The following is a 144179-nucleotide window of genomic DNA, read 5'->3' as shown; positions in this document are numbered from 1 at the left end:
CACGGAAGGCAGCGGGGCTGGTTCCCAAGGAGCCCTGCCGGCCGCGGAGCAGCGCACGCACGCTGTTTTCCAAGGGAGGCCGGCAGAGGGCAGCTGCACCCTGCCGAACGCCGGGAATGCCGCGCCGGGAGCGGCTGCCCGCGCTCTCCCCGCCGCTGGGGCACGGGGGTCGCGCCCCGGCGCCGGCAAAGGCACACGGAGCAAGCCGCTCCGCCTGCTGCCCCCGCTGCCCACCCTCAGCGCGTCTGGGCGGTGCGGAGCCCGCCCGCCCTCTCTGCCGGGAATCTCGGGATAGGAGTGGCAAAAATGCTGCAGCCCATCGTGTCTTTCGGGGCTGCTGGAGCTCCAGCGTGGTCCAGCTGTCCGGCGAGGGCTCGATTTGGTCCTTGAGACGCCCCCGCTGAAGCTGCTGCCTTTCTGGAGGGAAGGATGGGTTGGGCAGATGTCAATGCCTGTGCCCGTGGGGGTCCCAGACCTAAGGGTGAGTGACAGGGCGGCAGGGATGCCGTCCTCAACCTGGCCCCCTGGGGATGGTTTGAACGTTTCCTGGAAAAAGTCCATGCAGCCCATGCTAGAAATTGGGTGAAAGCTTTTCACCTTCCGCAGTGTGGTGGGCACACCCTCCGGGCAGGGGAGGCTGCCCCGCTGCTCCCCTTTCCAAGCGCTCACTGCCACACGTGGGAGAAGGGGTGAGTTGGGATGAGATGCATTGTCTGCAAATCATTCCTCAGTAAATAAACATAAACATCATCGAAGAGGGTGAGTGGAAGAAATTTTATCCCAGAAATAATTTATAGCCATTATTTCCCAATAGCTATGGCCCAGGCAATTAGGTGATCCACATCCATGTGTGGCAAACAAACTTGGACTGGAAATGCTTGCTGGCTTCAGCAGTAATTTTGTTATCTTCCCAAAGGCCTCCCAAAGCAGTAATTTTGTTATCTTCCCAAATTTTGTTATCTTCTGACGGAGCCCATCTTGTGTCACAAGCATTTTCTTTCTCCTCTTTCCTAAAGTCCACTATGGGATTTACATCCTGGCTTTTGCCACACTTTATCTGCATGTGGGATAAAAACAATCCTACAGCAAACAGCAACCACAACCATGATGTTTCCATGTGCAACATACGGTGCTGATGAAGGCTGGTGGAGACAGCCCATGTTTCCAAACTGAAAAGTCAGCAGGGAAGAGGTCCCTGGGAAAAATAATTAAGTATAATAATTAATTAGGAAATCACTGTGGCAGTTTTACACCTCCAGGATAGAAAACACACCTGCAGCTCATTTCATTGGTACTTCACCATGTTCCTATGAAAATATGTGGGAAGGACACACGTCTCATCCCAGAGGTGCTATGCACACCAGTAGGACCAGAGACGTGTCACACACGTTCCTGGACTGAGCTGCGCCAGAGCAGCATGGCATCGAGCAATTCCAGTGCATCACAACACAAGGAGCCTGATGCACTCCCCTCTTCATCCGCAGAGCCAGAGACTTCCTCATTTGTACAAGGACACCAACACTGAGTTAAGCAATCAAAAATGACACCAGCTGTTGGCACCAACCTACTGGTGTGGTGGCTCTGCCAGAGCGGGCAGTTGCCTGACGGTAGCCCACAACACCGTGGAATGAGTGTCTCCTGTGTGCCAGGGAGATGTGGGTCCCACAGCCAGGGCTGGCCAGGTGAGCCAAGGTGGCTGCTTCCTTTGGTTGCTGATATTATCTTGCATTTTGAAGCCACAAGCCCAGACAGGGATGGGCCCAGGCCATGGCACATTCCTGTGCCCGGCCGCACAGACAGATATTCTCTTCTACATGGACATGGACATGGACAGCAAGTTAAGGCTGACAAGAATCCGATAGAGCCCTGGGCAGGGTGGTTACCCCCATGTTTGTTCTCCTGCCTTTTACAGCCACAGGCACAGGCAGGGACACCCCCATCCCCTCCCTCCACAGCCACTCAGCCCGAGATTTCTGCAGCTTTCGACAAAGCCTAAGGGCAAAAATGTACACAGAGCCCCGGTCTGCACTGCACCATGCTCCCACAGGCAGCTGGAGGCTCCCCACAGCCATAGACAAGGGGGAACCAGCCTTTGCAGTGCTCAAAAAACATGTGTTTGTGGCACTTGGGGAAACTGCTTTGCGGTGAAGATGGCAGTGCTGGGTTAATGGTTGGACTCCATGATTTCAGAGGTCTTTCCCAACCTTAACAACTCTATGATACCATGATTCTACAACACAACATGCTCAGTCTTCATTTACCTGACACTACTCATTGACTGTGACACAAATTCATATTCAGCTCAGGTTCTCTGAATGATTTTCAACAAATAAACTATTTATGAATAAAATGTAACCTATCGTACATACAAGGAATTTTCCTGACACATACTCCTGGTTTGCAGTTCTCTCTTAAGTGTGCATTTCCTCAAATGAAAATCTGGGATTATGTATAAAAGAATCTAAAATTTTACAGTGCAAATCACTACTGTAGCTATAATTATTTTTCACCATCATAGTAATGTTGTTAAAACATGAAGCTTTCAGAACAAAGTGACGACCAACTTAGATTATATTACAGGATGGTCTGGGGCATTTTTAGCAAAGAAATATGACAAGTCACATTCTGATTTCTTTTTCCACTTCAGCTTGTTCTCATTTTCTGTACAGTATTTAAGACTGTTTAAATTTTTTGTGGTTTAAAATAAAATGCGGATATTGTAATGTATTATTTTGTGACCTTGCATATTCTGGACTAATGAGAAATCAAGGTTCTTCTCCTGTGTAGAGGATTGTAACTAAATCAACTATTTACAAACTAATTCTTATCAGAAATACAGATTCTACAACTCTCAGGACAACCAGTGCCAGTGCTTTGTCACTCCCATGGTGCAAAAGTGTTTCCTGATGTTTAGACAGAGCCTCCTGTTTCTGTTTGTGCCCATTGCCTCAAGTTCTGGGGCAGGGATTTCTGGGGATGGTAGCATGGGTTGGCTTCTGCTGCGCAGTGCTGCCAGGATGTCTCACACAGTATCACACACATGGTGGTTGCTCAGAAAGGAAACCAGGAAGGGAAGCAGGAGTTCTCACTGGCAGAACAAGCCCTGGAGGGTGAAATGTTATAAAACCATCCCTGAGGCAATGGGAGCTCTGCATCCCCTTGAGGACTTGTTACACACCCTCAAAGCAAAACCGAGGCAGCCAGTGATGCTCCCTTGGTCATAGCACACCGACTGAGCGCCTTGCCTGAGCACCTGCCCACTGTTGCCACCCAGGACTCATTTCTGTTTCACTGTCCTTGAGCTTTTCTGTTCATGCATTTGCCACAGGGCCCTGAATCAAAAACCTTTGCTGTCTTAGAGGGATTCTACTCCACAGGAACCAAGCTGCTTCTGCATGGACATCACAGCCCACAGACTGAGCAAAGAGTGAATGTCCATGAGTCATGGAGCTTTTCTCCCACAGAGAAGCAGCTTGCTCTTGGTTACATGCTGGAGGTGCCTGTGTCTCCAACAGGAGGTGGGAAAAAGGAAGTTTTTAGCCTTCAAGTGTAAAACAAATGTTCAATAAATAGAATCGTTTTTCAGCCATGAAAAAGCAATGTTCAAGTCACCGGTGCCCCGGAGCTATTTACTTGGCTACAAAACTGGTGGGTGCAGAACAAAGCAGCTCCTGAGTTTTGTCATGCACACTGCAGGATTTTGCTTGACAACTTTGGGAGTCTGTCAGAATTGCTTTTAAGTAAGCGTGAGGTGCAGGTGGTGCTGTGGGGACACGTGAATGGGGCAGCTCGAACTCAGCCCTTCCGAGGCACTCATAGAAAAAGATCTGCTTGTGAGGTAGGACAGACAAATGAGTAAAGTTTGTTGGCACTTTCACTTGTCTGGTGCTATCTCTCCCATTTCCCTAAATAATTTGTCATAAATTAATTAGCACACTTGAAGCCTCAGCCCCCTCCAGTGCCCATCCCCTGCCACCCTCTGTACCGGTGTGCTGCTGAGAAGGCAGCAGTCAGAAGTGCTTTCTGAAATAAAAACTGCATGTCAAATCATAAGGTCAATAGGGCTTATTGTGGTTTTCACAGGAACAAGTCAAAATGCACCTACACTGGACAGAAATTTGGAATATTCCTTCACATATCCTGTCAGCTACATCCCTGTTAGCACTGTGAGCATGGTAGGCAGCATTCCATGGAACTAGACCTCAGTGTCCAACCATGCCTCATCCATGCTGAGCATAATTAATCCAAATCCTTCTAGGGGATGCCCCAGGACTTCCCCTGGACAGGTTGATGCCAGATCCTTGTCCAGAGATGCAGAGATGTGTGTTTGGGTAGCATTTGCTCACATGTCACCTCCCATCATCTCCCGGGGAATTCCCCACTTGCCTTTGAGTCCTTGGAGGGTCTCTGCCCTAAAACAGAAGAGCACCCACAATCTATCCCACATCGTCATCCCAGAGCAGGGATTTTGGGGAAAATGACATGGCTGAGCCCTGGCAGGGACAACTTGGACTTATTCTGGATATAATTCTGGTGCATTTGAGGGGCTGTTTGGTATGCATCTCTCTCCAGAGTTGAGCACAGCCAACAGGATACACCTTCTTCCTCCCCTTCACTCCATGCCATGAGGGCCTGTCTAGCCTGAAACTTCATTAGATTAATTTAAGAGGTTTGTGAGAGTGACACATGCCAAAACTAACACAGGAAAAGAACCATCATCTGTTTCCTCTTTAGGAAGTGTTACTGCTACGCCAAAACCATGGCCCAAACCCCTAATGTTTGATCCAAGACACTGTCCAACAACTTATGGACATCAAAAACTTATGTCCAATAAAACCATTTATGGTTGCATTCCTAGCCTAGTCCAGCCAGGAAGCAGGGAGCACCTAGTGCTTGGGAGGCATTTGCTTGGAAGACACTACTTTGGGACGCCCCATTTCCATGAATAATTTGTTGTGAAAAACCTAAATATTCCAGAGGAGACCATTCTGTGATGCCAACATCATTATTCAGTAGATTGCACATGCATCCAGTATCTTCATGGAAAACTAGGCTGAAATAACCACCTCTGAAGAAACCAGTACAGAGCAGTTGGATGATTAAGTAAAGCAAAAATAGTTTTAGTCCTAAACTGATTTATTCAGAATTAAATCCTTTTGTTTCAGAATAGAGTCCATGTGGGAGTTGCTTGGGTGTACATATGCCCAGCCCCCAGTGGGAGGGTGCCTACAATTTCAACATGAAATTAAAACACAAAATAAGCATTTAAAAACTAGCACAAAAATTTAAAAATTGAAAAATAAAAAAAGAAAACCAGTGGAAAAAATCCCAAACAACAAATCCTGGAGCAAGTCCAGGAGCTGTGATATTGAACCAGGGTATCACAGCTGAGTGCCCAGGACCTAGTGCAAGGTGCTGCCCAGTTTGGGGTGAGAACCCAGCGAAGGGATGGGGCACAGATAAGGGCTACATGGCCTAGGTGCTCGTGGGGTTTGCTGCTTCTGACCATACACTTGCAAGCAGGCAGGGTGGTACCTGCAAGGGAGAAAGATGACACCTACAATAAATTGTGACTGTCAAAGGCAGCCCATGTCTGTGAATAATTCTGACCTGCCTGGGCTGTCCCACCCAAAACAGCCCCGCTCTGGTTTGCAGTCTCTGGCAAAGAGAAGGGACTCGCACAGTTTCCACTGCCTTGGCAGGAGGCACCCAGCTGAGCAGGTGGGGCAGCTTCTTCAGCCAAGCAAATGGTATTGCTTCATCAGGGAGCAGCCTCTGGATCCAGTCCATGCCTGCCTGGCATCACTCAGGGCATGGCAGGACAAACCCAGCAGGGGCAAACAGGAAAGCTACCCAGGCCAAAGGAGGATGCCCAGAGCCCTGCCCGTGCCCAGTCTGGCTGCAGGCTCCGGGCTGCTCCGCAGGCTGCCATCAGCACGCTGAGCTGCAGCAGGGCTCAGGGAGGCTGCCTGCCACACAGAGGGGTCATCCATCCCAGCCTCCAAAGGGCCACATCTGGCTGAGCCCTGAGCAGTGCCTGCTGCCAAGAGTCACAGTGGAGACCAAAGGGAAGGGGGCTCTGGTGTCAGCAGGGCACGGTGAGAAGGTTTATTCCTGAAGGCTTTGCTGCAGGCACCAGAGAGTCTTCCCTGGTTATGAGAAAGATGTGCTGGGAGCAAAGAGATCAACTCTGAGCAGCCTGTGCCATGGGGTTGCAAAAAATATCACTGGAAGTATGTCATGGCTCATGGCTAATATCTGGATTTTTGAAATTCACAAATAAATACAGAGTTCCTCTAATTTACTGCCACATTAAACATATAAACCAAAAACTTATTGTTCCATAATCTCTCCCAGGGGATGTTTGGCTGTTGCAGGGTCCTGCAAGAGCTGCAGTGAATGCTGGAGGTTCCTCCAGCAATCTCATTGTGAGACTTCTTTGTAAGATGGGACTCCAGCAACAATCGTTGCTCCCCAGGAAATGCATCTTCACACTGCCACGGCTATCTGAAGAAGAAATGGGGTGCTGGATGGAAAATGCTGCCCAGGAGCAACATACCCATGAAGCCTCCAGCTCTGCTGGTCCTGTGGTTTGCTGGGTCCCAGCAGAGCTTGAAGTCACCCTTCTGGGTTTCTTCCATGTCCACAGTGAGTTCTTCTTGGCCAACAATCTCTTCTTGGCCTCTCTGTTCCCTTGATTCTCATTCCAGAGAAATGCCTCCATTTCTCAAAAACTCTGCCTTTGCCCAGCAGCTTTCAAAGGACCTTTGGGAGATTTTTCTTCTCTTTTGTTTTTCCATTCAATCCCATTTCTTCAGCAATTGTGTGATACTTAATGCAAATATCTTCATAGGTCAAGTCACTTCAGGTGTTGAGTTGTTGAAGATGAGAGACATAACAAGTTGTTCAGTCTGTTCAGTTTCTATGGCAGCAAGAAGAGAGGTTTTTTATTAGGCTTTGCTTCCAAGACACTGCTTCCAGAGCAGTTCCCAGGCTCTGGCAATCAGCAGTCCCTGTGTGACCTGTGGCTTCAGGACCTGCCAGACCCACAGACATGCCATTAATGGAGCTGGCTGGCAGCTTTCATCTCAGGAGATCAGTATGGAGCAGAAACCCTGGGGCTGAAGTGCTGCTGAGCAGCAATTCAGGGGGAGAATAAGAAAATTTGGTGAAGACAGTCTAGTGGCTGAACTAAATGAATTAACGTCTGTCCTCCCTCAGTCAGTCTCATGGGCAGAGGACACTGCTCCATCCCCAGGATCTAAAGCCAAAAGACTGACTCCGTACACAGACGTGAGATACTGGACGAGAGGTGACACACTGTAATTCTTCCTGACGTTACACAGGACTGAAAGTGCATAATCATATGTTTAAAATCTGGGAAGAGCTTTGCAATGGTGGAACAATTTCTCTAAGTAACATTTCATTTAATGTACCCGTGAAAACCAGATCAAAACTGCTTTTCCATCAGTGCTGTTTACAATGAATGAAAGTGTGTTGGGTGTCAGGGTCACCAGCAATGCTGCTTTGCCAGGAATACTGAGGGACACAGAGCCTTCCCTGGGAAGTGCCTGCTCCTGCATAGTGGTTTGTCTGGACACTTGTAGGTATCCTCCAAAATGTTCTTTTGGGATTTCCACAGACACAAAACATATCTTTCACATTTGTGCTGACAGAGCACAACTTTTTAAGATTTAATTCAGCATTCTTGGCTTTATTCTCCATCTTATGGCACTGATAGGCCAGATCAGGTTTTTTTCCTGACTAAAACACAGGCTGCCTTTAAAAATCAAATAGCAATGTGCTCTTCTCTCTTTGAAGAGCAGGCAAAGCTTTTCTGAAGTCTTGCAAAGCAGTCTCTGCAGTACATAATGTGGTAGCTGGGCCCGGAGCAGGAGGAGGCACTGCTAGCACAGAAGGAAGAGTCAGCAAACAAAATGGTGCATACAATTTAGGAGAAATGTGAGGGGCTTTGGGGAGGTGTCTGGAATCAGAGAATGGAAAAAAGAATGGGGAGAAAATGATGCACATGGATGCCTTTGGTAGCCTAGCCAGAGCAAATCAAGCTGAGGTGTTGCTTTTCCACCAAAGATTAACACGTTTTTTTCCTACAGAAAGCATAACTCTTCAACTCCCCAGTATGAAAACATCGACTCTGAAAGAGCAGAAGTTCACGATAGTGGCACATGGCAATCAGGAATTGGACTTCCCTCTCTAGCTTTAACCATATAAAACTCTGATTCCTGATCCCATGAAGGCAGTATATTGTCTTGGTGCTGAGTTTGGTGCTCACAGGGACTTGGTCCCTTCCCAGATATGTTGAGTCATGTGGAATCTTAAGGTACACCTGTAACCAAACCCCAAAACAGGTTGTTTCCACTGGCCAAGTCTAAGATGGTTGTCCCTCTAATCACCAGATTAGACTCCCACTCTGTACCCAATAAAAAAGACAGTAAACTCCAAATACCATCATCAACACTATCAACTCACCAGTCTTAGACACATACCTCAGGATGAGCTGAATCCTCCAAGGGGAGCACACCAACTTCCAAAGATGAAGGGGAGTGCCCAGTAAGCCAGCTGGGCTCCAGCCCTGCCCCCAAGACCTGAAGTGAGATGACATGACTCCCACCTCACACAGCCTCTCACATAACCCCCATGTGGCCAAATGATGCTCATTAGTCTTCTATCACTGCCTACGACCTGAGCATTAATGAGGATCACAGGCTAAGAGGTCACAACTGTGGAATTCCGAGGTCTGTCCAGGTCTGTCTCCAGGGCCTTGGTGCAGCTGCTGCCTCTGTGAGAGCTCCCAGCAGTGCTTGGAGGGCACCTGGAGCATCTCTGGTCAAAAAGCACATCTCTCCTTCAGCCCCTTTGTGCATTTCCCCAGTCCAAGGTGAAATGCTGCTCCATGGATTAGGATTACACTGCTTTCTTTAATAAAAGTGGTGCTGCATGAAGATTAAATTTTATCCAATTGCTATGCCAATAAGCCATCTGCATAGCCTTCATTTCAAGGGATTGTGGCTGTTGTCTCCTTGCTGTCCTTGCCCTGCAGGTTACTTCAAGTGTGTCAGAGAATGACAGAATAACTCAGGTCAGAAGGGACCTCTGGAAGTCATCAGGTACCAGCCCAGCTCTAAGTAGGTCCAGTTATAGCAAGCTGATCAGGACCATGATGAATTACAGCTCCAAGGACAGACACTACCACCTCTCTGGGCAGCCTGTGCCAGTGTTTGACCACTCTTACAGTGCCATTCTGATGCTTTATATCTGCATAGAATTTCCTGTGCTGTCTCTCACCCTTGTACCATGTGTGCCCTGTCTGGATTCATATTTTGTATTACCTCCCATAGCATAGTTGCAGGCAAAAACTGGATCTTTCCTTTGCCTTCTCCTCATACAGCTGAATAAGCTCAGCTCTCTCACCATCTCCTGGTACCTCAATGTGCACCAGCCATCTTGCTGACCTCCACCAGGCTCTCTCCAGTCCATCAATGCCCCAGCAACTGTCTCTATACACCAGTGCTCCTCTCCCTGGCTTTGCTTTGCCCCCTGAGGTAAGGACACTCTCCCACATCTCCCCAACAAGAAGCACACGTAGCAAGCACAGGACTGACAGTGCCCTCAGTGTCCAGGTTCCTGGGACACCCAAGCACCAGGGGTCAAAACCCCAAACAAGCAGGTCAGCAAGGGAGAAGGATACACCTTGTCATTCTCATTCTGAGGACAGAAGAAGTGCAAAAGGGTTTGCAGCAGCACAAATGAAGGAACTTAGGGTGAGATCTGAGCATCTTATCAAACCCCAAGATTGCTACATTTATTTTACAGATATAGAAAAGAGGAAGAAGGAGACTAAGGAACTATCTCGCAGAAAGCCTTCAAAGACCAGGAGACCTGACCACTGGCACAGGGTACGTTACCCTTGAGATGCTTCAGGGAATCCCTCAAAGATTTTAGAGCAATTGAGGTCAGGTCACTGTCTCTAATACAGGAAGATGAGGCTTGTGCTGAAAATGTATACTGAAAATGTATTTGCAAATGACACAGTGACTCTGCATTCAGTAAGTGTCACCAGGCATGGGAACTAAGGAAAAACCCTCCTGCCTGTGAAAGATTTTCAATGCAGAAGACAGAGAGGACAAAGGGTTGCAAGTCCTTCCTGTGTGAGGAGCCCTGATAGTGTCTCACAGTTTGCAGGGCAGGTCTATCCACAGCCTGGATAGGCTGAACCCAGAAAAGATCAGAGCTTGCCTCACATCTCAAAGAGCCTGGGGGCACAATTTAGCAAGGCTCTCCAAGCACAGCCCTGTGATCCAGGAGTCAGTCACCCTCCCCGGGGCTGCCCTGGCACTTTGTGTTGCCTGGAGCACAGCCTGCCCACCACACAGGAGCCTTCACAGCAGCCCAGCCTTGCAATCAGCTCTGAAGTGGAAGAAACTGTTTTCTCAGCATTTTTTTTTCAACTAATGTGTCCAGGATAGTATCACATAGTGTGCTATTAATCCTTCCCTGGTTTGTAATTCTACTTTCATGTTGGCTCCATTTATCTCTTTTTAATACCACTATCTGGCCTTCTGGTTTTCAAATGTGGGGTCTATTTTTTTTTTTTTTTTGTCTACTGCAGCAGAATGAGCTAATTTGGTCCTTCAGTGCATAAGCAACAGGACTGTGAAGTGGAATAGAAGGCGATTTTATCTCTATGTATGTCCTTGGTCAGGTTGACACTAGAACACTACATCCTGCTGAGGTGCCATATTTAAAAGAGCACATCAAAAAATTGGAACGGGTAAAGAAAAGAGACATAAAAAATGGTTTGAGAGCTGAAGAAAATAATTTCCAGGGAGAGAATTCTAGAGGTCAGCCTCTGTAACTTGTCAGAAAGAAAACTGAGAAGTGATCTGATGATGTGTATAAGTACATGTGTGGAGAGAAAATATGGGATTCTAATAGGGCACTAAGAATTTAGTCAGAGAAAGGCCCAGAGATAGACAGTGATGGGGACTGGAGAACATGCCGAGCTGAATTAGGAATCAGACACACTTTTTAACCATAAGGACATTAACCTTCTGGAGAAAATTGCACAGTGAGTGATGGATAGTGCACTTCTTGAGGTGTTTGAGACAAGATTGGATGCTAATTCCACATGTCAGGATAAAGGCAGGGCTACTTAGCAGATGGAAATTGAGATGAGTTTGCCCAAATACAACCTGGGACGCAATAGAATCTACTTTCACAAAAACTAGAATTCCACATTTTGTTTTATATGCCTTTTCTTCCTGTTGTCCATCATGTTCTTGGACAAAATCCTTGTCAGGATCAGCTCAGTCCCTAAAGTATTCATAAACTATAAACAGGCCAAGTGGCCACTTTTAAGGCTGGGGGGGATATAGGGAGGGAGAGCTGGGGTGTGAGGATGTGTGCTGTGAGTCTGCTGCCATGTGACCACCTTTAGGACTGTGGAGCACAGGGGTAAATGCCAGTACCCCAGCTGGCCCCAGTATTTCCACACCTGCCAGCGTGGAAATGCCCATCCAGCTTGGTGTGAAAAAGTGTCATCAGATTCCTGAAACTGAACTTCTCCATCTGCCTCTGCTGGTGAGTGCCAGTGGCAACTCCATGACGCAGCACTTATAAACTCATGTCTGTGGTGTACAGGAGAAGGGGAAAAAGGCTGTAAGGCCCAAATTGTGCCAGAACTCATCAGAACTAGGTCCAGATGATTGCTTAGTCCACTTTCCTGCTCATAGGCAGGATGGCTCCTCCAGTGCTGTTTGTGGGGAACAATTTTTAGACCAGACACATCTTGCTGGAATCGTGTCTCCACAACTCTTCCAATTTTTGATGTAGGGATGTTTGCATTTTTTCCCTTGATGTTTAACACAAATATCCCCTATGTTAACTTGAGCCTGTTTCCCTCTGCCTTCCCCACAGTGGACACCAAAAATGGTATATCCTCTCCCTCTTCAAACATTTTTAGATTTTTAAAGATTTTTTTGAAACTAGATTTAAAAATAGACTTTTTAGAAAAATGTCAAGTTAACCTCCCTAAAGTTTTCTTTTCAGAAATGTAGTGACCCTTGTTCTGAGCACCTTCCTCCACAGATTATGTTTCTTTTCACCTCTTCTATTCCTTACTGCCTTTCTGTGGATGCACTCAGATCCCCCATGTTTTCATAACCACAGTGCCAGCACTGGGAACAGATGCCCAGGGGATAGGGACAGGAAACCCTTTCTTCCACCCAGAGAACACCCTCATACCCAGGTGATGCCCTGAGACACCCAGACCCTTCCTGAACTGCTGTGGCTGCTCAGATCACTTGCCTATCCTGAACATATACAGTTCATAAATATATCCTCAATTATGCAACTCCTCTTTATTAAACATAGGCCTTTTAAAAGACTCCTACACGTCTGCATCAGAAAAATAACACATCAGAAAGCCACAAAGAGAAACCTCCAATTAAGCACACTTTTTAAATCAACTGTGGTTTCTAAACAAGCCTAGTGCATCACATTCCTCTTGGTTTTCCTCGTGATGGATGTTTGCAGTCAGCACTTTGTACACAAACCTTTGCAGTGGCTTTAAAGCTGAAGCTGCTCTGAGCAAGAGGCGCATGCCTGAGCCCAGCCCCAAGGCCAGGAGCTGCATCCAGCCCCCAGCCACGGCTGCTAGATGCACAAACAGAAAGCTGCTGGGCATGTAAAGCAACTGCTGAGCTGTTCCAGCTCCTAAAAGTTCCTCAAGGGGCTTATGAATCTTGAAAGCAGTTTGAACCCTTTCTTTTTTTGAACATTTATTACTCTCTTAAAGGACACATTTCTGCAGATGGCTGCATTTGGGAGGTTTCTGTTGCATCAAGGAGTCAAGTGGTCTTCAAGAATCCAGAGCTCAGCAGGACTCTGAGTCCCTTCCAGCTCAGCTCTTATGCTGTGCAGCCTCTGTGCTTCTTAAGAAATTTCAGTACTTATCAATCCATTGTGGGCACCACATCCCAAGAACTCTAAATCAAAGGGGTTATAAACTCCATGCACACGGTGCATAAAATGCTGTTTGAGGGAGTTGTGCTGGCTGAGCAAGTGGGTTCTGCACACTCAATACCTGCACGTTCCTTTCCATACAGGAAAACTTCATGGAAAACTCCAAGGCTTAAATAAAAAACAAGGCTTAAGTGTAAATTTGCAATGAGTCCTGAGAGACTGGAGGAGATACTGGAACATTTGTTACATGGCACGCTAAATCAATTCTTAAGGAAAAAATGAGTTTGTCTCCGGGTTAAAACTGAAGCTGAAGAGCAGAGCTTACTGGAGACACAAATGGTCCAGCTCTGTGCAGTTTAGCAACAGCAGCTGGAAAATCCTGGTGGGACCAGAAAACCTTCAGGAAGCTGAGCCAGGAGACATTGCACCATCTCTCTTTGGGAGAGGATGGAAATGGTCCCAACCCCAACTTCACAAAGAGCAGGCTGCCTGTGCTCCCAGCTGTCCATGCCCCACAGTGCCCCAGCTGAGTCTAGGAGCTGCCCAGCCAAACTGCTCACCATCCCATGGCTGTGGTCTGGAGAGCTTCCTTCAGCAAAGGCTGTGTTTGACCTCAGCCTTTGGAAGACACCATCTCTAGGGTGGCTAACAAGCATCAGGGACAGCAACAAGCTCAGTACATCCTGGCTGCACCCATGATGGGATGGATCTCTGACCTCTGCTCTTGCCTCTTCCTTTGTCCATCTTGGCTTGTCTCACTGGTGTGCCCAGTTTCTTGTTGAGACTGGGGTTGTCATTCCTGCGTGCCTGTCCAGCACCTTGCACAACACAGGTCTCTGAAGAGATGCAGTGCCCACAGAAAGATCAATGGCCTTGGAAATACCCCTTTCACAAGTCCCTCTGTCCCCCGCCCTTGAGAAGAGTGTTAGCAAAACTCACAGCTGTGAGAAATCACTATTTAACCATCAAAGCCATATAAACTATGAGTCTGTTCCAAACTCAAACCCCTAAAGCATGCCTGGATCCTCACTTGGGCAGCTGCATCATTGTCCCAGGACTAGCTTCAGCAGCAGGAATTCCTACCACCTATCTCTTCCTCATCCTGTCCCATGGTCCTTCCCTGATCATGTTCAACACCATCTCAAGTCAGTGTGACTCCCATTTGGGAAGCTGTGTGGTGAGCTCTCTCAGGGTTCAGACACAACCTTGTTCCTGTGTTCCTGTCCTTTACCAAACCTAGCCAGGCATTTTTTCTGAAGTGTGACAGTTTTTTTTGTCTTCTTAAAACTGCCCTGCACCATTAGAGGAAGAGACTGGCCAGGCAGCCTGCAGGTAATTTCTGTCAAAAGGACTGAGAGTTGAAACATGGTACAAAATACCTCTGGTTGGAAGCAGTCTTTGAGACGTAGAGCTGCTGGGTCTGTAATGGGAGACAAAGCCTTTGCACTCCCAGGGTCACCAAGCAGCAAAGCTGTGGTTGTCTACACACAGCCACTGCAGGCTGCTGCCACACCCACGGAGTCCCAGCAGAGCAACACAACAGAAAAATCACAAAACAGCCCTGTCACTGAGGAGCAGAAGAGCAATAGTTTTATTCCCACCTTGGCTGTAAGAGCCACCAGCAGATATGAGGGGAATCTCTTGAACAGACTCAGTCTAAGTGAGTTCACTTCTTGCATAATAGATTTTATGGTGCCAAATGCTTAACAGCTCCCTTTGGGAGGCTGCAGTTTGGTTTTGCATCTGGACAGCTCAAGAACAAGGAACATGCACTGGAGAATCCTGTACCAGCAGGGTCCTGCACAGAGTAACTGGGGACTCATGGCAGTGGAGACCTGAGTGTGAGTGCCTGGGCTCCAAGAGCAAGGCAGAGGCAGGGAGACTGGCAGAAGGCAGTTGCTATCCATCCTCTCCCTCCACACTTACATTCATCCCTGGTTTCTGCTGGCCATGGACCCCTGGAGTGTGTTAGCTGGTCCCAAATATTTTCTTCCCCTTTGTCTGGGCAGCATCCAAACATCCACAAAAATGCTGTGGTCTTCAACCTTGTGGGTGCATGTAGCTGCATCCCTGCAAACAGAATATCCACATCTTTTCTGTCACTGCTCTCTGGAGAGCTCCTGCATCTTCCTCCACTTCCCTGTGTATCCCACTGCCTATGAACACCTCAGTTATCGTATGAGGTCTGTTTGCTGTGCAATGATAATATACCCAAACCTTCTGCCCTGCTGCAGGTCATAAAACCAAATACTTGGTTTATTTGATCGATTACAGGAATGTACCTTGACAGCAATTTCTTTTTTTCTTTGCCTTACTGGGCAACTTGCTGTGTGTGGCTTAAGGACCCACCATGTACACTCCTGATGATCTATGTTAAATAAAGAACAGGATCAGTCAGAAAGGAAGGGTGCTGACGAGGATCCAGTTTATACAAGAGCCTGAAGGAGTTTGTACAGTGCAGCAAAGCACAAGGTGTTGCTTTACATGGTGAGTCTATAAAAGCATTCAGGGATGTACAGTAAATATCAGAGAGTGAGAAATATTTGTTAGACAGCACTATCAGCACAAGATCAAATGGATACAAATCAAGTGAGAAATTAGATTGGAAACAAGTTCCAAATCATCTGTGAGAAAACAAAACATCTGGATACGCCAAAGAGATGTAAAAGGCGCCCTGAGTTATGGGCTCCACTCCATCTTAAAACTGATTAGCTTGTCGTTTGTTCCTTTGCTTTAAAATAAGTTTCCTACTCTTCTCCCATCCACATCTATAGTGCATGCCTGAGGGAATGCTGCTCCCTCTCCTCACCACTGATTTCCCTTGCCCAGACTGGGTGGGCACACAGGGCTGCAGACCAGCATCCCATCCTCCCCCAACACTGCCTGAGCTCCTCTCCAGCCTTCTGCACACAGTTTGCTCCCACAGGCTTCACTCGGGGCTGTGTTTTGCAAAAGCACAGCTGCCTTGGCAGGTGAAGGAGGGGAGCCTGGACAGAGTGCCAAGCATTTGCTTAAGCTGGGCAGTTCCCAGTTTAAATAAATCCAAATTCCCAGGGTCTAGGGAGGGAGGCTGACCTGGCAGTGCCACCAGTGTGTGGCTGGCAGACCCCCAGGAAAGGGGACGATTGCCTGCCTCGTTCCCCCTGAGCTGAGGCACACAGATCCCTCAGGCAGGGGAGGAGCAGGCTCTTGGCTCCTCGGTGAGGGGGAAGAAGTCTGGTGCCCCAGCACCATGGTAGAAATGTCTAATTAGATACAACAGAGGGACAGATATGCATACCCAGGGACCTTTCTACACAAGCATAATTTAAGGAAAGCCAAATATTTATTTTAAATGGCTGTGCCATATGCTGATGAAATGCTAATCTGCACAGAAGAAAACACACCGTAAATAAACTCCCCACAAGCACCTCACATTCACTGAGCTTCATCTTTCCAAGCAAACTAACAAGTAGAAAATAAAATCAACACCATCCATTGTAGACTCTCTCCCATAAGAAATTCAGGCAAACTTAGGATGTCATGGGCCAGTGCTTTTCAGACCATCATCTGTGGCTCACAGGAGCACCTATTAAGGGTCTGCAAAAGGTATTTAAGAAAAGCAAACCTGCTCTATTAAAAAAAAAAAAAAAAAAAACAAACTTGCTTTATTTAATTCACAATACAGAGATCTTCAGCCTCAGTACAATAAATGCTAGGGGGCTGCAAATCAAAAGCAACTGAGAAATACTACTGTCTGCTTTAGGGTTGGAAACTAGGAGTCAGAGGGACAATTTTGTCTCCTCTGCTGATCACAGGATTTTCCACCTCCCTCCCATCCTTCCACCATCTCAACTCCCCATAAGCATTTGGAAGCATCTCTTCTTGCACACCCAAATTGTACCCATCACAAAAAAGCCCCAGGACCTACAGAAATACATCACTATTAACACTGCCTTATTCTTCTAGCCCTCCAAGCACAGCTCCAGTCCCACCATATGCCAAAGTCTGAAGACATTTCAAGATGGGCAGCAAGCTTTTGGAAAGTCCAATTTGATTACCTAAAAGGCAGCTTTTGTAGTAGCAGTAACAAATTGGCCCTGGACATTGTCATGTTTTAAAGCAGCAAGGCTGGGTGATGAAAGCTGTTGGCAGTGCCTGGAATTGGTTCCCTTTGAGCCACTTCCACCCTCTTACGTAGGTTCTGCTCACTGGTGAAGACGCAAAGACCCACACTTTTATCAATATGCATATTGTGGTGTTGTCAGCATCTCCTTGAGGGTATTCCTCTTTTTTTCTTGGTTGTATTTATAAACCCTGTGCAGAGTTGCTATGGTTTCTGTTCCTGCCAGCCCAATTGGTATTCTGTGCAGTTCTTCTCACCTTCACCATTTGGGTGACCTTTCCTTCACAAGGAAGATCTCATGCCATCAGCCTGTTCAGTCAGATGTCACACAGCACGCTGTGCCAGAACACCAACAACCAAGCAAAAAGAGGGCTCTGTGGAACCAAATCATCTGCAAAGGCTGTCTGAGTGACGGATAAACAATGGTAATTATTTCAAAACAAATTGGAAACAGAAAGCACAGCCCAGCAGTGCAACAAAAAGGAAAGCCACAAAAAGAAGAAATTGCAGATCTCTCTGTCATGAGTACTCTTGTATCTTCCTCAAGGCAAATATTTTTCTACCTTTCTTGCTCTCCAAAGTCAAGTTCAAAAAAAAATCTTAATTCCAAGACATTTTCTTTTACCTCAGTTAAACAACATATGCAAGGGGTTGCATACAAATGAGAGCAATACAGTTGCAAACTGGCAGTAAAATTTTTTCTCTTTGTCCAAGAAATATTCTAAATATTATATTTAAGTGAGTTTGCAAAAAGCTACACTGCTTACTGTACAGCCAGTCAGGCAGGATGCATGATGAGTTTCTCCAAAAGTAAGCATCCTGGGAACAAGTTCAGTTGCTTCATGTACCAACCAGATAATGGGATCTCCAAAATCCTAACCCAGACACTGAACAAAAACCCAATGGCTTCCCCCTAACTCTAAGAAAAATGCTCCTACTGCAGCAGAGAAATCACAAATACACAAAAGCCAGGAAACAGAGCTTGGACATGATACAACCCTGACTCTGCCTGTGCAGTAGGAGTGGGAACATCCCCACATTTTGCCACTTCATAACAAAGCCAGAACTTTCCTTGTGGCACCTCCTTGGCTGCTGAGGTAAGTTTTCTTGCATTGGACAACCAGGCTAGCCAAGATATTTCATCCCATCTGCTTTTAATACTAGCTGGGGCCTTCTAAAGAAGAGGAAAATTGCCTGAATATTTCCAAGACACCTACAAGCAGCTATGTGTAGAAGCATGGCACCTTATCTGATCAAAAGACAGCTCTGCACTGCACACAAAGAAACTCCTCTGTTAGAGGTACTGAACCACCATGTATGCACTAAGTGGGTCACAAGAATGGGTCACAACCAGCACACAAAGCCAGGGAGGCCCGGAAGGCAGAGAGGGTCAAACGTTCCTGTGCTGTGGGATGCAGGAGCACCACTAGCTGCTGCAGCTCTGTTAGCTGTGCTGTGTGTGGCAGCTGGGCTCTGAACGTGGGTGACTGAGGCATCCACAGCGAGGGCCAAGCTTTCGCACAGCGCCCCAGTGAAACCCTTACCGTGCGCAAGGAAATGGCCGTGTGAGACATTCTCTGAACTGCACCAGCGCCTTGCCTTTGCTATCACCAGCAGTCTGCTTTATTCTAGAGCACTACTGAGCCTACTCTTGTCCATCTTGGCTCCACTCTGCACCACAGTGCTGCCTGGTGGACAGCTCACACAGAGGGGCTCAGCTGCTGCCGTGGTGCTGACACCCACTTTACACCAGTGTGCAGCTCTAGGACTCCCAGGCTCCCTGACTGCTCCCCAGCAGCACGGTGTCACCTGCATGTTCTTCACGTACTTATCTGTCACTACAGCTCTGAAAAAACATCTCAAATCACAATTTAATTGAGGGTGGCTTATTCCAATAACAGATTAAAAAAAATCACTAAAAAAAAAAATCAGTATTTCTTCATCTGCTTCTACCTCCTCATGCCTGGATTGTACCATGAAGTCTTTGGTCATTTGATGGAGGACTTCTTTACAGCACAGAAGGTCTTTCATCTTTCCCATGATCAGAACAAGTCAGTGCACCTTTGCTATTTCAGTCACTTTTAAACTGGGGTGAGTTGAACTTCCTATGCAAAGATTTGACCTCTCCTGAAATCCCCTGATCAGCATTTCCCTTGCTTGCTCTTTCATGTTTGAAGCATTATGAAACACTGGAAACTCCATTCTTTCACAAGGAAGTTAAGGAGAAAATTCAAATAATCAACTCAGTCCCAGGAGACACAGGGTCTCTTTCCAAGTTTGAAAGCTCCTTCCTAATAGAAGTTTTTCTCTTGAAAGTCTCCTGGTTAGCAGGCAGCTTCTTTGGAGCCTGATTATACTTCCAGCCCAGGGGCAAGTAATAAAAAAGGTTCCCTGCTCTGTGAGGTCTGAATCAGGTGCTAACACTGAACATCTGCTGGGGCCTCCGCTCTCCCCTACCCTCCCTTCAATGTGCTGGGCATTGCAGTATTCTCCATTTTATAGCTTGTGGCAACAAAAGGCCAATTTAGAGAGAAAGCATTGCTGACAGCTTTATCCAAAACCCCCAGATTTTAACTGCTCTCCATCCAGGACTTTGGTGAAAGGGCACCACGACATACGGAAGAGATCCACATTGTATGGCAGCCTTTGGAAGCAGTTAGCAGCAAAGCACTCCCAGCCCCACTCGAGCAAGAAGGACAGACTCTAGCGCACATTTATTACTTCATACAGCCAGATCGCGTACTGTACAAAAATAACAGTGCCACCCAGCAGGACCTTCACAGATGTTTATAAAACACACAAACACAGCTCTAAAACATTTTTTATGTAATCTAGGTACAACTACTGAAGCACCACCTATTGTGCGTACCCCCATGTGTGTGGATGATCTCCATACACGAACAGGCATAGACTGAACAGTGTTGCTGTGACACATGGCTGTGTCATGTTTGTACATTGCTTTCCAAGGAATCCAGGATCCTTACACAAGGGTTTCCAGCACTGGGATGTGAACTGGTCTCACTTTGAGCAGTAAGCTCATCCTTTGGGCCTTGAGCTGCTGCCACTGTTGCCTGCCCTTCCTTCCTGGGCTGCTCCTTGCTGCATCCACTGCTGGCTCCCCTGGAGTAAATAACCCAGTCTCTAAGCCCACCTAGGTGGGTGTGGCAGCATGACTTGGTAAAGATGAAAGGGTCAGCACGCAAGGACAGCTCCCTTTCCTGAGGGATGGTCTCGGTCTTCTGGGGTGCCTGATCTAGCAGGGCCCAAGTCACATCAGTAATTTTGGGGCACAACCATCATATACATCTGCTGCCTGAAAACTTTCACTTTCCTGTTCTGCAGCTGTGAATGATGAATGGACCTGTACAGTAAAAACATTTCTGGGGTAGAAACCATGACCTTTAGAGAAAAAAACTGCAGCACCTGAATAATTCCTACTAAAGGGAATGCCCACTACTGTGTATTTTGCTTAACAGCCGAAAGGGAAGTTTAATGCCTTAAGGTAGAAGGTCCATCAAAGAGCTAAGGAATGACATTTTCACCAAGTGCTGTGCTTTCATCAGTAGGAAGGTCACTGCTGCTTGCAATGTGAAACTGAGCAAACTGGAACTTAGACCGTACTAAGCAGCAACTGCTGAATCCCAGCACTGCACTTGGGCAGCTGAGTAGGGTTGTTACTGGCATTTATGTCAACTCCCTTCTACATCATGGTTGTGTAGATTAAGCTCCTTGGGCAGCAATGGCCTCTTTAGTGAGAGACCTCATAGTGCTAATCTGGTATTGGCCACAAAAGATTTGTGTAGATTTACTAATTTCTACTGCAGTCAAACAAACAAACAAAGAATAACTGTGGCCATCTACAACTTAATAAGGAAAAAATGACAGTCCATAGCAATATTTTCAGAGCTTTCTCTCTATAAAGGTCCAGTTATTCCCTGGGAGGAATTATAGAATCATTAAGGTTGGAAAAGACCTCTCAGACCATCAAATCTGACCATTAACCCAGCACTGACATGTCAAAATGTTCACATGTCCTCAACTGCCACATCTACACATTTTTTGAACACTTCCAGGGATGGTGATTTTACCACTTCCCTGCGAAATGAAGTAAGTGATTTAAGGTTTTTTGCCTTAGTGGTTAATATGTCATGGCCCAAGAGACCTGTGTGCTGAATTACTGACATTATTGGGAACATCTGAGGACTAACAAAAGTAACAAATAAGGATATATTCCAACTCAATAAGAGGTGCTGTGTGTTTCTAACTCCATCACATCTGTCTGTGCCACTAGGAGTCTCTGCAGAGAGCTGAAGGGTTGAATACCTACCAAGCTGCAGGGCAATTCACATCCACCAAGATACTTAAGGCCTAGCTCACAACATCACCAAAAACCTGAGAGCTTGTATATTTCTCTGTGAATCTGGTTGTTTGACCACTCCTTCACATTCCTACCACATGAAAACTTCATGTGCCAAACTCATAGACTGAGTCTGTGAAAAGCTCATACAGTCTATGTGACAGGTATACTCTAGAGAGGATTTCGCATGTTAGACTTTAGAACCCTTCTCATCACTGCACTTGTATGAGAGAAGGGAGAAGGGAAGAAACAGTTAAGAACATAAATGAGATCATACAGATTATTTTCTAAATATTACTAAACCAGTAACATTTATACATTTTTAAGAAACCTTCACAAAAAAAACCAAACATGAACAGTTCTACAACATAAAAAGGTAAAAAGTCCCATTGCCTAGTAATGCTAGGAAGGCATTCATATCTAATCAGAAGTGAAAGTTCACAGCCATTTGTTCCAAGGACAGCATTGTGTTTTAAATACAGCCTTGAAATTAGTGTCTTTATTAAACTCTTAATACTAAAATAATAATAATAGTAATAGTAATAACAATTACATTTAGATAGCACAGACAAAGCACAAGATGATACACAAGCATAAAAGTGCAAGTTATAACCTAAGTCAAAATGGCTACTGGTCAAACAGGTTCAAACTATGTTCAGAGAACAAGCATAAACCGGACTGAGAACAATCCATGCCTTTTTCTTTCCCTCTCATTCCCATCAGAAGTAATTGCAGGTAACACTGATAACAGCCTGAAGTGACATCAATTCCAAATGGGAGTACATGAGAGGAGAGTCAGGCCCATGTCTTGATGGAAAACTGGTCCTCATTTCCTCTGTGTAATGCCAATTAATCCACAGGCTTTGCTCTGAATATCCGAGCACAGAGAGAAAGAATAATAACTTGGATGCCACATTCAAGGGAGGCAGAAGCAGCACTTAAGAGCAGGGAGGGTACAGCAAGCCCTTGTCTGTTCCTCTGGAGTCACATCCCCCAGTTGATTTATTGACTCCAGCCACAAAAAATGACTAGGAGGAAGTTAAGTAACACTGCTCTTCATTTGAAAAATAAAAAGACTACCCTCAGAAGTATGATTTTTCCCTTCCTGTTTGTCTTATTTTTCTACTTCAGAGATACAATATCTTTTACAGTATCGGCTCATTATTGTGTTCATTCCCTTTAAAAGCAAATAGCTTAAAAAATCCTGTCACCAGAAAGGGGTGGGATGAGGGCAGAGGCAGAGCTTTTATTAAACCTTTAAAAAGATTTCTAACTCATTTTGAAAGTGAGAACAACAAAAACCATAAAACTCCAGCAAAGGAAAGCTGTCACTGAGATTAAGCAGATCCAAACTCCGCCATCCATTTTTCATACTTCTCCAGGTCTGCAGCAGAAACAGATTTGGAGATTTTCTTCAGAGCCAGCTCAAAGTCCCCCTTGGTAACCGGCATCTGAAGCTCTTCTTTAGAAAGTGCACGAATCTCTTCTGGAGTTAAGCCATTAATACGTCTTCTCATTGCCATTAAAGATGCATCCCTGGAAATACAGGACAATGCATGGGAGCTAATTGCTAGCAGAATGTGCTGTAAGCCTATGAATTTTGATTGTGTACTCTTGCTAGAAACCACTGGCAGGAACATTTAAGACAGCATTTATTTACCATAGAAGATGCAGTTCACATCTTTCGTAGCTTCCATGTTCCCAGATCACTACATTAATTCAACATAAAGAATGCATTGGCACCAAAACCCATTTAAGCATATGGTAAATGTGCAGAGATAATTAAAACTATAAAACTGAAAACCTTTTACAATGATTAATGGAGATGAAATTTTACAACTTTAGAGCAGAAAAGGGCAGAGTGGGAGACGAACTCCAAGACTTTTTTTTTTTTTTAAGTAATCTGGATTTTTACACCACATTCCTTTTAGACTTCAACTTTCTCCCTGCAGCATAGCTCCAAAGGACAGTCAGCAAGGGTTAAGAGTGCAGCCCAGCTTGGCTGCCTGCTTGTCCATGGCACCTGGATGTGTGAAGGGCAGAGCAGGAGGCATCAGACACAGCATCACGTGGCCCTGCAGTGCTGAGGCCATCAGTGCCTGTGGCTGCTCATGCTCTGCCTACTCTCTGACTCCTCCCCAGCTCAGATCCTGCCAGCCTGGCCCATTGGCTTGAAGAACACTGCTCATTTTCTCACACCATGGCCCACAGGCAGTCTGAAATTACATTTTCTTTTCCCCAAGGTTTTTCCCAGCAAGGAATAACACACGCCTTAGGGAGAAAGGTAATTTCACTACTACGTGACACACACAGTTTTCAAATGCATGCAGTGATTTCACATTTTCAGAAAGGGACCAGGGGGAGAAGAAAAAAGATTCCCAAGACATACTCTTACAGGATCAGTTTCTCTTGACAGGATTCTTAAGGGACATAGATTCCTTCAGATATGTTTCTTCAAATACCTATCCTTCACCAGAAAAGACTGATTTGTCAAAAATGAAACAAATTGTGGAAACAGGATGGAAATAAATTAAATACTAATATTATCATCTATATCCCCCTTGCAACTAGAAGATTCAGGTAGACACCAAGACTCAGCTGCACTGGGGGCTGTCCAAACATGCAGCATACAGAAGTCCCAAAGAAGTATTTTGTGAAAGGCATTTTTTGGATTACGGAATTCTAGCTCTTAAACTAATGAGATTAAAAAAAAAAAAACCAACAATCTGCTTTACACTACATTATCAAATGCAGACAACTACAGTAAATGCAGCCAACTGTAACGTGAGATTTGCTCAGATAATTTTTTTAACTTCAGATCCAAGAAAACCACATCTCACAGAAAGATTCCATGGTATTTGGACCACTCCACATGACAGTAATACACGAATACAGTAAATAGATTTGGGCCTCAAACACAGACACTGTGAGCATGGCTTCAGCTCTAGTGGGTATTGCCTTTTATCGTACAATGCAAATGATGCTTCCCATGTAGTTCTATTTGCAAATTAAGGGCAATGAGATACCTGCAAACATTAGTGATGTCAGCACCAGAATAGCCTTCAATCTTCTCAGCAATTTCTTCAAGGCTGATATCAGGATCTAGTTCTACTTCCCGAAGATTAATCTTCAGTAGTTCTGCTCTGCCTTTTGCTAGAACGTAAAAATATTGGTTTGAAGACTGGCCAGAGTTACATTAAAAATATATATAAACACAACTTAGATTTTTCAGTGGAAAGTATGAACAAAAGAGTTCAATATAAGAAAAGAGAGAGAACAAGTCATAGTGAAGTGTGCAATCAAATACAGTAAAGTGTTTGGTTAAATGCAGTATATTAAAACAGCATGGTCAAGAGATATTTGTCAAAGTGATCTGTCACAAAAATGTCTGTTATGTCTCAGGTGATAAAGCATTTGGTCACATATCACCCAAGAGCACAAAAGCACAATCCTACAAATTTCTGTTTCTTCTCACATCCCTTTGGATCCACTCCCTATTCGAGGGTTTGACTGCATATTATTCATAGAGTTTCATTAGAACTACAATAAGGATTCTATTAAAAGAGCTTCAGACAGCACAAACCCCTTAACAACAGGCTGAACTCTAAGCATATGTTTAAGAAGTTTATTCAGTTGGGACCCAAGAAATCAGCTGAAGCCTGATAGAAAACAGACACATTAATACAATAAACATATATTAATATATTTTTGATAGCAATGTCCTGGCATCCTACTTTCCTACCCAGATGCAGTGTGCACACAGCGATAACCAGCTGTGTCAATGAACACTCATGCAATCAATTAACCATTTCTCTTGCAGAGGGCAAGTGCATATGTGCATTTGGGTATACATGTTAAGCAGCCTAAGCTTGTAAGAGGGAATTCACATTTGACAGCTTAGGCCTCCGTGTTGCTCTGCACAAGGGTGGGAAAGAAGAGGATGACTGGTTTCCTGGCTTTCACTGTACAGGAAAAATATGCCAGCTCAGCATCTTTATTCCCCAAGTGATCAATTTTTATGACCTATAAAAAAGGACAACCATAACAGAAGAAGTAGCAGTAGGAAAGGCTAAAAGTCTTAAAGAAATGTCCAATAAAATACATTATGTTTCATTCATTGATGTCCCTAATTCTTATTTTTTAACTTTTGGGGAAGGAGAAATACAAAAGAAAATAGCTTCTCTAGAGCTGCTGGTTTTGTGTGCTTTGCAGAACTGTCAAGAGCACAGAGTTACCCATCACACACAATTGGCACTAGCTATAAAATGGGGATTTATTATTTAGAGGGTACAATGTCCACACAAGCATACCTGCAGAGAGTATCCGACATCAGAGAACATTCTTCTAATTGTTGCTGTGGGGCTAAGCAAGTCTGTGCGACATTTGAAAATTAAACACTACAGAATATATGCTTGCATCAAATTGCACAATATACAGGTGCATATATTCTACCATACCACCTTTTTAGTTAAAATGCCTGACTATATCAAATCACACAGCACAGTTATAAATGCATCACTCAGACTTGCCCAGAGTAGCACAACATTCTTACTTGCAGAATAGAAACAACAGAAACTAAGACTGGAAATAAAACCAGGTCACATCTCCTATGTTGTCCAGGGTGTAACACACTGTGTTAAAAAACAATCTGGTTTAATTAGAAACAAAAGGAAGAGCTGATAGGATTTTAAACTAATTGGTCATAAAGACAGGCATCCTGTTAGGAGCTGTTACTGCCTGTAAGCTGCAAAGACAAGCTGTAGAGCTATTAAGTGTCCTTAGACCTGCTAAACTCAATCACAACCACTGTCACCATGGACATGCATCTTGTTATCTTGAGTGCTCATGCAAGGAGATGAGGCATCCACTGTACCAAGAAGAAAGGGAGCTATGCAAACTTCAAGTGATAGGAATCTCAAAATTAATAGGACAGGTGAATGACAGCTAGGAAAGACAATACAAGCTGAGATGTCTTAGGGCAGGAAAGTAATCAGCCTGCTGCAATCTGAGTGATTGGAAGCACAGTAATAAAGGCAAGCAAGCAGTGACTTGCAATGAACTAAGCCTGTAAGTGAAAATTCATGGATCTACTTCTTTCTATTTGTCTGCAAGGGCATGGAGTGCATTTGCAATATTTGTGAACATGTCCAAAGGCTGCCTTTGATGATCACTCAAGGACTGACTGTTAAACATTTAAAATAATTCCAGGCTCATTAAAACCAACTCTCTTTCAAAATATAAGAACCCATCAATGGCTTGCAATGAAATGCCACAGCTCTTTGTTTTTCAGCCCCCAAGCAAGCAGAATTCTCTTTTTGTCACTCTCTTTAAAAATAAAGCAATCCAGACAAATGATTAACCCCTGAATTACACTGCTCATCACAAAACGATCAGGATTCCTTATAAGCCTAACAGTCCTGCAGTTATCCTAAATTCATCTTGTAAAGAGAGGAAAGGAAAATGGTCTTATCAAACACACCTGTGGGCAAAGGTATATAGATCCTCTTCTCCAGTCTCCGTCGGAGAGCTTCGTCAATATCCCAGGGAAAATTTGTAGCAGATAATACCATAACCATCTTGGAAGGGTCATCGTTTTCCAGAGCACCACCTACCCCTGCAAGCACAACAGTTCAGAGCAATTTTACTCCAGAGCTCTTATTGATGGAGATGTTTGCTGAGAAACAGTGCACAGACAAACACAGCCTGGACAAAGCTAAGCAACAGCTCTCTATAGTCCTGTGTCCCTTTCCAAACTTCCCATAGCTAGGTGTCACAAGACCATCATTATCAAAGAGAGAGGGACAGTTCATTATTTTGCTGAGTAAGGGGAGGGCTTTCTTGGACAATGCTAATAACACAGCAATATGTGAGTGTAACTCTACTAGTCCCACTGACAGTGCTATCTCTGTTGAGTCTGGTCATAGAAGAAATAGGAGTCACTCAGCTTACCAAGTGAGGACTGCAAAGAGATCAAAAGCTTTCCTATCCTGAGCTTACCACAATGAACCTGCAAATTTGAGAACATTTAAAATAGTAGATTATATACAGTAGTTTATACAGCACTTTATGATAGCTGCAATATAAAGGTGGCTATCAAACCTCTACACCATACAGTATTCCTCAGATGGTCAAGCTTGTTGTATGCAGCTGTACAAAACAGGTACTACATCTGACTTGAAAGGGTGATATTAGCTGCTATCATAGAAAACAGCAAAAGCAGATCTCACAATGGGGTTCCACAGTTGGAGAGTCTAGCAAAGGGCAGAATTTTGTTTAAACTGAATACAAATTAAATACCTGCATAATACCGTACAAATCTCCATTATCTGCTTCTCGTGGTGTCTGTATCTCTTTAATATGAGCTTTCAAGTCACCCTAAAAATAACCATTTTATAAAAAATAAAGCAGAACAGCCTTTTCAGTTATCTGTTGTTGAACACTCCAAAAATACACTCATCTCAAGTTATGTTTCATTTTTCTCTCATGCATAAAGTCAGGTTTTCCGGATGGGTCAAGTTCTTACGTTCCCACCTGTAAAGAAACAGCATCCCAGCCCCAAAGCCAGATCTAAGCCCTTGTTACCATCCATTTGCACAAGCAGCTCTGACTTGACTCTGCGACTGGCCTCGTGTTCGTCAGACGTGCCTCTGCGGCTGCAGATGGAATCTATCTCGTCAATGAAGATTGTTGTTGGCGCATAAAACCGTGCCTTTATTCAAATGAAAACATCACTATTAAGGCTGCTCAGCAAGCACAGGCCCTCATCAGACCACAACCCAGCCCTGCTGGACATACCGCACACATATCTTCCCTGACTGTCACAAGGGAGGAATTCAAGACCTTGATTTACAAACTGCCACACGCTGAGGTTTATACACTTTAAATTGTACTCCTTGGGTCAGTGTTGGTTGGCTTTCCCCAGCAAATGACATTGAAAAGGGGAAAAGAAACACTACCACAATAGAATAGTCTTCTTGACACAATACAGGCAGCTTTCCTGTCCAGGTTTTGGGCTGGTGAGGGTTAAGCATAAAGGATAGAAGGGAGCTCAGCAATCTCGAGACTCAGGTTTTAGTTGTGAATATTACAGGAGTGCAGTGAGGGTCTCAGAGGTATAGCCTACATGGATATGCCCTTCCCACACCCTGCATAATGGACTGCACCCACAGCTTCACTGAGAGGCTTGTGACCATCATTCAGAACAAAAACAGAGCTAAAGCATGTATGGCTTCTAGAATAACTGTTCCAAACCCCTTCCAATTTCAAATCTACTTCATATGGGATTGTTACCCCATAATCAAACAAGTACTGAATTTCTTTTGATGTCACAACTCTATTTAGTCTGGAAAATGCTACCCTAAACATGGGTGATGAAGCATTTCCTTCTTAATCCTTAATAACATACCATATGTGGAAACCTGGAAATTATGTTTTTCTAATTGGTTTGAGGAGGTGTCAGTTCAGTGAACTCCATGCTTCCAACATTCCACTGGAAGGGCAGGAAACCAAGAGCGCTGTCCTTTCTCACCTTAATGAGCCCCAGATCACATCATCGAGGACATACCATTTCAAACAAGAGGCGGACCAGCTTCTCAGACTCGCCTCTGTATTTAGACGTCAGTGTGGAGGAAGACACATTGAAGAATGTTGTCCCACATTCTGTAGCAACAGCTTTTGCTAGCATTGTTTTGCCAGTGCCAGGAGGACCAACCATCAGCACACCCTGGAAGGTGAGAACAAAGGTAACGAACAACAAATTAAGAAAACTTTTCCATTTGTACTCCACATAACATCTCAATATGAGCCAAGGTCTGGATTTAAATTAATAACATAATCCTCATTAGTGGAAAACAGAAGACAAGTATCCTGCTTTCAAGGACAGTGTGGAAGTGTTCTGCCATTTCTTCTTGCAACTCCACTGGAGTCAGAACCACAAAAGCCTGTACCTGTTGCTTGTACTAACACCTAGGAAATGGACAAGAGATTTACAGCCTTGCTCAGAATCAAACAGAGTCTAGACTTGAACTTAGGCCTTTCCCAGCTCACAAGGGGTTGCAGAGGCAGATGAAGACAGTACATTCTTTTTTGGGAACAAAAGCCCCTTCACGAGAAAGTTTCACAGAAACCAAAATACTTTCGCAGTAAGTTTTGTTTCCTCAGTAGTGACATTTTCTACAGAAAAACACTTTCCCAAAATGTCCTGACAGTATGTATGACTCTGGTTGATGTTTACATTTGCATGAGAGCATTCACTGAATACATCAGTATGTTTTTTGCTTAATTTCCGATCTCAATGTTCCTATGACCACACTACTGCATCATTGCAATTCCTGGATGAAACATCATCCTCATCATGCTGGATGACTGGACTGTACTGCTATTACTATTTTACAGATAAGTTACTGTGGCTCATGTGGACTACTGCTTAGTCCCACAAAAGCCTAATCTGAACTTCAGTGATTATTCAGAAAGCTTTAAACTAGAAACAATTCTTATATCCACATCATCAGACTATCTTTCCATCCGTGGTCTCTGAAAGAAAGAAGCACACATATATGCAGCTCAGCACATTTACCCATGATTACATAGTTTTTTTGGCTTTACACACAGTGCTCTCAGAACCCATGTTAAGATCGCATCACTCTTGATAATACTACTAAATACAGCCATCTTTATTGCTTTCCAACCCTTTCAGCAGCAGCACTGGAGAGGGACACAGCCCTGTTCCATGTTCTGCACAGTGCTAGTATAGGGCCCTGTGATTTTAAGTAAATTAATGAAAATGTAGTGCTCAAGCAGCTTGGGGTTTTTTTCCCCTCCCAATTGCAAGATCTTATTACATGCTAACAAGAGTTTCCTAAAATCGTACTGTATTGCAAGGGTAATCAAATTAGCTAGTGTTAGAATTGCACATCATAATGTGCTTTGCAATTAATAACTTACATAAAATGCCACAGCAATAAAATATCTGTTAAATGCAAGCTATATAGCAAATTAGATTTCATCTGTTCCTCACAAAAATTTACTTCAAAAAGCACAAAGAATGACATGGAAGAGATCTATAAAAACAAATCAACCGGGAATGCAATTATTCAAAAATGTCCCATTCAAAAGCAATAGCCGCTCTGTATTCCATTTTCCATTAACTCTTAATACCTTTATTGCCATTTAATACTTAGCTAATGCAAGCTCAACATACATTCATCGGTAAATTAAATCAGAAATGTTCAACTGCCATCTCTACAGCTAACAGTCCAAAGTCACTCCTCAGGCTGCTCAAGGTTTCCTAAGCTCCAGAGCAGCAAGCATAAAAACTAAATGGACTCTCTTTTCTCCCCGTGAACACTAAGATATTCTGATTTGAGATGCTGCACAGTTATACTGATATTACAACAATATTGCACATACAGCCCTGGAGTGACTGGGTAAAAATTACTCAGCCTGTAATATGCAGCTCAGAGATGACTTTCGGTTCTCTCTGAGCTTCAAATGTGCTCATTTAATATTTTTTCAAAAAGCTTCACCTCAATTCAAATCACATTCAAAGCATGTGTTTGATAAACTGTGTTTATCGCAGGACCTAGCGATACAGGGAAGTAATGACATTTTTGGGATATTGGTTCAATTCTCTATTATTCTGGAAGATCAAATCCTGGCTTCAGGTACACATGCTGTACACTGGCAAAACTGTAGCCCATCCATCACTTTGCACTTCCTGCTAAGTATTACAGGAAGCGCTACATTGCATGTGATACTGGTGGCATGATATATGTGCATAACACAGGTGCAAAGCAGCCACACCAGGTGTAAAGCCAGGGTAAAAGTAAGCTCTCTGGGGATAGAGGCAATAGAAATATCAGTTAAAAAAAAAAAAAGAACTTGAGTTCGCAGCAAAACAAGACGTGCATGGCTGCAAACAGAAACACGTAGGATCAAGTTGCTCTTTCTGCAAACTAGGAGGCTGCCACTTACTATTTAAAATCCTTGACAAACACAAAGACTTCTTTATTCTTCCTCTAAGGCTCTGTTAATCCAAAGTATTCCAATAAGAAGCTGAAATGCACCGCAGGGAGTAAGTGTTTTGATGAAATCACTGCAGGGTTACTTCTTGTTGTTGTAATAATCACTAGCAGAGCAGTGGGAAGCACAGTGAGCAACCAGGCTTTCTTGGCACAAAACATTTCAGAGAAACAGAAAGAGCAAACCCATGGACACTCAGAAACCCGTGGCTGCAACTACACAGCACCTGTGTTGAATCAGGGAAGACAGCTGGCTCCTTCAGACAAGGCACAGTTCTCTGAATACAAGCACAAACTGTGAGGGCTGTCTTGGGAATTGTTCTCAGGGGAGTCTGAGCATCCAAAACCAGCTTTGGCTGCCTTTTTCCCTGAATTATTGTCCTGAATTCCTAGGCTCAACAAATGCCTGCTGCTACACTGATTACTGCAAGACACAGCCTTCCCTTCAATACTTTTCATCCTTATAGCACAGTCAGAGGTCAACAGTAGGGAAAATACATGCTGTTCTGTGTGAAAAATAAATTCATGAGAGTTACAGCTTCACAAGTCACCAGGGAAAAGGCTAACAATGAAGACTCTTCATAGCCTTGTCAGAAATCAATTTGCATTTCAGACTGAAGAGAGGAAATAGTCTTAGAATCTTTTCCATGTTGACAACCACCTGGTTTTCAGAGGTGACACTGCTCAGTAGGAAAAGGTAGTCTCATGCAAAGAGATGGAGATTGTAACTCTTTCAAGGACCAAGCTGTTGTTCCTTTATCCACTGCCACAACACTTGGAGACAAGGTCAGTGGCATTTTTCACATTTCCTGCAGTCTGCTGAGATACCTGTCTTAAAGACAGATGGCCACTACATCCTCTGTGCATGCTAACAGGCGAAAAAATAGCAGAGCAGATCTTTACTCCATTAGAAGATTTTGAACATTAGACAGATGGGGCCCCCATAGTCTATAACAAGAGTATGGATCAGCCTCCTCTAAGCCAAGAAGAGAAGAAATTCAGCTGTTCAAAATGCACTAAAATACACATGCACATGTAACTCACGACATCTAGGCTCTGTCCAAGATGACAGCTCAGTTAACCCTAAGGTTAACCACAAGGCCACCGGTACTGACCACAAGTACTCTAACTCCAAGGGCCCAATAGCCTGGGGCTAGGTTTGCACTGACTCTATGTTTGGGCTCCCTCCCTGCAACTCACTAAAACCTCTGTGAGCAGCTCTCAAGCGGCAATCTCCCAGCTCCTGCTGGGTCTGACCTAAGTATAAGCCAGGGAAGCACAAGGACCAATCAGGAAAAGACAGAACACGTGTTAGTAGAGCAAGATCCGACCCATGCTGCTGAACCAGCACATTAGACAGGAAACTATGCTTGTAGACAGCATTCCCTACACACGCCACTTCCTTCCACACTCAGAACAACAGACAATTTGCAACAGTCTCTTTTCCCCAGTAATGCTTCTCAGTAACCAAAAAGGCCTTGTGTTGTGACTAGGTATTCCCCAAACTAGCATCAATCCATTCCACATCAGAAGTAAAATAATGCTGTTTGCTGTTTACAGAAATGCTCGCCAAACTCCTCCCTCCTCTTCCTTCTTAGCTCTAAGCAAGGCCCAGACTGGGCTCACTTCTGGTCAATCAGCCTAGTTCAGTCCCAGATCATTCCTGCTGCCCTGCTTGCAACTCCTTCTACTCTGAATTTCTCACTCCAGCTGCAACTAGGCCCAGCTGCAAATGTAACTGCAAAGCTAAGTCACCAGACTGGCCCCCTCTTTCCTTGCTTCCTTGTACCATGCAGGCTGCAGTTTGCAGTCTGAGTCAGAGGTAGTTGAAACATTTGGAGAAAACCAGTCCAAGGATTGCTTTCTTATGGGAAGTGATGACAACTGGACACCATAAGCCTATGTAGAGCTGTCTGTTAAGCATTTCTGCTTTGGTTGATATAATCTGTTTACTTACATCTACAGATTGGCATATAGAAAGTATTATAATATCAACAAGCTATAAGTGAGTAAATAAACAGAAAATACTGTTTACTCTAAGGGCCAGATCCACTTCCAGCTGTTTCTTTCAGTGCCTTTTACAAGAATCATTATGAGAGGATTTAATAAACAAATTCATGATCTTTACCTTTTTAGCCTTTGCTACCGGCATTCACACATTACAGCAGGAGACTCACATAGGTACAGCTTGCCATTTACTAAAACACCACATAAATTCTCACCTTCCAAGGTCTTCTGATCCCTTTGAAAAAGTCAGGCATCCACATTGGAAGAACAACAGCTTCTCTTAATAATTTCTTGGCTTCTTCCAAATCCGCTATGTCATCCCTGTGCAAGATGAAGAAACTTGTATAAGATTCTCATACAACTGTATTTCTTCTTTTTTTATACAACAGAAATAGAAAAGCTTTTCACTTAGTACCATTTCTTTTAGTATGCAAGCATATGCCTCATGAGAGCACTCCTATCATACTGTGACCTAAAATTTAATCCACTTTTGGAAGACAGGGAAAAATTATTTTCAACTCAAGTTACCTAGAGCTGCTTAATTAAAAATTGTTTTGGACAATGAGAACACCAAAGCAGTATCTCTGAAGATCTCTGGAGCGTATATTCATTTCTGCAGTACCTGTAATGAATGTACTGCACATAATATCAATTAGCAACAAAAGCTTAACTTTAATCAAATTAATAAACTGTTAAAGCAAAAGTTCTAATTTTTGCCTGTCTGTAAAAGATTATCTTGTCTCCCTATTTTAGGAGTTTGAAGATGGGTAATTTCTCTCCTTTCTCACACCAGCAAAAACACTTGAATTGAGAAAATCCTCATACCAGTGAATGCTTGGATTCCTTGACACAATGTCTCTTTCAAGAGCTTCGATCAGGTCTTTGTCGTAACCTGCTCCATCAAATTTTGGAATTTCCCCATCACCAAATTCCTGGGGTATTTTCTTTCCCTAGAAGTGAAAATCATGCAGGGTCATAAGAATATTACACAACTGACACACTTCCTGGCCAACCAAAGGCATGAATGCAGGAACAGCCTCACAAAAGTGGCTGTGTCATGACTAGCTGAAGACCAGAGCACCCAAAGCATACACTGAAGATGCTACAGTTGCCACCCTACCTGTCAGAAGTAAACATCTGACACTGTCATCACCGAAAAGGAACAGGGAAGCTGTCACATGTGCTGTCGTTGATGGAGCCAAACCAAGATTCTCTCCCCGTTTCATTAAGGCCTTCCTGCCCAGCAATACCTGCTTTCCTCAACTACAAACTATCTATGTCTTGCTTCTCATTCGCAGGCCAGCTTCACAAACAACTAAAATGCTTTTCAAATGTCGTATTTATTTAAGGGCTGCACCAAAAGCCCTAAAGAAGCCCCAAAGACACCCAGGCTTCTTAGACTACAAAAGTTTTTGCAGCACACCAATGCTACCTCAGTGACCAAGCCACACTCTGCCTCTGCCCCACATGGCCCAGAGTTTCTGGTTAATACTTCCACAGCTCGTTCAGCTTATGGGGCAGAAGTAACATTTTCCCTTCGAAGCACCAGGGCTCACGCTCCTCCTCTCTCAGTTCCGAAGGAAATCGCTTCCCCTCCCACCATTCAGGGCGCCTGAAAAGCAGCTGCGCTGGTTTAACGGAGGGGCTGAGTGGGGAGCTACTTTAGGACTCTTAACTCAGCTTCTAAACACTATCAGCAGCAAGTTAAAGAATCCCAGCTGCCTGGACAAAAGCATCCTAGACGAAGGCGGGTTGAGAGGCAGCTGGAGACACACAAATAACTTCGCAGTGGAAAAACAAAAAGGTAGCGATTACACGCCTCCCAGTTGCCTTTTGCCCACGACGACTTGTGAGGGAGTGGTTTATCTTCCCACTGCTTTTATTTCTTGCTTCCAAGCGAACTCTTGTGTTGTTTAGTACTCCTAACTCAGCTTTTTGCAATGGAAACGAAGCTCGGAGTTGTGTTTAAGCAAAGAGCTGGTGTAAAAAATGTAGTGGTCTGGTGTAAAAAGGAAACGGCGAAAGACACCCTCTGGAGTTTTCAAGATTTCAGGTGAGATAAAATGGAATCCAAATGTAACCATAAAAAAAAAAAAAAAAAAAAAAAAAAAAAAAAAAAAAAAGAAGACGAAAACAGGACAATGAAATGAAGGGTATTTGCTGTCTGTTACATATTCCTCTTGTTCTGCAATGGACTGGCATTCCTAGTAGAAAATTTTGTTCTGCACATCACAGAACAATTGGTTTATCTTGTTGCGCTTGGGTTTTGTTTTTTCCTGAGTGAAACCGAGTAAAGGCAGGACGTGAAGAGCAGGAGCAGGGAGGGCGGCTGGCTGCAGCACGCTGGGCCACGGGCAGCCCCGAGAGCCCCCGAGCCCGGCGGGCAGACGGCGCAGCTCAGCCCAGCGGAGCGGAACACAAATCCAAAAATCAAAGGGGGAAGGAAGGCCCGGGGCCGGGAGGGCGCCGGCAGCCCCGGCGCGGCCGCGGGGCGGCAGCACGGCCCCGATCCCGGCCCCGCTCCTGCGGGACGTGCTGTGCCTGACCGCTGCTTCTCCTGCCCCTGCGGAACGTCTCGCCCGCGGAACGATGGAGAAGGGTGGCCAGCGGGCAGACGTGCTCTCAGCATCCCCTCGGCTGTCATTGTAGTGACACTGGATTTTTTTTTCCCCTTCCCCCCAGTTCCTTAATTAAACCAAGATTTAAAGTAGTTGTAGTTTTCACAAGTAATAAGACTATTAATGCTGGTACGAAACTGGTCCAACCTGCAATTCTCAGTCAGCAGATAAGTGAGCATAGACTAGAAATAATGATTTTTAAAAAATGTCACCTGAAACTAGGCAGCAGGAGTAAGCATATTTTTTCCAGTCATCTCTTTGGGTATTACTTTCACAAAATAGCTTTAAATAAAGCTGTCGTGATGGCTTCTCTCTAAGGAGGTATGCCACCAGATAGGTATACAGGGCTGCAAAAGACTACTCTCACCCTTGGCAATCCTGTCGCATAATTTCAGGCACCCAAAATCTGTCTATACACTTAGAAATCAGCTGTCCTTTCCATCAGGAAGAGCTATTAGACCTGCACTAACACATTGGAACAAAAACCTTGTTTCCAAAATTGATGTTATTTCTACTCTTGTACTAAGTTTCTGCAATAGTTTCAGCAGTTCTTGGTGTGTCCACCACACTGATACACTTGCTTGTACACTTGCTTGTGCTCTCCCTTCGTTTACCAAACTAATTCTCCTTTTGGAACATAAACTGAACATAATTACCCACTTTGGAAACGCTTTTTTTTTTCTCTCCCTCCTAATGTTAACATATCTTTCTTGAATGTGGTTGTACACAAAATACTCCAGCTGTTTTCTCACCAGATCCCCTATAATGGCACAGGTATCTCTTCTCTCTGCTGGTAACACTTCAACAATCTGGGATTTTGTTTACATTCACATACATAGCATTATCATACTGTCCACCCCTTTAAAGCAATCTCAGCTGATTAATCACATAGAATAACCCTGAGGGCTGTAATGGCCAGAACTGGACTCTGAAGACACCTTGCCTTCCTGTAGGTTCTTCCCATTGCATACAAATGCCAAATAACAACTATCACATGCAGCCTCCACCCCTCACTGCCAAAGCCAAAGGTGGCACCTGACTGTGCCTCACCCCACAGCCAGCCCGTCCCACCACCACCAGGAAAAGGTAATATACCAAATGGAAGTTCAGCCTGATCCAGTTTCTGCTGATACATCCAAATCCATCTTCTCCTCTACTGCTGAGCTCCCAGCTCCTAGCAGAAATTCTTGTTATAATTTCCAAGAACACAGCCTCCTGCTCTGCACTGCTGAACATTTCCATGATTCCAACACAGAGTCATCTAATTCTTCCTGTGCAACAGCCTCATTTGCCTTTTCTGGTGATGGTGCTTCCCAACTTTGTGTCATGAGCAAATTCAGTTAGTGCATGCCTCCTTTTTGAGCCAAGTTAAATTGGCACAAAAATATTAATTTAAATACAAAGCAAGAGTCAAAAATGATGTGCCAGTTGACTGCCACCTCCTTTCAGTACTGCTTGTTTACTTTTCCCTTGCTGCCTAATCCCACTTCAAAATTCCTCTACACCACACACTAAATTAACAAATTGCTTCCCATGTGGTACCCGGGTAGATTGATTTCTTTCTATAAGACATTAACTAGAACTCTAAAGAAATCCTGGCAGAGGCAACATCTTTGCTTAAGAAACCGTATTTCACTCTATTCCACTTTTCAATTAGTTCCAAGTCTTTAGCTTTTCATCCACTCTAAATTTGTTGTAAAACATATAAAAATTAACAACTCCGATTAGCCTGGATCGCTTTTCCTTTCCCCTTCTCAATAGAGGCATTGTCAACACAACTCACCATTCACATAAGACAGCATCAGACTAAGTAAATTTTACTGTAAAAATGTGCTCCCAGCCCTGAAATTTCATCCAACAGTTCTTTCAGAGTTTTCAGATGGAGATTATGCAGCCTTCCAGACCCAATGCATGGAGGTCTGTGCTTTCACCTAAATGCAACTATCTCATCTCATGTCATAGTGATGCACAGGAGGATAATCAATCAAAAATAATTTAATTTATTAAGTCATACCTTCCTTGATGTTAATATTCACTTCACTGATATGGCTGCACAGACCTTGGCTGTTTCATATCCTTCATAATATTTACTGTACTTATCCACTGACAGTCTAAATAATCTAAAGAGTATTCCTAAAAAAGTGGTATTATGCAATTTCTAAAAGACATACTGGTAGCATTCATGCTGCCTCTTTAAACTGAGCTGTTAAACAGAAGGTAAAATTCTTGGTAATGCTTCAGCAGAAGGTACCCTGAGAACAAGCCTAATAATTTCCAGTGGAACTAAGAAGGAAAAAAAAATTGAAAGCAGTATTTTAGGAAAAAAAAAAGACAGATAAGGATTTAGTGGACAGACACAAACTGGTGGTTTTAGTTCAAAATTGTTTTATATAGCACTAAAAACTGTAATTTTATTGGCATACTTAGGTTAAAATTACCTATCCCAAGATGGTTACTGTCAGAATGAAAATATGTTATGGTCTGGAGAGGAGAAACAGTGAAATAAGGCATTTGTTTCAAGTGAGGCAGAGCATTTCTGAAATATATGTACTATACTTACATTTAGCTTGAAAAAATATATGTGTTACGTTGTGGTATTATTGCCAGGACAGCATGCAACCTATTACACTGCAGTCAACGTCTTAGGAAATGGACAGTTCATTACATGTTCTAAGTAGTCCTAGCCTAGCACCCAAACCCAAAAACTACAGAGCTGAAATATTTAGTAGGAGAAAAGGTACCTGGTTACTTAATTTAAAGCTTCAGGTTTGCCCTAGTATTTTTATTATTCTTTTTATTATTCTCATGTTCAACTGAACATGATGAGCTACCAAATCTCTTTGATTCAACATAGCAGTCTACAGAGCAAAGCTGCTTGATGGTTCAAACTCAGAAACTGTAGAACAAACACTTGTAAACTAAGAAAGGATAAAACTGACAGGTAAACCTATTTTTATGCCTGTGTGCAAAATATAGGAAGTTGCATTAACTTCTTCCACTTCCCACACCTGGCTATTTCTTCTTTCATTGAAAGTCTTTCTCAAAGGCAAATCACGGATCTCTTACAAGAACCATTACATACCACATAAGGATTTGCAACCTGGGGTGATTTTCAGTCACATACCCCAGACAAAGGAACTAGAATAACCACCCAGGAGCTAGACAAAGGGGAATACAAGAGCACATGTATTGGAATTTTTTGAGGAGTAGACATATTTTCCTTCTGCCACCTAGTGACCAATTTATTCAGATAAGAGCAGTGTTTAAAATGTACCATATTAAATGGAACACCTTCATGACTTTCCTGTACCTCACAGCAGTAGTACTGTTAATCACATTATTCCCAGAGACAAGTATTATACAAGTCATGTTGTTGTAGGCTCCTTATAGTAAAGCCCTATAATGCTCATCACCGGAAAGCTTGGAGAGCAGAGTTCACCCTCATTAGAGCTAAGACTTTGAAGGCTGCCTTACACAAGCACATCTGGTGAACCTGTCACACACTATGACTCCAATTCCCCATATAGCTGGCAAATCTTTCAATAATTTCACAGATCTTCACGAGGTTTTTATAGCTTGCAGGAGGCACACTTGTTATTTTAAATCTTACTGATCCAGGGTAGAGAGATTTCTAAATTGCTTGATCTGTACAGTCGCTCAGTAGCACTGCTGAAAATGTGCCTGGCCCTACCTTCTGATGGTCATAAGGGCTAGGATAATTTAAGACTTTTCCTGTGTATCAGAAAACAATTTATGATGGAAAAAGCATATCTTTGAGTTATTCCTAAACTGTCAAGAAGTGCAATAGAAAGGTCACAAAGGAACTTACCAAATTTTGGAAGAAAACTGGCCTAAATATTTCCTTATTCATCTCTCAAGATCTGTACAATACTGTGTGCCCCCATAGGAGGGCATGTCTTGTATCCTTGTCAGGAAAGTAATGCCACTTCAGTACAGTCTCAACGTGGATAACTAATACCACAGAGTCCTTGGGCTCCAGGCACTAACTCCACAGTTAAATTTAAAAACACAAGTGTCTAAGAAAAGGCGATTAGCACACTGACATTTTTTACAGCCATGAAATAGTCCTGTTTTTGACATCACCACTTTATAGTGAATCACTGTTTCTCCTTTTCTTTCACTTCAGCACTGCTTCTTTTTCATGGATCTTCAGAAGAAAGTATCTCCAAATTAGTCTAGTTTAATTAATTGCTTTTACTTTTAAAATAAAAGAGTTCCAATAAGCTTATTTTTAAACACTATAATAAATACAAAACCCCTTTCATAAACCAGAGAAAATGAAAGTTGCTTGGAGTTTGGTTTTAATACTTGTCCCTCATATAATTTTCAAATATGTAACTTCAAATAATTTGGCACAGATTTACCTATCATCAATGCATTTATGGAACTGTTCTGAACTCTTGGGCATGCCTAAATTATACTATGGTATGGCAAAGGCAATGGTACTGTAGAACTCCATTCATAATGCTTCAAGTCTAGGGAAGGGCACCGGTCTCACTTTTGCACTTTTTATATTAATATCTTTACAAAATCCCTGTATTGGATTCCTTTAAGGAAAAAACAAAACAAAACAAAACAAAAAAAAAAAAAAAAAAAAAAAACACACCAAACATGGGAGAAAAGGAGGAGAAGGGACTTTATGCCTGAATGACACTTAGAGATTAGAGACAAGCCCATGGTCTTCACTCAAAGGATAAGATACCCTCAGCAACAGGACACTATGCTTCCCTTCCTCAAAAAAGTCTTGAACCAAGATAGAGCAAACATGACAGAGCTTTTCTTAATTTGATGTAATTATTAATAAATATCAACATGATACATGCTTTGAACATGGGGAAAAAGAAAGCACTAAATTTTCCTACATTGGATGATTGTGACTTTTTATTATCTGTATTACATGACTAAGAGTGCTTCCCTTTGCCACCTGCTGCATCACAACACCTCCCTGCCAAGTCCTTTCCCACTTCTTACCTTGTCATCTCTTCCTCTGGCTCTGGACTCCCTTTCACGGCTGCCTGAAGACTTCTCCCCCTTGGACACCACATGTGCTCTGCCCGCGGGCCCACGGGGCTGAAGTCCTGGGGAGTCTTTCTTCAAAGATTTTCCATCTCGGTTGGGACGTTTTACCTGAGGTGGAGCCCTAGCAACAGCAACCACAACAAAAACATGCTAAAAACAGCAAAAAAAGAGCAACATTAAGAAGGAAGGATTCTAATTTGCCTTAATACATTATTACTAAAGCTGCCAAGATCCTAAGCCTTATTTCCCTATATCTGCAAATCCAAAACCATATTCCTGGTTCTGTCTGATACCCAAAGTAAGAAGAAAAAATGCAAAAGAAAAAGCTAACAACATTATCAGATCAGTACTCCTAATCAGTCTTACAATAAAACAACACCCATGTAACAAAAGAGGAAACAATTTAGTAAAAGTCTTCAAATTGAATATTCCTCTGACTCCAAACCAGGAGATTATATTAGGCTACATTCACATGCACAAATTCTACACAAACAGGTGACATTCCTGGTAAAATAAAGATTTTAAAAATAGAGACATAAAAAAAAAAAAGATGGCTAAAAGCTTTGCCAGGCCCCAAAACAAAACAGAGAGGATTTTAAACAATCCGCCTACCTCTGACTTCATTCCCCTGTGTGAAAATGTCAAAATATAAAAATTGCCTGGAAAGCAAAAGCAAACAGAGCCAAACTGCAATCACCTACATTTGTGTACATCACCCACAATGTCAAAGAGTACTCAGCAGTAGAATGAGGAGAAAGAATTTGGTTTTAAGACAAGGCATCATTGTAATTTTTCTCTAGGGATTGAATTTGAAATACAGAACGAAAATAAACAGCCAGGAATGTCACCCAAATTTAGTAAGTGTCCATTATTGAATCTTGCACTGAATCTTGTTTTGTAACTCAAAATTTGTTCACCCCAAAAACATTTTCCTGGAATATGCTTTAAATTAAACACATTCTTAAACACACTGCTGGATACAATGGAAACATTTTGCTTTTCATGCATTTTTTTTAAACTTAACAGCATAAAACAGTGCCTAAGTTTCCTTACTTATTTGCACAAGATTTAAATTTCAGCTTAAAAGAAGCAGATGAACTATTTGGGCTTTACCACTAAGGAAAATACAAGAATAAATACATCTTGAACTTTACATAACATTACCACAGAAAATCTGAGTTATTTCTACCACTCACAAAAGTACTCAGCATTAATATAATTTTACACTTATATTCTTAGGTTTGTTTTTTTTTTTGAAAAGCAAAGATCTTTTTGATAATCATAAAGCACAGAAAGTTATAAATAAGCTTGGTATTTCTTTCTGTTAACCAAGATATCTCATTTTATTTTGCTCTTTTACTTACGTGAGTATACATGTTAAAATTCTGTGTTCTTATTTTAAAAATTATTAGCATGATAAATGCTATTTTTGTCTGTAAGCTGAATCTGTTTCTAACTAGCAGGTTGAAAATAGGGATTTCAGAAAATGCACAAGCATCTATTTTAAAAAATCTATTAGCTAACTGAAGTTACTTTAAATATGGTTACTATGTGTAACAGAACAAGTTTAGCAATTAAACTAACCAATGGATTAAACACAGGTTGAACTATCTGTAGCTAGGGAGTGATTTCTAACCACCATGTCCTTTGAGATCCTTCAGTTCCAGCTCCTTGCACATTTTTCAGGCATCAATTAATTATTTTGCTCAAATAAACTGAAATGGAAAAGTTTTCTCCTTGTACATGAGAACATCAGCTGTTACCAAAAGCCCACTTACCTCTGCAGCAGACTCTAGTTCCAGGTACTTAGTTACTCCTACCAGAATAAAGGAGTGACTCTCTTTAGAATGTCAGAAATAAATCTGACTGTAGTTTAAATACTTTTTTCTCAATGAATTAAATTTATTCTTTATTACAAGTGACTAAATTAAGTGTAATAAATGTGTAAATTAAATGTGATTTTCATGTTACAGAAGCATTCAAAAACAAATACAAAATTATCGCAACCCACCTTTATTCCACCCACTCTGCTTGAGCCTCTCCTTACCTGTGTTCAGCTGGAACAGGAGGAGGCCAAACAGCTGGATCTCTGAAAGGCTCATCTTGACAGGATACAGAGATATCTGGAGGTCTGTCCATTTTAAAACTCTCTAAAGTGTTGACAATGCTCTTAACCTGTTCATATTCTTCAACTAATTCTTGTCGGACCTTGAGAAATACGTATGTTATTTTAAAATTGTTACAGTTCAAACTTTAAAAAGAACCAAACAAACATAGAAAGTACCTCGAGAACATATGCTAACCTCAAAGGCAGGGACTCCCAAGTCTTCCTATTCACAAACCCCAGACCTATCAGGGTGATAACAGACCTTTAACAACAGCATAAACAATTGAATCTCTGTTGAGTTCATTTTCCTGCTTGTTAATGTCCTGACCAGACATGATTGCAAACACAGTGATCGCTCTTCCGTAACATGTGCTGATGCTTGGATTTATGTGTGTATGTTGACATGTATGCACACATACTCTCATACTAGTAAGGGTGCTGTTGGCAGATCTGCAGTAATTTGCTACTATTTTAGCATAAAAGATCTCTGATTACAGTCTCTGATGTCCTAGTTATAAAAACAGCCAAATCATTAAAATATAATATTACAAAATGAAGCCTGTGAGGAGCACAACATTAGAGTGTGTCCAAAGGAGAGCAACTAAGATGGTGAAAGGACAAGGGCAAGACTTATAAGGAGCAGCTGAGGTCACTTGGCTTGTTCAGCTTGGAGAGGAGAAGGCTGAGGAGTGACCTCACAGTGGTCTACAACTTCCTCAAGGCAGGCAGTGGAGAGGGAGCTGCTGATCTCCTCTCCCTGGGGACCAGAGATAGGACACAAGAGATGGAATAAAGCTGCATCAGGGCAAGTTGAGATTGGACATTAGGTTCTTCACTGAGAGGGTAGTCAGCCACTGGAACATGCTCCCCAGTAAAGCAATCATGGAACCAAGTCTGCCAGAGTTCAAGGAGTGTCTAGACAATGCTCTTAAGTCATGTGATTTAGTTTTAGGTAGGAGTAGGGAGCTGGACTCAATGATCCTTATGACTTCCTTCCAGCTTGAGAGTTTCCACCATGATTTTATTAATATATGTGACTGTCATCAGCAAGATACTGGCGTGGACAGAGGGAAAGAGAAGGGTAAATCCCCAAGGCCCTGAACAGATCTTAAAACACTGCATTTACTTTACCAGAAGGTTTATGAACACCTGTACAAAAAGAGCCTTAAGTACAGGAAGATCTTGATCATTTCCCAGGGCAAAGCAGCCTTCTTGCTCATTCCAGATGGGGTGACTGTATCTTTCCAAAGACACAAGACATCCAGCTCAGGCAGGATTATTCCTGCCCTGCTTTGCTCTCTTTGCTTTCTCATCACACAATCAGTGAACACATTCCCCAATGTGAGAGCTTCCAGCTGAGTTACAAATGTGATTGATTACTAACTTGGTTCCTTCAAACTGTCTTCACACACATCGTGCTGTCTGAAAATAAATCCAGCCAAACAGCTGCTGTGAGGTACAAAAGAATGATACAGCATAAATCCTCCAGGGCACAACTCCACAAGAGACAGCTACTCCAGTGCTCCAAGAGTACTGACAGGATTCCTTCTATCAGCCTTCCAACACATGCAGAGAAATTGGTGGAAAACAGCTTTCTAGCACTAAAAGCCAGTGTGCTGTCCTTCACCTCACTGGACAAGCAAGAGGATGGTATCTGAAAACTGAGGGGAAGTGACCATTTGATGCTTTGGAAGATGAAAATAGACTTAACGTCTGCCAGCCATCTCTTAGCCAGACCTGAGCAGACCAAACTCTGAAATACACACTCTACTTCTTAGTCAATACCTGGCAAATCAATCAACAAGGAATCCTCAATGTGTGGACCACAAAGGAAAACCAGCCATAAACTCCTAGAGGCCTTAGAGAAACTGACTCAGATGAAACACGTGCAGAAAGACTTCCTTGCAGTTGAGAAACAACCCAGACATTGGCCAAAAAAGGCTGTGCCACAATTATGAAGTTGACTGAGCAGTGTCTTTCAGTGATCACTGCCACTCTGAAGCAACCTAGGAAGGATGCAAATGGAAAAATCACTGCTTTAGACTCACCCAGTCTCCTTGCCCCCCATCATACACACCATTATGTGCCAGAACCCTTAGGAGGCTCCAGCTCAGGTTTTAGAGAGCCTGAAAAAAGCTTTTAAGTTATTTATATTTAAGCAGTTTCAAGAGATAGTGTGCCAAGTTAGGAGCTCACCACTGCCAAACAGAAAAAACTCCCTTCACTTCTTCTCCCCAACCACACTCTGCCCCTGCTTTTCTGGGTTCAATTCTGGCATCTCAATACAGTAAGACAGGTTGGTAAAATTGCAAAAAAAATGGCCTAGGAGGGTAAAAAAAAAAAAACAAAAAAACTGACACTTCTGCTGGGTTAGCAAGCTGCACATGCACACCATCCTGTGATCAGGTAAATCCCAGGGGAAAAAAAAAAAGGACAGGGGGCAGAGGAGGGAGAGAAGCTGGCGCAGATGGAAAGAAGAAAAGGTAGGGAAGAGCTTGGTCTCTCTAGGCATGGCAGGATGTTAGCTGGATTCAGCTACTGTGTGAAGCTGCCTGGTCCCCAGAGCCAGGCTCTGGTACAGCAGTTGCCCCTACCAGCCACATCACCTCCTCTGGGCACTGGGTGACATTGGAAGGCCCAATTAAAAAGACTTTCAGCCCACAGGATGGCCTCACAGCTTTGTTTTGACATGCCAACCTCAAGAATTTCCAGTAACCAAGCAGAAAACACATCCTATCATATGGATATAAAACACAGTGAACAAGAATTGAGTTCACTCGTTCTTAGTGGTAGTTACAAAACCCATTTCAGGGAGTATCTCTGTATTTCATAATCTGGCAACTGTTATACCTTTTCCATCACCAGCTTTTATTTGCTATGCTAGAGCTTGTACTTCTATACCCATTGCAATAAGCATGGGTATTTGTACCTTGGTAAATACAAATAATGTGTGGGATTTTTCTTTTGCTGAAGAAAAACTGATCAAGTTTATCTCTAAGTGTTTTCCAAACCTGAAATTACTACCTGCAATTAGTGTTAGCTATTCAAAAAGCTTGATCTTTTAAAAAGTGAAAATAAAAGGTCCCTAAACCATATCCAAAATAGATACCCTGCAACCCTGTCTAATCCCACGGAGTGAAGGTATAGCTCCTATAATGACACCTATTCATGAGTTACCCACAGAATGTTTCTTAATTAATCACGAGGTAACCTACTCAATGTTAATGAAGCAGGCATGAAGCAAAAAACAACAAAAGCACAGATTGATCAAAATGTGTTTGAAGTAATAAAAGGAAGAATTTAATTTACCCTTTATTCTTTAAGCAGGAATACAGTGCACCTAGTCAGTGCACCTGCACCAGTGACCACAGTCAGTGAGGGTGCCTTGCTGGATGCTCCAAGCACTCAGGGAATCATTGAACTCCTGCCTGAGCTCCAGTGGAGGCCCCTGTGTTCTCAGCTCTTGTGCAACACAGAGCACATGGTTCTAACACGCAGCAGGTTTTGCTTGACAGCCGCTGGCCTTGTCGTAAGCCAGTTCTATCTCCCAGGGGCACACTCTGCTGTCATTCTGCAGCTGCTGAACTGTCACTTAAGCTGCTCGTTCCTACAAGCCAGCTGTCTAGTAAAAACACTGCAACAGCCAAGAAACTCTCTCAGAATAAACAGGGAGAATGTCAACACAAGTAAAGTTCACAGTAGTGGACATGAGACTAAACCTACCTTTAAGTTTTGGTAAGGACGAGTTGCTTCTGATTTTGAATCTTTTCAGTCCCAGCCTGCATTTACATGAATTAATATGCCTACCTGTCAGCCAAACTCAAAGCACAACAAAGTAACTTTTTCTTTTTTAAATGAGCTCAGGAGGCCTAGGAATGAAGATGCAAATGATGCTACACTCAGCCAACCCAAGAGCAAGCTGGAAACTCCCTGTATGCAAGACAAGGACGGGTCTCGAGAGCAGCTCACCCTGATATCCCCAAGACAAACCAGTCAAGAGATGATCAATGGCTGTGAATTTTCCATTAAGTCAGAGGAATTCTTATGCTGTCATGTCTCTGCTTTGGTGGATCCTCAGCATGCATCTTTTGCCCTGTTTAAGATCTCCAGGGTGTGCCAGACAGTAACAAAATCCCTCTTCCCTGGTTAGCACTGATTTGGAATTCCCAGAAGTAGTTCTGCTTTAACTATAAGTGAACCAGTCCGTTGTTCCAAGGGGAAAAGATGTTAACATGTTCATATTCTTCCTTATCCTAACCATCAGCTCCAACTAGGAGGAATCCTCGTAATCAAGATGCCCAGTTGCAAAGCTGAAGCTGTCTCTCTGTGTGACATGAAATACAGCCCAACAAATACTTGCACAGAACATCATTCTGTCAAGACCAATCTGTAGCAAGTTTAAAACAATGACACCTATGCAAAGAGAAGTAGATCAAGAGCATTTGGGAATCTGACCCAAAATCCCAACTACTTCTGGTTCACCTGGGCTTTGACATTGCTCAATAAACTACCGGGAAAATCCTCTGTCATACACAAGACAACAAAGCAGATCCATCAGGCATGAGGTACCTATTCAGGATGGAGCACCCACTGTTAAGAAGACATCAAACAGGAAGAACAATGGTGCATGTAAGAGATGTAAGTTGGTCAGCGACACAGCCACAGTTGGAACCATTCTTTGAGATGTTCCTCAAATGAACATTTTTGTTTTACAATGGAACGTGTCCACAAACACATGAAACTTAATTCACTGTCTCAGAAGTATCAGTAGGACAAAAACCCTGTTAGTGAGCTGCACACAAACCATACATAAAGGAAGGGGATGCTTCATACCGACACTCAGCATCCCAGGAATCCTTCAAAAGGTTCAAGATTGTGAATGCGTATGCAGACAGTACATCCCAGAGAAGAACTAGTTTAAGTAACAACCTTCTCTTTTGAGCACTTACCTGCATGGACATTTAAGAGTAAAAGCTCTACCTACACAGTGTTAGTGATTGCTAAACTCCACCCCCAAAAGGTATCAGTGGTATTATCCTCTCCAGATACCTCAGATGATGGAGAAGGTGGAGAAGCTGAAGAACCTGAAGAACAGGCTAGTTCCATATGCTTGAGGAGACAGAATTTCAGGTAAAAATCAACTGCATTAATCCCCTTAACATGACTTAAGGGTTGCTTTTCTTCTCAAGCCACTTGCAACAACCACACTGGTATGGGAATCTTTTGCTTCTGCACATTACTGGTACCAAGTGGGTTGGACCTGAAATTCGCTAAACTTACATAATGTGTATGGCATAACACTTTAATGAGGAAGATCTAATATTAATATCTAGCTGTTGCTTTAATACTGTGAATGAATGTTATTTGTGATCCAACTTCTCAGTTAAATTTTTTTCAGAACAGGTTGTCTGTCAAGACAGCTCCTTGACTGCGACTGACAGTTTGGATGTTGGAGCTGGAAAGTAGTGCTAACATCCACATTATCAGACTCCCTCTTAGTCTGTCTCAAGGAGTGAGAAAACACAACAATTATTTATAAAGAGTGGGTAAAGAAAGCAGGTCTATCTCTATAGGTCTCACCAAAACATGCAAGCTCTGGTATGGATAAGCTAGTAGTTCCAGGGCTGCATCGTTTGCTCTCGGGCTGTATCATTTTGTTCCCATTAATGAATGAGAAGGCAAATAACCTAGGGATGAAGCCCTTCATTTTTTTTTCAGTCACACTTCTTACTTTTTGCTGTTTGTCTCTGAGCCTGGCACCAGTAACAGCAAAGCAATATTCTGACAAAGCTCATCTGCTACTACTGTGTTGGGAAGTTTCAGAATTAACATGAGTGCACAGCATGACCGACGCTACCCCACCTGCTGCAGATCTTATTTGGGACAGATCTCTAAAGCATTTATGTGACATGGTCAGGGGCTATTCTTCTTTTGCCTAAAGGGGATAATTTCTGAGAAGGTGCCAACTTCAGATCCTTTGCTGGAGAGACAGCTGCCTTCCCCAGGGAATAAATCCTGGAAACTGTGTTAATGGTCCTTTTGTACTTGAGGTTTGTCTCCAATGTGTAGCACACATTCAATGGTTCACAGGCTTCTCTGAAGCAGTTCAAACAACACACAATAACACGAGACTTGAGTGAACCTTCAAAACACATGAGCTGCTGAAAGTTTATTGGAAGAATCAGTGTCATCAGAGGAAACACTAAATACTAGATGTGAAGAAAATGCAGTGGTTCAGCTGCAGAATGAGGAAATCCTCATACTCTACCTTCACATCAGTTACAAGTTTGGCAAGAACTAAGGACATGTACTGGGCATGAACACCTTGTACCAGCACGTCCTGGGGTGGGAAAAAGCTTGAATACAAGTACTTGAATGTGAATATCTCCTATACAACATCCAGCTTACTACATTACCAGGAAAACTATCTCTGCTGGATGCACATGCACATGCTTTGCAGACAAGCTCTTCACAAACAGACTTCTACAGTTCCATGATAAACACCTATGAATAGTACTGTAACTACAAAGTGATTTTCAACAGTGTTGTACTTATCAATACATAAAATACTCTATGTTAGTGTCAGAAGTTTCAAACACAAACCTATAAACAAATCAGCTGCTGCAACAAAAAAGGAAAATTTGCTTCTGTTTTTAGGTGATACCATTTAAACATATGATATTTAGAAAAACTTACTGAAATCATCTTTTTAGCTACCTACTGCAAAATTGTATCTTTCATAGGAGATACATTATTCTTTCAAAACATGGTCTTTATGTAACATGAATTCTTTATTCTAGGAAACATCTTTATATGGTTTTCCTCCTTTTTATGTTTATAGAACACAGTTTGTACCATGAAAAATGGGCCAAAAATGTGAGGAATACTTAAATACTGAAAGTAATAAATAGATGGGGTTCTTATATTTCACCTGCAGATTACTTCCATGAGTTCAACAGTACTATGTCTAGCAGGGAGATGGATGTGTGCAAGATTCAGGCTAAGAGTATGACTTGCAGTTTTAGAAACCTGATCCAAATTTGTACACTATAGTCATTTTGTTAGCTGCTACTCAGACAACAATTCTAGTGATGCTAACCCACCCACTCACATTTTAGTTTACTGGACATCAGATGGCCAAAAGATACAAGAGGAAAAGAAAATCCTTAATTTTTTCAAAAGTATACAGTCACAGAGAGAATGCAGACAGAAACAGACCAGGAATTAGACAGACATCCTAAGTGAAAACAACAAAATAATCGATTCAGTTAGAACAATAGAATTCCTTTTGAACACATCATGAAAATTATTTTCCCATTAATATCAACAATATTGTACAACAACTGTTGCCAACATCACTGAAATATAAGTCCTCTGCGTCTTATAAGGTTTGGGAGGTGTAGTGTGGTTTTCAAATAACAAGTAATAGAATATAAGCAATGTTATTTCCACCCTACCTGTTGCCATTTGCCCTTAACTGCTGGATCTCTGATCGACTGGCAATGTCTCTGGATTTGCTGGATGACACCCTGGTAATATACCATAGAAGAGTCATAATTCCCAAGGAGTGCATATTCTCTTCCTTTTTTGGCATTATCACAAATCTCTGCTAAATTCATCTTCACTCAGAAATCTAAAAGAGAACATAATTACCAGAAAAAATGAATTTTACATGCTGTAGAATAATTCAGACAGTAATGCTTTAGTTTTATTATTTTTCTCATAGCTGAATTGTGTCTTTCCAGCACTGCTCCCGTCCAGTCCTGCTCTTCTACAACCATTTATGTCTGGAGTATCTCTTTACTAGCCTAAGGTTTCAGATCAAGAATTGTAACTCTTTTATAGTGATTAAAAATACAACTTCTTTGTTGCCTTTGGCCCCAGTCCTGTTAAGTTAATGCAACGAAATTAAATGCCCTTCCCACACTGAAACTAACAAACTCAACTTTAATTTGCAGATCACCACAATGTATTAGCAGCCATCAGCTGTGAATCACAAATCACACGAGGCATTAAATTGCTTTTTATTCAGTTGTATTACATACATGCCTAAATGTGCCAACCAGCATCAGGGATGTCTGCACTTCACACTTTCAAGAGCCCTCACCCTAATGAGATTATGATATGGTTGAATGACTGCTCTACTATAGACAAAGTTGAGAGCCTCATTCTGTTTAAATATTCTTTCAAAGTACTCCACCATCCACATGCTGACTTGAATTTTTTCATTAAATTTAACATGTCACTTTGGGATTTAGGGCCGAGTTTGCAATCCAAATTTAACATTGCTTAGAACAGTGATTCCCAAAGTACAACCCTCCCCTAGTCCTCAAATTGCAGCATGACTTTAAGGCAAATCTATAGCCCAGCTTTTCCCAGTGACCAGTCAAGAAAGCAATAACCCAGACATTCAGAATTAAGCTGTATTGTACAGCTAGGTTTGTATTTAAGGTTCAGGATTGAAGCAGTGCCTGCCCTTTTATCGGAATCTCATGTGACCCAAAGTTTAGGTTCTCACCACAGATAAAGAGCATCAGTTCCTTTCCCTTGTACTCTGACTCAGTATGTGTGGGGTCCCTGACATTCACCCAGATATAAATCTCTGGAAATGAAAAATAAAAAATTGCAATTCATAGCTATGCAATGTAGAGTTGCATTAAGCAAGAGGGAGGAGGTCAGCTCTGGAGAGTGGTCCACTAGTTGTATCAAGGGTTTGGCAAGACCAAGGAGGTGAAGAAGAAACTGGGAAGGAGGGATACAAACACAGTTCAGGCTACACAGCTGAAAACAGCCCGTGCTACAGGAGTGCACACAGAAGGTGGTAGCAGACAGAAGCCAGAACAGGGAGAAGTAACCTTTTACATCCTAGTGGGTTATAAAAATATTAGTAGGTTTTATAAACAGACAAGACAAGAGCAAGATGGCAATAAGGAGGATGTGTCTTATGCTTTTGTATTCCCTTGTGCTTAGCAAAATTCAAACCCCTGACAAATTAAACAGACATCCACATGAAATTCATTCTGCCCTGAGCAAACACACACTGCACCTCCCAAAGGTGCCACACAGATGGTCCTAACTGCTACCTACAGCTGCACACCAGGTCTGCTCCACCACCTCATCACTCCTGCTCCCTGCAACAAAGCCATGGAAACCTGCCACCCTCACTTAAACCCACAGGTCACACAGCTTGCATGTGGCTGATGACTCTGATAGCAAGAACATGCTGCCACCCTGCAGCTGACACTCCACCAAGCACAGCAGGACTTACTGGGGCTTTACTTGTCCTCATGCTGTGCTGCACATTTCAGCTTGCACAGCATTCCCGCTGGCTGTTGTAAACTACTGGGCAGGAGAAAATCTAAGGTGGAAAGGGTGACAACCCTAATTTTGTTTCCTGACATGGGCAGGATACACCATTACCAAGATCTGGATTAGCAGCAACTAAGATAATTTAATTTTTAAATACAGAAAATTGTAACTAATAGGGGAAAAAAAAGTCACCCACATTGCACAGGAAATGCATAAAATTATAGGAACTGAAGATAGTTTATAACCCATTCAGATCTCATGAGTCAGCTTATAAATGAACAGAACACTATGTGGGGCAGAAGCCATTGACCTCTCTTCAAACACATCCAGGTTAGGATGTGCTTCACAACCAGCCTGTCACCGTTAAGAAAAACATTCCTCAAATCACTGGAGGTTTTCCGCATATGTAGTGAAAGACAGCGAGTAAATGAAACATTTTTAAGGAACTCCTGAATTCAAGTCCTAGAAATCCATTAAACAGAACACATACTTCCTTTACAACCTCTCATTGCTCCTTATTACAGCTAGTTCCCACCCTCTGGGCATGTTTAACTCTCTTTTGCCTTAAGAGGACTGATACTCACAACCAACTCCCCTTAATTCCAGAAGAGTTCCCTGCTCACCAGAGGAGACAACCTCCTCATCTTTGTCTGTGGTGGAAGTTGGGTCAATCCACAGGCAGGAGGCAAGCCATAGGAGCCATGCAGACATGTGCCCACTTCAGGACAGTGGTTAGACAAGGAAGCTGAGAGGCAGGACGCAGAAAAATTTACATGGTTTCAAAATTGCAGGAGCAATCCAAACAAGACTCTCCCATTTCCTCCAGCTACCAAGAGTTTGGGGGCCTTTTGCCTCATGCTTGTGATGCCAAAGCTTACACATGAGCTTGATGCCTCGTGTGTCACACTGAAGAGCTTAGAAAACACTGACAGGCACTGAAACTTGGAGCATGGAGGGAGGCTAGTGGATGCATATCTCTGTACCTACTGAGCGGTCAATACCTCCAGAGCTAGGCTGACAAAGGCCCTTGGATCTTTCTTGTGGATTCGGGCACTTCAGTTTTTACTTATCACCTACCCTAGACACCAAAGGTGTCATATAGCTTGAAAAGGTGAATATAATGTCACCCATTTACCAGAGCTTTATTTGAAACAGCATCTGTGGGTCTCAGTCCTAAATCAATGCTTTCCGTGAATCCCAGACAGTTCTCTGAGATTCTACTGCTATTTAAAACTAATGCTAAAAATGGTTTAAACAAACTACAAGCCTCCTATGCACACCAGTGAAGGTAATATTACTTCAGAATATCCAAATCAAATCAAAACAAATAAATCCAAAATAAAGGAAAAAATATTTTTTGGAAGGAATTATTTCCTGTGTTGTTTTCTGATCATCCCATTCTTCAATGTCAGGGATGGGGAGGGAGGGAGAAGTAACTACAACTAGATGAGGACCTTTTCATGTTATGTACTCACTCTTTATTATCTGTTCTACATTGTATTATAGAATTCATACAACATCAGAGACATCCAAGGAACCAGAAATACAGAAATCATAAATAAAGCATTTTGTTGTTCGTTTTCTGAAGTTTATTTAGATATTTAATTTTCCTACCATACCACAGCCACATCTTTTAAGTAAATATACAGCCAAGGACAACTGTTTTCAAGTACATTTAGAACAACTTACACACTACTTCTGACACCAGCTTTTCATTCTATCATTGTGTGGTTCTCTCCTGCACTAGACCATAACAACTCCACTGCACGTCAGGATATCCTTGGAGATTCCTTAGTTCACGGATCATTGACAAGAAGAGACATTACAGACATTCGTGTCGGCATAGCTGCCACACATGGGGTCTTAAACCCACTTGTTAAAAACCCTGCAGCAGCTAGGCTAAAAGGTCACAGGGGATATTAATCTCTATTCTTTGGAGCATAAGCTGAGCTGATCCCTATCTGGGGTCAGAAAAGAATTTTTCTCCCAGAATTAAAGCAATGCACAATTGAGAAGATCCAAAAGACAGTCTCTACTTTAACATCAAAGCATTATACACACAAAACATATCTATGGGCAGATACAGTGATTGTGTGAACGACAGGCAAAGGGGGACAGCTTAGCACACTATCCCAAACTTGCGTGCAACACCAGTGGGAATGGATTCAGGACTAGCCCTCTTCAAACCATCTCTCTCAGTGCTGTATCACCACAGTGTTACCAGAGGCAGCAAATGCTCCCCCCTGCAGAGAGGGTCTGCATCAGGGCTTTTCCTCTTGCTTGATCCCAAACATTCACTCTGCAAATGCCAAAATGGAAGGCATCTGCTATCTTTATGTCTCTTTTATACATGTGTTTTGACACAACCAGTGACACCACTGCATTCCATTTTCTCCACAAGCCCTTGACTCTTGCATAGGATGGAGGACTCTTATTAAATGAGCTGTTAGATACTTTTGCTTAATTTTCATTATTTCAATAGTCACATCAAGCCTTATTTAATACCTACTAATCAGACTTTTCTCAAATCAGATGTTAATTCCTCACTGAGAGGGCTATCCAATACATTGATTTTCCTTGACATGTGTCTTTCTCTGATCAAAATTTTATCCAGGCAAAATAAAAACATTCCACAGCTTCCTGAGATTGCTGGACATATGCTCTCACTTCATGGCAGCCCTGCAGTACTGCTGACTGGACAGCTGAACATCTGGAAAGTCCTGGACATACACTCATGAAGATTGGCTACTAATCCTGTTTCTCATTTTCTGTAAATCAGCCATGCATGATGTTGGGCATCCTGAAATGCAATATAGGAGTTACAACTAATGTCACAAGACAGAGAGTCACACTGTTAGGCACCATCTTCTGAATTTAGTGCTTATGACTGAGGTATGACTGTACATTTTTCACTTCATTTTCCACTTGCTTCTTCAAGGCAGAGCCAGGATGACTCTCTGCCACCACACAATCCCAGAACAGGTCAATTGCCACACAGAGCAAAGCAGGAAGAGAAGTCCAGTGTTAAGAGGTTTTGATTTTTGGATTCATATACTTTTCATGTGCAACCATTTCTATTATCAGAGTCTAAGTCATAAACTGTAATTGTTTTTTCTTCAAATTCCTCTTACTGCTTGGAAGCTTTTCATTACATTTTATTGAAAGCTCCCATTCTTAGGTTAAGGCCATATTGGTTTTGTAAGCCAACTTTGACCAGTTTCAAACGGCTCTCTCTCCCTCAATTATGTCTTCACTTAAAATAGCACAATGACCTGATTTTCAGTCTTCTCTTCAAACTTAAAAATTGTTAAAATAGAGACATGTAACAATATGACAATTCTTTACCTGAGAAAGTATAAACAGCAACACTAACTGGAACATTGTCAGAGGAACAAAAAAAGTGTTTTTCCCTGCATGACATAAAACTCCTACTAGAAGCCCACAGAATTCTATTTCTGACAGAAATACAGACTGTATTTTTTATGTGCTTGATACATTTTATTTGATTTTTAAGAATAAGATATTAAAAATGCAATAAAAGAAATTAAATAAGTCTTTTTTGCTTCATTAAAAAGATTATCTCTTTTGTTTTGGTGTTGGGTGCAGAACAACTGATCCTCACTTCCAATAATTATCTGTCCCTGTTCAGAAGCAATTGCTGATGCTGTAGACATTACGTTTGCATGACAAAAACAACATTTTAACTGATCATTGTCAGATAAAAAACAAACAAACAACAGGCTTGCCAAGTTCCATAGCTAAATCCATCTTTCCCTGTTAACATGGCTTTGTTTGAACATGCAGCTGTGGGCCCATGGACTGGTGTGAAAACTAAGAGCATGACTTCACAGGATCACAGCTCCTGTTAAAAACATATCTGTAAGTAAGGAGATGGCTCAGTTCCAGCAGATTTGAATTTAAACTACATGTAAATGAATCAAAGATGAGAAATGTGTTATGCCAGTGCTGTTTTTTCCTTTTGCTGTGTGCATTAGCAGTGACAAGGCTGGCTACAATGGCAGCAGCAGTGTTCGGGTTGCAGCAGGTTATGTCATTTTTTAAAGCAGTACAGACACCAGATAAAACACACACATATACTGTGGTTCAGGAAACCCAGCGCCAAGGGATCTTTTAATTCAGTCAACTGCTTTCTGCTAACTGGTTTTTGGACTCTTTGCACTGAAACTCTGTTTTGCAATAGCAGACACAGAGTTAATGGGGAAATATGTATGGGAAGTGGGAAGGAGAAGAAGCATGCATGCAGGCCTCAAACTATTTTTGTGTGCATTAACTCGAAACAGAGAGTTACTCTGAGTGCAAGTGAAAAAAAAATCTTCAAATGAAGTAAAGACATTCACCACAAGTGAAAAGTAAACACATAAGAAAACACTAATTATTAATTAACGATTTAATTAATTAACGATTAACTTAAGAGATTTAAATTAGAGATTTCATTAGTTTGGTGAACCAAACAGAAAGCATCCTGGAGAATGAAACAGCCATTTGCAGAGCCTTTGAAGTACAGTTTTCTGAAGAAGTAGAAAGAAGAATCAGAGACAGCTGTGCTATTCCTAAAACTGAGTGTGAACCGCATCCTTCTCCAAGCACCTCATTCACCAGTTTCAGACACATCCATATGGCCACATGACCATTACTTGGGGTAAGGAGGTGTTCATTAGCAAGGCTGGGTAAGGAAAAGAGCTAAAACAAATGCTGTGGGGCACTCTGGGGAGCATAACTCCATACACACACAGGTCAGGCAGTGACAGGCTTGCCAGCTTCTGCTCCACCTTAGCCCTGCTGGACCCAGGCTGGCTCCACACCTCTCTCTCCTCTCCAGCACAGCCTCCAGGGCTTCTGACATTAGTATCAAATCAAACCCAGGCCCATGTTCAGGTGGGGCCAGCCCTGAAGGTGGATGAGTCAACCCCTCCTCTGATAGGATGCAGGGCCCAGAAACCTGAAGGATTCTGTAGGGCCTGTCTGGAGCTCAACAAAGTGGAACCCAGCCCGAGTCAATAATCCTTCTGGTCCTTTGTGGAGCCACTTGCTTCTCTGCATATCATGTGTGTAAGCACTTCTGGTAGAGCAAACATGCCACCAAAGGCTCCCAAGATAGGCCTGGCAGGGCCAGCTCGGGTTCAGAGCGTTTCTTAGGTCGGGCTCTGTGCCAAGAAAGGCAGTGAAACTGCTCCTGCACCTGGCCTGGATACAGCACTCCTGTGTTCCCCCTGTGCCGCAGCCCATGAGCCCTACCGGACCACAGCCTGCTCTACAAAGACTGGGCGCTGCTGCTGCTCCATTCCCAGCTCAGCCAAGCTGCATCCCAGATAAGCTGTCCATGAATAATTGCAGGCTTAATACACTCACACAGGTGCTTATAGCCCTGACTTATAAGGTCAGAATTTTGGGCTGAATTGTCCACCTCTTGAACCCCACTCTGAATTTCAAAGAACTGGCTCTTTAGGACTAAGGATATGTATTACTCAAATAGAATAGCATACTTTTTTTTTTAAATATACATTTATATGCATATTGCTGTTAGTGCTACAGACATCAAGTCTTCAGATTTCTCAGTTAATCCCCAGAAGAATCAGGGGTTTTTAGGGTTTTTTTTTTTAATCAATTACACAGAAAACCAGATAAAGGCCTATCATTTTTTTTTCTTGTATTCCATTTACTTCTGAGCCTTTTGATTGGGATTAGGTCAGGGCGGGCTCTATTTCTCCCCATTACCTGCTCAAAAGCCCAAATCTCCAAGAGCCAAGCACACTGGAAGCACGCTGCAGCTGAAATGTTCACTTCTGCAGTGTGGCAAGTACCAGGAGCTGCAAGAAGCTGAAGCCTGTCTAGGATATAGCTGACATAGGGATGGGGGAAAAGGGAAGAAAAAAGAAACTGCTCAACAATCTGCAACTGCAGTCAAGCATTCATTGGAAAGAAACCCATCTCTGTGAAATGTGAAACTGTAGTAGGAATAGACATTCAATATTCATATGCAAGGGAGTACTAATACACTGATGCTTTTAAGATAGAGATTTTCAGGAAGAAAAAATGACACCCCCTTATATACCAATCATAAACACATGTATTTTAAGTATGATATATAGAGAAACTGTAATTTTATTCCCCTTCATGACTGTTAGAGAACACAAGATAAAGAATAACAAGAGAACTGTCAGGAGAGGAAACGGAAAGAGAAAAGGGACGAATGCTGACATCATGACAGAAATTTTTGGGGAAAAAAATAGAAATGTAGCAGAATAATTTTTAAAAATTTACACTGTGTCCAGACCATGTAGTGAAACAAGCTGAACAGAGCCTAAGCGTTGTAGGAGAGGTGAAACTGGAAACCGTAAACGCAAACTGGTTGGGGAAACTTTCCAGAGCTCCCTCTGACCATTGCCTCCTTCGAACCCATCCCCACACTCCAGTCTGCCCTGCCTTCTGCACAGCTCTCTCCGTCCATCTCCTCCATCCATCCATCCATGTTCCCATGTGCCCCTTTCCCTGTATTCTTTCTCTCCTCCACTGGCACCCAGACGCCCCCCAGCCCATCCTCCCCTCACCGCAGGCACCCACCCATGTTTCTGCCGCACCCACCCCCCATTCACTGCCCTGCCCCGCGCCTCCCCTCTGCAGCCGCACAGCCCCTGCGCCCACCCTCCCAGCCGGCCCTGCCGCACCGCCCCTCCCTCCAGCCCCTCCCGCCCCGGCAGCGGCACAGGGGCTTCTCTCCCTCGCTGTTCCGCGGGAAGAGCCGCCTCAGTGCCCTCGTTCAGAGGGAGCCTCCCGTCCCCACAGGGGTCCCCTCCGCAGCACCCATCTTCCCCCCACCCCCCCCCCCCACCTCCGCCGAGAGCGCTGGGGGCTGTAGTTCCCACCCGCCGCTTCTCCCGGCAGCCCCCAGCGCCCGGAGGGGGGGGCGCGGACTACACTTCCCGGCACGCTCCGCGGGAGATGTGGGGCGCCCCCGCCCTCCTCCAGCCTCTACCGCTGGTTCCCCCCCATCCCCGCCGCCTCTCTCGGCGTAGCGGGGTCCGAGCCGCCGCCCGCCGCGGGCAGCAGCGCCGTGAGGTGCTGCCCCTTTCCCGGGCCCCGCCGTTACCTGGGAGAGCCGGGGGTGCGTGTCTGCGGGCGGGAGCGGCGCGGGGAGGGGGCGCAGCGCTGCGGCTCTGTCAGAGCGGGGCCGGGGGGGGAGAGGCGCGGGGGGGCGGGCGGGGAAGGGGGTGCGCGCGCGCGGCGACGGGCGGTTGCCATGGCGGCGGCGGCGGCGGGCGCGGGGAGGGGACGGCACCGCCACTCCGGCCTCGGGAGCGCCTCCGCCTTGTCCTGGCGGCGGGGGAAAGGGATTTTCCTAAAGGAAAACCCCGCGGCACCGCTGGCGATGGCTGCGGATGCCGCCGCCCAGCCCGCGTTTAGCAGCCCTCGGCAGCGCTCCGCGCTGGGCATCCCAGGCGGAGGCGGGCGGAGAGCGTCCCGCTTGCTGCGGGAGCTGGAGCGGCGCGGGGCCCGGCCGGCCAGGAGGGAGGGAGGGAGGGCGTGCCGGAGCCAAGCGCCTAGGCTGGCTGCTGAGCGCCGGCCGTGCTCTGCGCTGTGCTGCGCCGGAGCTCGGGACGCGGCGGCTGAAAACACAGTCACAGGATGCGTCAGGCTGGAAGGCACCGCCGTGGGTCATCTGGTCCAAACTCCCTGCTCAAGCAGGGCCATCCCAGAGCACATGGCGCAGGACTGCGTCCAGACCCTCCTTGAATAGCTCCAGTGAGGGAGGCTCCACAACCTCTCTGGGCAATCTGTTCCATTGCACGGTCATTGCGCACTAAAGAAGTCCTTCCTCATGTTCAGCTGGAACTTCCCGTGCATCAGCTTCTGCCCTTGCGTCGTGTCCTTGCAGCTGGAACCAGCGGGAAGAGCTCTGAATACAGATCAGAGCTCATTCAGACTCTGAATGCAAACCTCATGTGCCTCCACCTCGTCTGTGGGAGTGTCTAGGAAGTGCAGAGCATACGTTTGTCCTACGTGGGCATGCAGAAGGGCACTGGACCATCTTTTCTATTGCAGTGTAATACATTTTTATAGTACCGTAAAGGAACAGATTTAAGGATTTGCCCTGTTCCTGGACCAAAGTGGTATTTGGCGATCAGAGGCAGTCTCACAGGGTGACACTACCCAGTTTGTGTCACCTCCTGAGGATGAATGTTACCTAGTGTTTCTGAAGCATGCAGCTAACAGTCAATACGAGCAGCCTGGCATCCTGCAAGGGGAGACATGCAGTTATAAACCTTTCTAGGGATGTAATTCACAGTTAATGCAAGACAGCCTGTGTCTGTATTGCCACCGAAAGGGGCAGTCCTGCATTCCTCGCTGATCATAGATATGCCTTCCTGTTTGTTATTTACACAGCAGTAACACTGATGGTGCCATCTGGCAAGGGAAGCCTGGGATCTGATCTGGTGGAGAGCCAGTTTTGCTCCTCCAAAAAATTAACCGAGTTCTGCTGGAACTGAAAGTTCCCAAATTAGCTGAGTCTGTAGAGCTGTTGCAGGCACAAGGAAGGCAGAGGAGATGTGAAGGCAGGAGTAGCCCATTGAAATCTCAGTGAATCCGTGTTTCTGTGTGCAGCTGCACTGCTGCAGTGAACCCTTACTGCTGAAACAGCCTTGTGACAGCTCTGAGAGTGTCCCAGTGACGATTATCTTGTGATCATACTGATAGTAGTATATGATTTCTCTGGAAAATTTCTGTTGTTGTTACTGTAAGGCAGCAACATGAGGTTGTATCTCACAGTAAGGTTCTCAGAAATGCTAACTGACACAAGTGAAAGAGCAGGGATTGAAACTAAAAGCTCAGTATGCCTCTTAAACAATACAGCATGTATCAATGTGTCACTCATATATCTACAGATCTTCCCTCAAAATTATGTGGAGATTCTTATGTCTTTGTGAGAATTTTGGAACCGGGGCCAAAATCGTGATGAATTCATAACAGCTGCAACTCTGGCTTCCCCCTTTTCCAGATTTCTTCGAACTTGCCTGTCCATGACATCAATTCCTGCTGGTTTTTCACATAAGCAGAAGCATAGATGCTGTGCAGACCTTACAGAGTTCAGCCTTTCTAGGGGAGAGCAGATGATAAGCAGCCTCGTCCCACCACTTCCATAATATCCCTTCCCACGAGACTATGTACCTCTTACCACATTAGGCAACACATCAAGTGCTTTGTCTGAAGATTGTATCTCCCAGCCAGGAAATTGTGACCCAGAGAAGGCTGGTTATTTGGGTGTAATCTCTATTCTTCTGGTTGGGTTTTTTTTTCCCCATCCCTTTTTCTAGTAACAACTGAGTCGAGCAGGGCTGCTTCCTAGTGGCAGAGGGTCCCCATGCTACAGCTGACCTCCCTTTTGAAAAGCAGTTGTTCAGCACCAGAACAATATCAGTGTCAACCTGTTTTGACCACTCAAAGTTTGGTAAGCATGGGTCTCCACAATTTGCCAGGATGTGCTGTGCCTGTGTCAGCAGGAAGTATTGTGTTTTCAGGTTCCTGGCTATGCACACTGGGTATATAGGGTAATTCATGCTGGAGGGGACCTCAGAAGGTCATCTAGTCCAGCCAGACAATCAGAAGTTCATAAGCCTGTTAGTAAGCCATAAGAATGATAACTTTAAGTGTGAAATTTCTTAGTCTCTCCTATTGCTGGGTCAAATTTGAGCAAATCTGGCTGGACTGCTGCAAAAAATACTGTTTCCCTGACCTCCTTACTGAAGGTTCTTGCCTCCACAGCAGTCCCTGGATTGAAAAACTAATGTTTCTAAGCCATTTTAATGCAAAATATGATGTTAAAGTCATCTTATGAGCAGTTTAGGCTAATTTGCTGGACCTTGTGTTGAAGCAGCTGGGACTAGTGTGTGTCTCATTCCACTGACTCTGCTGTGAGGCAGTAATTTCAGGCAAAGAGGGTGTAGGAAATTGCTGGGAGGGAAAGTGACACCTTAAGCCACTGAAGCTTGTTCTACTCTGAGCATATTCTCATGGCTTACAACTTCTTTATTTTTTGGTAGAGGCTATAAACCTAGCAGTTCTGGATAAGACATGATGATGGTGGGTGTCAGTGAGTGTGGTTAGGCAGGATCCAGCTGTGTTGGTGGAGGAGAACATTACTCACAGCCAGACCCCAGAGACTTATCATGGCCCTTTCCAGCAATCTGCAAATCTGCCAGCAGAGCTGATTGTGTGCCCGCTCGCTCTGATTTATTCTAGACAGTTCAATCAGAAGCTGATAGAAATTAATGTAACTCTTTTGCCATGAACATTAGATTTGGTTCAGAAGTGTCTCTTCAGCTAGAGTAATTGCAGACACTGTCAGAGAAGTTTAAAGCTGTGCACTCTTAGGGTCTCTGACAGATTAACAGAACTGGTTTCTGAATTGATTTGGTTATCATTGCACAAATTCCACTGACTAGAGGGCTGGCAAAGGCTTTTAGCACAAAGTAGCAGAGAGCTTCATTTGTAACCTCCTCCCACCCACAAAGTTCTGCAAGGAGAAGGTTGAAATCATGTGAGAAGTCTGTGAATTATGAACTGCCCTCTGCTTCTGTCTTCCCTTCCCCTTGCAATTATATTTAACTAGACTACAGGAATTATTGTGCCTTAGTAATAAGCTTTAATGCTCAGATGCAAACACAACTCTTTACCGAAGGTCTTACAGGCTGTATGGAGAAATGCTGTAATAATGAAAAGGGAAAAACAATAGGGAAGCAGTAGGGAGAAGGAGGTGCATGTTACATATTCATGGACATTAACCTTGCAAGGGAAGTTATGCACAAGTCAGTAAAGGCATCAGTAGACTGTTAATTTTCATACACACATAGTAATTGTTCTTCTGCATAGATATTTTTATGGAATTATATTTACCAGTATGACACGTCTACCAATTTTTCTCCTAGGAAAGAACTTCAGAGTCTGAGCCCAGAGAAAGATTTGATCAACATCCTTTCCACAAGGCACATCTCGAAGTGCTGTCAATTGTTGATAGAGAACAGTGTAAGAGAAAGCAGTTGATTTTTAAACAGGATTGATTGCAATTAAGCCAGAAGGTGAGAGGTGGGATAGGCAAGGATGTTTTTATTTATCTGGTCAATGTAGATATCTATCTATCAAGAGTCATGTAGACTCTTGCGTCTGAGTTAAGACTTTGGGGATGCAATTCCTGCTTCAACCAAAGTGGGTTGTACCCTGAATGTGCTTATTTTTTTTCCAGTGTTTATAGCAGACTCATCTGATCAACCTAAGTGTGTTTGCATGGTAGATATTTAAAGGTAGATGACAGGAGTCCCACCCAATGTGTTGAGTTGTTAGAGCCCTAGAGAGGGAAAGCTGTCATGGCAGTTTTAAGTTGGTTGATTAAAATGATGAAGACTAGGCCAGTGTCACTTTAATGGAAATCACAGGTGGAAGAGATTTTTGAGAGGAGTTGAAATAAGCCCACAGTATGCTGGGAAAAAAACCCACCTGTTCTGCTTTGAGTCTGTGGACAGAAATTAGAAAAATAAACAGGAACTGGGATATTGTGTTTCTTTTATGTGTATACCTAATATGTTGGAGTATTACTTTTTGGAGAGGAATAAGAAGGGAGTTTACATCACTCAAAACAGAGAGGAAACTTGGACAGAAACCTCAGAGAATGTTGAGTCAGGCTCAAGGAGCTGGATGTCAGCAACTGTTAAGTGAAAACCTGGACCAGGAAAGAAAGTTTATTCACACCATCTCAACTTTGTGGCAGACCACTGGACAGTATCAAGTGGCAAAGTTCCCTTAATCAGTCTGCTGGGGTTGACAGCTGAGAGAAAATCTCTCGTGATGCGTTTTTGTTTGGTGGTACAATTCTTTCATGGTAAAGTGTGAACTTTAAGCTGTTTTTTAAAGATGTGACATTCTGGAGTTGCACTGTCTGTCCCACTGCAATAAGTTTGAGCCTCACTTCTCAGTTTCAGAAGGATGGAAGTGTAACCAAGTTCCTTTTAGTTTTGTAGTATCACAGTAGAAAAGATACACTCAGCTGGTGCTTCTGCTAAGCACAAGGCAGACAGACTCAGCTGTTCTAGATTTCATCTGGCAGCAAGCTGCCCAGTGTGCCCATGTAAAATGACTGGCAGCTCCCCACTTAACAATACCTGCAGCACCTGCTTCAGTGCACAAGTTGCAATACCATTGGCAAGTTTATTGAAGGGATGGGGTCTTAGTGGGAATGGATTCAACACCACAGGATAGTAGGCTTTGATAGTTTGAACCAGTTACATCAGTTGAACCCATTAACTTAGGCACAGCCATTTGAAGTCATGCTGGTATATATTATTCTCATTTGCCTGTAGATGTTTTTCTGAACTTAGCAGTGGCAGTTTCAAATCAGGGAGCTGTTGGGCAGCTTTTTGCACACACTGTGTAGATGCCCAAACCACTAGAATAAACAAATCACATTATAATACATATTAATGGCTTGCCCAGCATGTTTGATTTCTTAGGTGTGTTAGTTGCAATTCTGCAGTGTGAGACACTAGAAAATGAATTGGTTTTACCAATCCACTCCTGTAAACATATTCATCCAGGAGAGAAGATTGCTACATTTAAAGAGCATTCCTTTCACAACTGTCTCAAGTAGTCCTTTGAATAGTGCTGTGATCAATGCCAATGAGGGTGTTTACACTGGTGAAAGACACTGAAAATTGGTGTTCTGGTGTATGCCTTAGTATCAAGATTTTGCAGGGCAGGAGGTAAGCCATGCATCTGCACTGAAAGAACAACTTCACAACTTCACAACTTCTGTTGTTTATTGATAAATTCTGAAACCCACATCACTGAATATGTAAAAAGTTCTGAGTAGATAAGAGCAATGTAGACAAGATGTAATTACAGATCAAAGCTCCGAATTGAAAAATTTTTAAAACATGTTTGAGGAGAGCAATAAAGTTAAATATACACTGGTGATCATTGTGAAGAATCGCTTTTCCCTTTCTGGTCCCCTAAAATGATTACTGCTGGGAATTTGCAGTGGTTTCCATGTGAACAACTTAATCTGGTTCGTATTTTGAGAGTAAAATTGGGAATCTTTTTTTAACTTCAGAATTTGGACCATCACTGAATAATGTGCATTCTGTTAATGTTGTTCATTTATCTAATAAATGAGAAACATGGTTGTGTCAGTAGAGGATCAGTGGCACAAAGAACAGTGTCTCATAAAAGAACAGACATTGGCATCACAGCTTTGGTGAAACATGTTTTAAACTATTATAACACCCCATTCACATTCTCGGGGGGAATATTCACTGCCTACATTTAAACATCTAACTTAGATGACTAAATTAGGAGGCTTGTCTCCCTAGATGCCTTGCATAGTTGAAGGAGTGAGAGAGGCTTCTCCAGAGAGCAGTTCAGACTGTTAGTTAGGCTTCTGCTCTGAATTATCTAGAGGAGCCTCTTCAACTTTGAATGCCTTTCTATGCTATTCTTTGCATCTTTTCCTTGGCAACTAAAGGGACTTACCTGGTCTCCACCCCTCAGCACTTGTTCTTGCCTCCTACTTTACATACCACTCTGTCTCTTGGGCTAGTATAGGGGTTGATGTGGCGGTACTGCCAGCTAGGTTGGTGAAATCATCTGAGTTGAACCCTGCAAAAGAAGGTGTAACTTTTAACCTAGGTCATGTCTCTGATGTTCTTAATTGCATGACCTTGTAAACAGGTCCCAGGAAGGGATGATCTTTAGCAAGGGACAGAAGTGCACTGTTGACCTTTTTGCCAAGTGTGTCACTAAGAAAAAGATATGTTTAACTTTAAGATGTAAGTTAAGGAGACTGAGTCGTGTACTAACAATTGTTCTGTTCAAGCACATTATTTTTATACCATTACAGTTTCAAAAATGTCATGGAAATTTATTATGGTTTGCATCACTCTAAGAAAGATATAATCTAGCCATGTATCTCTGTTATCTGTGTAAAAAGTAGCCATAATTTAAACAGAATTATTTAGAGTATTTACAAATGTACCATGAAAAGGTGTGCCAAACTTTATAAGTAAGTCTAGAAGCATGGTGTTGCCACTAGCATAGAGCAGCTGCAGTCAAGTTGAAGTAGCTTAAGAAGTTCCCCACCCACCAGCCAAGGGCTGCTAATGTTTCATCAGACATGCTGGATGCAGTGTACCTATCTTTAATGGTTTACAGTGCAGGCATCTGCTTGTAAAATAGTTGTCTTAAATTCTTTTCAAAATCAGTGGAAAATCCGGCCTTTTAGATGATGCTTTACATGACCTGTAAGAGATGCTGAGATATGAAATACCTACATTTGGGCAGCTGAATCCCACCTCCAGGCTGAGCAGCTGCTCCTTGTAGATGGAGCACTGCTGACTACAACAAGCGAGCTTCAACTGCCCTGTGTGCTGACCTCTAAAACCACCCAGGCTCAGCTGCTAGTATGTCACTAAAGCTTCATTTTCTGATTATTAAAACTCATTCCAGTTCAGACAGACTTGATGCTACTGGTGTCCACCACCAGGACATTTCTGCAGTCTCTGGCAGCTAAAGTCTCTGGCTTTTCAAGTTGTTACAGAATTAACCATCCTGTTATAAAACAGTATTCTTTTAAAACAAGCATGTATTAGGAATGTGAGCCACAAACCCAATGAGGTGAGAGAATTATTAGTAGTTTTAAATAGTTTTGCATTGCATCTTTTGCTGCTTTTTAAATCTCAGTAGTCATCAGGTACTTCTATAACCTATAAAGAGGTTGTTTAATTATATTTATCTGTGATTTTCTATAGCTTCACCTACATAATTGCTTCTTTTAGCTAAAGTACTCACCTCTTTCTGGTCCTTTTCCATGCAAGTAAGAATAAAGACATTCCTAAAGATTTAAATAAGGAATAAGCTAAAATCCACAAGGAAGCACAGCTGGAGCTAAACCTCTATATGCTAAGCTGGAGTTAAACCTATATATGCTCTTGTCTTCCTGTATGCGTTTCCTCATGCAAATAATTTTTCATGACACCTTAAAAGAAAAAAAAAAAAAAAAGGAGGGGAAGTGTTGCATTTAATATTCATACTTGATGCATTTTTAAATGTAATGAAGTTACAAAATGAGCTTGTTGTGGCTTAACCCCAGTAGGCAGCTCAGCCCCACACAGCTGCTTGCTCACTCCCCAGCCAGTGGGATGGGAGAAGCAGAAGGGTAAAAGTGAGAAAACCCATGGGCTGAGATAAAGACAGTTTAATAGATAATGCACAAGCCCCACAAGCAAGCAAAGAAAATTAAGGAATTAATTCACAACTTCCCAGAGCCAGGCAGGTGTTCAGCCATCTCCCAGGAAAGGCAGGCTCCATCACGCTTAATGATTACTTGGGAAGATCAACATCATCATTCCGAACATCTCAACTTCTTCCTTCTTCCTCCAGCTTTATATGCTGAGCATGACACCACATAGTTTGGGATATCCCGTTGGTCAGCTGGGGTCAGCTGTCCCTGCTGTGTCCCCTCCCAACTCCATGTGCACCCCCAGCCCACTCGCTGGTGAGATGGGGTGAGGGGCAGAAAAGGCCTTGACCCTGTGTAAGCCCTGCTCAGCAGTACCAAAACATCCCCATGTTATTACTGTTTCCAGCACAAATCCAAAGGACAGCCCTGCACCAGCTACTGTGAAGAAAATTAACTTTATCCCAGCCAAAATCAATACAAGAGCCTTAAGTCTTCACATCCTTTTACAGTGTAGAAATACATGTATGATGAGGGTGCTTGTGCATAAAAAGATAAAAAATTGAGGTTTACATAATTACAGCTTACAAAAGAACAAAGGTTATCAAAAGAAGTTGTTCCAAGTGCACAGGAGAATAATACTCTATGGATTTCTCAGGATGGGGAACGTAATCATGGGCTCTCTCTCCTTGTCACCTTGTATCATTTTTATTCTTGATTTCTGTTTTGCTCAGACACCAAAAAAAAAACCCTCCTATTGAGACAGTCCTTGGGACCTTTCTACCTGATGAAGGTAGTCTCCAAGTGCCATTGTTCAGTGCAGTGGTGGCTGATATGGGCAGACAACCTATGCCATTATTTGCAAGTGTCTGCAAAGTCTGTATCCACACGAGAGAGAGCAGTTTTCCATCCCAAGGCTCAGTGGTGCGTGCTGATGCACACCTCAGATGCTTGGGGCTACTCCAGACTGCTCTGTCCACGCCACACAGCCTGTACCCTGGATCTCATATGGATGTACCCCGTGGTGTCCATCTCTGCCCAGTGCAGAACCTGCAGGAATAGTGTTGGAAGACAACATGGGTCTGGGAGAACCAAATGCAGTGTTCTTGGCCTTATTGCCATTTGGGGGGAATCTCGAGAGTGAATGCAGGGGATGTACCTGAAGAGGTCCTCAGGGAGAAAGCTGCAATTCAGCAGAGGGGACGGTTGGATGCTCAGCCTTCCTCCCTGTCAGTGTGGGACATGGTGACATTTCCTAAGTACCCAGTTTTAGTCCAATGGTGGGATGAGTTCTATATAAACATACACATTCCTATAGATTAGCTGAGCATCTTTGTTATTGTTTGCAGATTTTGGAAACACAAGTGGTTAATACCGTATATCAGAGGCACCTTATTCTTTCATACATACTGCTGAAATAAAACCACTTACATTCCTAGTTACTAGCTTTACCTGTAACTCGGCAGAGCTTTGGCTGGGTCTTAGATGTAAACATAACATTTTCTTTCCTGAGATAGCCTACACTTCAGTGATATTTTTAGTAGAAATGCAGTGCAAATATGAAATAGATTATATTAATTGTTGTCTAGAAGCTTTCTATTCACTGCATAGGAAGTCCTTATTACATTTTTCATCAGACCATATGGTATCTAAATATAATGTGCTACATTACTAATGCAGGACAATAAATAACATGATTATGTGTTATGGGTGTCACCTCATATGTGCACAACAAGTAATTATAGTTGGAATGAGTAATGGAGATTTGAGTTTTATATTTAGGAATGTATGAGAAAGGACAGAATTTGTCATTAAGGATGGTAATTGTCTCATCTCACTTCGCAGATTCAATAAGTAGGTGTCCATACTAAGCCAGTCATCTGTGACTGCATCTGTGATCAGTGGAGAGGAACAGGGACTTCAAAAGATAAATGGTCCCTCCTCTCTTAGACAAATATTTTCAGATGACTGCATCTCAAAATCTCACACAAACAAAATCTTCAACAACACCTTTCTGGGGGAAAAAGAGCATCCAGGAAGACCTGGTCACACATTGTAACTTTTCTGAGATCAAGCTCTGAGTCTTTTCTGCTTCAGTGAATGATCATCCACAGTGAAACTTTTGATGGTGTTTATTTAAGCCTTTTTTTTATGTTCCAGTGATGAAAGTTTCACCATTTCTCTAGGCAGTCTATACCAATGCTTAATTGTCCTTAATCCTGGACTGTTGTCTAGTGGTTTAATGTAAATATCCTTTACTGCAATTTATCCCAATTGCTTCTTGTTCTAATAAACATAAACAAGTTTATTTCATCCTTTTTTACAAGTACTTTTCACATATTTAAAGATTCCCCTGCCCCCAGTTTTCTCTCTTCTTGACATCGTTTGTGTCTTGACAGTGAACTAAAGTAATATTAAAGTGATATTAGTAGGATTTATGTAGAGTTAAACCTTCCCTCCCCTACCCCTTCATGCCCTCAGTAATCTCAGTGTTGCACAGACTCCACGATAGCACTGATCTATCTTGCTGCACCCACGGTTGTGACACCCTAATGCTCTCAGCCCTGGCTGATTTCAAGTGAGCACTTCCAGCTCCTTCCTGGTAAATCGAGGACAGGAGGGGGTTAAGTGTTTGGCTGTTTAACACTTTTTATGGACACTAGCTGCTTCACAGCTTTCCAAGGCATGATGTCCACACTCAAAAGTGAGTTGGGGGGCTTGTTAGCCAGTGTTTACAAGCATAATGTAGTTTTTGACTCATATCTGCCTTTTTAATTTTCATGTACCATTTTCACTGACCTTCCATGCTTTCTAATTTCTTTAGAGTGATACCTTCATAATTTCCACAAATCCAGCCATTTTATTTGAGTGTACTGAAATATGCTTAAGGATCTTGTGAGTTACACTTCACAGAGAACATTTCACAGAACTACACATTATACCACAACATTGTTCTTACCATGCTAATTTAAAACATATTTTTCTTTAGATTAGTTCATAAAGAGAGAGGAAGGAAGATATTTAGCTCCAGACAGCACTTGCAATAGAAATCGGTTATTTCTGTACAGCATCTTTCCTTTGAAATATCAATAAATGATTTCCAGAGAGAGGAAGAATGTAATTTAATGATCCCTTGCACAGCTCAAACACCTTTCATCAGAGCATCTCAAAGCATTTCAGACAAGCCTCAAAGCTTGTCTGTTTTTCCCCAACTATTTCAGTTGGCCTAATAAAAGATACTGTCTTCCTACACACATTGTATTGTTTAGCACTCAAAGCATTATCATACTTGTTTTACCGATAAGTAAAAGGGGCACAAAGAATCCACATCGTTTTATTTGAGACAGTGAATCTAAGGTGAACTCTGTGGGGTCTGGTTTTCACTGAGTGTCTAGGATGTGCAGAATACATGTTCTCAGATTACAGGCAGACATGTAGTGCGGAGTCTTCATTCCACTTACATCAGTGGCAAAGTTCCCACTGATCTGAATAAGGCTGAAATCGCATCCTAGCTTTTCTAGCTGCTGCCTGCCAAAGTCAACTTCAGACCTGTGCATCCTTCCCATCTTCTGTGTCACTGTTACTAATGGAGGTTCTGTCACACCATGCCTGCCACACCATGCCTGGCATTTGTCCCCCAAAAAAGGGATCAAGACAAGTCTAAATAAGGAATGAGAGACCCCAGCAACTGGAGGGGGTAAATGTGTGGTGTGTGGTTAACAGTCTCCCCACAGTCACTGCAGATCCCTGCATCTGCCTGCACGCTCTCTGTGCTGACAAAAGGAGTCCTATGAAGAGCCCTTTGGACAGGCTTGCCCTGAACTGGATGTGTGCTGTCCATGCTCAAGGGTGTCCCAGGTTGCAAATATGCTGCTGACACCACCACAAAAACTATGTCAGGTCTCTGTTACCATGCACAAAAACTATGTCAGGTCTCTGTTACCATGTCTGACCTTTTCAATTAAAGGACAGTAACCATTTTGAGAAAATCTAGCAATCTATTTCAGCTTCATATTCGCTTGATTAAGACTGTGGATTTGGGCATACAGCACCAAATGCATCCAAAAACCTGTTGTCTTAAGGAATTAGGAGTCTCAAAACAATGATCATTAAGTCTTTTTATATACTGTCTGTGGAGTATGCACTTTCATCAGAAGCCATATTGTACAACAGAAATACAAACACTTTAAAATACAGATTACAAAAAGGAGCACAAAGAGAGAAAATGCAGATGTCTTCTGCTATTGAGGATAGATGAATATGGTCCTAATTAGAATGAGAATATGTGTTCATTGTCACTCCCTGTACTGTCCATTTGTCCCTTGTTACAGGGGTCTTCTCAAGCTTGATGGGGGTGCAGCCTGGGTGGCTGGTCTTAGTATATTCTTGTTTATTTTTACGCAAAATGATCACTAAATCCGCATGCTGTGGTGCTAGACTGAGAACAGAAAGCTCTTGCCCATCTGGCATTTGTTATCTTCAGCTGCCTTTCCTCTTTCATAGGTATTTCAGGTCATGGATAAACTAGAGGAAAAAAGAAAGTTTTTCATACCACCAGTTTCAATTTGAAGGTAAAGAACACCAAACAGACAAGGTCTGAGAGTAACTTCTAGGCTCACAGAAACATTTTCATGTCTTTTTGGCAAAATTAAATGCTGGTGCTTCTATACACATCTTGTATTACAAGCCACTTGCAAATCTTTATATCTGATCATTCTCTCATTGTGTTGGAAAACAATATGTGGGAGTTTCTTTCCATACTAGGTCTTTGTGGGTAACTTGCTAGTAAACTAATTTTACATGACTCAGATTTAAATAATAAAAAGGCTTAACTCCAGTCTGAGAAGAGTTTATTGTCCACAACTGTAGCCTAGAGACAAACTCCAGCACCTTTGGGACTCGGCTGAGGCAGCAATTAGGCAGCATTTTATTGTGATGCAGTGAGTGCGGCAAAAGATGAAGCTGGACTACTCTCAAGAGCTTAGAAACAAAATTGGCTTCCTGGAGAGAGAACATAAGAAATCTGGCAACCTAAAAATATTTAAAGAGCTTAGGGCTCCCGGGGGAGAATTTCAAGCTATTGAAGTGGAAAAGACTGAGCATTTGCTAAGATTGAAAAAAAAAAAAAAAAGGGGGGGGTTACATGAAAAATGACAAAGTGGGGATTTTTTTTTACTGTAGCATTTTTCAAAGGGGAAGATATAATAAACCTGAAATCAATCAGTAACACAGACTTCAATGCAGCGTTCCAAATCAAACAGCCCTGGCTTGAAAACAGGAGTCAAAAGAGATTTTTTTTTTTTCATTTCAGAATTATAAGGGATTGAGGCCAAGAAACCATTAAATGAGGTGAAAGGTCTAGGGTAGAGGGCATCTTGAGCAAGTCTAATGAAGTCATGGTTGCTTCAGCAGCCACGTTCCTGAAGGGTTTTGCTGTGTCTGTCACTGTGTCTCTGTTCCTCTGAATCTGGCTCCCTGGCCTCTGGGGTTACGTGCCAGAGCGTGCTGCACCAGGCACCCTACAAAGCCCCTTTCTACAGCCCCAGAACGTGTAGCATCCCTGTGTCAGAATGCAGCTGTGCAAAATGGGATTTATCTCGCCCGTCGCTTGGTGTGTGTCATGCAGGCATTCACCTGGGAGCTGGCTATGCCTGACTCCATGTATTATCAGCGGGGAGCAGCCGGAGCTCACGAGGCACAATTGAGCTCAGCTGAGTGTAAATTTCTATCTTATGCCAAAAGTGTCTATTTTTCTCACTTAAAACAGCATCCTATGGTGACTGAGTCCCAAATGGACACCTACTGCTTAAACATCTACATTTGTTCAATGAACTCTACCCACGTAACTGGCATCACCCCCATGCAGCCTATGTTTTAGAGTTTTCTCTGCTGTTTTCAGGCCCTGCCTTCATGCAACATGTATCTAGGACTAAGATGAATTAGCTGGAACAGTTTCATTTGTGTCCCAGCAGGAACTAGAGGATGCAGAGTGTTTACCGTGTTGTAGGCTCCTCTCTTACTTGCCACCATTCCTCTGCATAATGGTGACAGCCCTGTCTTATATCACCCCTCCAGCCATATTTGGGGGCTGAGGAATGGCTATCAGTAAGGAGGGAGGGATGAGAGTCACCACAGAATGGAAATGAAGAAGGCTGGCGGAGGGAAGAAAGCAATGCAGTGTGAGAAAGGGCCAGGATACTGTACTTGCAGAGTAATAGCAGCCCAATCTGTCTCCTGGGCATCCACAGGACAGTGCAGTTCACAGTCCTGAGCTCTGTTTGTATAAGGGAGCTGAGGAACAGATCACTCAAGTTCTCCACCTGGGTCCTGGGCTGCACCGCAGGTAGAGGGAGCATGCTGTGTGTTATGTCTCTGACGTGAAATGAACCCTGCCACACACATCCTACCTGCATCTGGTATTACCACCCTGCCTCAGCCATACACCTCAGCTCATGATTTCATATATCAGAGGCAAACCCATCAAATGACAAAAGAAACCCCAAGAGATGTGTGAAGGATTTCTGCCCCAAGGGCTGAGCCAGGCGACTGATCAAAAAGGAAGGTCTTGCTCTGCTCTTCTGTACCTAAGTAAACTTCACCTGCACAAACTTTTGACATCTCTGTTGACTGACAAAGCTGTGGGTAGGCATAACGAGTCAATGAGTTTTAAATAGTCTCCTGAGTATTACCCATTCAGTGCTGAAGGCAATTTCTTTTCATAGTCCCAAGGCAACCCTTTTATGTATTTAATGTCATAGGCTTCCCATGCTGTCATTGTGTTGCTAGTTTGGAAGTTTTATTATCTTGGGCTGCAATTTGCAGGGCAGACAGTGTTTGCTGCTGTTATCACTAATCATCAGTCTAAGGGCCTGGTACAAGTGTGATACCCAGTATCAGGGGGCTTTGTTGAGCCCTGCTCACAGGCTATATATATTGTAAAGCTATCTTGCTCACGCTGCACATGATTATTGGTAAATTGCCCAGAATTCATCTCTTTTGTTTGTCAGAAATCAGTGTTATGATAAGCAGCAGGGAAAAGGACAGCATTATCTTCTCTGAAATGCACCAGCATAGCAGCCAATTTCTGGACACACCATTCATAAACCAGGAAGCAAAGTGCTGGCTGGTGTGCAAATGTAACAGCAAACACAATGTTCCCTGGAGAGGCTGAGCTGTAATGTGCAGAGACAATGTGGAGCAGCTCTGGATGAGCAGAGGACATGCAGATCTCAGTGTGCTGTAGACAGCTGTGGCTCTGCTATGGCATGGTGTAAGGCCAGATACATACTTAAGGCATTTTCTGCCTCACCGTTGTCTGCTCAGAGCATGATACACACTTTCTATATATCCAGAAAACCTAGGATAAATGCAGTCACATCTGCAGGAGAGGGGGAATTGGACCCTATACGCAGGACCCCATGGTCAGGACCTGTATGTAAGTGCTCCATGGTCACTGCCATATCAGTGATAAGGATCAGTACACACTGCATGGCACTCCATGATGCTGAAGAGGAGACAGTGTTGAGGATCCGTGCAAATACACCCACCCCAGGCCTGAGCTGCTTTGTGCTGGATATCCTGTCACTTCGCTGAAGGGGTGCAGAAGAGAAGGAGTAAGATGGAGGTCGGGTTCAGCTAAACATGGCAAGGCACAGGGGTTATGAAGGGAGGTGGGTAAACCTCAAATGAGTTTGTTGCTGACAGGACAATCTGCAGCCCCAGGGCCTTATGGTAGGAATCCAGAGCCATGTGCCTTTCTGCAGTACACCCTTTGTTGCTGCATGAGCATCCACAGACAAAGCACATATTGCAGCAAGGCTTGCAAGAAGCAGGTATAATCCACTGTCATATTGCTAGGTGACAAGAAAATAAATGCTTTTATGCCTACCAAGATGTGACTAGCTTTGTCAGTTATGTAACCCACTTGTTCATGCTGTTGTCAGGATCAGAAGACCTTACACAGCTTTTTGGCCTCCATAAGCCCTAAAGATCTGGGTTACATTGCATTAACATGATGCATATCTATAGAAGGGTTGGAGCATCCTCAATGAACTCTTCTTGTGGCCATATATTTGCTTTTCTCAGGTTAGCTCAAATCTTCAATACGCAGTGATTAAAAAAAACAAGCAAACTCTTACAAGTCTTTTAATTTTAAAGTTACATATTTAATAAACAATTCACCCAAATCATAGCTTGTTTTATAGTAGAGATGTGAAAGGGGACCAGATGTATGAAGTGTCAGATCAAGGATAGTTTGACACATTTCAGGCAGCTAAGAAACACCTGTAGCACTTTGTACCCTTGTTGAGCTCTTACCAAGCTGCACCATCTCAAAGTGTTCTACAAACAAGCAGTTGTTCCTCTGCTGTAAGAGATACCAGTATTACTCCCATTACAGATAGGAAAAGTTAAAACAAAAGGGACATGGATTTGTCTCTTGTCAGTGGCAGAGCTGGGAATGGATTCACTTGTCCTGATTTTTTGCTTTAAGTACCAGCATTGTTTCTCAGGTGTTATCTCAGCCAAACTTTCACTGATGAACAGTGGGGCAGGACGCAGAGTAAAGCCTGATGAGGCCAGTGTTCATCTTGAATTAGATCAATACTAATGGAACCTGAGTAGCTGCTTGGAAATTACTACGGGTTGACAACTTGATAATATGAGGAAGAGAAAGACCTGTGCATTTTGGTGAGGTAAGAGGTCTTTGGGGAAGAACTCCTACAAACTAAAACCAGACTAACAGGTGGATTTTGGTATCTGTTTATCTGCTCTTTGTGGTGTAGCTGAGTTTGACAAATGCCATTACTTTCCTTGGTTTACAGTTATTTTATTTTGTACTTGGAAATCCCCACTAATCACAGTGAACTGTTGCTCACTAGACACTCTGAACAGACAGTTCACGTCCCTGTGACCTTCCTGAGCAGCAGATGCATTGAACCTAGGCAAGAACATGGCAGAGGCAAGGGGACATGCCTCAAACTGCAGAATTGAGATGGCACTGCATGAAACACAGTCATCAGTGTCTCTGTAGACATTGACTCACTTTCAGAATTATAGGTTCCAGGGTATGGAGTAGAGGGGGAAGAAACCAAGTGAGAGCCCTTCTAAGGCAGATGAAGTGTTTTGAGTGCTGTTCTGATGAGGAATGCTTTTTTAGCTTCTGTCATGTGCATGAGCCACTTCCCTTGGAGCATCCCTCTCTGCCATTGTTCTCATCCTCTACTATCCCCACTCCTAAGCAGATGCTGATGCCGTTTGGACATGTCTTGTGGAAATGAGCTTCTCTGTGGGTTGGAGGACTGCACTCTGCCTTTGGAGAAAAGAAGGGCCAGGATTACTACTCCCAGAAGAACTGAAATATCTATTTACCCACAGCAAGAAAATGTTATTTTTGGGGCAAAAGGGAGCTGTAATGTTTTCCTGTTACAGTAGTTGGCAGCATTTCTCTATAGCCCAAACAGTTTTTTCTTACAGGAATCTTTACTCTTTGCTGTAAGTTTACTAGAGGGAGAGACATATATGAACAATTCTGTTATTCAAACACAATATACTGACAGTAAGACAGGCTTAAACCCTGGGAGACTATCGGGATGGAGTGAAGGAATAGCAGAGTGGGACCCTGAACCAGGAGCCTGAGCTGAGAGGATACTGGTGGCTATGTGCAGAGAAATGTTACATGTACAGTGATTTTTAAAGCACAGACTATTTGGAATAAAGTAAGGACATATCTTGCAGGTTTTTCCCCTGGGTTCATCCAGATGTTTCAACTTACTAGATTGGAGTGGTGGCATGGGGAAATGTGAGCCAAATGAGTTAGCTAAGACAATTGCACTTTGAGGCTGAGGTAGCTGAATGAGCTGATCTAAAACAGGAGGAGCATTTCATGGAAATACCGAAGAAAGCTGGGTAGCAACTTGCCTCTCCTACAGAACAGATTATAAGCCATCCAATGACCCTGGTTTTCCTCTCCCATTAACATCTTTAACCTCTTTTGCTTCAGGGTAAGGTTAATGGAGAGGCTGCAGTGGCTTAACCCTGGCAGAACTTGTCTTACTCTGTAGCTTCATCTTACAGAGGTCACACAAACCTGACAGACAAGGGAAGAATGAGTTCTCTCTTCAGGGAATGCTGAAGGGCCTCTAGTTCAGCTGGTTGCCAGTGTTTGCCCCTGTTTTGCCTAGTCAGTGTGAGCACTAGGTCCTTTTCTGCACAGTTCCCCACACAGCTGCAGCACTGGCACTTCTCCAGAAACTCTCCCCCAGTCCAGGTACCTACCAAATACACTCTCCTATCAGCAACAAGCCATGAACAGCAAAGAAAGACACTTGATTTTGGACATAATTTTTTTGTTTGGGGAGAGTGTTGACCATGATGTGGCTGATTCAGCCAGGGTATAAGCGGCTGTTGTAGCTATAGCCATGGTGCAGCAGGTGTTAAATCTAGTGCATGGGTTGCACTGAACACATTTGCAGCTTGGATGCATAGCTGGATGGTAAAACCGTAAACACCTCAGGCCTAAATACCACAGGAAAACCCCACACTTGTATGTATATCAGATGTGTTTTCCTCATGGCACCATTCTTTAACAGATGGTTTTTAAACACCTTTTCTCTGTGTTCAAAGGAGCAGAGGAATGTTTGCATCCATCCTATCCTAAGGCAGTGGCCTCCCACGGGCATTTGGGGCAGTTTGTGGGCACTGCAGAAGCTGTGGTGCACAGCCCTCTGCCTCCTGGGGGCTCAGCCCACACCGATGGCAGAAAGGGCAGACTTGCACTTTCCAGCTCAGCATCCCTGGCCATCCCCTTGTGCCAGCTCCAGTGTCCACCCAAGCATTGGCCAATTCAGCAAACTGAGCCAATTGAAAATTAACCCTACAAAAAGAGAAAAATAACAGGAGGGGAGGATTGCACTGAGACCAATCAGCCCCTGGCACCACAGACCCTACAGCCAAAGGAGCACAAGAGTCAGCAGAGGGGGAGAGCTGCCTTTTGGCTGGAGCGCAGCTGTAGGTCAGCTTAGGCCAGTTGTGAAACCGCACAGCCCCTGTGCTGCCGAGAGAGTGGGCGTGCTCACCAAGAAACCTCTCAGTGGAGAGCTTCACTGTCAGTGTTTGTGTTAGGGAGCCTGGAACATCCCTAATGGATTCAGCCACTTCCGTGATTCATGTCTGAGGCCTTGAAGATTTAATGGCTATTTTCCCAAGCAAGAAAACTGCAGATTCTCACTGCAGTGCACTGTGAGTGCCCTTCGAGGGTGATTTTGTGTCATCCCACTAGAGGAACTGCCTCAGGGCAGAGCTGGGTCTTGTTCTTTTGCCAAGTGGGAGGCATAAATAGTTAATAGAAGAACAAAAGAGGACAGCTATGCCAGGGTATACACCAGGGAAAGTGAGAGCCCAAATTAACCTTATGGCTTGCCTTTTGAAGAACCACACCAAGTTTTGGATGTTTTTAGAGTAGTGTAACAGCAGTGATGGTGTGAGGCTATAAGCATGATAGAATTTATAGAAAGAGATTAGGTCTACCAGCTGACCATGTTGTAGTAAGCAGACACATAAGCTCTTCTTCAGGCCTGTTTTAGATTTGAAAAACTTATGTCTCTGAAAGCATGTTTTGCCTAGGAAATAGGTTGGTCTAATAAACATCTTTTCCACCGGTCTTGCTCCACTGCTGATTTAAGGGCACACTTCTGGCAAAAGTTTCAGCTGGAAATTCAATTCTCACTCTTGAAACATTAACTCATAGATGCACATTGTTAAAGGCACATCAGAGGCAGGAGTGCGGTGCACCCAGTTACACACTGAATTAATTCTTCTCCCTTCGCTCCCCCCTGCCAGGCACCACCACACGCCATCTAGTGAAGTAACAAAGAACGCTGCCGTGCACATGTAGGCACGGTATTTATCGTATTAAACCATGAAACGATGCCTACTGGAGAGAGCAGGTTCTTTTTTTCAAACTCCAGTTATTTGTTTTAAGGTAGCTACCCTAAGGAAAGGGCCTTTCCCAGCCTTTGCTGTTACATAAACTGGGGCACGTATCATCACTGCTGTGATGGGATTGATATGAGCAGAAGACAAAATTTACACAAAAATTGCTTAATACATACTCAGTAAGCTTGAAGAGGCCTGTAAGGTATCTGTTGCCTCAAATACTTCCTGGCTTAAAGGTAGATGCTGTTTCAAAACTAAATTTATCACCGTGTAACTGCAGCCCAGAGTGAACTGAGCTCCTTGGCCCTTGAAAGCCACATTCCTGCCGATGGCGTGGCTGCAGCCTGCGCTGCGGAGCTGAGGAATCCCTGTGTCCTTCCTGCTTCGGGCTGTCGTGCTGCAGCAGCAGCCAGCGCTACAGGAAGTAATGCCGAGCACACACCCTCCCTTTGTGCTTTAGGAACCTTACAAAGGCAGCAAACACTTGTCCTTTGTCAGCGAATAAAGCACAGAGCGTAAGACACAGAAGATTTATAGGTATGCTGTCCCAGCACTGCATGCTTGGATTTACCCTCACTCAGATCCCATTTGCTTTAATAGGGATGTTGCTGCTAAAACCCGGCACGATGTTTAAAATATTTACCCCATAGAGAGCAGATAATCTGGGAAGTAACAAGGTGTCATTTCCTACCAAATGTGCTCTCTGACTATAACCACATGTTAATGGTACTATTTAGGGGCATGCTAGAGCAAAGAGCCAATTCACCACTTAGCAGCACAGTTAAGCTGTGCCGCCATGTGAACTAGGAGGGTTCTGTTTGCTGTCATGCTGATATTTGTCAGATAGGAAAAAGAAAAAAAATTGTAATACCAAAGCTGGAACATCAGGCTTCCTTGTGTGTGGCTTGCTTTTCTTATTTTTCTTTTAATACTCAGGACAAAATATTTTTTTTCTTGCAGTCCAACTCGGAAGTTTATTAGATTTCTATGAGTGCTTCAGTAGTGCTCCTCACACATGACCACCACAGATAACATGGCAGTTCTAGAGATCACGTTAAGCATGGCAGAAGGATGCTTCATGTCAGGAATTCTGCCTTCCTTTTCAATGTCAAAATGTCAAAATGCTACCTAGCCTTTCATTTTGGCAGGATTTTCCCCATTCAGGTGTTGACATCAGCAGATTTTACTGTCATTTGCAACATGACGCAAAGACAGCAGCTGAGTTCTCCCATCACTTCACCTACCCCTTGCTCAGTTCTGAATGAAGGCACATCAGCACTGCACAGCTTAAAACCTCTGAAGAAGCCATAAAACCCAGCAGCCCCTATGAAACTGTAGCCTTTCTCCTGCCCAGACTAAAGTGGTGCTTGATTGACTCTCCTTGTCGGTGGACAAGGAGACTTATTATGAGATGTATTAATGAATGTGTTGGGAGGGATTGACCACAGTCCTCACCTTGAAATTGCTTCAGCTTGATTTCTTATGGAAATGAGGGCAGCTGTACACATATATCTCAGTCTCTGCTTTTCTGCATATCTGTCCTTCTCCCAGCAACTTCTGAATTCTCTGACCATTGTCAGCAATCTGTAACAGAGGAGTAGCAGTCTTAAAGATAATTAAGTTGCTAAATGTTCATTAAAGCTGGCCATGAACTACAGGAGAAAGAACCTATTGTCATTTAAAATAACAATGTGGCTCAAAACTAACTTGTCCCAAAGAATCCCTACCGGGGAGGATATTATGTGAACCCTTTTCTTCCTCCCTACACATGTGTTTAGTAGAGCAGGATCCAGCCCTAAAAACTAGTTTCTTTCTAAATTAATTGTAAGGTAGAATCCCAGATATCGTATTGCATAGATAATTAACCACCAAACACTAATGAATTACTTCAAATATGGTGCAAGGCGCCACAGAGAGTGTGCTGTAATATCCTGTCAAATGAAGCAGTCTATTCAAAACTGTAATGGGATCACTAGTAGGGTTGCCCAAAACACGAGAAATAATCTAGTGGGATTAGAAAAGTTCACTTTGATGTGGAGTACGTGGTAGCATCCAAACAGTTTTTATCAGGTCCTCGCATGAAGCTTGTTGGGCTTGTAGAGCTTGTGCACATGTTGCTGTTCGCCCATTTTATACTCTAACCCCATCCATTTTGTGCATGCTCGCATGGCAGCAGCAGCAGCAGCATCCCTGTCTCAGGCAGTTTGCAGGGAGGAATCACATCACTCTGCGGCCTTGCCCCACAAATATAAGAGAGCAGAGTCTCGAAGCACAGATTGAGCAAGGAGCTGACATTGCTTCGTCAGGAGCCCAAACCCCCTTGTGCTGTGACACAGAGAAGGGGTGGGAGTGACAGACATTGCCTGCTCATCCCTGAGCCCAGAGCTACCACTTGAAACAGATGTCTGTATGAAAAAGGCCTCACACCTGCCAAACCACCAGCCTCAAGCTTCCTTCCTTGTTTCTTCAGGCCTCAGAATAATAACAGCATTTGTGCAATATGTACCGCGGCCTGTGGTTTTCTCTTGTCCCTGTACACATGCTATTGAACCTCCCCGGAGCAAAAATCAGACAGCAAAGCCTTACAAGATGGCAGAAAAGAGGTGAGCAGTGAAGCAATGTGTACTCTGCTCAGCTGGGTTCACTTTTCAACACCAATAATAAAGGAGGAAAAGCGTGGGTCAGTGTTGCAAACCCTGCTGGAGAGGCATTTGAATCTGATAAATACTACAAGCACCTCATTTGCACATAGACTGCAGAGCACTAAACTAGGAAAATAATCCGTTGACAGAAAAGTCATCTTGAATCGGAAACTTTTAAGATTTCATTTTTAACTGCGGTGAGAATTTAGCGTTTTATTGCTGCTTTGCTTTTGGTTCCTGTTTTTACTAGCATTGAGAAATGAGGTGCCTTAGGAAGCTGCATGGTATGTAACAGGCAGGAGCAGCCTGTATACAAAGGAAGGAAGATGATGTGGCAGAACATTGTTGAGGAAAGATCCTGTTTGTACAGGGAGCTGCAGAATAGCAAACCAGAACAGAGCAGGGATGCCGAATTGACAGGAAATCAACCCAAAATTAATCTGAATCCTGTTTGTGTGCAAGAGCCCACTAGAGCCACCACAAAAATTTCAAAATCAGGCCTGTCTTTTCTCCGATTCTTTATTCTGTAGTGGAGTGGAGAAGAGAGAAGAGAGGGCAGACATGCTAGCTTGAATTCTCCTGCCAGTCTTTCTTCCCAGTGCAGTCCTGCAGCAGCAGTCAGGTTTGTATCAAAACTGCTAGAGCTGATCAAAAGTTTCTCAACAGTCATTCCTAGCTGTGTTTTATCCCAGGGACACTTATTTCAGGAACAACTTTTAAAAGGTCCTGGCTACCTTTCTGATTTTTTGAGATATATTAAAAAAACATCTCTTAGGGGTTTTGGTTTTTTGGGTTTTTGTTTGTTTGTTTGTTTTTTAAAACAATTAACTGATTCAATGAGCTTCAGTTCCTGATAAATATTTGCCTGTTCTGTAGATGCTGTATGTGTAGCAGAAGGAAGTGACTTTCCTGCAATATATGCCCATTTCAGGTCACATACTCTTTTGTTACCCCTTTTAAAGCACAGCCACTTAAGGTCATTACATTCTCTAAATAAGTCTTTAATACGGTTGTCAATAAACTCATCTCCTCAAAGTCATATCAAACATCTTGATAATATCTTGTTATCCCTGCAACAGGAGGATTAGCCTGTGAGTAATCTGGGTGGTGCTGCAGCAAATGTTTGGGTTTTTTTTAATCGCTTCAAGTGGTTTATGGTCAAATTTAGAGACCAATACATGCAAATCCTGCATCCAAACCTGAGCATTTGTAGTTACTTTTTTGCTTGTATGTAACCTTCTTGCTTTGGTGTGAGCAACTTTGATCTTTGATACACTGACCAGCTTCCTGCAGTAGGCGGAAGAGACATTCTTAACTGTGTCTGCAAGCTGCGTCAAGAGTTTATCAACGTTGCTGACTCCTAAAATTCAGGCAAGCAGTGCCACAACACATACTATAAATGACCTTTTTATCCTGGCCTGCTGGCTGTAAACAAGCTTTATACAAACATAGGCAAGGAGAGCATGAGACTAAGGTGTTTTTTGATTTTTTTGTGTTGTTGATCTGGTGGTTTGGGTGGACCCTGCTGAAGTCCCCCTATAAAAAAGGCAGTGCATTGAAATGCCTCTCCCATGAAATTTGGAATAATCTTAATTGTAACACACCAGAGATATTCTAGCACATATCAGATGTGTCCTGGACCTGAGCAAACATGATTCTTATCCCAAGGCACACAAAATGCTGTCAGCCAGTACTGACTGGGGAGTGAATCACTGATTCAATGAGCTTCAGTTCCTGATAAAATGTCTGGGAGAGAAGTAACTGGTCAAGGAGTTTTTCTAGGCATTGAGAGCCTAGAAAGCCTGTTTCCCCAGGAAATTTCCATGGGGAATTTGCGTGGTTTGCGCTTTTCTATGGGTGATGAATGATATCACTGGGTAATTTTGGTCATTCTATTGGCAGGTGCAATATAGTGGGGCAAACGAAAAGCAAAGGGAGATAAAATTCCTCCCTTGTTTTAGATATGTCATCTCCTGCTCCTCACAATGTGGCTGGCACCACTCACTCTCTGTGCTAATGGGGTGAGGCAAAGCGACACTGGAGACAGCCAAAGCTCTCGTGCATAGCTATAGCAAGGGGGGGCAGTGCCATGGACTCCATCAGCTCTCCCTGCCAGGCATGGAGAGGTGATGTATGGCTAGGAGATCCCCAGTCATAGTGGAGTGCCATGTAGCCAGGGGATCTTGGGACTGGAGGGTTTGTGGACAGATATGGGCTCCAGGCAGCAAGTCCTGCCTTCCCATTTGGCCTACATATGAAATCAGGGATGTGTCTAGTATATATTTATATCCAAGTGATCCCTCCTGGAAGTCCCATCCCATGCTGGGGACATGTGGGATACATGCCTCCCCAGCATGCACACTGTCCCTTTCATAACTAGCAGTAAATGACCCAACTCTCTATGAGACAGCAGCAGTGCTGCAAGTTCTAAATTAAAAAAAAAAAAAAAAAAAAAAAAAAGCCCCAGCATACTTCCCAGTCCCTAAGTTCTGATGTCTGAGTATGCCGGGTGGCATCCCAAGTGGGATGGGAGCTGCAGGCGTGTACTTCAGGTAGCCATCAGCACCAAGGTATGTATCTGCAGGATGTGGGTATGGGAAGTGCCTGCCCAGGTCTGCTTCTGCTGCTTCAGTGTTGACTAGGCAAACTAAAAAATTCATTGTGGTAAGGAAGGTCCTCTCTTCTCACCATTTTGGTACATTTGTGCAGCCTCTCAGGGTTTGTATGATGCATGTCTGAAAAGGAAACAGGAAGGAGCCACAAATGGAAATTTCAAGCTGTCAGAGCAAACCCCAACCAACTTCCCATAGCCGGGGCATAAAACCCAGGCTGTGCACTTCAGCTTCAAGTGACAGAAGATGCTGAATTTTACACAGAGTCTTCTGAAATCAGCAAGTGCTGGAGATGAAAGAACTGTCTTCATCTTGGTTCTGTCTGCCCCAGGAGAGAGCCCAGGTTCCAGCATCCCTTGGCACAGTTCTGCCTGTTGCCTGTGAGCCCTTCCTGAGATGCTGTTCCTTAGGCTGGCCACCTTATTTTGTTTGGAGGTGGCTGTTGGAGAGGAGCTTGGCAGGTATAAAAGCTCTGCTGTGCCGTTTGCTGATGGGGGAGAGAACACTCCCTGGTCTGTTTTGTTCACAACATAAATCAGTGTCACATTTGTCTGTGGCTTCACTAGAAATGTACCAGAGAGTTTTAGCCCATAGCTGTATAATGCATGTCCAGCTGCTATGAAAATGCATGTGAACAGAACAGGAGAAAAGATCTATAATATGAGAGCCAAGTACCTGTATCGTCAAATATTTCTGTGTGTACACCATTACCCCAGTCCAGAACTGGTCACCACAAACAGTGCATGGAAGATTACAGAATTTATTCTGATCTTCAGTTAATCAATTTCTCACCCAAGAACTGATGAGTGTGCGACCTTTTTCTAGGAAAGAGCCACTCCCAACAGCTATATAATTTCACAAATCCACAAAACAAGCATGTTGCCATTCTGCAAAACCCTCATACCTATGGAATTCTCATATCCTGCGAGGTGTGGATTTCAGATGAGCAGTGCTGGATTCTTGGATTACTTTGCTAGGCTGAAGGAGCATACACAATACATGTGCATCTGTAAGTTGATATAAATCCAACTGAGACTAAAAAAATTAGAGGTGAAATTGTGCAAGTTTTGCAAACTTACAGTGTCCCACACAGGTGGTTGTTGTGCTGGTCTGCATTCATACAGGTGAGGGCTTCCTTGTATGCAAATGTGAGGATGAGTGAAAACGTGATTGTCCCATAGTACTGACAGATTAAAAACATGATTTTCTAGAGCCGTGAACTCTAGACTTGGCAGAATGGACAGAGAGAGGATAATTTTCCTTGAAAAGACTGGGTAGCTGAATAGGGATTCTTTTAAATAGGATGAAAGTAAGAGAGCAAGGGGTGTAGATCATCAGTGCTTCGCAGTTGGAAAAAAGAGTGTGAGCATTTTCAGTCCATGGGGAGATGAAAGGAGAGAGAAAGCAAGTCCAGAATATGTGAAGGTAGAATCTTCATAAAGTCTTACTGCAGGGCTTGTTTTCTGTGCTAGTGGTTTGGGGAACTGGTAAAGCTGGACTGGGACATTAAAGGCTGTAATCCCAATTCATCATTTATAGCCTGCTCGTGTCCAGGCAGACATGTCCATCCCAGCCTTCTCAGATACAGTGAACTGCTGCATTTCACAATCATGGGAAGGGCTTCCCAGCTGCATGATCCGAACGTTTTGAAGTGACACATGGTGCATTATATTAACTTGGTTCAGACAACCAGCTTTAAACATCTGAATCTGATTTCTTGATGCTAATTCCTCTTGCTCAATCTTTATTTCAGCTGTGTGGAATTCTCAGACCTTTCTGACCCTGACTTATCATTTCCTGATGTTTTATTGCTAAGTCATTGAGGTTTCAGGGATGCTGATGTTTCTAAAATGTGCACACCTTTGATTGTACGCATGGCTGGCGTGTCAGAGCAAACATTTCATATGCTCTGTATATATCACTGTCTGCAGCGCTGTGTGCTCTGCAGTTACACCATTTGGTGTGCTTATCTGCATGCCCCATTAGTGCAGTCCTCCTTAAAATGTGGTTGTTATTTAAGGCTTTTCAAAAGCTCAGCCTCTGCACAGTACAAAATTTGATCTGAGCCTACGTCCGCTCTTGTCACTCAAGTACAGGTTCCATCTGTTCCCCTTTTCCTCTCCCGTTGCTGCTTGCCACATCCAGACCACATTCTGCTTATACATTGTACAATAGACATTTCTGCACACACACTTCTGAAAATGTTGCTCTTAGTGCTTTATTGTTCACATGTGTCTTGTTGCTTAAGGCAAGTTTTATCAGTAACAATTTTGTTGTTTACTGACACATAGAATAAAATGGGTACTGTTAAAATGTGACGGGGGGAGAGTAAAATGACCTTTGATACACCAGTTACACAATTTCTGCCAGCTTTCTGATCATTCTCCCCTGCCACTATTTCCCCAAATTCTGTAATTACCCAAGAATAAAGCAAGATCCTAACATCACTCACAGCCTCTGCATGAGGCTGCTCCATGTTGGTAAAGATTCACCAGCACCTCCCCTGCTCCTGAGTCTGATGAGGATAGAAGATGGGACCTTCTAGTTCTCTATTCCAGCAAGGCGGCCCTGGCTTCTGCTTTAGGTGTGCTTTACAGGTCCCCCATGGTACCTTGCAAAATGGTTATATTCTTCTATTTGGGGAAAGACAATTCCCTACAGGAACTAGTTCTGGAAGAGGAATCAGTGCTGGGAAGGCCTATGAAGATGCTTCTCTTGCAGGAGCTGAGCTGAGCTCTAGCAGTTCCCCCAGTGTGCAGACTGAGCACACCCAGAGGTATGCAATGACAAGGGAATTAATGCAGGCAGATTCCCTGGGAGCCTTCTCAGGCCTTTCCCATCACACCTCGCTCCAGACCTGTGGTGAGACTGGAGTATCTGCAAACAGATCACACTGGGTGGAACTCCCAGTAATGTTCCTGGGTGTCTGCAGCAGGGATGGCACACAGCCCAACACACTGGATTACTGCCACCCAGGGATTTCCCACACCAGGAAAATCCCGAACTGCCCAAAACCTCCAGTTTCCCACCTGGAGAAACCCAAGACCTGCCCATGCCAATGATAATTTCTCTTACTAGGGAAGACCACAAATGGTAGGAATAGACCCAGTTTCTATCAGATGAAAGCTCCCCTGCCAAAGACAGTTTGTGCTTCCAACACACAGTCCCCTACAAGCAGCCACACAGCTCCACTTGCATCCTGCACGTGCAACCAGACGCAGAAAAAAACACCTCAGAACAGGGACATAAAGAGCCTTTTCTGTCTATGGACTACAGCCATGGCTCATAGGGTGTCTCATGGCTGCTGTTCCACCCTGTGGCTCCCATCCCACCCAGTCTCCTCTGCAGATCAGCAAAAGCAGTGAGGAGACCCAAGGTCTCTTTTTCCTCAGAAGGGGTGGGCAGGAAGAGCCAGCTTTTGTTTGCACCAAAATACTCATCATTTTCAGATACAATTCACTGCATATTTTGTGTACTGCCCTGTACCAAATTTGAAGCCATCCATTGGTCAGAGGGGAGGCATGAAGGATACGAAAGAAGAGAATGGAGCAGAGCTCTTGGCAAGCTGTAGTAGATTGGAAAGGAGGCAAGTAGGAACAGAAATGAAGCAAGTGCTCAAAAGAGTTATTCAGGAGAAACAAGGGCTTTAAGTGACATTTGAGTACACGAAAGAAATCACTACCTGTGGTTTCCACTGATGTTTGGAGTGCTAAAAGCAGAAGTGGTTACTGAAGTCTAAACAGGAATGTGAGGCTGAGCTCTCAGCTTCCTCCTAAATTGTGTGATTTACAGGCTCACTTGATTTACAGGCTCATGTGCAGAAGAGGTCTTATTTTATAGAATTTCAGGCTTTTTTGAAACAAATTGCTTTGTGAGCAGTGAAACTAATGACTCTTGGTTTCCTGAGGGTCTCTGACCACTGCACGGAATACAGCGGAATATTAAATATTCACCTCCCTTCTCTCCCCTCCTCCTAAAATAAAATGGCTGCAATACGCCCCACTCTTCCCTCTTTATATGCTCTAAGAGCCTTTCCTGGGCTGCAGTCAGGTCCATATATGCTGGCTGATCATCTAATTCATACATGGCCAGCCAGCATGCACATAGTTGCTAGCCAGATGACTGCTGGCTGCATTACTTTAGTTGAGGTCCCTGCCCCTCACACAGCAATCAGTTTGAACAAAATTTAGAGAGGAAAATAGTAGCTGTTGAAATTTCTATCTTTCAGTCCTATGTGAAATCAGGTTCAAATTATTTAAGGAGCTGGACAGATAGATGGTATCTGAGTTAAAAAGTTTCTGTTGTATCGGCTTTGGATGTGCATATAGGATATTAGTCCAGGTTCTGGAATTCATTTCTCTCTCTCTTTCTTTCTCTCTCTTTTCCAGCTATTTTTATCCTGGATGTGTTCTGTGATGTTTCCCACACAGCACAGAAACTGGCACAGCTGAGGGGTGAGTGAGTGGTGGGAGAGGAGAAATCAGGGGATGCTTATGTTGGTGCTGCTGCTGAAAGAAGTGCTCATCAAATGATAGCCTCTCAGATCTGTGTAATGTGGAGTCCCACACCTCCCCACAGAAAAATTGTTACTCTAAATATATTCACAGTCTTAAAGTGCTCAGATACAGGGCAAAAAGAGCTACAGAAATTAAGGAAACTCTAAAAATAACCAGCAGAAACAGCAGCAAGTTTTGAAATGTAATGTTTTCTGTCACGGCTTAACATCTTAGTACTGCCCACATTCTTGTGTGTACATCTCAAGACATCCCTCTGCACTGGATCTCATAAGGAAAATCCTGTTTGTGGCAGCTCACTCTCTGCACAAAGTTCGCATCAACTCAGAAACCCTTTATCTGACTTACTATACATACAAACCTCGAGCTTGAAAGAACAGAGGTTTCATATGGAAAGCATAGGAAAAAGCTTCTTGAGCATTAATCTATAAAATGAGACCTCTAATTGTGAACCATTTCTTCAGTTAACTATAGATAATTATAACGTGTGAGATCTGCTTTTTCCCCCATGTTCTGTTTAACACTGTTTGTTAGACATGAAAGGAAAAGAGGATTAAAAGGGAGAGATGGTATTGTAAACAACCCTTCAGGGAAGGTGGGAAAACAACAGTAACTCTCTCAAACAGAACACAAAGATGCCCTTAGGAAAAGGTTTTCAGTGTCCTGCATTTGAAAGTTGCTGCATTTGAAAGCTGCATTTGAAAGAATGAGTAAATTGATGTCAAATATTGCTTTAAGGACTGACAGTGCCATCTTTAAGATCTCTAGCATGCACCACAACTGAGAAGAGACAAAGGAAATTTTTAATGGGCAATAAATGGATTAATATTTTTGATGCAAAGCTACAAGCAGGTTAGTTCTCGTGGGATGTGGTTTTGGTCTGTACTTCCTGGCACCGTGACTTTATGTTTTTCATTTGCTTTACACTGTCTTTTGATGAAACACTGATTTTTCTTTTAAAAAGGAAAGAAAAAAGTCGTCTTAGTAAATAATCTTCCTTTGAGTTACAGTAAGTCCCTTGAGGAATACAGAGTTGGCTGATTTGGGGGTTGTGTAGGCACATGCCAGACCATCTGCCCATTATTCTGTTATGCCTCGCCTCACACCAAGCTCAGGTTGCTTGGTCATCTCTGCCCTTGCAGAGACGTTGCAAGACCACCTTGTACAGATGCCTCCTTCACTCAGAGCTACCTGCCAAGAATCTTTCAAGACCCTACTGATGTCTTCCCAATCTTTCACCCACTCAGGGATCCCAAAACTGTAACACCTGTTCCCAGCTGCCTCTTACTTATATCCTCACATTTCAGATATGCACAGACCACTTCACAAACATTTCCTATTCCCCATTTCTCAAAAAAATCCTTTGCCATCACCACAACATTGAGACAGATCTGCTTACACTACCATAAGTTGCCAGCCTTAAAAAAAGAGAGAATCAGCTCAAGTTTAGACACACAGACACAAGGGAGCACATGCCCAGCCTTGAGGGAGTGCATCAATAACACCTCCACCCTCTTCACTGCTGCTCTCTGGCTCACTTAACCTATTCCCAAGGGTCAACCACTACCTTCCAGTACTTTCTCTGTGGATAAAAAACAGTTTAACTTTTCTGCTCAGCTGCTATGTTCTAGCCCTTCCAGAGCAACTAAAACCCCAGTCTGCTCACACTTTCATGCCAGACCCTGCCTCTCAGAGCTACGAGCTGTACTGCTCCTTGAAAATCTCCCATCCTTCTCCCAGCACTCAGCTTCTCTCCATGAGACATCCTGACCAAGTGCAGCATCTGCCCTCTCTGCAGGAGAGGTGCCTGTGCTCCAGCACAGATCACATGACTCCCTTGTCCTTGCAAGCTTGAGTACTTCAGTACTTGGACAGAGAGACAGGTTTGGCTCCTCTGTGTCATCTGCCTCTCTTCTCAGGGCATTTTTAAATATATTCCCAGTCTCCTCCCTCTCATTAGCTTCTGGGTTAGTCTCGAGCTTATCCCTATCTAAATGACAGGCTGCCAAACAGACAGATAAGCTTTCACTTGGTTTCCACCAGAGAATGTAGCTTCCACCAGGGAATGCAGCTTTGATCTGCTAAGAGTATAACTTAGCAGTTCTCCTGCCCCATCAGAGATGACACCATGTGGGATCAGCTCTGCTTGTGCCTTCTCTCTCCCCTTTGGAAGTTACCACCAGAAAGGGTGCTAGCTTTACACTATCCAAAAGCAAGAACTGCACTTATCACACCTTTCATACACAGGTACATACTCAGACATACATACACTGGCTCTACTGCATCCCGTCCCTTTTCTGAGCAACTGGAGCATGAAAGTAGAGAAGCAAGAGGATACTGAGGTGCTCTATGTGTTTATGAGAGAGAGACTGCTTGAACCAAGTGGCTGTGTTCTGTGTAGTCCCAGCTAACTGGCACAAGGCTCTAGCCAAGCTTGTTGTGACCCTCTTTGGAAAAACTGAAGTTCAGCTTTCCGTCTGGCTGATAAAGTTGGTATTGTGAAGAAACCAGAAATACAAGTCCTGCTCAAGAGCTATGCTGTGCCCCAGGCAAGAATACAAATACAGGCTTCTCTCTCCAAATTACAGTGAAAAAATCAGGTATTCTCAGAGCAGCCCTGGGTGGTAAAGCTTTGTTTGCTGAGGTACACGAAGTGTGTAACTCTAAGGGCAACGATGTGAGACTGGGGACAGCTGGGGCAGGGAAACAGAAGCCCATTTGGATAAAGGGTTTCCCCGTGGTGCAGAACCAAAGAACAGTTTCAGCACCATGCTTTTCCTAGGCACAAGTCAAATCGTCTCGATGCCTCATTGGATTTGACTCACCAAAAACAGCATCACATTCAGCACAAGGTGAAGCACAGAGGAATTGCATGGGTAGGTGTTTGTAGAGAAGCAGATGGAAAAGGTGGGTGCTCCAAGACTATCATGGCAAGCATGGAAGAAAAAGGAAGAGTTTGAAGAGGGCTAGGAAAATAACCTCAAAATTCTCTTTACCACGCATGAGATCAATCGTACAGCAAGGTTAAGTCTCGGTCTTTTCAGTGGGAGGAGGAAACCTCCCAAGACGAAAGATGTGCTCCTATTCCCTGTCCTCATCCAATGCCCAAAAAATCATGGCAAGCATCAATATTGTGTGGAACACCAACCCTAGTACATATCAATGTAAAAATGCTTTAATTCTAGCAAATGACAAATTCCATCACACTTCTGGGAATGTCCAGTTTCCCAGCTTGTTTTCTGCTCCTTCTGTGCCTTGATTAATGCTAGACACGGATTTATTCTTAAAAAAAAAAGACACTTGGACTGAACAAAACAGTCCTTTTACTGAAAAACCTGTCCTGAAAAACCACAGTCCTGAAAAACCACACTCCAACATCCCTTCCCTCCCATTCCCTTGCTGCCAGTGCAGTGCTGGGCATAAGTCATCTCTCCAAATGCAAGTGTCAAACTCAGAAAAGGAAAACCAAACAAATTCCTGGGACTCCAGTTAGTGAACTGAGTGAATCCACACTGACTGTAAAGCGCAAGCTACACTCCAGAACTCACTGACACCTCCCTGAAATCCTGAGGATGCACAGTTGGAGACCCAAAGCCAGACCTATAACGTGCTGTAGAAAAATAACAGCTGTGAAGTCCCAAGTCTTGCCATAGCAGGGACTCTTTGGCAGGTATTTCAGAGTCCACACATCTAGACCCCAACACTATTCCCATCGAGTACTGGTGTGTATTTTAACTTGGACAGTGCCCAATCTGCACAGTTAGTGTTTTCCACACAAAAATGCCTGGTTGGTAAACTTCCAAGAAGTTCTGTTTTAGACTCAATGAAGAATAGCAGCTTTTCATGGAACTTGCCTTTCTTCTTTCCTCCTCTCTCTCCCCTCAGCCCAGAATAAGATTCCTAAAACACCCATAAATTTTCATTTGGAAGTGCTACCTGGAGTGCCTCATGGATGTCAGAGTTCATTTGTTCTGTCCTTCAGGCAGTGGGATAGTTTCATTATAAGTCCTTTTGTACCTTGAAAAAATACTTGGGGGGGCAAGGAAGGTTATGGAGTGTCCGATCTTTACCTTTTCAAACTGCTTTTCCCGTGTCTCGAAGAGAGTGCAGTAGAGGCTCTGCTGTTGACTTCTGAAAATTCACAATTTTTAACACTGTGCTGCTGCTCCTATGGTGTGTATGAGTGTATGGTCACTTATCACCATGAAGGATGAGGAGCAGAATCACAGCTGTGGAGAAGCCACCCCTCCATGGTCAGAGTATAGATTTACTGATGTGCAATTGCCGCAGAGTAGGAGATATACACGGATCCTACAGGAAACCTCTTATTCTCCTGTATTCATGTTCCCCTACTTCTGCATAAGAGTTGTCCCACAGCCTGCAAACCATGTCCTAAATAGCTGAAATTTGCAGGAGCATGCCATCTTCTTATCAGCTCCAACTTTGTGGTACATTTCTATACTTGTTTTGTCCCATTCTATGTCTCCATAGCGCTCATCCAGCAAGAACTGAGCTCCTTCCAAGTTGTAATGATCCTCACTTGTTCACTCCCTCACAAACAGAAATCACTTTGGCCAAAAGCCAGGACTGCAAAAAGGGCCAGGCACATACATGGGCAGCTTAAAAGCATCTCAGCTTTGGGAAATCCTGCTGGGCTGTAAAAGCTGCCACAAACTCAAATCATATCAAGCAAGGCCTGTCTGATAATTCTTTGGCTCAATCCCCAAACTGGCTAAACTGCTTTTCCATACAAAGTATTTCCAGGTGGGTTATTAGGTCCTGTATCCCTTCCATGTTGTATTCTCTCATGGTTGAAAAAGACATTCCTTAGAACAAGCTATTTTTAAAAGAAAAACAAATATTCTCCTTTATATTTCTGGCTCCTCTAAACCAGGATACTTTGCAAGACACAAACTGTTCCCACTGAGTAGCACACGGGTCTTATCTGCCCACATTGTCTGTGCCTGTGCAGGACTTTCTGCTGGGGATAGAATTTACATTTTCACAAGGAGATTGATGCTGGTAGAAGTACCCGCGTGAACAGTTGTGCAAGTATGAAGGGTCATGCTCTGTTAAATCTAGTTTCCCTTCCTGTATTTTTATAGCAGCATCACTGCAGCCACATTTGAGTCTATGCTGCTTTAATTGTACCGGAGGAGTTAAAAGGAAAGAACTGAGCCAAGCGTGCCCCACAGCTGGTTGCTGGCTGAGCTGTGTGAATTGCAGTGTGAGGAGGCAGAAGCCTGGCTCCACGCAGCTCTCCCAGCTTCAGGTAGGCACACTTGGGCTGTTTTACCCTTGTGCACACGAAGATTCATCAGTAAAGCTTTGCTGAAATAGCTGCACCTATATAAAGCCCTCATGGTGTAAGACAGCAAAGCTTTGGGAGGGCTGGTTTGCTGCACTCCCTGTGACGGATGGAGCAGGCAAACCATTGACCGACCTGCTGTGACTTTGGCCCATTGCAAAAATCTGTGCTCAGTGAGAAAAGGATTGTTGGAAATGGGCCACAAGTGTGAGACCTGTAGATGTGTAACTGGATACTGCATGACAGAAGTACATACAGAAAAGACAGGGTTTTCATTTGAAAACCGTAAAGTAAGAAAAAAAAAAAAAAAGGCATTTTGTTGGTTGATTTGAGTCTCTGGGGTCTCTGAAGAGAGGTGGAGACAGAACGATATGTAACCCAGAGGTTTCTGTAAGTTAAGACAAACTGTTTCACTTTGAGACACTTGCAGACGAGATGATCTAGACGTGTGTCTCTGGAAAAAAAAAAATACCCCCAGTAACCAGCAAAATCTGGCCAGGCGGCGAGGGCCGGGGTCTGACAGAGCGGCAGGTGAGCGGCCTGTCCCCAGGGAGGGCTGCCTGCGGCACACGGTGCCAGCCAGCATTTCTTTCACAGCAATGCTGGGAAGAGGCAGGTCTCGATGGGAGCCCTGGCAGCTGCGTGCCGCCTCGCCAGGCCTGTGCTCCGGCTGCAGCCGGGTCCGGAGGGCTGCAGCCGGGTCCGGAGGGCTGCAGCGCTGCACAGGCCCGCTGCATCCCCGTGACTCAGGTACCCGGGAGCGCAGCTGCCCTGCAGAGCCTCCCCGCCCGCGGCCCTCCCCGGGCCGCGATCCTGACATCGCCCACTCTGGATACCGTCATCTTTTTCCAAAGACAGCGCTGCCAAGCGCTGCTGCCAGCGGCTCACGGCTGTGCCAGGCACTCAGCCAAAGCTCCTGCCCTTGGCCCACGCCAGCTCGGCTGAGGAGTCCTAGTGAGACAGCGTGAGGACTCCTCTGGGCTGCAGAACAGCCTGGGAGTCCTGGAAAAACTGCGGTACTAGCAGCCTGGCAGAGCCTGGAGAGAGCGCCGTGCTCTTGAGGGACAGCAAAACAAAGCAGGAGCCCTTGCAAACGCGTTGTTCTATTTCCTCCCGGTGAATAGCAGAAAGCCCCACCCAAATTTCACTCCTCACTCCCACTTTATATTAAAAAACAAACACACTAAAAAAAAAAAAAATAAAAAAAAAGGAAAAAAAAGTCAACATTTGCTACTGTGTGTTGTCCTTGCTTCCATGTGACCCAGGCATGTGATTAAGTTGCTGATACTTGTTTTTTCTAGGATCAAATTCATAGCTACTGTAGAAGCCTGTGTAACTTGTCAGAGCAATTCTCTACCCTGGCAAGTTACACAAGCTGAGGAGCTTCTGTCTGCCACAGGGTATCCTGCCTATCTCAGCCTTCTCCCTGCACGTGTGGCTCCCTCTCTCCATCCCGTTGCAAAGCCACATTTTTAGGAAAACAGGCAAAATCCCTCTTAGCTGCACTGCAGACCTTGGTGAGAAGCCCCACCCCATGGTAAGTCAGTATTTTCTTCCAGCCTTTCTTCCTCTTGGAAGTGTTGTTTAAATACAAAAGAAGGATAAGACTTCACAAAAAAAAAAAAAGGCCAGCTTGCCAGCCCGCTGCATGCTCTGTGTTTGGTTTCCGCTCACAGCCTGCACAGCCCTGCCTGTGTGGATCTGTTGAGTCATGTTGCGTGGCTGGATGGGATGGGGCTGTTTGCTTTAAGCCTGCTTTTTGTTCCCAGCTCTCCTGAACCATCAAATGTTATCCATGCTAGGGAGCCACAGTGTTGTCATCAGGCCCCTTTCCCTCCTTGGCAGGCAGGAGCTCTGGGGGATCAAGGGGGCCATGCAGAGCCTGCGTAAGGAAAGCATGGGGACACCCTTTTCCTGAGGGGGTAGAAAGAACCATGGCCCTGCTCGTGGTGTCTCCCTGTGGCCAGTGTGCAATGCACTGGGCCACGTCACAGCAGCTTCTCGGGTCTCAGTAGTTCCTGTGGATAATGCATCAGTGACTGCTTTTGAGCAAGCCTCTGAGATACCTACACAGGGCTCTGCTGCTGGAGCTGGCCAGGGACCAGGCCAGCACCTGATCTGAGGTGTCGTATTTACGAACCTGGAGTCCAGCCAAGGTCCGTGGCTGCGCAGAGGCATGAGTAGGAGCCAGTGCTGCACTGTTGCTCCTCAGCACCCTGTCAAGGGAGCACTGGGAGTGTGAAATGCCCGTGTCTTACCTCAGCATTAATTCCAGAGTACCACAGAATCATGGGATGTGTCAGGCTGGAAGGGACCCCAGTGGGGCATCTGGTCCAACTCCCTGCTCAAGCAGGGCCATCCTGGAGCACAAGGCACAGGATTGTGTTTAGGCACCTCTCTGGGTGTATTGAAGCAGAAGACACAAGTGTCAACCTTAGAGATCTCCTCAGTTTGCCTCAAATCAGTGTGTGCTTCCAACTGATGCAACACAGTCTTCTTGGGATTTGCTTTTAATTACAAATGAGCTTTTTGTTCACAGTAGTAGATACTAACTTTCCTTACAGGCTTTGACTGCTTACAAAGGTGTTCCTGCAGCAGTGGTGTCTCCTCCACTCTGTCTGCAGGGCTCACTGGTGTTAAATTGCTGTAGATGCTTCTTTTTGCAGCCATCACCAAGCAATGGAGATACTGAATGGTTTTTGAAGCAGTTATCAGGTGTAACAGTCATATAATCTTCCCCATACAGAAAAAAAATCTATTTTTCTATGGATGTCTTGTTTTGTTTCTGTCAAACATAAAGCATGAAGGTAACACTGGATGCATGCTTGCTTTTCCCTTTTCCCAGTGTTTCCCCTCTTCTGTACTTTGCCACCCTCTCTTCCCTCTTGTTGGAAAGGTAAATCTTTGAACATAACAATTTATCATCCCATCTTTTCATATTGCCTGGATTTGAATAAGAAAGTCACAATCTCTAAATCTCATTGAAAACTCCTTGAGTTGCCCCATTCTTTGGGGAAAAAAATTGTGAAGTTAGTGCTCTTCTGTTTAAAAAAAGTGATATTTGGAAAAGACACATTGCTTTTAATGGCAGTTCAGACTATCAGAACCAGAAAAGTTTATGCTTTCTATGCTGAAGTAAGAAATCATAAAATTGATAACTTTTTTTGGATTGGAAGAGACCTTCAAAGATCATCTGGTCCACCCCCACTGCTGTGGGCAGGGACATTCTTTCACTGGATCATCCAACCCATCTTTTAACATTTCCAGTGATGAACATCCACTTTTCTGGGCAAGCTGTTCCAGTGTTTGGAAGTCAGTCAGCATGCATCATATCCCCAAAATATGTTTATTTCTAGCTTTTTTAGTTTTTTTGGTATTCTGGTCTTCTTGATTATGGCTTGTGTGAGCACCTAGTTGCTTCTCTGGGCTCTAGGACTGTGGCACAATAGTCTGAAATTCCTTCTTCTCTCCCAAGGAACTCAAGGCAGCTCATGTCTGGTTTTCATCAGACCTCTCGTGTCTCTGACACAGGCTGGGGTCTCTGTGCACTACTGGTTTCTTTTTGCTGAACAGGAGCCTCTAAATTTTTAAAAAAATTTATTCCCATGGTTGGAGAAGGTTCTCTTTTGCCAGATCACCAAACCATCAGCATAGAGATGCCAATTATCCATAGGTCCCTGAGTACTTGGATAGAGATCAGTGTGTGATATTCAGGAGCAGTCAGTATAATTTTTTGGTTTTTTCAGATCAGTATAGCTTGTTGTTTTGCACTGAAAATTACTTTCTGATATTAACAACCCCCTCTCTTCCCAGAACTCTTTTTTTTCCTTAGTGATGCCAGCAGGAAACCCATTTCTGATGGAAGATATTTATAGGAGTAATAGACCTTCAGTTTTCCCGATTTCAACTGAAATGTCTACTTTGCATTTAAAAAAAAAATAGTTTGAAATACTTTGAGAAGGTCCGCCATTTTCTGAGAAACTCTATTAAAAATTAATTTTCAGTTCCTTCCTTTTCTCCTTGCCAATATTCTCTGACAGGTGGGTGTTTTTTCTGGCCAGGAGTGGGGCTAATCCACATCTGTTTTCTTCTTAGCCTGGCAAGGCCTATAGCTCAGAGATTGGCCCTGTACTTGTACTGCTACTGAGGACAATAAGTTGAAGCTCTTCACAAAAAAAATTCAGCTGATTTCATTCTCCCAAATCAACAGCTACTTTCAAAAACAGAGAGGAGTACTTTTGCCAATCTCACATCTCTCTTATTTCCCCATGAAAAGTTACTCAGACTTCTGTGCCAGCTAAAGGAGAAGCATCAACTCTCCTCAGTGGTCATCACAATTAACTTGAAGCTGTGAGCCACAGCTGCATTTCATGAGCCCAGCGCTTTCCCATGCAGGAGCTTTATCTTTAGTGAAGGGTGCCACATTAGAGATGAGCTTCCACACTCTCAATGGCAAGTCTTTTGCAATAACTGTTGATCAAATAAAGTTTCTGTTCACAGCACAGAGCCAAAAACTGTTTTTGATTGCAGCCTTGAGGGGTATTTCTTGGCTCATAATCAATGTTTTAAGCAATGTGCTGCTCTACAAGTCATTACCAATGTTTGGAATCTCTCCCTTCTTACTATTATCCTCAGAGATGTGGAATGAAGACTATTTACCTTTCCCTCATAGTTCATTATGATTATTAAGCCAGGTATGAGGACTTGTGCATGAGAGTTTAATATAGCAGGCCTGTTCTGGCTGTGATATTATTTTCAGAGGAAGTGAGTATATTCAGAAATATGGCCAAGTTTTTATTTTTTTTCTTCTCCTAACTGTATTTGTGTACAAAGATTTCAAGATTTCACAATACCATGTTGTATATGCTCTGTGCTGAAAGCAGTAATAACAAGGTTTCTCACTGCCACATTACCAAGACACTTAAGCCTCTTCATTAATAATCTGCTGTCTATACCTTCAGAATCCAGTGTCTCTTCTCACCACTGCTTCTTCTCTCAGCTGCCTTTCCACCCCTCACTGAATTTAAAGCTATTTTGGGTGTCCCACCTGCCCCCTTGGGTCCTACCAGCTCCTGTGAAACAGATCCTGAGGTCATCTCAGAGAAGTGAGGAGTGACCAAGGTCCCAGCATAGATGGGGGGATGTGAGCACTTGCAGATGTGTCCACACCACACCCACAGCAGCTGTTTCCAGCTGGAACCACAATGTGCTGCTGTGCAGTGCCATGCAGGGGTGCTGAGAGGATAGGAAGGGGTGTATATCTCCATTGTGACAAGATTGCACAGCAGCAAAAGAGCAAATCTTGCTCAGCCAGGCTTTGACCGATCTGGTTATGCTGATTCTAGCCCTGGGAGCACCTTGGGCTTTGCAGACCACCTTCACTTGGTGCAGTGGAGGTGTATCCTGAAGTCCTTTACGGCTTTCTAGCTACACGATTGAGCCCTGTTTTCAAATAGACTCATTTATGTGAGACTTCCACACATTAACAATTACATTCAGGCTCCTCCATGCCAAAATCTCTTTGGAAAATGCAAGTTGCTGTTATAAGTCAGGGCAGACAGTGGGTGGATTAATTGTTACATCTGAAGTCTGCAAGTAGTAGTTCTCTTAGCCCCTTTTTCCAAGGATAGGGAGATGGCAGTGGTGAAGATCCTGCTGTTGATGGAAGTGGGAACACAGAGACCAAGCTGCGATGGGTACAGAGCCTGAACTGTCCTTTGCTTCCCTTTTAAATTTAGGCTTGACAGGTCACTGTGGAACAACCTGATATATCTGTTCTCTAGATGGAAAAAACTGAAATTTCTCAGGCTTTTTATTTGTCTCGTTTCATAAGCACTTCACCCATCTTTAAATAAAAATGAGATGTCTGCATAGCCCGTGAGCACTTTCACACTGTACAGTTTTCTCCTGAATAGTGAATATTTTCCTGCTCTGAAGAATGTGTTTTTTTGCTGGGCCCATCCATTTGCACATTCTCCCCATTGGCAATGTCCTTTATCCTCTGCTTCCGGGTCACTGTGTCACTACATTGGAATCTGCAGGAACAGGGACTGTTTCATGACTTGTTCATGTAGCACCTACAAAAATGAGGTTTTAATCTAAACACACATCCCTAGTCCATAAATACAGTAAATTGGCATAATGAAAATGGATAAACTGAGAGTGCATTTCATTGTGGAAATAGTACCTAATATGGGAATAATTCCTAACTCCTCAGGGTTCCAGTGCTTCTTTCTGCTTTGCTTTGAGCACTCAAAAGCATGCTCACCGCAAGATGGTTTGTGTTAGGAATGATGACATTTGCTGAATTAAATTTCAAAAATATCTAAGTGGCAGCCCTACTGGGCCAGAGTCAAGAACTTTCCCATGTTTTCTGGTGCTCAGGCAATGCTGTTGGTTGGTGACTACTGAGTTTTCAGTTTATACTCTCAACAACACATTGCTGATGGCAAATATGGTCTGACTCTTTGGTCTGGAAGCCTTAGCAATACAAATCTGTCTTTATAACTTAGCTATGCTACACTAGCCAAAGAGAGAGCAGCATTAATTAATAATTCTATAGATATGTGGATGGCTTTTATTAATAATATAACCAGGTATTTTGTTAATGTTACAGTCCCTGAGAGCAAATGCTCATAACCAGTATCATGCTGCATTGAACTCTCAGGAAGGAACAAGACATACATGCTCCAAAGCAGTTGACTGCAAGAAAAAAATAGGTGGATATAGGTAGGATCATGTAGGGTCAGGAGCAGGTATGGATACAAGGCTCTGCTAGCAGAACTGAGTAATGGGGACATTGTCTCATCTTGCATGGGGCTATCACCAAGGCTAAGTTAACCTGTGTCAAAACTGTGTCTATGAAGAAAAAGACACAAGTCATTGCCATGGGAGACTCCCTTCTGAAGGGAGGAGACCCAATATGCAGTCTGGAACCACTTCTGAGGGAAGTCTGCTGCCTCTCCGGGACATGGGTTTAAAATGTGAAGAGAAAGCTTCTTACCCTCAGATTGTTCTCCACTATTAATTTTTAGGTAGGCAGCAATGAAGTTGCACCAGGAAGTTCAAGGGCAATCAGGAGACACTTCAGAACTTTGGGACAATTGGTTAAGGGATCTGGACCACAGGTAGTGTTCCCTTTATCCTACCAACTGCAGGGGATGATATGGAAAGAAATAGGAAGAGACAACAGATCCATACCTGTCTCTGAGCCTGGTATCACTCTCAAAATTTGGGGGATTTTGATCATGGGTCAGTTTTCATGACAGCAGGGCCACTGGTAATAGATGGGGCACACCTGTCTCAGAGGAGGAAAAGGATCTTTGTGCTGAATACTTGGAAAAATTTGTTGACCAAAGGGATTGTCAAGCACTGGAACAGGCTGCCTAGGGAAGTGGTGGAGTCACTGTCCCTGGAGGTATTTAAAAGACATGTAGCTGTGGCACTGAGGGACATGGTTTAGTGGTGCACTTGGAACTGCTGGGTTAATAGTTGGACTCAATGCTGTTATAACTCCTTTCCAACATAAATGACTCTATGATTCTATGACTGCATTCTGGCCTATCCATGTGCCTTTAAAATCAATACTCACGATCCTCTCTGTTGGTAGATCAGAACAGGGTTGTCTTTTAAGCAGTAGCAAATGTTCAGATACCAAAAAGACCATGTAAAGCTGTGTGTACATATAAAATGCTGTCAGTTCCCAGCACATACTGGGTACTCCTCCAGCTCCAGAGCATGCATACAACCCCATACCTGTAACAGCTCCCCCAGACCTTGTGCCAGTCTCCCTGAAACTTGAAAATGTGGTACAAGCAGGTGTACTTTCTAATGGCAGCACATTTCAGCAAGGTGCAGTGTTTGGTGCTAGTGCAGCTCTGAGGGAACTATAGTTGCTCTGTGTCATCTTTCACTGATGCCATCTTTGCCTTTGCTTGTGTCTCCATTCAATCTCTTTTAATTAGGTTCATCATAGCCGCCACAATGCTGCTGCTGTGGAACTCTCCAGAATGTTTGGCCCTGTCCATACCTGGCACGGTGAGCAGAGGTTGTAGGGCTGCTGTCTGCCACGTGAGGAGAACTAACAGAGCTACTGGGAGCAAGTCATCATGGGCTGAATACAGTTTGGAGTGAAAAGGATAGCACAGGCACTCAGCTGCCAGAACACTCATGGGTAGAGAGGAGCCCTGAGGCAGCACTTTTGTGCCATGTCTTCACTTTGAGGTTTGGATCTGGCCTTGAGGGCATCTCAGAGCCCTGGGAGGCTTTGAGGGTGGTACTGGGGCTGTGTATGTGCGTGCTGTTGATGCATTATGGAATTCAGAGGGCAAAAGCTTGGTCAAAGAAACAGCAATTAGTCAGGAGGTGCCTAAAACTGAAGAGAACAGATGGAAAAAGTAACCCAGATGTATCCAACTGGACAAAACAAGTTGTATATAAACAGTCTCAAACTGTTTACAAAGTCCAAAAGAAAGAGGAATACAAAAGATTATTTTTCTGTCTTAGAGCAGAGGACACATGCTGGTTCTTTGTCCCTTTCACCAATGTGGGACAGCTTGTTGCTGGTGATGACACAGTCTGTGCCTGTGGTGTTTTGGGATGTGGGGCTCTCCACATTCCACAAGCGCTTCCACTGCCATTTCTGCAGTCTCTGCCAGATACATCAGGAGAAGCATAACAACTACAGGCACCCGCTCATTTGACTTCTTTCTCTTCTGCCCTTCTTCCTGTATCAGAGTACCAAATAATCTCCTGGCCTGGAGCAATCAGTCATTAACAAGGACCTTGCTACTGCCAGGGCTCTTCTCAAGCCACTGCAGTCAAGATTGCTTCTGGGAAAGAGAAAGCGAGTTTGATTTTCATCTGCTGCAAAAAGGAAAAAAAATTACCATTTTAAAACTCTGTGGGTTTTTTTTACCCCATACCCATGCAGCAGGGTAAAGCTGCAGCACTGCAGAGAGATGGCTTGTCAGAAGCTTGTCTGGCATGATGAGTAAATAAAAACTCAGCAAATAGATCCCCTTTTCCCAAGAGAGGGGGAAGTTGGCAGAGGACATCCAAAGGATGCAAAGGGCTAGTAAACATTGCAAAGATTGGAGTTGCATGGAGTTGCAGATCTCTGGCTAGAGAGAGAAATTGCTTCAGGCAGCCAGAGGATGCTTCATGATCCCTCTGTTAGCAGAAAAGGAGCCTGCTGAAGTGTCTGTGGTGTGCATGAGTGGAAGCAGCAATAAAGTAACTGTGCCAGGATCCTCAAGTGAACAGAACCTGCTGCAAGGAGACATGGTCTGGGTTAGTTGATGACAAGCAGAATTCCCAGCAACAATTGCCTCCTGCCCTGGGATACCTCTTCTTCTACCATTTAGCTCTAAGTGAAGCAATTGGACTGTCAACACTCATGGCTAGACCATGCTCACAGTACCACAAGCCATGTTTCTGCAGCAAAGTGGAGACTGGAGGTAGGCACAACATACTGCTGCCTGTGGGAGAAGGAGGGGTGGAGAGGGGCTAGGATTTCTTAACCTTTACTGCTAGCTTCTTGGAAGGAAGACTGCAGGACCAGCTCCTTAATTGGCATAAAAAGACACGTATCCATGGAGCTGCAGAGTGTTCATTTCCTTCACTGGGAAAAGAACAGAAATGCAGAAATGTTGCTTGGAAGAGTCCTCCGAGGCCCAAGGTCATCCAAGTTCCTGCTTAGCACAGGACTATCACATTACATCAAGTCAGCTTTGGCATTGTCTAGCCAAGTCTTGAAGTCCTTCAATGATGAAGAATGTAGAGGCTCCCTCTCTGGGACATGTTTCCGCTAATGTCCATTCTTTTCTCCCAAGCTCCAGCCTGGGTTTGTTGCCCCTCATTTGTCCATCTGTTGCTTGCAGGATGGACTGGGGTCTGTCAGTCTCCCCCTGAGGGAGGCATGATTTTCAATAGGGTCCTGTTGGCTCACCCCTCCGTCTCCCAGTCTCTGGAATAAACACACCCAGCTCGCTCAGCCTCTGCTCCTAGCTAGTACGCTCTGCCCCAGATGTCTCTGTACCTCTCTAACTGGCTCTGCTCACACTGAGGGGTCCAAAGCAACATGGTACATCACCAGTGGCCTCTGTGGAACAGAGGCTTCCCTCTCCCTGCCAGCTACGTGCCTCCTCCTGCAGTCTGCCAGGCACTTTGTCCTGCTGGCGATGCCAGCACACGCTGGGCTCAAACAAGGTGAGACCTGTAATTATAGCAACATGAAAAGCAGCAGAGGTCTCATTCACTGCACTGGAGATAGTACAGTAAGCAAACAGTTTTAAAATCCAATTTCATAGACACAGAGATTATATTAATCTCTTTTAATAGCTAAACAATTCAGTTTCAAGACAGGACAAAGCATGGGATATTCTTGACAAAACTGGTGCTTCAAAGGTGCCTACATCAGATTTCCAATCCTAACTCCTAAGCTCCTAATGGTAGAATTGTATCCAATTGTATCTTTTCATACAGTAGTTCTATAAAACTTGTTTTTAATCTCCTCTTTTTATAACACGCTGTAGCTGCCTGGGCTTGCCTGTGGGAAGCAAATGTAGATTTGCCTTTGCCTTCAAATACCATATGAGGAAACTTAACCAACCCTCACCAACTGATCTTGGGGGCCTGTGGAACAATAAAAGCCCAAGTTATCAAAGTATCTGTAAACTGCCTTCTGATTTCTAGCTGGAGCACCTCCCTGAATCTGGACCCTTTGATTTAAGGTAGCTGCTTTCTTTCACCATGTCTCAACAGGCAGGAAGAAGCATAGCTTTAATTCCTGTTGGCTCAGTCGCATTAGCTCAACATGAGTGAAAACCCCCCCTTCACCTCTAGAAATGCAAAAGTGAATGTGGATCTACACTGGAATCTTCTGCCCTTGTAGTAAGTACCGTGTAATATACAGGGATGTTTCTATACTATCAAAAATATTGGTGTAAAATGCTTTTCTTGCTGACACTGTTTTGTCTGGAGAACCCAAATTATCTGTCCTGGGGAAGGCACTATTTATTGAATTAGATTGCACATTTATAGAGAATTTTCAGGTCTTGTGGTCTAGCCATATCCATTTTGGGTTGATTTCTAGTGTTTGTGTTGTGATTTAGGCCTCTGACAAATGAGCTCTAACAAGTGATGGTGCGGTGACTGAAGAGGACCCACCCAGCTGCTTTTACTGCTCTGCTGGCAAAAATTACGATCCCTGAAGTGGAGCTGGCAGAAGACAACATATGACCAGGGCAGAGCTGCTCCAAATGGCATTGGAGTTGAAATCTCCAAGGAGGTGGGATTAGACTAAACAGAAGACTGTGAACTAGACACACTGAGATGTTGTCCATAAGGATTTATGCCCACCTAGAGCAGCTCTGCTTCTGTGCCTCAAGTCCTAACAGATCCTGCCCCATGTTTCTGTCCCCTCCTTTCCACCAGAACTGGCAGTCATCTGATACTTATACCAAATTATATAGAGACTTCAAGACAGCCAAAATTTCTTCTCATTCATCCAGAAGGTGTGGAGGGGACTGAAACACCACCAACTTCTATCAGATTAATCATGATACCTGTCTCTCAGGTAGTGGTAAAAGTGTCCTGGGGTCTCAGTGCCACTCTACCCTGTGGTGTCAGAGCGATGTCAAGCAATAGCAGGTAACAGTGTCTTCATCTGCTCATTTGTTTTCCACTCAAACAATAATCTGGGGCCAGAGCCTTCCCCTGGTGCTCCTGTATGGCCAGCTAGCAAGACTCTGCTGCCAGGAAGGTCCCTTATCCTTCAGTGTAACCTCTGTTCTGCTACAGGGGTGACCTGCCGTAGTGGTGGCCTGGCTGTCAGGAATGGAGCTAGCATGAGCAGTTGTCTCTTTCCCCTCCTGACTCAGGGTGTCTGGCCAGAGACTGCCCTTGCATCTCCATGCAGCAGCAAGCAGGAACGAAACGACAGCAGGAGAGAGTCAGGACTGACTGACCTGAGCAGTATTTCCCAGCTAAATTATGTGAGAGTTTTCCTCTCCCTGGCCCATTACTAACATGGCAGAAATCAGTGGGAAAATGCCTGGGCCTTAAATATACAATGAGCCTTTCCCCACCCATTACCACCTAACTGATAAGCTGCTCCAGGCTATCTTGTTTACGTTTATGAGTCTTTAATACCTCGTAGTATTTGTGTTTGCCTTGAAGCTAGAGGCAGCTATGTGCTGTAGCGTGCTGAATTTTCGTGCTGTAAGTACAAACAGATGTTTGAAGATCTGCTTTGAAGCAAATCTATGCCCTCTACATTCTCTCCCAAGACTCCTCAGGAGCAGTATGCATCACTATATTCAGAGGAAAGCCTTGAAGGGCAGTGAGAGAGGAGACACATAGGAATAGTTAACAGTGGAACAGGAACACATGGTCACAGATCTATTGCATAAATCCTTCAAAGCAACGCTTCGGACATCAGTATGCATAAAAAAATTTGCAAGCCCTCATTCCTACAAAGCAGCTGCTGCTGTATGCACATCTTTTAGGCTTGCCTAGCCTAAGGACAGACTCACTAGCCAGATCCTTGTTGCCCTCAAGAGCTATTTCCTGCAGCCTAAATAATTTCCCTGATACCAAAAATCTCAGGGTGAGCAGAAATAGTAAAACCTGAGCAATGTGCACAGATGGCCCTTGCTCACTTCCACTGCTTCTGCCAGCTGCTCCTAGGTGTGGAAAAGCTTAGGGAGGCAGACTCAAGTGACATTAAGTAATTTGAGTCTCTCTCAAAAACTCAATTTAGAGTCAAAACCTGTGAGACACCCCATGATACTTCATACTACATGCAAAATAATGGGGAAGCTTAAACAGCTTCTGCCTCAGGCAGCTCCCAGTTTATGTCAGAACACAACAGAAAGCCTCAGAGGGAAAGGTAAGATGGCAATGGTGAAAGCAGCCAAGATTGTGCGGTGATCGCTGTGTGGGAGGTTGCAGCTAGGACTCTCAAATGACTCAAACCACTGTGGTATGGTTTTGGTTTTATTTCTTATTTTCTCACATTTGGAGGGAGAAGAGGGTGTGTCTGGAAGTTCAGATGCTAGCTTGGAACTTGGGTGATCTACATCCAGGTTTCTGCTTTGCCACTGACTCCCTTGTGTAAGTTAGTCCCATCTTTCTGCCTTTTGGCCCTCATTCTCCAAGGAAGAATGTGCATCCATACCCCTGAGATCTGTGAAATTAATACTTGTGAGGAATTCAGCTACAGTATGAGAGAGTCATATCAGGCCCTGAAGTGGTTTGGTCTGCATTGCCTTTTTACCGTAGGCGATGGACAGCAAAGGGGATCCTTCAGAGCACTCTGTGTCGCTGACTTTCAAATGCAAAGCAGTGTTTGACCTGAGCTGCACAGGGAACTGAAATTGTGCTGTAAATCTCTCTAATTCACTCTGTAGAATTATTTTTCTTAATTCTGCTTCATTTTGTACCTGTCACATTTCTTGCTTAAACATGAAAACTATTCATATCTTTATTTATAGAATTCTTTTTCGTTTGCTAGTAACCACTCATTTGTCTTGCCTAGTTCCATTTCATCTGATACAGTACTTCCTCCCTTCCTCCTCCTCCTCCTCATCCATGAGCTCTGGGGATAACAAAAGCACCTATCTGAAGCCTGGAAGCTGCTTGCTTTACCCCTCTTTACCCAGCACCCCTAAAGTGGCCTGAGTGGAGAAAAGAGGCCATTCTGGGGGGACAGATGACTACTGGGCCTTCCCCTGAGGATTACACTGTGTACATCAGTACTGTAGTTAACAAATCTTGTCAGAGGTAGTGGCTCCTGCAAGTCATGTACAGCAGATTTCATTTAAGCAGCAGTGAAATTTGTGATGTTTTTGTTTGACATCTGCAACCTCAGTGGAAAGTGTGACTCTTGCCTTGTGTTTGCAGCTGAAACTTTATTAAGGACAGAAAAGAAGATGCACCTCTATTTTTTTAATCATCTGCATGCACAAACAGTGTTTTTTTCAGTGTAAATTGAGAGCTGTAAGGCTCTGTGGGAGTGCTCTCCTTCTAGGAGTTTATTTCATGTGGCTGTGAGTGGCTCAGCAAGATAGGATGGGAAAAAAAGAAAAAGGCCTAAATCTCTAGATAGCTGAAATAGTGAAAGCACCCAGTGAACAAATCCTCACATGAAATCTCCTGCTTCTTCAAAAGAAAGGAAACTTTTCCCAGGGATCTGACACCTACTTAGTGTTTCATGTTTTGTGTTCTAGAGAACAGCCAAGTTACACTAGGAAGTATCACCTGCCCAATCATAAGTCAAAACAAATAAATATTCTTGGGGTTTGCCTTTTGCCTGCTCAGTGTCAGTTTTTTGGTGCCCATCATGAGTCTTTCAATAAATTCTCTGTAAACATGGAGGCCAGGGAGGCAGCTCCAAGGCCCTGTCACCTCCACAGTGGCTGACAGAACACAAAAGATCTCAGACAGCCAGTGACCCCACATCCCAACAGGTTGGCACTCCATTTTTGACCTTGCTAGTTCTCAGTGCAGGGCTTCCTGCTTGATCTTGTCTTTCAAGGAGGGACTGTGTCCAGTTCCCTTTTAGAAAGGGCAGTTTTTAAAATTGTCCTTTGTTGAAAGAAAACACTGTGTTGGGCAGCAGTGAAAACAGAGAGCTGAATGCAGTCTGGTGTGTGCTGTGCTGATGTGATGAGGCTGGGCCATGAGTCCAGCAAGTTTTGCTCATTTCTGCACTGTGTGGTGGTAAGCTGCTCTGTACAATATTTTTCCTTTACCCTGGAGCTTCCTCCCAGGGCCCTGCCAGTAACTTGGTCTTGCTTTGATAAACCATCATGCAGACATGACATGAAACTGTAGTCCTAATGACCTGTGTTATTTAAAAATCAAATGACACTTTCTCAAGAGAAAGTTCTTTAGTTCCAGTGTTTTCCTAAGATAACTTATATCAAGGCAGCATATTATCCTCCCCTGTAGTGTCATTTATTGCTCACTTTGTCTAAGCTCCTGCATGCCATTGCACTGCATTATTTTGTCATGTTCCACCCCATCATATCAAAACAGCTTCCCAGTCTGTTTAAAAGTACAGCAAGCTTTAAAGACTTGAGGAAAGTGATGCCATATACTTTGTGTAATGATGTACAGCCTGCCGGTTCAATTTCACTGCCTTGTGAAATTATGAAGCACCCAATTATGAAACTCTTTGCCTCTTCATCTCCCCTGTCTTCTGAGCTAGCAAGAGATAAACAGGAAAAAGGGGAGACACCTTCTGTTTGATATTGTCTGACTCTCAAGTCAGTTTGAGCCCTGATATTAATAACTTCCTGTTTTGCTGTAAGTCTTCTGATAAGTGAAAAGCCTCCATGCACATTGACTTTTTGTCCTGAACTTAGGCAACCACATGACTAGTGTATTCCCAGCCCCTGGGTTACAAATTCCAGTTTGACACTTACCTCCAGGCCAGAATTTTGGAGTTGGATTTCAAATCACTGAAAATTTAGATTCCTCAATGTACAATTAGTTGCCAAAAGACAAACGACCTGACTTGCTGACCCTGTAAGTGTCATGGGACTTGAGAGGGCAGAATCTATACAAATCAGACTAATTTTATTTAGGAACTCAAATAAGGATCCTAATTTGAAATGTTGGGCTGTTGTTCATTGCTCAGGATGTGCTCAGAAGCTAGAAACAGAAAAGAGGATCTGCAAAATAATGCGGAGAAAGGTGCATTTGTGTAATATCACTTGTGCAAGATGCTTGTGAAATGGAGGATATGCTGCATTGCATATTTTTTCACACATGCTTAAAATAGTAAGGCCTTTTCTTTTCCTACTATCTGTAGCAGGTTGACCCTGGCTGGGTGCCAGGTGCCCACTAAGCCAATGGGACAGGAAAGACAATAAGATGGAGAGCAACCAGCGGGTGAGATAAGGCAGTTTTATTACAGTGAAAGAAAATAAATAAGCAAGAATCTGTGTGTGCATAAGCGAAGGGAAAAGTCAGTCTCTACTTCCCATCAGCAAGCGATGTCAGACACTTGCAGAAAGCTTCAGCACTCATAATGGTTCCCTTCTATCAGTCCACGGTCCAGCTTGCTAGAGGTGTTTGCCTGTTCAGGGGTAAAGTCCAGGCAATGGGAGATGATTTAGATGATTTAGAACCGCCCTAGGACCTGCCCAAATCCCTTCACACACCCTTCCGCCCAGGAACTGGATGCCTCAGGGCAGATTTTAATAGCTCCTCACCTAAAGGTTTTTTCTCTTGCACCAGGATGATGACAAATTCCATGAATTCCATAGAATAACAGCGGTATTGGTTAATAATATTAACAGTAACAGACAGCTTATATAAGGATTGGCAACATCCATGGAAGTCTGCAGTAAAAAAATTGTCCACATTCAACATACAACCTTAGAACAAGAAAAACAACTAAACTAAACAGAAAGAAAAGAAAAAAAACCTCCCCACACCAGATCCAAAAATAACATCATCACAATACAGAACAAAAATGGACAAACTACAAAAAATCCACACCTAAACCCTTCAATACAGTTACAATGCAAATTCCCCACTATCATTCTACTTGATAACGTGGTTTAATAATTGTTTTGCCCAATATTTCTCCCAATTAATATCCTTATCTCAAAGTCCTTGTCAATGTCTGCATTCTCCACCAAAAACTGTCATGGTTTGACAATGGCCAAACGCCAGGCACCCAAAAAAGCTGCTCACTCATCCTCCCCTGCCACAGCTGGGCAGAAGAGAGAAAAGTTTAATGAAGGCTTCATGAGTTGAGATAAGGACCAGGAGAAAACACTCCAAGGGCAAAACAGACTCAGCTTGGAAGTACAAAGTAAATATATTATTAACAAAGTCAAAGGAGGATAATGAGAAGTAAAATAAGCCCTTAAAACACCTTTCCAACCTCCTCCCTCCTTCACAGTGCAGGGAGACAGAGCATGGGGGTTTGATCAGTTCACCACCTGAGATTTTCTTACACTGCTCAGGGAGAGGAGTCCTTTCCCCGGTATGCCATGGGGTCCCTTCCCATGGGAGACAGTTCTCCGTGAACTTCTCCAGTGTGTTTCCAATCTCACGAGCAGCAGTTCTCCAAAAACTGCTGCACCATGAGTCCCTCCTACAGGCACACAGTCCTCCCAAAACTGCTGCAGCGTGGGTCACTCTTCCCTGGGGTGCACACCTCCAAGGACAGGCTGCTCCAGCCTGGAAGCAAGGGCCACCTCCCTCCACTGGTCTCCCACTGGACCACAGCCTGCTCCAGTTATCCACCCACTCCAGCATGGGCACCTACCCCACAGGCTGCAAGTGGATCTCTGCATCCCCCATGGATCCCCATGGGCTACAGAGGAGCAGCTGCCTCACCATGCCTTCCCTACTGCTCCTCCTTCTCCTGACTGTGGTGTCTCCACGTTGTTTCCCTCACACGTTCTCACCTCCTCCTCTTCTCTAGCTGGAATTAACACTGTGCACACACCTCACTTTGGTTCGATATTCTTCTTAAATGTGTTATCACAGAGGCGTTACCAACCTTCCTAACTGGCCCAGGCTTGGCCAGCAGCATGTCCATCTTCTGAGCCATCAGCCATTGGCTTTGCTGGACATGGTGGAAGCTTTCAGCAGCTTCTCACAGAAGCCACCTCTCCACCTCTGTGGCTCCCCAGCTACCAAAAACCAGGCTATGCAAAACCGACTCACTACGAGTTATCCAAATAACTTTCCCTGTGAATTGAACTATTTCCTGTGGATAATACACTGTTTTGCTACCTGCTGTAAAGGTAGAGTCCCCGTGAATGCCTAATGCCAGTGTACTGCTGCTCTGCATGACTGGGAACAGTCTCCTGATCACAGTGTGAGACAGGAAAGCTTGGACTTAGCAGTTCTGTGAGATTTACAAATCATAACAGCTAATCAAGATTTAAAACAGCTCTGGAGTGAAAAGGCTAGCAAGTGGTCCAGCTGTGAGTTGATTCATTAGTTGCAGTAAATATCACTGGAAGAGCTTGTCAAAAGGAAATGTGAAGCAGCTGAAAAGAATCGTCCTTAAAGTGAATGTCAGAAGCTTTTGCAGCTGTCATCCAGTGGACTGGAGACTCTGGGCATTGGAGAGAAAATGAGGGTGAAAGACATAAAAATTTGAGTACAGAGGATAAAGTACCAGTTCCCACTGAGTGATTATAAAGGAAGCAATCTCACCACTACAGGGACCTAATTAGAGACTGAATCTCACAACCATCACAGCACTCTGAGAAACCCAAACCAGCGAACGCAGCCCGCTCAGAGCAGCAGCAGGAGGAGGCTCTGCTGCCTCAGTGGCACGATGGAATATCATTTTTGTGTAGCTGGGGCCATTTCCAGTGTTCTTGTGTCCTGCTCAGTGATCACTTAGGTCCAGAGGGGCCACATAATTTTCTTGCCTGCCAGCACAGCATTGTCCTGGTCCTACAGAAGGCAACAATAGGCTTCCACTGCCACATACCTGAGCATTCCAGAGGAAAGGCACCAGGACCCTTTTGCCCAGGCAAATATAAGAGTTAATTGTCAACATTAACAAGACAGATTTTCACATTTCTATGACTGATTGGATACATCACTACTTTTCTTGCTCTCCTAAATCTGCAGATAGATGTGAGTCCTCAGGCCTCCCTGGAGACACCAGTGCTGTCAGTCAGAGGTTGCATATATGCCTCACTCAAGCCTTTGTGCAGGGCTCACCTCCACCTCACTCCAGCGACTGCCCATCTGAGACACTGTCACCCTTCCCTCCATCTCTGTGGAAATGTGGGAACACTGGCTTTAGTTTGAAGCTAATCTTTGGCAGCAATGCCCACTCCTGCTGTAGCTGATCCCTCCTACCTCTGAGCTGCAGTGCATCACCTCATCATTGGTATGCCAAGCAGGGAATTCTCTCAGTTGGGTCTTTTCTTTGTCTGGTGATTATTTCTGAGGACTATTTTCACAGGACTTTATTTATGACTGGGTAATTCTGGGTGCTGGTCCTCAGCATTTCCCTCTTGGTGCTAGGAAGGGCTGTGCCCGCAGGAGCCCTGCTCTGGGGTGGGTGAGCAGCAGGGACAGCAAGAAGGAATTATTGTACCTGGTATTGCCATTAAAGGCACTTTTAATATAACCCTGTGGGGGTTCAGGGGGGATGTCTTCCATTGTCACTACTACTAGCAGTGACATTTTTCTCTAGCAGGATTTTCCAGGCATAGGGGAGGTCTATGCCTTCTGAGACAACTCAGGCAGCTCAGGGAAGAGAAGGGATAACTGATCAGGATGCACAGATGTATCATGTTTGGGGGGTTTATGGGTCTCCTCTGAAGCTGGGAGGAGGTAGGTGACCTGCCCAGAGAGATCTCAGCTGACATCTGACAAGGACATTTTCATAGGCAAGGTAAACTGATGCCTTTTGTTTTGTTCTAGGGAAAGCAAATTACTAGCCTAAGACCAGGCTAGCCTATATCTTTACCATATGACACAAGCCTAAACCATTTGAGGTTGTTATTTATTTGCATCAATGTGAAACATTCCTGGCATTTATTTTCCATTTTTGGCCATCACATGCTGCTGTTTTCACATTTCAGATCTCCTCTCCTGTAATATTTTAAATCCTTATTTGACTGATGCTGCAGGTGGAGAGTATTAGTTACCTTCAATGACCACTCTGGCCATAATGACTTGTTTGCTTGACAAGCTGGTTACTTTGTCAAGGTGAACATGAAGTCTATCTGGAGTATCTCTGTGTGTCTTTTGCAAGATTGCTGTTGCAAGCTGGTTTCTTATTAGGCATGCAGTTTCTCCAGACACAGAATACCTTTGAGGGGTTATTTTCCCTGCCACTTTGCTCCTGAGAGTGATGTTGCTGCAGTTTATACCAATAAGATTTAGATGGCTGTATCTCTGAATTTGACAAGCTAGTGGGTGGCAAGCAAACCCAACTGATGAAATTCCATTGATAAAGAAAATTCTCATCCTAGCAACTACTCAGAAAATCCAGAAGTAGAGGTTAGGAGTTAATAACAACTGCACCAAGTCTGCCAAAGCTGCTAGGTGTTTGACGAACAGACACTTCTGTGGAGCCAAAGAATCACTGCAGTTCCTGCTCCCTGCTGCCCTTCATCAGCAGATTTGGAAGAGCAGCTTCTCAAGAGAGCGATGGGGCTGATGGGCTCCCCAAAGTACCAGTTACGGGCAGTAGGGATCAGTCAGGAGTCTTTGTGACAGCTTTGCAAAACATGGCTTAACACTGCGTAGACTCATTAAAGTAGGAAAGAAATTTCCTGTCAATTGTCATTGGGGTTGGTGTCTCAGATTGCCACTGACATGGGAGTCCATAGCCCCACTTCACAGAGCCAGTGCACAGTGCAGGATCCAGGTACTTGCCAAAGTGGCTGTAGGCAGAACAAACCACCCAGGCCTCCAGGGACCTTCAAATGGTCATATCCTGCATGATCCCTAAAAGATGCCAGACAGAATGGCAGCAGGGAAGCTGTAGCATAAGTAGCGTCTTCAGATTGTCCATTGGATATAGCTGAGCCACAATAACAAAACTCAAGTAAATGAAATGCATTTCTTAGCTGTTCCTGAGAGTGAATAGGTTGTGTTGTTTGTGAGCTGCAAGACACGTCAAGTGAGGTGGGTCTTCTACAGAGAAATTGCTGCCTCTGGCCCCAAAAATATAATTGTAAGAAGGTAAGAAAAATATCCAAATTTCTCTTACTTCTTTCTAGATGGTACATTATGAGCAACTGGCAGTCAGAGCACTATAGATATTAAGAATTCAGGAAACATTACTAAGCAACACAAAGAACAGAAAACAGTGTGTATTTTCTGAGAAAATTGGGGGAAAAGTCCTGTGCCACTGAATGCTTTGGGAAAGTAAGTCCTGATAGCTACAGTAGCCAAATGTCACCTGGGACCAGTGTGTGAACAATTCTTTTGTAATATTATTGGCAAATGTCTCAACATCTTGAGGTAATTGCAGAATAGAAAAGAAAAAGTTGGCCAATGTTTTCTGGTGGCACAGGAATATTAATTTCTCTAACCCTGTGTGGTGGTATCTGACCACCTTGGATACCTGAGGGGGCAGGTCAAAGGAAAGCAATGTGCAGATGTGGTTTTCAAAGGCACCAGTTTTCAGTGAGTGTGAACCTCATTTACTACTAGGAATACATTTCTTCCTGGCATATTGTGAAAGAAGTAGTAAAATAAACAAAAGCATGGTATACTTTGTAAGATAAGGCAAGCATTTGTAAGAGGTACCTTTGTAAGATGAACCTCAGGGCTACACTGCCCACAGGCAAACCAGCTCTGGGTGCCACGTGAGCGCGGAGGGCAAGTGCTGGGCTGCTCTTTTCCCAAGCAGATGCTGTCCTGGGGCTTCTGGCCTCACAGCAGGAAGGAGAAAAAGCAGCTTTTACCATCCAAGTGCATGACATTCCTGCTCCTCCTGGGTGGAGAAGAAAGGGAGCTTTTCTCCCCCTCTGCCTGTGAGGGAAGCACTGACTGTTGGTGTGAGGGGCAGGAAGCTGTCTCAGGGCAGAGCTTGTTCTCCGCAGGGACCTGCAGCCCAGCCATTCCCTGCCCCAGATCAGTATGCTGGGGTGCCCTGGCCTGCCCCTCCCAGGCTCCCCCTCTACTCTGTAGCTCCGAGCTCTGCCACTTTCTGTCCTTGGAAAGGCAGGGCTGGGGCAGCAGGCTCCCAGCAGCTCCAGGAGGAGCAGGGGGTCTCCATCGTGCGTGTCTCCTTGTAGGAGATGAAGAAGGCATTTCTGCCGTAAGGGCTGCAGGCAGGAGCGGTCACCAGCCTCCCTCTGCAGCCGGCAGCATTCTGCTTTTTCTCGTTGTTTGTTATCTGACGTCTGTTTTTGTGTGTTTCCCTGCAGGCTGGGAGCCAGGAGGGCTGGCGCTTGGGACACCTCCTCCTGGTGGGCTGCCAAGGACGGTGGCAGTGTCCTCCCGCCCAGGGCGGTGGCCCCGGGCACACGGCATCCGTCCCTGCTGCTCGCCCGACCCTCCCCTCGAGACCTACTTCTGCTGGGAGAGGCAAGGTAACCTCGCCACTGAAAATAGCTGGGACGGCGGCCAGCGGAGATTAATGGCTTCATTAACGTCCCCAGTTTATTTATAGGCTTAAAAATGCCTTGGACCTGCAAACTGAGCACAGTTGCTCCGTGTAAGGCAGGGAAGCACAGGTCTCCTGCTTCTGCCTTTCCCCTTCCTGCTATTTCATTCTGATTGCTGGGACTGTAAAACCTCTGGAGCGGGCACTGTTTCTCATTGTGAAGTTACTTTGTACACCTTCCTAACTGAAGGGACACACATAGATACTATTTTTCTATTCTTTTTGTTTTTTCAAGAATGCTGTATTTGTCTAATTTCCTTCCTCTACCGACTTTTTCTGTGCACACTGTGTCCTGTAGCCCTCTTAGAGAAAATTATCTTTTTGATGAATTCCTGAGGCAATGGCTGAGCAGCCATCACAGGAATTAGTGATTTCCCACCTTGGGTTTTAAACTGTGAGCTCTGTGGGAGGAAGATTGAGTTTCTCAAAGCTATGGAGAGCATGGAGAGCACTTAGGACATGTAGAGCCCTAGTGAGAAATGCAGATGCAATTAGTGATTGTGGAGGTCTTCCAACAAAAGCCAGCAGAGCTAGCCCAGCACCCAGGTTCTCCAGGAGTGTCATGGGTCTGGTGAGAAAAGGAAAAACCACCCCGAGTGTGTTGGCCCCAGAAGAAGAGTTTTTGGCTCGTGACCTGTGGCCATACTGCCTGGCCTGTTTCCCAGCAGTCACTGCAAGGTAAGTGAGAAAGACTTGTCAGCAAGCACAAATCCAAGGGATAGGCTGTGTGACTGGGAGATAGATGGCTGCATGACTAGGAGAAAAGCGTAAAAATGCCTGTCCTCATACCCCAAAGCATGGATCACCAGCGTGGCAACTCATGGAAGTGAGGTTGTTTCAGAGAGCAGCCACCCTTCACTTCACTGTTACTGTTTTGTTGTATCAATCTGAGATAAACTCCTGTGTCAGTCTGCCCTTGGCCCTCATGTTCTAGGGATAAAATAAAGAACTAGCAGAGAACCACTCAAACCTCTGTTGTCTTAATTTTCCCTCTGGGCAGTGAGAATACTTCAGAGCAGAGTGAAGGAGCCCAAAATGGCAGAAGGAAGGTTTCTCTGCCACTACAGGTGAAGCCACAATGCTGGGATGCCCTCACCCTGCCAGCAACTGGTGGTTTTGGGGCATCGTTGGGCCTTGTTTTCCCCTTCCTCTCTTTCCCGCTTTAGTTCTTGGCTCCAGATCTCCTCCATCCCATCTTGGCCAGGCCTAAGCTCTCCTGGGATGGGGTTGTGATGAGGATGGAACTGCTTGCTCAGATCTCACTTTCCACATCTGTTACACGGGACCATGACAGTCTAACTTTATGTGGAAGTGTTCCAGGGAAGGTTGGATGGAACTTCAAGCAATCTGATCTAGTAGAAGGTGTCCCTCCTCATGGCAGAAGACTTGGAACTGGATGGTCTTTAAAGCTCCTCCCAACCCAAACCATTCTGTGATTTTCTACACTCCATTGAAGGGCAAAAGCAGACATGCAATTCTTCAGCCATCCAAAGATCATAATTGGGAGACTATTTCTGTGCCTGATATACATGAGATCCTGTGTAATTTTAAAGGCTTCAAGGAAAAGACAGGTCATATGCAGCACCTGAGGCAAAGGCAGGAAGAGGAAAAAGAGTTGTGTTTAACTGTATTCTATTTATTCTAGGAAAGATACACATTTTATATAGTTGTGTCTCATCTAAATTCCTGAACATCTGACCAGAAAAGTCACTGCAACTTTCTCACTAGACAGATGTCAGACTAGGGGAGTGAGTCTTGTGACAAGATGGTCTCTTTTGTCACAAAAGAGACCATCTGCATCTCAAACTGATCACCTACTTTGAAAAGTGAATATAAAAAGTAGAGGTTTTTTGTTTGTTTTTTTGTTTTTAACAAGATGGGTCAACTTAATTTCAGCTCTGGGACACCTATCCCTGAATGCTGGTGCTACCCAGCTTCTGTGACATTACTCACCACTGATACAGAAAGCAAGAGCTGTTTTTTTTTTTTTTCCTGTTTCACTGGGCTACACCCAGTTGTAACCATATTTAACCTCCCTTTTTCTAGCTGCCAACACTGGGTGGCACTAAGTAACTCCTTCTGACATTTTGCAAAATTGACTCTAAAACCTTGAATCACACTGATTTGGCTCCACTCTGTCTTGACAGCAAATGGTTTTGTTTGAGAAACTTTGGATCATATGGTTGTTGCATAGAAACATCTGACTTGCATGGCATGTTTTGTACTTCCCTGGTTTGTTAGGTTGTTAAAACTCTCATGAAACTCTGGCCTTACAGCCTGGTAAAGGTTCAGTGTGCTGTTGGACTTGAAAGCCAAATTTCCTGTACTGAGTTGAGAATTTATGGAATACTTGAATATATACACCTGAATATCCAATCTATGCTTTATGTCAGAGGTTTAAATAAGTCATACTGAAAGGCTGAGGTTGAAAGGCACCTCTGGAGATCACCTAGGCCAAGACCTCTACTTGAGCAAGGTCAGCCAAATCAGGGTTAACCAGGTGGTTCCCAAAGGGTTCCAGGAGCCTGCTGCCAGCCCCAGAGTTTCCTTGTCAGTCTCTAACCAGAGCCTGGACACTGCCATGTCTGTTGGCCACCACTGCCAGCTACCCTCTGTAAAAGTCCTACTGAAATAAATCAGCTTTAAAAGAAGCACCCCCACAAACAAGTGGCTGCCCCATTGGCTGTGCTCACCCTACAAGCACCCCAGCCACCCTTTGACTAGGCCGTTGTGGCTCCAGTGGGTTCTGGGAGATGCTGGTGCGAATGGTGATGGAGGTGGCAAAAGATCAGGGCCAAGTGGTTTGTCCTCAGAGGACACCCCAGGTCTATGAGCAGCCTGATCTAGTGGCTGGCATCCATGCCCATGGTGGGGGATTGGAAGTAAATGATCTTTAAGATCCCTTCCAACTCAAGCCATTCCATGATGCTGTGACTTGTGGACATTCTACTCCAACTGTGGAGCCCCACTGCCATGTCCTGGTGACAAACATTACCATTGTTGTGCATGTACCTGTCCCTAAGAAGGTATTTACATTCTAACAGCAGATGGCATAACCTGATGGGCTCATAAAGATGTGTGTCCTGAAAGGAGGACATAGAAACACCAATGATAGTACCTAAAAATCCTCAATATGGAAATTAAGTGAGCAAGTCTTGACAGACTTGCCATGACCATTCTGACAGCAGTGGGAGAGGTGCAGCTGAGGAAGAAGCTGCCCAGAGTGAGAGGTGGTAACTGCTGAAGGCCCTTAATGTCTCCAAGCAGAAGAGCAGGCAGAGGGTGAGACCGTCTGGTGGCTACATTAGAGCCGGGGCAGCAAGGATCATACATGAAGCAGTATTGCAGTATCTGCAGTATCCCTTCCCTCTCCTGTGGCAGTGGGAAAGGGGTACAAGTAGAGGCAATGATGTATGAAGAACAGCTTACTCACCGAAAAACACTGTTTCTGGTTGACCAAAGCTATCTGCCAACTGGTGTGTAACCATTCATCTGAATTAGCCCCAAAAATTAGAAACATAAAAATGCCTTGCTTTGTTGCTTTGTTGGTTTGAGGTTATTTTAACTTTTTTTTTTTTTTTTTTTTTTTTTTTTTTTTTTTTTTTTTTTTGAAGCTGATCTCAAAAGGAAACCTCAGCTGGAGCAAGGATTTACCCAACATGCTGTGTCTTCAGAGCGTGGCCAAACCACAGGACAGCCTGCAACGGGGCTCTCCTAATCCTCTTGCTCAGAGTAGAATTATTTACACTGCTTATTGGACCAGATGGAGCAGGAATACCAGCAGGACTAAACTGCCTGCCCCAAAGAGCAGGCCTGGGATCTGGTAGGTAGTGGACAAGAGCAATTGTTTCAGAGCAGCATTGGCTGCTCAGGACCAACAAACAAAAAAAAAGAGGCTGAATTTGACAGCATAGCATGGCACTTGACTCCAGCTTAGCTTGGCCATGCGTGTTGTGCCTATGGGCCTAAGAGCAAACAAGCATTTTTGTAAGTTTGGTGGTTTTTTTATCCCAGCATAAAATGCCCAGGAAGATGATGCTATAGCTCACCAGCGCTGAATTCCATAGGGTGTCTAGCATGGCCTGGACTGAGGCATGAGAGCATTCAGGAGAGCTGGAGGATGGAAAGGCTGGTGGGACCATGCTGTAGGAACATCCTGAGGGAAATGAGACAGAGCTTGTTCGTGTGGTTCTTGCAAGTTGTCCCAGGAGTATCCATGCCCAGAGCAGCACTGCTTGGTGGCTGGAGGGAGCTGCTTGTCCCAGTCCAGAGGACAGCATAGGTGTGTGCTGACCAACAACACTGGAACAATCAAGGACAAGGACCCATAGTCAAGTGGGGAGTTGTTTCTGGCATTGTAGACACATGTGACAGGCATAGCTACATCACCAGCGAAGAAGAGTTGGACTCCAGACCTGGATTTGTGCTCATTGTCTGCTGGGCTCTCTGCTAACTCTGAGGCTTTGGTTTGGATCACTCCAAGTAGCTGTTTCCGAGGTAAATGTTCTCCTTGGGAAGCAAGCTCTAGGCACAGTGCCTGTGAGCCCAGGGGTGCCACTCTGCCCTGGCCTTTGTGCTGAGCAGTGTAGGCACAGCCAGTCTCCTGCCTCTCTGTGCTCCATCTCCATGTGCCTCTGGTGCTGCTTGGCACACTGGGTGTGATATTGCTTCCAGGAAAGCTTTTAAAAAATATTTTCTGTATGAGAAACAGAAGGGGTTTGAACTTGCATCCTGAGTGCTCTGAAGCTGTGCTGTAGGCAGTGGATTGCAGTGGGTGATAGCTTCTCTTCATAGGCCTCGTGGCTGAGGACGAAGTTTCCTTGGGAATCTCCCTTTCCATTCCCATGAGGGTCTTGGGGTTGACCTGTATCATGCTTTTTTAGCTTTTAGTTTGACTGCCAGACAGAAAATCAACTATTGGAAGATCTGCCTAGTTAAATAGACAAAGGCCCCGAGAGGCAGAAGCTCTTTGGAAAGAGGCCTTGGGTTTGCAGGGATCATGAGGATTTGGGCAGATTTCAGGCAGAGGATAAACCCTACTATCCAAGAGGATAACTTGAGGAAAGGGAGTTGCACAGGATTTTTTCACTGCTGTAGGAACCTTTACTGTAATTCAGCTCGTGTTGATTAACCCTGGATGCTGGATTCTTAAAAAGTGATTAGTGAGATCACCCTGGAAATAGAAACAGATGTGCCATCTGTTACACAGTGTATGGGGCTTAGAGGGAGGTTTTGCTGAAGCACTGAAAGAAAGGAGGAGATCCCAACATTGAAATGAGACTTCATTCCTGTCACCTTCCTGTTTACCTCCCCAGAAGCTAAACACCCCTGTGAACATGCGAGGTGAACTGGTGGGATTCACTGCCAGTGGACTGGGGCTGTAGTTCTGGTTAGCATCTGGGTTGAGAGATGAGCTATGGTGGCATCTCAGCCTTCAGGGGAAGACATGGTATAGAACTTGGTGTCAGAGACACTCTCCAAGCACCTGGAATCCCAAAGTGGGAAGTCTGGGCTTCAGTCTGATCTTGTGCTGGTGCTGCCTCAGAGCATCTTTCCCCTCAGTGAAGTTTAAACTAGAGGTGTTTTTTTCTCAGTCCTTCTGTGGAGTTGTCCCTGTGCTGTAGCCCTGCCCCAAAGTGCTCTCTCTTCATCCAGTAGTGACTCACTGCAGGTCCCGAGGATTATCAGAAGCACTAAGCAGCTCTGAGACAGCAATTGCAATTATGCTTCTACAGCTGTGATTGTCCACAGCTGTGCTTTCTGTCTTCCTTCAGAGCAGCGGAGGATTTTAAGGAATGGTGCAAGGCTGAAGAAGGCAATACATCCATATGTGCTTTCCTAAATCTAATCTGGCATCCTTCTGGCTGCCATAACCTCTGGAGAGCAAAGTGCACATTTGTGCTGCTCATAGCACTGCTGCCTGATATCCAATATCTGCTCTAATAGGGGAAACATTGTAGCACCTGGGGAGAACGGGAGCGGGTTCCCTTTGATCTGCAGGGCACCTCTCTCAGCACAGCTGCACAGCCAGGTAGAAAACTGTCAGGATTCTTGTTTTCTGTTTCCTTTTTCTCAGGCTAAATCTCATGTCTCATACTCAAAAACAGCCTCTGACAGGCCTCCATGTAAAAATATAATAATATCACTACTGTTTATTATTCATACATACTACTTATTATTCATATTCAGGAACAGAGAAGGGCCACTGCTTTATGACCATGCAATAAAACAGGTCACTGCTCCCCATGTGCTTTGAAGCCCAGGACATGATCCAGTGAAGGTAGAAAATGGGACTCCAGGCATGTAAAAGGGATTGCTACAGTGAATCCCTTTGCAAAGACCAGACCTAAATACACAACATACCTACAAAGGACAGGTGTAGCTCCCTCAAGCAGAGGTGTTGCAAGGGAGGCTGAGCACTGCTTCACCAATACCTTTGGGGATCTGCTGAATGCGGAGCCTGCGGGCATTGCGCTGGTTTTATCTGGGTAAAGCCAGCTGCACCTTAAAACCAATGACCTAACTGCCCTCCTGTTGCTCCTCTTGCCCCACCTCTACTCACTTATTACCTGCCCTTATCTCTGGAGTCTCCACTGGGACCAAGGTGGGCAGGTGATATGCCACGAGCAGGAGGGTGACCAGATGGATTCAGCATGCAGTTGTTCTTTATATTTCCAGAATGTCATCTCAACCTCCACCAACACCCCCAGCTCCAGCATCTCATGGCGTGTTCCCCAGGATGCTGGGAGGAGCTCAGTTTGGAATTCAGGAGGGTAGAGGGGACAGCCTGGAGAGGATAACTCACCTTCTGGAAGCCAGGGCACATCTATGGGTAGGTAGAAAGTTCAAGAGCTGAGCCACCATCTCCTCCCAACACCACCTTTTAGTGAGGAACCTGAGTAGACCCCACCAGCTCCATTCACTCTTACAGGGATTTGGGGACACAAAAATGTATGGTGAGCAAGAAGGGCTCAGGTTTGCTCTCTGGTTCCCTATAGAGGCATTTTGGCACCTCACAGAAGAGTTAGGGAACGGGCAAGCACAGCACAGGGAGAAAGCAGGATGCTGTTGAAGCCTGTGGAGCCAGAAACCCCACCTACATCTCTTCTTCCCCCCAGCTGTGGCAGCAACCCTCTGCCTCCCAAATGGAGCTGCCCCCCAGCAAGCCCAGCTATCCTCAAGGATGACACAGCTCTTCCGGGCTCTCACTTGTTCATGCAGCGCTGATCTAAAAAATATGTTGGCAGAAGATGTTACAGACCTTTCAAAATTCCTCTTCATACTCCGGCACTTCCTTCTCTCCATCATCAGACAGGAATCACATAGGTATGGACCTCATTCCCCAGCCCTGGAGCCCTGGCAAGCAGAGCTGGTGCCCAGCAGCAAGTCCTCCCAATTACTCCATCTAAAAACACTTCCAGCTAAGAGTTGATTAACACTACAAAGTGCCGTCTCTGAGCACCGTGTACCATGCACAAGGATCACACACCCACTGCCCAGGGAGAGGATGGAGTCCATACGCCTCCTGGAAGCCCTAATGAGTGAGGGGAGAAGGGTTGTTATCAGGAAGGGCAATGGTTGTCCTCAGAAAAAAAGTCTCATAATATAATAAATTTTTGTCCCTCTAAATTTCTCATATGCAAGCCATGGAAACAAAAAACCATTGTTACTCTCTATTTCCATGGGGCTTTCATCAGAAAAATGAAAAGCATGTTTAAAAAATAGGAAGAAGGATGTGGGGAGCCTTACCAAAGGTGTCTGAAATCTCTGAGCGCACCTGCCTGGCTGTGTTAGCACTGCTGGACCCTGTGCCCTGGAGCTCAGCGATGCTCAGGGACAAGGCAGTGCACACACAGGGGGTTTTTCTCCAGTCAGCATTCACACAGCTGGAGCAAGGACACAGGATGAAGTGCTGGTGGTCCTGAATGCTTTGTTTGAGCAGCTGAAAGGAGAGATGTTTTCTCCCACGGTTTATTGGAAAAGCACAGTAGTGTGACTACCAACACAGCGACGATCCCCACTCAGTCATGAAGGTCTGCACTCAAGGGTGTGCTGGAGCACACTCTGACATGGCAGCTCAGGCTCCTCTAGGACAGAAACCACTCTGTGCTGGACCTACAAACACCCACAACAATCCTCACACTGCCCCTTAGGCCTGCCTGCCCTAATAACTCAGTAATAACTCCCCCCCCCACACACACCCAAGCATAACCACACATTTTTCCCAAGTGTTTAGCAAATGTAACCTCTGTGTTTTATACCTTTCACTCATTGATCAAGCTGATGTGTTTCTCTTTTGGACAAATAGTCATTACATCTGAAAGTTTATGGCTTGGCTTTGAAGTTAATGTTCTCTGAGATGAAGGAGAAAGTTCACACTTCTTCTATTGCTTCCAGCCCTTCTGGCTGCAGACCAGATAAGAGAGTGATGCCTTCAATTTACAAGTGATGACTATTTTTTCAGGCAGAAAAGCTGAAAGACTTCTTAATGTAAAAATGGCTTGAATATTGCTATAGTGCTCAGCAAAATGCTAGAAAAGGAGGGAAGTGAGTCCATGAAATATATGGACACCTCAGAGTGGCTATTTCTCTATTTATGGTCTCATTTTCATCTGAGGTTTTTTCCCTTCCTCCACTTCTTTGCTGTTGCAGCCACTCTGACTCTGTTTGTCCACAAGCTGTCATTTTCTGCCAGTAACTTTCCTGTGTGGAAGAACAGCCTTCACAGCCAAAATGTTTTCTCTTGCTTAACATTAAGAGGTCTCTCCCCCTAATTCTTCTTGAACAGGTAAAGAAAATGCAGTTTTATGGCACACTCCATTAACAGCCAAGACTGAATGTTAAAGTTGGAGGGTGTTAAGGCATCCAATTCCTTCACACTTATTTGGAAATTGCAGCCTTGGTGTGACCCTTTCAAGCCTTCTACTTCTCCTCCTTCCTACTGCAGCATCAGCTCCTCCAGCCTTCACTGGGAGAAAGATTTTAGAAGCTTTTAGGAGCAACCGGCACAGAATGCTTGGAGCCTGACTGTCACTACCTGCAAGCTCCAGGGAGAGTAGCAAGGCTGAAGGGACTTTGGAGAGGGATTTGGTTTCCTAGAGATCCATCAAGCCAGCTTTGGGAAGTCTCTAAAGATGGCAGAGCCACCACCTGAGTAGAAATGCTGTGCTTGCCCACATCGTGCTCCCCTGCCCACCATATCCCTCTAGGCCTCTCCACTCAGAAGTGGCTTTTCCATTTGACCCCACCAGTCACAGGACTGGACAAAAAATGAGATGCCAGGAAGACCTATGTGTACTTCTCAGCTGGGGCTATCTGAGCTGTGAAATGTAGCTCTGACAAGAACTCCTGCAGAGTGTGCACAGTTTTGCCAGTATTTTGATACCGCTAATGAGTAGATGCTTGTATAAATAAAATGCCTTCTGATATGTGATTTACAAAACATCAAGATTTTCAGTAATTTAGGATTGAATTACACCCTGTTGTAGCACATAAGGGGAAGTATTAGGGCACTGCAGCTCACAGCTGGGTAGCTAAACCCACTTTTCCTGTTCAATCATCTGCCTTCGATCTGTTTCTCTTTAATATTCAGCTGAAATTCAGCTGAAATTCAGCTGAAAGACATCAGCCATGCTCAGATCAGTAAGGTACCACTGGATGAATGCTTGTGCTCTTTGTAAAGTGAAATTTGGCACCTGACTGGAGTAACCACAAGCTCCCCAGCTAATCCCGGATCCCTCCCTATTGTTGGGTCAGGTGCTGCTGAGAATTGGCAGCCGAGCAGCACAAGGCTCTCAAGCCTCCCTGGCACAACCACAAGGACCAGTCAGAAAATCCCTCCCAGGAGGTGATGAAAAACCCCAGGGTGCCACCAGCATCCCCCACACCAGCCAACAGAGCCCCTCCCTCACTACAGACCTGCAGCATCCTTTGCCAAATGTAGTAGTTCCCTTTTTGTTGATATCTGTGCTGTTCATTTATTTGCCTCTGTCAGCATGACCAAGTGACGGGATGGGCTCTGCAGGATTTCTGTTGATCCTCCTCCATGTCTTGGCACTGGGATCTGGCTCGCTGACCACTCAAGCAACTTACCTTTCCTTTATTTCACTCCATTTCATCCTTTGATGTAATGCTAAATAAAATCTACTTATTGTTAACCACACCTCACAACAGCAGTGGTTATGTTTGCTGCTGGTGTAGTTTCCAAGTAATTTAAATAGACAACTGAGCCATCAGGAGAAACTACAAAACATCCTTTTCCCCTGGAGATCATGACATGGCAGGCCATTAATATTTCTTTAGCACAGCAAAATTTGAGGCTTGAAATACATACCTTGGTTTGTCAAATGAGATAATTATTAACATTTTCATCTATTCAGCTAATGAGTTCCTGTGTTACAGTGAATGTGGTGTTGTACAGTGTTTCTCACACTAATTTCTTGGGAAATCTGGGCCTGTAATTTGGTGCAGTCCTCACAGCAGGAATGTGTTTCATCTTCTAAGGTGACGTCAGCCACTCTTGTCCTGGCATTAAAAGTCAGCCAATGTCCCTCCCAGCTTTCCCAGGCAATCAGCAGCCAGAAAATCAGTGTTGTGCTTGGGAACACCAGCATCAGGAAGTGTGAAGGTGGTTGCCTCTAGTGTCGGGGCTACCCTCTGGGAACCAGCCCCAGTGCAACACCCCCTCTATTTCATTGAATGCCCAATCTTTCCTTCAGGAGCACCTACAAGTGCTTGGCAGTGCCACACTGGGGATACGATGGACAGATCTTCCCCCAGGAGAATTCGGGGGTTGGAAGTCACTTTAGGGTCTTTGATGCTTTTCTCTCCTTCCCCTGGGGAAGGCAAGGCCAGTGAGAGGGGGGCTGGGTACCAGAGGCACTGGAGCATCCCTGGGGTTACCAGGGGCACCAGGACATCCCATGCTGTGGCTCTGCTCTGTTTTTATGGTGCTGCCTGCTCACTTCCATTTTCAGAGGATGGCATAGCTGAAAGTGAAGCTGTGCACCCCTCAGGGGAGACATTCTGGAGAACACCAGCCGGTTCCCCAACTCCACCGCAGAGCAATATTGTTTCACCACAAAAAAATCTCACTGGCCAACACACAGCAGGTCTGGAGCAGCCCCTGAGAAGCGCTGCAGAAGGACTCTGCATCCCATTAGGGCTGCCCGGAGGAAGCTGGACAGGATTTTTATTAAATCAAGCTCTGTCAATGCTTAAAGAAGGGCTTTTTTGAATTACAAGCTGAACCTCATGTTTGGTGCCCTGCCAAGCTCAGGATAGTGCGAGGAAGAAAAGGAGATGTATTTTTGGACTCCATGTCTGCTAACAGGCTGTTAGATAAAATTAAAGAGGCTGTTTATAAAGAACTCGCTGGTGCTGAAGCAGATGTGGAGGCCCGAGTTTATGACAAGATATATTTCTGGTGTTGGCACGAACAATCAATTTCATTCAGGACTTTCCTCATGCTGTAATGATTTGTTGGTTTGGGGTTGATTTCTTTTTTATTTATTTCATTATTTTAACTGAAACTGGCACAATGCCCTCATTACTTGTGATAAACTTGTTTGTTTACTTATGTCGTGGTAACCGGAGAGCTGGACTCAGGCTCTGCTTCCTTGGATGCTGGTTGTTTCCTACCAGAGCACTTGGAGCTGTCTGACACTGGCACTGTGTTTTAAAAATACACTGCTTTCCTCAGCCTTGCAGGCAGCAAGGGCATTGCTGTGCTTTTACAAGAAAAATCAAGAGCACAAGTGAAGGCACATTGTCATTAATTATGTATGGTTTGGGTTTTTCCTGCCTTGCTGCTCTTCCTTGGACCCTACACTGAGTCCTGACTTCCTTATGGCACAGATAAAAACTTGAAAGAGAGAAGCCCAACACAATTGCTGTGATCTAAATCTACAGCAGGGCATTGCATATGGAAGGCATAATATTTGATGGTAAATTTTTGTTTGACATTATAGTAGAAGTTACGGGGAAAGGTGTCATCCTTGGCCTTGGGTTTCATAAGTGCCACAGGCAGATGGGCTCTTTTAAACCTTCTCCTCTTCCAAAAGGAGAAACTCACAATCTGGACTCAAGCAAACCTTAAAGTCATAAAATTCCAGGTTCCAATAAATCTTTGTTTTATAAAAACACATTGAGCATATATCAAAACAGAAACTGTAAAAGAAATTAAACATGTGTGTGTCATATACTCTGCTGGATGCTCCTTAATAGTTTTGCAGGATCAGTGGAATAACGAGGTGCAGTTTTGCTCTGTGAAGTTTTGGCACCTCCCTGCAGCGCTGTTGGGCTGCCCAGAGCGCCCACCCGGAACACGAGCAAACACAGGGGGAAGGGATGGCAGCTCCACTCCCACTCCTCTCCCTTCTTTCCCAGTACAGATAAGGTGGGCTGTAGCTGTATCTCCACTGGCCCTGGGCATCACAACATCTTCCCTTTGGGGGCCCAGCAAAGTGAGGACTTGCTCCTCCAGCCCCAGTGAGTGGCAAGGCCATGGCAAACAACAGTGCTGTAAGTCAAAGGGAGGGAAAAGTAAAATGATATGTAGGAGGAGGATTTCCCGTAAAGTGGAAGAGCAAAGCAAAATGAAAGGAACTGGGATCACACTGCAGAGACACAGATTTTAACAAGCTCCTTTTCAGGGCTTTAAAAGATTATGCATGTGACGTAATCTTGACATTTCCTGGCTGACTGGTGATTTCCTTGGATCAAATACCCGGAATGCTGGGGACTTGTCACCACCTCGTGCAGCTCCTATTACTTGCAGCACCCCAGGGGACACAGAAGGAGTGAGGCACAGGGTTCTGGGGCAGGGGGCAGGACCTGTACCCCTCTCCCTGTGCTCTCTCTCACCCTGGCTGGGTAAGACATGGAGCACACACCTTCCCTTTTAGAAATTCCCCTTAACTTTGAAGGCTGAGGTTTAAGGCTCCTGGCCACAGGTCCTGCACCCAGAAGCCTTGGCAGAGAGAATAAAGCCTGCGAGAACCCTGGCAGGGACAGACCCTCAGACCTTGTAACAATATATAATCTATTTCTTTCATTCTGTTGTAGAATGACAATTTTATAAAATTCCAAGTGACTTGCTGGAGTAGCCAAACCTAAGACCAAAAGCCAGCAAAGCCCTTTAAATTTTGGGAATCTTTTTATCATGAAGATTCATCAAGTTTCTGCTAGTAGTGTGCTGAAACTTGAAAGTTATGGGGAAAGAGAAAAAAAAATGCACCAAAACATTTATTAGCGTTTTGTCGTGCATTGGGACAGGCTTCCCAGGGAAGTGGTAGAGCTGCCAAACCTGGAGGTTGCAACCAGAGTGGGGACCAAGCAGGGCACAGTGGCAACCCCCCATACTGATTTGAGACCTCAAACATCTGCTGTAGTGGGTAGAAGGAAAAAAACCACAAACTCTTCCCAGAATATTTTTTCCTGGATTTCCAAAGAGTGTCTAAATTTGGGTTGCACAGGAGCTCTCTATTATTAATTACCCTAGAATAGGTACCAAAGAAGCAAGCACCTGTCAGGGAAGCACTCACACCATGACCAAAGACTCCAGGCAGCTCTTCCCCACCAGGGAACCACTGTCAAATCAAGTCAGCTGGAGGCTGCAGGTGCCAGGGGATCAGGGTGGTGGGAGCTGCAGGGGTCGCCCTTCTGCTCCTGACCCGGCAGGTTCAGGCTGGCAGTGCCTTTTGCTGTGTGTAAACAGGGAAGCTGCAGCTGAGAGGTTAATGCAATTTGCCTCTAAAAGTATTTAGAAAGGGCATTTAAAAGAGTATCACCAACTACTTTAATGCAACACCAGCATTAGAAAGGGCATTTAAAAGAGTATCACCAACTACTTTAATGCAACACCAGCACAGCTTTAGTAGTATTTTTTTTAAATTAATCCTAATATTAAAAAGAATATATATTTTGTTATGATTTCCATGCAAATAGTGTAAATAACTGATAGAGGATGTTGCAAGCCTCCCAGCACAGCCCTGCACAGCAGAAAGAGAAAGTGAAACAAAGTGCAACTTGGAAAGCCCCCGGGAGGGCAGGGAGACAAGGCCAGGAAGAGCCTTTGGCAGGGCTCCTGCCTGCCCAGTGCCTGCCCCAGGCTCCCAGTCCCAGGCAAAGTCTGGGCAGAAGGTTACAGCAAGGATTAGTTAAGCAGGATGGACTGGTTTTGGTTTTTAGCTTAAATATATCCCATGCTCCAGCTTTTTATGCTCACTTGGAGACACTTGGTGTTATTTTCAGGCTTGGGTCACTTCAATTTTATTATTGCAGGTGGCCCAAATAAACTTTCCTGAGGTTTTTCTTGTATGTTTTCTAAAGAGAACTGTAAAATGAACAGTTAAGAGGTTTGCTGGAGCTTTTGAATAAGGATGGGGAGCAGCTTCTCTATCAGTTTTATCATTATGCACTCCACTTTGCCTCAACCCTGACATTAAATGCATCATCCCAGTGCCAAAAAAATCAACAGTACTTACCTGACAGATGCAGATATCCAGATGCACAAACCAACTGTTTATTACAGATATTTCAGGCAATTTGTATTGTGTCATTCATCCCTGTTTCCACCTTTCTTTCCTACATTTTGCTTCACTAAAAACCTTCACAAAGCAGCATGCATGTAATTTGCTTCACACAAACTTCCCAAGGTTAATTTATAACAAATTAACTTGAGGAGCTCAACACTTTTGCAAATGCCAGTGTGAATGCTCAAAATCTATAGCTGGAAATCAAATACAGGTAAATCTCTGATTTAAAAAATAAAGAACATGATTAGTAATCCTTTGGTGTTCGGATACCAACCCAAGCAAGTCGAAAAAGGAGCAAGGCTAATGGTCACACACCCCTTTTAGGAGCAGAGCTATATACACTGTGCAGCACAGTAGGTTCTCTCTGAAGCATTTTAAAAAGTCTTCTGTAGGACAAAGCAGTTGTCCTGAACTTTTATAAGTTTAAAATAAATGCAGGAAAATAGGGAGTTGCCTCTGCAAAAGTCATGGACCAGTGATTAAGCGCAGGGGTTATCAACTTGAACTCAAGTTTTGTGAGCACTGAACAGAGAAAAGTCCATGGAAAATACCCAGTTTGCAAGTTTACCTTTGAAAAACCACCTGCGGAGCCTCCTCTGCCTTTTGGCCTTTTTAATGAAATCCAGGAGGTCTCAGTGATGAGAGATTTCTGCACGCTGTGGGCACAAGCCACTGCTCGGAGCAGCGCTCTGGAACGCGCTGTCTCCTTGTTTATATTTCAGTGCTACGCGTGATTAATCCTTCATTTCATTCATTGTCTTTTTACTTCTCTGCCACTGGGAACAGTAAATAAGAGGGAAGTTGTAACAAGAGCCTCCCTTTTATTCAGAGACCTTCTGTTTCCTGCAGGCTGGCGGCTTCGAAAAAAATCACAGCTCCATTGTGCTCCAAAGTCATGCTGAATGATTCAGATGGAAAGAAAAACCCACGTCAGAAGGAACAGGGGACTCAAAGACAAGTGTCGAGGCCAGCAGACCAGGAACATTGATCCCAGGCAGCAGCACATCCTGAGAATGTTGCACCCTGTGACAGCAGCAACATTATGGTTTATCCCCCTGTGCCATGGGTCTGTGGAAGACAAGTGCTGCTCCTGGTATTGGGGGTGTCCCTGAGCACCCCTGGCCCCACGGGACTGGCATCGATTGCCTGGGGGTGGTGGGGCAGCAGGAAAACGCTCCTGTCCAACCTGAAGGATGCAGATCCAGCCCCAGCAGCTGGGGGAGGTGAACTCCTTCCTCCTGGAGCAGGGCTGCCAGCAGTGGAGGTCAGGCAGGGCAGGAGGAAGGGACAGGGTCACCGTCGGCAGAGGCAGGGAGACAGAGCCCAGGGGCTCCTGTGCGGAAGCAGAGCATGCAGTGATGGAGACAGTGTTGCCATCACCAAACATCTGGTGTGAATGCTCCCCAAAAATAGATCACTTCATTCTTCCACCTCAAAGGAAACAGTGTTGGAAGGAGACTCAGATGCATCAGGGCTGGTGCAAGGAGGGATGTCGTTCACTGTCAGCCTCCCACTGGGAGCCACTTAAACATTCCGGGGTGTGATTCTGGGACCAGACATCAGTCTCAGGCAGGCTCTAAGGGATTAGTCCTGCGAAATGCCCCAACAACCCACATGGGTGCCGAGCCTCTCAGCGCCCTGGAGCAGAAACCCACCAGCTATTTCTATCGGTGGCTGGTATTGCAAAACCAATCCCTCTCTTCCCAAAAGCTGCTCTGGTGCCAAGGGGCTCAGGCTGTGATCAGCCCTCACCTGCATCTTCCTGTACCAGTTTTACATTACAGCGCTGCTTCATAGCATCTTCCTTATTGGCAGGCTTCAGGAAAATGTGTGTCAACAAATCTGAAGCAAGCATAAGTGCCGCTACTGTCAAGTCTGATAATAAAACATGAGTCACTGTTATTCAATCATTTACCAGCGCACATCTTGCAAGAAAGCTCTCTCTTCTAGGAATCACCACCACACAAATTTGAGAGTTGTTTTAAAAAGCACCTTGATTTTACTTTCAACTGTGTGGCTGAGTTTTCAGAGGGCTGGTTCCTGCTATCCCTACTTGCAGCCCACCGCCCCGTGCTCCCTCTGCATCTGCTTTTCAAAGCCAGGCGTGAGGCACGCAGCCCTGGCATGACCTGATGCTCTGCCCAGAGGTTTTCACACTCAGTGTCTCCCCAACACCAGGAGTGAGCTGGCAGCAAGGAGAGGGCTGCTGGGACTGACCCCCCCAGCTGCCATCAATGCCCCCCGCGCCTTCTGTAGTCCTGTTGCACAGTGCTCCAGGGATGCGCATTTTTCCCCTGGGATGGGATGAGGAAGAGTGTGGTCAACCCCAGCATTTTGGCAAGGGAGACTTCTTCCCATAAAGATATTATTTTCATTGTTTTCTTACGTTTCAGTTTGGGAAGGAGCAGGAGGGGTCAGGGATGTCAACCCAGACATTTCTTCAAAACTGTTTTTATCCTTGGTTACAAATGCCCCTGCCAAACACAGCAGCACACGTCCTCGGTTTCCCCTCCGCAAGCCTGATTTTTTGAATGGCTTCTTGGAAAAAGCATTTATATGGTGACCTCTTGCTGCTGTAAGATGTGCAGGGAGATGGGTTCTTTCCAGGCATTCAAGCTGTAGTGCTTGGTCCTTCCTGTTTTTACTGAGGAACTTTTGGGAGGTCAGAAATACATGAATTGAGCTTTTGCTGCCTTAATAGGTGAAAGGCTGCTGGAAGCACGTGGATAAACTTCCTCTGTGCAAAATGACCGCCATTTAAGTCAAACACTTTTTAACAATAGACGCAAAATTTTAAAAGGTGTAGTTAAAAAAAAAAAAGCACATTTGCCTGTCTGTCCTCCTTGCTCCATGCTGCTCTGCCTCTTGCTGCCTAGCTTGATCTCGAGCACTCCTGCTGCAGGGAAGGCTTGAGCTTCTGATGTGGCAAATAGGTAGACTAAGCTAATTTATCACTCAAGTCTTTTATTCCATCACAGAGTGGCAAAAGGGAAGGCTCGTCTCTCTTGTGGGTCACCTCTAATAGCAATTGCTTTCAAGCAAGATGGATTTCAAAATTAGGTGCTCTTGAAGCAGAAGCCACACTGTATTTTTCAACAGCACAAAGCAGCCGTAAGAGGAATCTGACCTTCATTCTTCATAATAAATTCACTGGGGAAAAAAAAAATCCATCTTTGTTTTTCAGCTTGAAGTACTGTCAAAAGAAAAGCCAGGGCACACACAACATTTACAAAATAAAAATACAGGACAACTTCAGCAATATTATAAAAAACTCAGAGATTTACTTTTCCTGCTTTTTCTTACTCAGAAATTGGAATAGTCTGACAGCTTGCCTGCAAGTACATTGTTTTGAAATAAAGGCTGGTGTTAATTTAAAGGCTAAATTAAGACCACCTCAAAGTAGCTTTCAGATGTAGAGTGGAATCCAGTAGCTAAGTCTGGGAAAAAGTTTATCGATACACATCCACATTTAGGCACTCCATTGGACTTAGCACGTTTGTAAAATGTCTCTGAACGTATTTCAGGTGCTAAAATAATGTCTGCTGCAGCCTGCCAAAGGAAAATGTCACAATTATTTTCTGCTAAAGTGCCCCAAAAAGATGTAATCTGCAGAGAAGTACAGACTCGTTAGCTAAAGAATATAATGGAGGAATGCTTGAAAATATTTGGCATTTTACTGTTATTAATAAAATGATTGGTACATTTGAGTCCTAGAAGCCTGTAGCTGGTCAGCTGCCACTGGCACAGCCTGGAAATGGTGAAAATTAATCGTCTCTTGTATTAAACACTATCTTTGTATTTTGCCATATCTCGGTTACAGACTCTGCATTGAATAACTCATTATAACCCAACACAGCACATTGCCTTTATTCCTTTAATCTCCTGTCAGGCATAGCTGGGAATGTTTATTCTAACTAGCAGGTCTAACCCTTAGGCTGGCAAGAATTAAGAGAGGTTTTCTCCAAGCTCAGCTCGTCCCCCATCCAGAGAACCTAATGCTGTGGTTGCAGCCCACCTGGCTCCTCTTCTGGAGGAGTTACTGAAATCCATCTTCCCACTTTCCAGCAAGCCTAGACCCAGCTGTTACTCAGCCTTTTCTTCCAGGATGGGCTGGTTACACTGATAAAAGCAGCTGTAAAGAGGCTGTGTCAGCAGTGCCCTAATTAAGCTGCAGAAATCAGCCACTTCACACCCCTCAGTTCAGGTTTCCAGGGGTGCGTTTGCCTGGACAGGAAGATTTTGTTAAATAAGCTCAGCTTTTTGCTAGAGCTAGTGTGATCACTGAAAGCTCGGCAGGAGGGATGAACACTGTCCATACATTTAGTTAAACCAGCTTAAAATTACAGAGCATATCTAGCATATCTAGGTGGCTGCAACTGCAGCTCCTTTCAGGACAAACTTGAGATAAACAACCATAAAAATCAGTCTACCTTCATTTGGCATTCAAGGTATCATAATTCCCACATATTAATTCAAGTTCTCTGCAGACCAATCAATTTTTTTGTTGTTGTTCAGAAAAGGAAAAGCCTTTTCTTTACCTCTACCACAAGCATTTACGTGAAGGTTAAAGCCCTAGGAGATGCTTTTTGATAGTGATGTCAATGCTGTCAGTTCCCCTATAGGGAACCACCACCTGAACAGTCATAATTTCACTGCTCATTATCCCTCTTCTACAGCAAGAATCCACTTTTAAAGATCCAAGGGGAGGCAGGTTCAAGCTGAAGTGTCAGCAGTAACTGACCTCTGACCAAGTAATCTTGGAGTGGCCAAGAAGTCTGACCTATCAGTGAAGAGGCTCAGACAGTTTTGACCAAGAGGATTATTTAACCAATGGAGCTTGCAGGGGAACACAGCTGCGGAACAGGGAGGCCCTTTCCAGCAACAACCCTCAGCAGCTCTTCTTTAAAAAGGGCAATTAATCTACCTATGGCATTCCTCTTCACCAAAGAACACTTCCACTGTTTCAGAACAGTTTTATAGCAGACACAAGTAAAGGCTCCAGTCCCAATATCCATGTGCCGGCTCAGCAGAATTACAGGCACATACCGAGTGCTCCTGAGAAAACCACAGCCACTCTGGAGAGCTGGGGAAGCGTTGGAGCATCTCCCACCCAACACTGGCCTCTGCAGTGAGATACAGGGGGTTCTTTTGCTCAGTAAGCAGCAGTGATAATTACATTACATACCCTCTTCAGCCTCGAGCACACTCTGTTTGTTACCAATGTGCTACAGTCAAAGGCAAGGCAAAGGCCACGCCTGGCTGCCGGGGAAGCACTCGCTACTCATCTTTTAAATTCAGCTGAATCCTCTCGGTTACTTCTGTCAACATCAAGCACCGAGAACAAAGGCACAAGATTATGGGGATCTCATTAAGTATGCTTGCTCCAAGAACAAGAAATATGTCTACTTTCCTCTGATGACCTGGGGAAACAAAAAAACCCTTCAGCACAGAAAATTTATTTGTCATCAGCTACACATTTGAATGTGTAATATCCAGTTTAAGGAGACAAAAAAGTCTGTCTGTCCTACCCTTTCTATATAGAGACCTTGCAAACAGCATCATTCTTCTGCTTGAAACAGAAAGCAGGGATGTACATATCTGAGAACACCAACACACACAAAAAGCCCCAAATCCTTAGAGTATTAAGTGAGCCATTTAACTAAGTATTTAAAACCTCTGCAATTATTAGTTTATTAGTATCATCCAGGATTTCAGATGTTCAATATTTCTCCTGAAGTTATACATAAATGCAAATTGAAATAAGAATCTGAAAGTCAAAATTGTATAACAAAACAATACTCCATCACAAAAGCGTGTAAAATTACAAGAATGCTTTTTTTTTTGTTGTTGTTTTTAAACACTGGCACTTAAGAGAACCATAATTTTGTAACCACAAAATTGCCGAATTGTCCCCCAAACTGGTAAGCAGGTATATGTGAAAATAGTTACAGCTGCCAGCACTTGAAGTTTTACTAAATATGCAAAAAACCCCTTAGCTTTGGTTTTGGAAGAGAACTGTATTTGACCAAATTAGACATTGTTGGTATACCATAAACATTCAACTTTTTAATGCAAAATTTAATAAAATGTACTTTTCCATACAACTATATTTAACTTAAAAATGGGCGAACATCAAGAGTGCGGTATAAAACCTAACAGGAAAAATACATCTTATCTCATTTTCAATTTGAGACAATATACAACTTTGTTTAAAGGGCTAAAACTAGAATTTCAAGAATACAAATATGAATTTACATAGATTTAACAAATAATAATGGTACCATTTATAGAAATCTTAGAAAGAAAAATCATTTCTTGTGGGCCCTTTGCTACCAGGAGTCTCATGGTATAAAGCCCATGGCCATCACCTGACCTGTCACCAAAAAATAATATGGTCATTTCATGCTTTTAACTTTACACATTTTAGGTACGCTCATCACTCCCAGGTGTTCAGAGATTTACAAATATAACTTCCATTACATGGTAACAGAGTCACACGTGTAAATTTCTCTACACCGGATGGACATACACTCTTCCTATGGGTCCTTCTAGGACAAAATTTAACATTCCCTCCCTCCCCACCCCCCAAAGTATTTAGTTTCTGTAAAATTGAACTCTATACTTCTCAACTCTCCAAGACTGGTAAACTCATGCAATGCAATAGAATATTACATTTCACAAAAATCTGAACAAGTATCCGTTTGCTGAGATTGAATTTTTGTTGTTTCCAGTTATGGAAGATTTTCATCATATGCCTATATATTTCTTTTCTTACCCTATCATGATAATGCAGGGTATGCAGATCAAAGCTTTGTTTATCAGCTGGTTATATGAAAGATGAAAACTGTAATATTCCCGTGATCCCATACGGGCATTCAATAAAGCAAAAGATGAGTTCCCCTCAAAAGAAAAAAAAAAAAAAAAAAAAAAAAAAAAAAAAAAAAAGAGAAAAGAAAAAGTATGATTCTCAAGGGCACCTATTAAAAGGACAACAATACTAATAAAAAAATTGTATTTACTTAGAAGCATTCAGAATGTCAACAAAACAGCTGCAACTTTTTTTTCTTCCTTTTTGCAATTACAGAGTGGTATTCAGTTAACAGAACAACAATTATTTTTATGATGCATCAGAGACAACTGAAGATGAGAAATTAACTACATCCCCAAATATAACTAAATTTGTGCTGTGCACCAACAAGAACCTGCTTTATAACTCCCATGCCAATTTACAACCCCCACACTGTACCAGGCAAGGTTAGTGGCCATTGAAATACCACTAAGGACAGGGCTATCTAAAGACACATTCGGTAGTGTGTTAACTATACAAAAAAAGAGACACTGTACAGTTTAAAAACAAATCTTACACAGCCTTACATTTCATTTTTTTTTTCTTTAAAAGGAGTGAGTTGTGTACAGGGGGGTTAAATGCTTTATAGACAAGAAAGAAATTGCTCTAAAAGAGACTTATTCATCATCATCATCATCTTCATCCTCCTCTTCTTCCTCCTCTTCATCATCTTCATCCTCTTCATCTTCGTCCTCATCCTCCTCCTCTTCCTTCTTCTTCTTGCTTTTCTCAGCCTTGGCAACTACTTTCTTGCCTCCATCAACCTTCCCTTTGGCCCGGTACGCAGCAATATCCTTGGAGAAGAAAAGCAGGAACAATCTCTCAAAGATTTAACCAGCCAAGAGGTCTGAGCAATCTCCACAGAGCACTTGTGAAAGCAGTCACCCTGTGCCTTTCTGCACATCCATTGGGGCAGGACCAGGAGCTGCGGCTTCAGCTCCAAGGTGAACTGAAGCCAAAGAAACGGGAACCCTCCAACACAGAAATGACACTGGCATGCTGCTGCACACTGCTTATGGCTGCTAAGGAATCTCCACTGCTGGGCTTCTGGGAACAGGCTGGAAAAGCTGCTACCTCTGATGGTGAAGGCACAACTGAGCCCACTATCCCATAAGGAAATGAAGTAGGGAGACCTCTTAAGTTCCTTTTCTAGCCCTACCTTCTACAATGCCGAATGAAATGCACAGGAAAACCCTCATTTGAGGCACAAACCTGGGATTAGCACCCGGAGCACATCAGAATGACCCAGCCTAACAGCTGCTATGTCATGCCTCAGCAAAGAGCAGTTAGACTGAATTCTGCCTAACAGAAGTTTACAAAATAAAAGGTATAAGAACTTGATTAAAGGGTAGACACTGCCACCTTCTGCATGCAATAAATTTATTCCAGTCGTTTGAAATGCACAAAATTCAGTTCCTGTTACAGGGAAGTTAAAACTGTACCTGGAAGGCACAGTCATAAAAGCAGTTAAGACTTCCCAACTTTATGCCAAAACAGTAAAACCATTAGGTGGGAGAACTGATCTACAAAGCTTACACATACCAGCTACAGAGAAACACATTCACACAGATGGTCCAAATCTTCAAATATTCGCCACCTAATAAACACTACACCACTAATCTTACTGTTCTCTTGGACTCTCTTAAACTTAGCAGGAAATTTTGAGATGATACCCACTAAGACAAAGGCCAAGCAGTGAATTAGTGAAGATTAATACCCCTTAAAACTCCACATGTAAGTCTAAGAAATAAAGACATTACTACTGAAAACTAAAATAATATCTGCAAATATAGAGTAATAATTCTATCATTTAAAAAATACCTGAGTTGCCTTGGCTGCGTGTACAAGCAATTACTATGAAGCTGTACAGAAAGTACATGAGGGGAAGCTCCAAGATCTGCAACTCCTCTCTGGCACATCAAAAAGGCTCCAAGGTTCCACCTTGCACACCACAGTGCAAAAATTTTGAACTTGGATTTGTTTGCCAGCAGGAGAAATACCCAGAGGAAAGTGACAGCACACAACGGACACAGCTGCTGTATGCCAGCTATAGGTGGTTGCTGACCCCCTGTGAAGCATCATCAGGGGCTGCCAACGTGCATCCCTCCTCTTCCCTTGGCTTCCACATATTGGGATGAAAATCCGCCTCCAGAAACAAAACCACGCGTAGTACAGTTCTGTGTGCACAACAGAATTCTACAACTCCAATTATGATGGCAGGGTTTAGCCTTAATAATTTAAAAAATTGTATGACAAGCTGCTTCATATGCATAATTAACCAAATTCATTACTAGAAAGGACATGGGCACAAAGTAGGTCCAGGAAAAACACATGCCTAAAACTAGCATCTCCTTTGTGTTTTGTCATTTTCCCAGGGGTATATTTTAAAAAGCAACTATGTGTATCCATTATCCTAACATTCAAGGATGCTCACCAGTATCTCCAAAATTAGGGAGAACCAACTCATTCCTTACCAGCATTACTTACTGCTACCAATTCAACTCAAATTCTGCTGTGACCTATGGATTTAGTAATCATACAGAACCCACAGTATTTATTCAAGCACCAGTAATAGTTAAAAATTACAGACAAATGCAAATACTTCAAGGTAAAGGACTCCAATTTAGTGTTATGCCAATGAACCATTTACCCCTGTATACAACCCTTTTCAACAAATCTAATGAATTATGCCATTAGCATATTACAATTTGCAACATTAGGTACCAGGGTACACACAAAAAAAAAAGTGTCTAAACTGAGCCTTGACCTCCCCCCCAAAGGATGTCTCTAAATGTCAGTGTTACCTTTTCATACTTCTCCTTCAGCTTAGCAGCCTTCTTTTCATAAGGCTGTTTATCGTCTGCAGTGGTGTTGTTCCACATCTCTCCCAGCTTCTTTGCGACATCTCCAATGGACAGACCGGGATGTTCTCCTTTGATTTTTGGACGAAACTCGGAGCAAAACAAGAAAAAAGCCGAACTACAGAGGAAAAATAAGAGAAGATTATTTAAATTATAAACTTCGCTACAGCAGCAACTTTTGGGACCTTTGCAACTGTTCCTTAACAACATTTTGGAAAAAGCAGCTAAAAGTGAGACAGACACTGATTACAATGGAAGGTATCAGAACTGAACAAGCCACTTTGCCAACTCAATGCACCTTTTTCTCTTAAGTAATGCTGCACATCTGGTCCCATTTTTGGCAGGATCCCCAGATAGGCAGATTTTAGAGAAAAGCTTTAGAAATTAAACTAAGTCAATGATACTAGGGCAGCAAATGTTATATCAGAACTTTTAGAGGAGGGAGGCTGCAATATTTGTTAGAAAAGTAGGACTTCCTGACCACAGCACCAGCCCAAGAAAGAACATTAGCTTGTAAAGGAACTTCCCTGCCCCTTTCAGCATCAGCTCAGTTTAAAACACACACATACACACACAGTAAAGTACTGGTGTCTAGTAGATGAATTTGAAGCCAGTTGTCATTATGTTGTGGCTAAAGTTTTAATTTTCCAGGCTGGTTTTGAGGAAGAGCACGCCTCAAACCAGTTCTGTGCAAAAGCCTCCAATTTTAAACTAACTGCCAATCAAAAATTCTGCTCAAGTAACAGGTGATGAGAGCAGGGCCTACAGTACTTTACTGCCCTATTACACTGGAATTACCCTCTTAACAGAAATTAGAAAAATCAGTCAGAATCACACACAGTCTATTTTTGCATCTACTTTTAGAGACTGCCATTACTCCAACTTTGATATTGGGATGGCTTACCTAAAAATAAAAGCTTAGCATTCATAACTAAAATTTCAACCTGTCTTTACACCACTGGTGAGGAAGATCATATAGTCTTGTATTTCTGAAGCTCCTGGATAAAATTACCATTTTATAGATACACACCAGTGTGGTGGTCCCAAACAAGACCACCTAAAGCTAGGAATCTACTTACGGAGGCCTCTTCGGTGCATTTGGATCCTTGAACTTCTTTTTTGTTTCCCCCTTAGGTGGTACATAGTTTTTCATTTCTTTTTCATAACGAAGCTTGTCAGCCTTTGCCATATCTTCAAACTTCCCTTTCTCCTTAGAAGACATAGTCTGGAAGGCAATTAAAATCACAAAATACCTTAGAAGGGACACATAAGGATCAAAACAGTATTTTAAGATTCAAAAACATACCAAAGCCCATTCCAAAATTTCAGCTGGGGGAGCTAAAGGTAAGATGAGGACAATGGATTTTAAACCATTTAATCCATAAAATGGATTAAACCAGTCACTTTACAACTACACTTCATACTTACCCAAAACCTGAGCTTCTAAAGAAATAATTTACAATCTTGAATGGTATTTCAAAGAAACGGTCAATTAAGGTTTTGTGGCTTTTTTATTTTTTAAACAGCTATTCCTACCTTCCATCGTTCTGAGCATTTTTTTGAGAACTCTGAGAAGTTCACTGACGCATCTGGATGTTTCTTCTTGTGCTCCTCCCGACAGGTTTGCACAAAGAAGGCGTATGAAGACATTTTACCTCTCGGCTTCTTAGGATCACCTTTACCCATTTTTGCTGATTTTCTGTAATGAAGTAAATGAGACACCTTTAAAACTTGTACTTTCAACAAACCAAAGCAGGAAATAAGTCACAACCAAGGATCATGCCTAAAAGGACCTGCTGGAGCAGTATTCTGAAATCATCAATGAGAAAAAGATTCTCTTCTGGAAAATTTACTGAAGATTTCTGTCATCCCTTTCTGAGGTGACCTGGATGAAAGCAACTTGAAATCTTAAAGGGCCTTCAAAACATGCAGTTATGGTCTCCTGCAAACAAGAACTGTCCTTCCATGCAATCTGAAGGCAAGTACTGCAGTGGAGACTGCATACCATGATTATTACCAGTGTATTAATCATATGCTTGGGAAGAATAAATGCTATTGAAAGGAAGGAACAAGTACCCAAGTATCCTGTCTCAGTGGCCTTCTGGATTACTGATTTCTTTCTTTTTACAGCCCATATTTCTACCTCTTCCCTGTAGGCCCTGGGCGCTTATTTACAAAATGTTTTTTTTATTATTTTCTGTACCATATGTTAAGACTAATCTGTATGTGTACTGCAAAAGCCTGCTCTTTGCAGGTATACCTTGAAATACAGGAATGAAACTGCTCACTTGGTCAAATATGTTATAACCTACACAGAGAGAAGCACAACATTTACTTAAAGCCAGCAGAGCTGTGCTCAGCAAGAACACTGACACTTTCAGTGACTGAAAAATACCTTCCTGGGACTTTCACACCCAAGTCAGACATTCGGAGTTTTTCTTCCTAGCTCCCCAGAAAGTCCCTTGCACCCTGACAAGCTCTGCTTTTCAGCACGAATTAAAAGGATTAAAAAAAAAAAAAAAAAAAAAAAAAGGCGTGAAAGTAAAAAAAAAAGGGCAGGCAGTGCCTGCCCGTATTTCCACAGAAGCTGTGTTTCCTATCGGTTTGGCGGATAGACAGAAGCAGATTTCTGCTCTGTGACTAAACACGTCCGGTTTGAAGTTTCTACCAAGTAAACAAGAGGGCTGAAGAAGCAGGAGCCGCTCCTGCCTGCCGTGGAGACGCTCCCAGCGCAGCCGGGCGCGGGGCTCGGCCGGGCCGGGCAGTGCCCGCGGCTGCGGGGGCAGGCGGCTCTGGAGACACGGGGCGGCCGCGGGCAGGGCTCGGCACCGCGACCCCGGGGCTGGCGTTTAAAAGCCTCCTCCTTCCCGCCATTTTGGACGCTTCCCCTGTGAGGGGGGCAGAGGGAAACTTCTGAAGTCCCTCAAGAGACCTGCTGGGGGTGAAAGAAAAAAAAAAGGAAAAAAAAAAAAGAAAAAAAGAAAAAACTAGTCCCGTTATTAGGGAGAACATGTGTA

General features: G+C 44.0%; 2 protein-coding genes and 3 long non-coding RNA genes across 7 annotated transcripts in view; 2 read left to right on the top strand and 3 right to left on the bottom strand.

Annotated features, from left to right (window-relative positions):
* Positions 1 to 22672: 22672 nt before the first annotated feature.
* On the bottom strand, positions 22673 to 59776 carry KATNAL1 (katanin catalytic subunit A1 like 1). Of its 2 annotated transcripts, none has more exons than XM_068181172.1 (11): positions 59655 to 59776; positions 50695 to 50870; positions 43178 to 43338; positions 41083 to 41251; positions 34298 to 34422; positions 33688 to 33793; positions 29011 to 29169; positions 28029 to 28155; positions 26926 to 27060; positions 24473 to 24599; positions 22673 to 22982 (listed from the first exon to the last, which is right to left on the bottom strand). In XM_068181172.1, the coding sequence occupies exons 2-11, from the start codon at positions 50854 to 50856 to the stop codon at positions 22784 to 22786; spliced, it is 1470 nt and encodes a 489-aa protein (XP_068037273.1). In that variant the 5' UTR covers positions 50857 to 50870; positions 59655 to 59776; the 3' UTR covers positions 22673 to 22783. The 2 variants fall into 2 exon arrangements, with proteins under 2 accessions (XP_068037273.1, XP_068037274.1); XM_068181173.1 differs by lacking the exon at positions 59655 to 59776 and adding an exon at positions 54236 to 54393.
* On the top strand, positions 59397 to 127074 carry LOC137468939 (uncharacterized). The gene is made up of 4 exons (XR_010996265.1): positions 59397 to 59669; positions 89361 to 89426; positions 116679 to 116843; positions 125865 to 127074. It is a non-coding gene; the product is annotated as an uncharacterized lncRNA (long non-coding RNA).
* On the bottom strand, positions 77519 to 88109 carry LOC137468935 (uncharacterized). The gene is made up of 2 exons (XR_010996264.1): positions 84366 to 88109; positions 77519 to 84333 (listed from the first exon to the last, which is right to left on the bottom strand). It is a non-coding gene; the product is annotated as an uncharacterized lncRNA (long non-coding RNA).
* A 4070-nt stretch (positions 127075 to 131144) lies between the features above and the next one.
* Positions 131145 to 138906, top strand: LOC137468940 (uncharacterized). The gene is made up of 2 exons (XR_010996266.1): positions 131145 to 131266; positions 132654 to 138906. It is a non-coding gene; the product is annotated as an uncharacterized lncRNA (long non-coding RNA).
* HMGB1 (high mobility group box 1) overlaps positions 137121 to 144179 on the bottom strand; it is an 8718-nt gene continuing 1659 nt past the window's right edge. For both annotated transcript variants that reach the window (XM_068181174.1, XM_068181175.1), the window contains exons 2-5: positions 142699 to 142861; positions 142242 to 142387; positions 141106 to 141280; positions 137121 to 139095 (exon numbers count right to left, since the gene is read on the bottom strand). In XM_068181174.1, the coding sequence (XP_068037275.1) occupies positions 138919 to 139095; positions 141106 to 141280; positions 142242 to 142387; positions 142699 to 142848 (648 nt within the window). In that variant the 5' untranslated portion in view covers positions 142849 to 142861 and the 3' untranslated portion in view covers positions 137121 to 138918. The remainder of the gene's footprint in view (positions 139096 to 141105; positions 141281 to 142241; positions 142388 to 142698; positions 142862 to 144179) is intronic.

This window comes from Anomalospiza imberbis, chromosome 2 (genome assembly GCF_031753505.1).
Source record: "Anomalospiza imberbis isolate Cuckoo-Finch-1a 21T00152 chromosome 2, ASM3175350v1, whole genome shotgun sequence".
Lineage (NCBI taxonomy): Eukaryota > Metazoa > Chordata > Aves > Passeriformes > Viduidae > Anomalospiza > Anomalospiza imberbis.
The sequence above is the reverse complement of the archived record's forward strand: the minus strand, read 5'-3'. Positions and strand labels throughout refer to the sequence as shown.

Bases quoted from the DNA above. Each gene is read 5' to 3' on its own strand.
- KATNAL1 (XM_068181172.1), bottom strand. From the start codon at position 50,856: ATGAATTTAGCAGAGATTTGTGATAATGCCAAAAAAGGAAGAGAATAT. The intron at 28,156-29,010 runs GTATGTCCTCGA...ATTTGAATAAAG, and splicing joins TCCGCCTCTTGTTTGAAATG to GCACGGTTTTATGCGCCAAC. The intron at 24,600-26,925 runs GTGTGTTTGATA...TTTACGTTCTAG, and splicing joins CTATATACCTTTGCCCACAG to CAAAAGGCAGAGCAGAACTA.